This window comes from Lissotriton vulgaris, chromosome 5 (genome assembly GCF_964263255.1).
Source record: "Lissotriton vulgaris chromosome 5, aLisVul1.2, whole genome shotgun sequence".
In the NCBI taxonomy this organism is placed as follows: Eukaryota; Metazoa; Chordata; class Amphibia; order Caudata; family Salamandridae; genus Lissotriton; species Lissotriton vulgaris.
In genome coordinates, this window is record NC_141693.1 from 1,208,830,270 (window position 1) to 1,208,974,448 (window position 144,179).

The 144,179-nt window shown below is 45.4% G+C and overlaps 1 protein-coding gene across 2 annotated transcripts; it reads right to left on the reverse strand.

Moving 5' to 3' along the window:
- Positions 1 to 773: 773 nt before the first annotated feature.
- On the reverse strand, positions 774 to 119,632 carry LOC147712290 (zinc finger protein castor homolog 1-like). 2 transcript variants are annotated; one of them, XM_086923024.1, is made up of 3 exons: positions 119,340 to 119,632; positions 107,076 to 107,570; positions 774 to 5,322 (listed from the first exon to the last, which is right to left on the reverse strand). In XM_086923024.1, exons 2-3 carry the CDS (start codon positions 107,557 to 107,559, stop codon positions 4,550 to 4,552), a joined length of 1,257 nt encoding a protein of 418 aa, XP_086779150.1. In that variant the 5' UTR covers positions 107,560 to 107,570; positions 119,340 to 119,632; the 3' UTR covers positions 774 to 4,549. The 2 variants fall into 2 exon arrangements, with proteins under 2 accessions (XP_086779150.1, XP_086779151.1); XM_086923025.1 differs by lacking the exon at positions 119,340 to 119,632 and adding an exon at positions 119,177 to 119,238.
- Positions 119,633 to 144,179: the final 24,547 nt, after the last annotated feature.

Below are 144,179 nucleotides of genomic sequence, written 5' to 3' on the forward strand. Positions count from 1 at the left end.
AAATGGAGATGGACTTAAGCCATTTTGTTTTCCGGATTAAATTATAAACCAAAAGTAATTTAGAGAAAAAAAACGGACGTCTGATCATGGCATTCTTCATGAGACAAATCCCTGTTTGTGCTACTTTCTAAAATCTACTCCAATAATTCAGTAGAGTAGTAGGAACAGGATATTCTTGATCCAAGTAATAATGGCCCACATACAGAAAAAAAGAGGATATATTCTGCTGTATATTCTGTTTTGAAAGCAGACATGACTATCTGCTTACAAAATTAATGGAATTGCTTTTCATTGTATGGTAATGTTGCCTGTTAAACATGACAAACTGGAATTAAAAAAATTGTCATGCAAAGCAGCTCATGAGGTAAATAGTCCTTTATAAAAATGAAATAACTAATTATGGATAAAGTAAGCATGGTGTGAAATATAATCCTATATTCTATCTATCTCAGGATCACAAAGTATTTAATACTGTTTATAATGTACAGTTAGGAGGCAAATGTGTTTGGATTGCTCCTTGAAAACACCAACAAAGGTCAGGCTTTACTCTACATGCTATGAAAAAGACACTAATAACACTTTAGGCAGCATCAGAAATGTTAACTTATGGTTATACTTTCAAAGCGGAGAACTGTACCCAAATACGAGGCAATTAGCAGCTGTTCTATATGGTGACTTGATGAAATAGGTACACTCAAGAAACATTACAAAAAGGTCTAGCAACAATGAAACCCAAACGTAATCGATATCCCATTCACCTTATTAAGAGTGCATTTTGACTGAATTAACTTGAAATAAAGTGGACAGGATATTTGTTACATTTGTAATGGAGTGCCAAACCGCTAAATTCTAAATCAGGCACTTAGTTTTCATCTTGCCATGGGGGATGTAGACTGAAAAATAAATAAAGGATATCATACTGGCCTGTGTCCCATGTGAGGTCGTGGCCAATGTTTATTTATACTTTATTTAACAAATCAAAAGCAATCAACTGCTGGTGCTTAAACTCCACTCACTGTGTTCGGATGGAAAACCTTGCTTTGCTGAAGCTACAGAAGAACTTCTAGAAGGGCTGGCCTGATAAGAGAGCAGATGCACATACTCTGAAGTCTCCGGATACCACACTCTCGTGGCATTTTGAATTTGTCTTTCTGCTGAAAAGCATTCGGAGGATGACGATCTAAAATAGAAAGAAGGCCTCTGTTTTTCTTTAGCACAATGAGCAGCAAGAGTAACAACCTGTCTCTATTTCTAGGTCCGAACACTCTCAACAGGAGAGCTCGCACCTCTTAGATGGATAGTTGCTCCTCTGAGAGCTGCTCTGATGTTGGAGGAAGCCACTGCAGTTTGGAAATGAACAGAAGGAACAATCTTAAAGACCCATCTATCTGCTGTGATGGATTGCCACCCAGGGTAGTCATGCTCCACTAAGAGTGAAGTAAAAGCGGCTTGACAGAAGATACTGTAGCGGAGGGAGACTAGGAAGATCAATGCCCTGGTGACCTGCACATTGCCTATCTGATCCCTGTCCCTGTCGACCGGGGTGACCAAGGTGGGTTGGATGGCCATGGCATTGCCTATATATCAACCCTTTGGAGTAGCCTCTAAAAGGCAGTAACTGATGGGAAAAATGTCAGGCATGGATCGAGAGTCCCAAAGAATGTGCCATGGCTCAACTTTTCATGAAGCGGTTCCAGAAGGTCTGCTTTTTCATCAAATCAGCAGGATCCATTAAAAGGAAAACCCATAAGGGATGCCAGCATAATTCATAGAAAACCTGTGGATCGCATCCACGCATGGTGACAGTTCCACACTAGTGCCGACAGTGGTATCCAAGCTAACACAAATTATGTATGTGGCCGCCAACTGATCATCTTGAATTCTTTGAGCCAGGGAGGCCATACATTTTTTAAATACTGCTGGCAAGATCTTCCTGGCCAGGTTCCAGAGGGTGTGCATATGTTGACCTTTTAGTCAAACCACGTTGATCAATCTAAAAAAAACTAAGCAGGCCAAACAGAACATTTGTTTTCGAATGCCTCAGTCCTTTTTGACTCCTTGTCCTGGGGATTGTGGGGAATTATTTACTGGTTCAAGCTTAGACTACTAAACGGTCACAAGCAGGATGTTGCGTAAAAGGAAAAAAGGAGGGTTGTCATTTAGGGTCGGTGACATTTGGCCACTTGCCTGTTTGCCCGACGGGGAGAGTAAGGTTTAGACCAAGTACCCATGAAATGTCAGTTAAGTGTTTTTTTTTAATGGGAATAAGGGCACAGTGGTAGCAAGCCCAGGTTGCCGCATGCCAAATTACCACAGCAAAAGAAGCATTCTCGTTCGTTGGCAGTCCAAGGCTGGAAATTAGCCCTGCATCAAGAGAGGTATCAAGCCCACTGGCCCAAAGTCCATGTATAAATTGTCACCATCATCATTTGGGGTTAAATCATACCGATCATCAACTCTGGGTGTTGGTCTAGTCAGAATTGGAACCATTGGGGTCGGACTTTGGAGTCGGCAACGGATTCCCCTCCAGTGGTGGACACATCAGGACCAAGGATGAAGAAAGAGACTGGCTTTGATCCAGAATGGAAGTCGGCACCGTGTCAGTGAATAACTTCAAATGAGTTCTAAGATTCAGATGGTGCCCAGGACACATCTACTAGCAGTAACATGACAGGAGGTCCCTACAGATCCTTTGTGTCCAAAGTGAGCATGAGTGACATGGGAGAGTGCCAAAAATACATTGCATTGCCTCTTAAAGGCCTGGACTAGCTGTAATGTCATTTATGGCCCAGGGAAATCAGGGCAGATAGGGATCAATTGCAGAATATTGTGGATTGGAAGAAAGATCAATTGGTACCTTGACGTCCTTTCTTTTTAGACCGAGCGAGACAGGATGGGGTCAATTCCAGATTTACCTTCTTATAGACCTCAATACTAGACTTGGAGCTGGACTTAAGCAAGGTCTATGTTCTTTGACGTATAGGCTTCCTTCAGGTCCCGGACTGCCCTAGTATGCATGAGTGAATACTCCCGAGCCGAAGCACCAAAGGCACACCATACGTGGGTCTGTTACCAACATATGTTTTCTGCAGTCTGGGCATGCTTTGAACTCTTATGTTGTAGGTGGGAACGTTGTACCTTTTCAAACTGGACTTAGATTTTAAAATTGTGACATACTGCTGAAAGTGGGAGCAGATCTCCGGATATGCTTTCAAAGGCATGGAAAGAAAAGGACCGACAGCAGCGTGCAGGGTTTGTGCTTATATGTGGCTCCGCTCCACAGCCACATAGCATGGTTTGGAAGTCCTTCTATGAAGAGTTTCCAGATGGAGCCAAACAGCTGGGAAATATTCTAAATTAAAGAATCTGCGGTAACAAGAATCCTTTATAAACATAAGACAACCACAGTCAAAAAGGAAAACTTTCTCTGAAAGTAAGGGAGACAGGAAAATACAAACAACAATGTAACTGTGTCAAAAGCAGCCATAGGTGCTTTTTCAAAATTCAGAACCAATACTGGAGTTTCCTTTTACGCAAATGTGCACTAAATATACAATGTAAAGTGGTGGAACATATTTATCAAAATGTGGAGCACATTTAGGTGGTTTCTTTGTACTCTAGTTTCTCACTTAGTTTCATCTATTGGATCACTGTTCTAGCAATGTCCAGTTTTACTTGAATGTAGAAGAGGAGCCTCTACACTTTTTGATGCTATTGTTGGAGGCGACTGAAACATGTTCCTATAAATGATGTCCAAGGCCTCAGCTATAAGAGCAATGAGAATGCCGTTCCAGAAGTACCCAAGGAAAAACCTGTGATTTAACTAGCCCAAATTTTATATTATCATTTCAATGCTTTTTAAAGAAGACATTGCTGAATAACACTCTTCCAGCTTTACGTGTTGCAATAAGTAGATATTACCTTATTTGCAGCTAAAAATAATATTAATTGCTTTATTTTTAATAGAGCACGAACCAGTGATATCCAGAATCCAGTGCATAGTTGACTTCCTCCTATGTTCATCGATACCTTCCATATTCACCTATTGCATCTCCACGAACCAACAAACTTTTATTTTCCATCTTTGAAGTAGTTTCTTTTCTCCTCTACTGCAGCACCTGGATTACCACAGTCCATTATGTACTATTTTGTGTGGGTATATTATTGTTTATTTTAAATGATATCACATATCAATTTTGGTACATTGATACAGAATGCACACAATGTTCATGTCTTGCACAAATAGATTGAAAAGTTCAGATATACGTCGGAATATTGATTTGAAAAGCTTTCCTTTTGGATCATTGAGCGATAAGAGAGATGGCGGTTTTAAAAGTATAGCCAAATCAAAAATGTAGGGTCACCCTCAAGCTTGCCTGTTGACTGAAACCCTAATAGTAATATTAATGGCCAAATCCAAATACGCACATTATAACCATACAAAGGTTACAGTTGGGAGCATCAAGATGCAGCTCGATCCTATCTTGCTTAGCTTAACAATAACAATTCCATAAATGGCAACTCTGGTCAATCAATATGTACAGTAGTACTAGCGACTAGGTTCTTTAAAATGATTGACTGGTATCTGCACTGTTTGTCCAGCTGTGACCACAAAAGTGCATGGAGTGCTGATGAGAGTGACTGGGGTCAGGCTTGGGTTCGTTTCTGCTGCTTTATCTCGGCTAGTTTGCTGAATGTCAGTGAGATCACATTTGGAATGTTGAACAACATCCCCCATTTTTAAAGTGTTTCCCCCACTCATTTCCTGTAGATCCTCTCCGGTCTTAAAAAGGTGAAGATATTTGATATTCTCCAGATCATACTTGGAGGGCTTCTTGTAAGTGTTAGAGTTCTGTGGACTCAGTGCCTCACCCGTCTTAAGATTTTGTATAAGTAGGTCATACTTTGAACCCCTTGACACCAAGCCTTGCACACGGTTACTGCTCCTAGACGGTAGGGGCAAGATGGTAGCTTTAGAGTCCATGCTTAGCATCCAGTTCCGGCTGTTAAAATTATTGCCACTGTTCTTGTCATGGTCACTCTTAAATTCCATCTCCTCACTCTTCGCTTCTTGAGGGAGCCAACCCAATGGTTCCCCAGCCTTCAGTTTCTGAATGGTTTTCTCATACTTGGAGATTCTAACCCGTTTGCTCACACTGTCATCTCTGCGGAAGGAAGACATGCCACATTCTGAGGTAGGTATAAAGAGACTGTCAAAGCTGATCTTCCTGCTAGTGTCCTCCTTCACTCCCTGGTCGCTGTTGCCAAAGATACTCAGGAAATCAGGAATGGTAGGGCTGCTGTAGCCACACACTGTGAAATCTGCAGAGAAAAAATTGGTAAAGATTTAGAGATAAGCCATTCATTGCTTGCTACCCATTATCCATGAGCACCTAACACATTTGCTAAGTTTTACACCTCCTAGGTCCAGGGTCGGATTGGGAAGGCAGGCAGTCGGGCCTTGTGAAATGGGCCAGTGCCTCTAGGCCACCTGTAGGCCGGTTTTTTAGGGCCTTTGTAAACCAGCTCAATACACTTACTTTCTCCCCAGTTCCCGCTAGACCACTTTAATGTGGCACCAGTAGTTGTTACTTTATTTGTTGATTAATAAAAATCATTACAATCAGGAATAAAAACACAATAGGTTAAGAACATTATTTTTTGCCAATAGAATACATATACAACTTTATACTGAAAAGTTAGCAGCAATAATAGGGAGCAGCAATGAATAAGGTGCATTTGTGCTAATGGCTGGAAGACAATTCCAAAACCTATTAAAAATTAAATAATTTTCTTCTTGGCAGGCCTACAAAGTACAGGTAAAAAAATGTAAAACCAATTATCATAAATCTCAAATTTGTTTATCCTATCACTGTAACAATTTAAAACCTTATGAAACTTCAATTCGAAGTTGTGTACAGAACTTTAATGTGGCACCAGTGTCATAAACACTCCCCTGCCATGTTGTAAATGTGTTGCTTTGGCCTTTGGAGCATCTTCACCTTGATGTCCTGCCTCCTGTGGCCTGCCCTGCCAGAAAGTGTCATCACCTGCCGGGCCATCACTTTCAGGCCACGGTGGGTGTGGTAAGGGTGGGTGTATGCAGGGGTCTTGCTGGGGGCCAGGTGATTTTGTGCCAGTGGGCCATTTTCACCTGAGAAGCAGCAGCTATGTGCTTTGCCTTATCTTGCCCCTCGCAGGTCATCGCCATGAGGCTTTAGTGGGCTGGAGAGGAGGTTTCCCTAGGAGCCAGGTGTTGTCACCTCAGCCACAGTATCTTTTAGACCTTGTTGAGGGAGCAAGTCCTGGCATAAGTTTAGCTGTGAGACCATCTTTCTCAAAGGAAGAAAATAAATTGGATGTAGCTTATGGCCAGAGCTGCTGACGTTGGAACTTGGTTTAAGTCCCGGCGTCAGCTCAACATTCTGTGATTCTGGGCAAATCTATTAATCTCCCCTAAAATAAAATAATCTCACCTAAAATTAAAATAAATTGGATCTTCTGTATTGTAACTGGTGCTCATGTGCATTGATCGAGTCCCTGTGGTAGGAGTTCACACTATATAAAACAACAAAAAATAATGAAGAAAAAGCAACCGGCTAGATCCAAATGAGACAAACTAGTTGGTGATCCATGGAAGGTGGGTCCAGGAATGTGGGAGAGGTTTGGGGAGTGCGTGGGCCTAATTGTGATCCCAATCAGACCCTGTGGGGCCTAAGCAAAAGACATTTTACTTGAACTGAGAATAGCTTGTAAAACAAGTTCTCTGTGTGGAGAGCTATGATCAGCATTGTGGTGTGATTTAATTGTCAAATGATGTTATGTCACACAGTACTTGAAGTCTGATCAAGTGATTGATTGAGACACAGAAAGGGGGCAGTACCTGCTGGGCAGCATTTTAGGTGCTATTTCCCTGTTCTCTAGTCAATATAACCCTCTGCTTATAAAGCCAAATGAATCTGCTGGTACCTCTAGAGCGTGCCTTTCTACTTGAATCCAAAGAGACTTTACCTATGTGACAAAAGTGCTAACAGGGAAGTGGGGTTTGTTTTGAGGAGATAACCATTTTTGGTTTATATTGGAGAAGGAGTACATCACTTTAAGGTCAGCAGGCAAATATCTTGAATAAAGCGAGAGCGAGCTGATCGGGGTGAGTGTGGCACATTACATTTTGGCCATTCAAAAGATCAAAAGGACACAATGCCAAACTTGTGGCTTGGATAAAAAAAGAAGTTCTTAATGGTGGTCGTATGTAAATGAAAGACCACCTAGATGGCAATTTTGCATAACTGATGACATGTTAAATGACATCATTGGTGACATCTCAAGTGAAATTAATGCCATTATTAATGATGTTGCAGAATATTTTAACTGTATATATCTGGGGAATACTTAGATTTATTTCTGAATGCAAGCTCTATTAATTTAGGTGTTCTAACAATAACTTCCCTTTAACATAAGATTGTTTTAGTGTGTTGAGTTTTTTTTCAAAGGATTGAAATGCGAGGCTGGACAAGAAGTTTAATATTATTTATTTTGAAATGAAATGTTTAAAGTAAATAATTAATATTCAGTGCATCTTCTGTTTTATGCTATCACTTTGCGTATAAACACCATGCAATAAAAATAGATCCTATTGATTCCCGATGACTTATTCACCATCATCCAGCAGGTGTGTTCTTCACTACAAAGAAAAACGTACATCAAGGTCTTATAACCAAAGCAAATCATAACTGCACACTAAATGTTGGTCGTTTTAGTGAATTTGGATTTTTTGATTCTGTATAACATCCAACTGTTCCTTGCACCCAACCTCATGCTCAGCAAGTGTGCTCAACTCGCCACAGGCACCCAACCCCAGCTGCACACGACCTTCAGTTACATGGAGCAGGGGTAGTTAGCAGCACCTGGCTCTTCTCCCAGCCCTCTGCAGGCAGCCAACTCCTAATGCACATGGCCAAAGGTCTATAAGCAGCAGTGGTTGGTCAAGTACAGCTACTTGAAGTAGGTGGTAAAATGCGAGTGTTTTGCAAGGGTTTTGCGACCGCAATTGTAGTTACAAAACATTCATACATACCGATGCTATTCGATATTAGGAAGGGACGCATTAAACACGCCCTTTCCTAACCACTAAAACAAGCATTGACATAGCCAATAGGTCTCGCCTTTGGGACTTTAGAAGTGTTTACCACAGTTGATGTTGCGCCAAGGATATTATGCTGCATAACTAAATACTTATAAGGTCCCAAAAGCGAGACCTTTTGGGTATGCCAATGCTTGTTTTTGTTTCTATGCCGTTTTGTGTTTTGAGCACGGTAAATGGTGAGGATTATGGGGTATGTTGTGTGTATTGCTAAAGAAAACTAGAGAATTTCAATGATTTTGCGCCAGACAACTCAATTTTCAATTTCTTTTTAACTTAAGTTTCAACCCCCCACAACGCAAGGCCTTCAGCTGTGCACAGCAGGGTTGGTAGCAGAACATCCCATCACACCATAGTCGGGTAACACTTTCAGACAGTCTTCTACTGTGCACAGCGGGGAACTGCTGTGTGGCATGGCTTTCAGACAGGTCTTCGTCCAATCCATTGCAAGCAGCTAACACTGGCTACTCACAGCCATTGGCCAAGCACAGCAGTGGTTGGCCCCTGTGGGCAGCAAGTCCCTGCTGCTTAACTTCAAACACCCACTAGGCAACACCTTTAGCGGTGGGCAATCCACACTGGTTGCCAACACAAGACGCATGTCCTTCGGCTCTGTGCAGCAAGCTTTTTCCCTATTTTTTTTATGGGAAAGTTATTTTCTTTGTTTTTGTGAACATTTGCAATTTTCAGCACACAATAGTGACATTATTGCTGTAAGATCGCAATTTTCATTGAAATCCTTCACATCTTTTGTGGTTTTACAAAGTTTTGTTTATTGTTCTAAACATTCATAAGCCTGTGGACTCATCTTGGTAGCGCGTCGTGGGACTGGTTAGCCTGCTGGCTGCTAGCAATTTCTTTAAATGTGATATTCTGCCACCTGTGTTTGGATGTGAATAAAACCAATATGGTCACTTTGCAACCACTCGGTCTTGCTTTATTTAGTTATGTATTTATTTTCATACTTAAAACTTTTTATTTCTCTCCATCACAAGGCTGCACTTTGGAATAGAAAAATGTCAGAAAAGGGGCATTTCCCGCAAGAGTGTTTTTCTTTTTTGGATCCATTTCACAGGGAAGCAACTAAATGAAAGAAGCAAAGATGTTGTGAACCGTTTCTTCAAGTCACGGTGTCAGTAAGTGAGGAGCAAGACAGAAAGAGAGGGAGAGTATAATAGGAAGAGGGAGGGTATAATAGGAAGAGAGATGTGGTGTGGGCAGCTGCCAGCACAGAAAAGAAGAGTACATTGTCCGTGTCTTCTCTGGGCAGTAAGGAAGAGACAGACTCCTTTTCCTTTGCTGCCCATCCCCGATCGTCCGCAAAAGCAACCACGCTCACACATATTGCCCCCTGCCCCAATCAGAAGTATTCTCGAGCCTCATTGCGTTACAGCCTTAAGAAAAGAGGAAGGAAAGGCATCGCGAGCATTGGAGAGGCGGAGCGATGCGCCCACGCGCACAAGCGCGTAACCGCAAGCTCTAGGCCGCCACAGGCAAAAGCGCGTGGTAGCATTTTCTGGAGCCACACACTAAATGTCTCGCAGAGCAGCGCATGCGCTGGCTCAGCGAGACCCAACAGCAATAATGTTGCTCAGGAAATGTGGCTATTGGACTCTTCATCATTGTTTTCATCCTACAATGAGGGTTCTAGTGTGGGCTGATCCATCAAATTAATTTCAGCTCAAGCAGGAATTTGATTCACTGATTGAGTCAGATGTGTACTTAATTCCAAATATGGAGGATACATTTTTGTAGTGCACAAGACCTATACTCCAAAAGTGAGTCTGCAAGTGTAGTTCACCCTTTTAGTGCATTGTCTTAATCATTTCTGAAACCGCCTGGATCTCTGGGAGGGAATATTTTGTCATAACCTAAGAAAAGGCTGCTTTTATTACTCCAGTAAAAAGAGTTGTGGGACTTACTTGAAAATCTGTGTGAAATGTATAGGTCAAGAGAGGATACCTAGTATTTTAAATTATCTTTGGATAGAGTTTTAGTCTACAGGAAGATAGTTAATTGACGCACTGTATTAATGAAGAGGCCCGACTGCTCACTCGCCTCAGATAACAAGCACTGGCATAGCCAATAGGTCTCGTCTTTGGGACCCTGTAAGTGTTTAGCCATGCAGCAGTTGCTGCACGAAGGATATTGTGCTGGATAGCTAAACACTTATAAGGTCCCAAAGGGAAGACCTATTGGCTATGCCAATGCTTGTTTGACATGCACCAGAGCGGATACGTAGCACCTATGAAACTGGGCACCCTCTCATCCAAACTTTGATATCTTTAAGATGTGTTTGAATAGCTACAAATATCGCCCTTCCGCCATTTCTAAGAGGTTTGTAAACAACATGTGACCATTTCCCAAGTTATGGCATTCAATCTTCTGGTCTCAGAAAAATGTAAGGCAGAGTCAGCCCTGCCTAGGATTCGATCTCATGGCCTCCAGAATGGAATACATATATGTGCAAGTATATTCTTTTGCGAGCTATAAGTAGACAGTGTTACAAGTTTCGAAAACAGGTTAGGTCGGATTACATAAACTGCCTGGGGCCGCTCATTTGCATGAGTTGCCAGTAACGCCATATTACAAGTGTGTATTGTTTTGATCCATTTCTTCTTTCCAAAAGTAGTGCTGTTGGGCAACAGAAAGTATCATTTTACTGATTTTGTCGAACATAACAAAATAAAACCATGATAGATTCCGATTTACAAGAGCGCTGGCGACTACAAAAAAACACAACAAAAAGGCATACCTTACAATGCCATAAGCGGGACTTAAGTGAACCGGGTCTCAGACCCGGTAGTAATTAAAAAAACAAACCTTAAAACAGGTTTCTATGGGGCCCTATAGCATTTTTATTAACTCTACTGGTGAAAACACTGATCGACACTAGAACAATGAACGTTAAAAGCGTTAAGGTGATCCATGTAAGTGATTTAGTTCCTGCCTATATTTCACATGTTTTTCTTAATCTTGCATTCCCTTATCTCCAGGGTGTGATTTTTTTGTATTTTTCCTTTGGAGCATATTACTCTTGCATAATGCATACTTTAAACGTAGTCGCCTATAGGTTCTTATAATGGGCCACGACGGAGAACTCCGAAGTGGAGAATGAAGGCAGCGCGAGTGTCTCGCAGTGCCAATAAGTGGGTCAAAAATGTATTCGGAAGACATGGTCACTCAAATACGTGGCTTTTCGTGTATGTAGATGCAATAATAGAAAGCTCCGAAAGGCACTAAATTACGGTTGGGTTGCACACTATGGAAATCACAGAAATATAGATTGTGTTTTTAAGCCATGCCATTACATACATAGGCCACACACCATTTAGAGACACCTCCTCCCCCATATCACAAACTTTTTTCATCCCACTTAAAGCCCTGATCATATGTAATACGATTAAAAAAGTGCCTCTGTGCGAAGTTAACCTCATGACTTCTTGATAGTGGAAAGTTTTCACAAAGTGAGCGTAATAACTGAGAGGGCTCGGCATCAGTGGCGGCTGGTGACATTTGAAAGTGGTGGGGCAGAAACTCGCCAGCATCAGCATCCTGCACCGAGGCGATTGCAGCCTGTTATCAATCCGCATGAGATAGCCTCCCCACCTTTCCTCCCCAATCCCCTCCACCGAGATAGAGGACAGATACGGCAAAGCCTTCTGAGACACCAACAGGCCACATAAATACTCTATGATGCTAATAAATGAAGAGCCCCCTATATTAGAGCAATCGCGAGATGTTTATCATGGCAGACTTCTCACAAGAAACTAACGTAATAGCAATACATTCTCAGCCTTAAGTCCACAACTGAAAAAATCGGACATTTATTTCGCTTGTGCCAGTAACAAGAACCCATGTCACCCATACAGCACTAGCCTAGAGCTGTAGACATGTCCCCATAGTGGGGGAGCAGATCACAGTTTGAAGACCGCTGGTGTATGGTATCAGAGACAGCTGAGCTCTGAAGTGCCCCTACAAAGATGCTACGTCGTTTACCAGCTTCCGATATATGATATTCCTTGGCTTTGACTCAGACTTTCAAGTTTCAAGTAAGCCCCCTGGGCTGGCCTCACACACCTGGTTCGGAGCGCCTGAGTACCCTCATGGGTGAATGCAGTTCTATAAAAACACTGATAACATAACTTTGCATAACAGACTGCCTCTGCCCTTTTTCAAGTCAAAAATCCAGATTTGTGACACTAAAGCATTTCTCATTTTCCATAACCGGCTCCAATTTAGGGGGGACTAGTGCTTTAAAGACCTTAGCTTCCAAGGGGGCTTCAGCAATTGACTTAGAACTGAATGGATCTGCAGAATCCAAAGCTGTGCATTTTCAGTAAGGGTATTGTTGCTCATGCCTGTTTCAGTGGTGCCAGAAGTTTGTTCTGCTCAAAAGAGCAATGGCTAATCTGTCATCAGAGAAGCTACCAAATCTGCATTTTCTATCGTAACATTTAATGGGCAGGGGTCACCCCAACAACGTGACCATTTGAAACTGCAGAGTTCCTCATTCTTAGTAAAAAAATGTACATTTAAATTAGATTTTAAAAGCACTACCACAGAGATGTATGTCGTGCAACTCTCCAAATAAACAGAGCAATCAGCACAAAATGATAATGGCCGGGCAATGGGCACGCTGTGCATGCGGTTGCAAGCAACCAACATTCGTTTTTTGAGAACAAGGGTTACTTTTCACCATCTGAATTTGTCCCAGAGCCAGAGAGCTAAACGGAGAAAAACGAAAAAGGGAAAAAGGAGGAGGGCAAGAACGATAAGAAAACAGTGTAAAATGAAGAAAGCACAGATGAAAAAGGACATGCAAGAGAGATAAAGAGAAAGGAAATACAGGCTGGTGAAAGTATGAATTTAAACTTAGCATGCCTGGTATTCAGAAACCCTGGCATTCGACAGCACTGGCAACTACGAATAATAATGTGATTATGCTATTTGATTTTTTCAACATTACTTGTCATAAGTATGTTCGGTGACAAGAGGTGACGTCATATATCGGATTTCACTGGACAATCGCACAATCCGAATCCAGCAGGTGTGTGAATTATCAAAGGCCACTTACATTACGTTTGGTAGTCCAACCACCCACCGTGGCCTTCAGACATGAAGCAATGTTCATTACATTCAATGCTGAACCCTCTTCACAAGCTATTGGTTGCAAAAGTCTAATCTTTGCGCCAAGGGTGGCTTGTCCTTAACTGGCAGTACAACACAACGCCCTCAATGGACGCACCGCCACTGCGTGTACTTCAGGTATAGGGTTAGAAGCATACAGCTCCAACCAGCAGGCACAAAGCACAATACCAGAGCACACAGCTCTACTGTAGAGTCAGAAGACAGGCAGTGCCCAGCTCAACCTTTGTATAAAGACACGGGGCCAGCCCTGCATACGTGTAGCCACTTGTACACACTGACAACATATAAGCAGGATTATGCCACATTCAGAGAACTTCAAAACACCTGAGCCAGGAAGCATACCACACTCATACATTCATTCTCCATCCATACATCATCGTAGAAGCCCAGGCACCCTACCTACTGCGCCGACAAGCCAAGGTGCAGCAATCGAAAGCTGATAACTGGTGCACCGTGCAGCACTCGAAAGCTGATAACTTTAGAAGTCTGGTCCTCAGTACATCACAACACTAGCCACAGGGACCACAACAGACACACACACACACTCGGACGTCAGCTCATGGAGCAGCAGGCCAGTATGAAACAAGAGAGTAATGCGGCGGCTCCCTCGAGGAATACTCTGCCTCAACCAGATGCCGAGGGCCCGGCTGCCTTCTCCCTCCGCTTCAGAGTTACCCTGCTCAGAGCCTTATCCTGAACTGCTCAGGGATTTAGAGGCAACGTAGCAGCAGCTGCAGAGAGCCCAATGTGGGTCAACTTCACCAGAACAGAAGTACCCACTGAAACTACCTTCTCCGCGCCCTTTGTAGAATGTGAACTTTCCTTTGAATGGGCTTGGAAAGTTTTACATTGCATTATAAGCATGTTACTACAGCCATGGACTGAACCCGTTTTTATCCATGCCTCCCGATTCACCACATTGCGAACATTCCCAAATATGCATGATTATTTAATTACAAATACACACCTATCCTGTTACTACTGTTCTTTGTAAAAGAAAAAGCAAGGAAGCCAACAAACAAAAGAAAGCAGCGTGACCTCACCATGGCAAACCTGCTATTCCACGGACCAATACACTAACATGCATATATTTTAATTCCTTGCATGCTGACTCTAAAGAAAAGACACCGAAAGTACACAAGTCCCATATGTTCCAAGTTTGGAGTTAAATGAGTGATTTATTCTAATATCAAAAATGTGGGCTTTTATCTGTGCCTCCCCCTCCTTTAAAGAAAAAGCAAGGAAGCCAACAAACAAAAGAAAGCAGCGTGACCTCACCATGGCAAACTTGCTATTCCACGGACCACGGCCCAAGGCAACGTTACGTTACCCAAACACTCCACTGCCCTAGTGTCGGATTATTATAGCCCACGTCACACAAGCACTCTCGGCCGTGGGCCGGACGACAAAAAATGCGCTTTATGTTATGGGTTTGTGTAATACGTTCCAGCTCCGTACCTTAAATGCTCGCACGGAAGGAGGTTGTGCAGCTGAATATAGCCACTCAAGAGTCGAGCGGGCTGGTACACCTGGTTGTGCTTTCCTTTTACCTCTGTCGTAAACGCAGCCACAACTTCAGAATTAGTGCCTCAGTCTCAAATGTATGCCGACTGGTAGTTTGGGAAATCTATGGTTCAACCCTTCTTTAAATATCGTAATCAAATCCATGCTGTTTCCCCGAGCATGGTCTGGACCAGGTTGTTTATTTAATTTTTTTCATGGGGTGGCCTTAATTCATATATTGGAGTAATAAATAGCAGCCTAGCCACTGTGTCTCGTGCCCTAGTGTAGAGAAGGAAATAGGGCCCCAGGGCGCTGTTTGAGTTGTGAAATCAATCAATACTCAGGGTTCGGTGGGCTTATCCAGGCCTCTGTAACCCGGCGCCACTGCACCTGCTGCACAAATGGACTAATTTATTTGTGCTTTACATTCGAACAAAACAATGGTATGCAATTGTTTGTCTCTGACATTTCTGCACAAGCATTATGGATTTACATCGCTTGCCACGTTATTTTACCCTTTGCTGTATAATTTTCAAGTTTCAGCCAAAATATTAGTTATTTTCTGGCACGAACGGATCTACCTTAGTTTAAAGAAAACCTCAATGTTAAGCTGTGGCAGACGCAGACCACTTGCAAAATTTTACCCTTCCGTTGCAGTTTGCAGCACTCACGTGTTTAAATGTTATTAACGTGGGCCAACTCTTACCCAGATAGTATTCGTGTGTGTTCATTTTATTTAAAAAAGCAAGCAATAGTTACTATCACAGAATATTGCGCATAATTTGCCTTTGCTTATTGCATAATTTAGACAACCGTGAGCATAATTTGGAGTTCGCTTGCTGCGTTGTTCCAGTGCCCTGCTTACATATCATGACACGGACATAGAAAATACTTTGTAATTTAACATTCTAGGTGTCCATTTTGGGGATTTGCAGAGCCCAACAGAGAGAAAAGCCTCAAAGTGCCTTCAAATAGACATGTTACGAACAGTAAGGTGGAGGTGACGGGCCAAGGGGAGGGCTGGCTTTTCAAATTACCAGGTGTTCAACATTTGATTTTGCTGCTGGGTAGAAGGTGTGGTGTGTCTATATACTTTCATATATATGAGAAATGGGCCTGCACTGCAGTGCGACAGGTCGGACAGGTCAGGGTGTAAACTCAAAACTGCAATAACAACAGACAGTAATAACGTTACGTTACTTACATTATTAGTTTTATTACCATCCGATATACGACGACGAGTCAGGGGGAGTCAGTCACACGCTTGGTCGACTACTGGACTCTCAGTACTGGTCTGGTCTGGAAATCAGTTCTAGAACCTTCGACTTCACGCGCGGTCACGTCACTGTCTGCAGCTTTCAGAAATGGCCAATCACCTCAACTTGGCTTGATATAGCCATATGTGATTGGCCAACTGAACAGAGCAGCAAACACCCACGTGCGGCACCATGATCCTGCTGTCTCAGCCAATCCTGGCGCAGGCTTAACAGCGCCACTGCGCCAGGATTGGGCTACGAGCAGGAGAAAATCTGCCCTGGTTGGAACCGGGGCCCCGGGTCCCTGCCATTGTCTCTCAGTGCTACAGGGGGGGGGGGGGGCGAGGTCTAATAGGTACTACGCATGCGCAGGCCAGTCTCAATTATGAGTACTCCTGGCTGTTGCATGCGTAGTCACCCCGACCCCGCTGCAGCTGCTTACGCTCTCTGGCTGCCTGGCCTGCCTGTGCGCTGTCAGTCACAGTGACTCACTCTCTGCCGCAGCCCCGCCCCCCACGGCCCACTTCCATAGCAATGCCCGATTCTGTCAGGCTCGTCCCGGCCCTGTAGCGCTGAGTCAGTGCGCTCGGATTTGGTTTGACTTTGAAATTTATTTTACTTTTATTATGCATGTGTTGGCACCAGCGGCGGTCGTCCATGGCTAGTGGGGCAACGCCCCAACGCCCCCAATGGACGCACCGCCACTGCTCGGCATTAGACAACAGATAGGAGTAATATGGAAAGGCTTACTTCTCTTGATGGCTGCGCGGGTGGAGGACAGGGCTCCCTGGCTGGAAACAAACGAGAGAAAACAACAGTCTAGCCAGACGTGAAACACCCGCTCCAGATCACAGCACCGTCTCCTCAGAAAGCACACACAAGAATTCAGTCATGCAACCATGGAGCTCACTGCCCTGTTCAAATTACAGAAGCAGGGAAGGGCAATTGTGCTGCGGTCCGGTGAGCCAAAAAAAATCGTCTGTTGCTAACTCTACAAGGTTGCGGAGCACTGCTGTACACAGCGAAGTAGGTGTCCGCCCACTGCAGGCCCCTACATAATGAGAACCAGGACAACGGTTTAACACTGGAACAGGCAGATCAGGCTAGTGTTGTTTCCGAGATGTCACACCCCTTTCCTCTTACACTGTAAGTTAAAGTTCACTTTCAGTCTAGGTTCTTCCGGTTACGGCAAGTGCGGGCGCCGCATCTCTTGTGATATTATACCACGCAGCTGGCCTGCACTCATCTGAAGCCTTGTGCGTTTCACAGTTACACATCTCCCACAAATGGCTGATTAGTGTCTCAAGTTACATGCAGAGTTGTAGGCTGTAGCACAAGCAAACAGGCTGTTTGTTTTGAGGTTCAGGTTAAGTGACGCCAACACACAACAGAGGCGTTCGGTCGCTCTGACGTGATCTACAAACCCTCCCTTAAACAGACCATGCGGGAAAAGGCGACGGTTCACCACAGCACCTCATTCAGCAGCAAGACGTCTTGCAAACCAACCCAGAACCATGGAAGAGCCATTCTGTTCTAGTCACACACGGAGTGTTAGGCTCAAGAACAAACCTTGAAGCTTGAAGTCCGATGCGAGCCGCAAAAGTAAAAGTGAGTGAAAGTGATCGCGTGCGAGGCTTGAGTGGAAAAGTAACTTAATGACCCATGACGGAGAAGACAGATGGCGGGTGCAGGCTCGCGTAAACGCAAGCACTAGGCCAGCCAGTAGCACTTTGAAAACTCAACTACTAAATATCTCTCCGAGCAGCGCATGCGCTGGCTCAGCGAGACCTAAAAAGGAAGAGAATAGTGCTTTCGAGAATTTATACATAATGCTGAAAAATCAGCAGGTTAGAATGGATCAAGACATTACAACAATGATTAGATACTGTGGGACTGAACTTTCCTAATGTCATATATAAATTAGGGACTTTGACAGAATTTCTATGATTTTAGGATTGTGTGGCCAAAATACATTTCTATGATTGCTCTTTTCTTTCACAAATATATAGTGCTAGACATTATCCTTATTACGGATGCCTTGCATTATTCCTCATGTAGGTGGATTAGTGGTTGCCATTACTTTCTATCACTTTGCAACCCTCTATCTTTTGTAAACCCCCACCCCCTCCCAAATCTCCATTTCTACTTCTCTCTATCCTTTCTACTCCACAGGCCTGCAAGTCTAGTGTTTTGAATAATCTACTCAACCTAACTGAGAAAAGAGGATGTACCGAATGGCTAGGGCGGTCGAGCTCAACTCTGGGGTGCCGGGTTCGAGTCTCGGCAATGACGCTCAACATCCTGCAATTCTGGGCAAATCACGTAATCTCTCGGTGCCGAACAAAAACGAATGTGTCCTTGTGTAAGCAACTTGTGCTCATTTAAAGTTCTCTGATACCCTATACCTTTGGGTCAAGTTCGCGCTATATAAAACTCCCCAAAAAAACTGTAGTGTGCTTGACCTATAAAATGTCCTAAATTGTATGATCCCAGGCAAATATTTTATTTCATCAATTTGCCTTTTTCTTTATGATTGAATATAAGAGCAAAAACTCCTATATTTATTTTAATAGACTAAACGTTTGCACCATGTATAATAAAAATCTAGCCCACATAAAAGGTACTCATGATCTCTCACTTGCTCTTGGTTGATCACGGTCACCAGGGCGGGGGCAGGAATGTTTCTAAGTTCATGTAGAGAAACGCTCACTTTTAAAAGATATATTTCTAAGGCATGATGTGATACTGCACGGTCATTTACAGACCGCACATTTCCATGGACTACAAACTATCACTCTGGCATGCAGTTCTACTGATAAAGCTATATAGCGTACACACTATAATGGGGAATTTGGATTTCAGCAAAAATGTATCATTTGCACATTGTATTGTATTGTATGTTGGATGTATATAGCGCTTATCACCCAGGGGTCTCTAAGCGCTTGCCTTAAGAACCCATCCTGGCTTTTCCCTGTGAGATAGCTTCTACAGGGTATCCCCAAGGTGAAAGCCAGGCATCCCGCCGCGGGGGGCCGTTGTGGAGATTAAGCAAGCTTAATGCCCAGAGTTGCAGAGTGTGAACCCATGATTAGGTCAGGCACCGAAGCGAGAATTATCGAGTCCGTGGACATTTGAGCTCAAGACCCTGCCGCGTCGGAAATTGAACCCTGGTCCCAGGTCTGACCTTTGCTTTAGGGTCTGTCTGCTCTAACCAGTGAGCCACACATCACCAAGTAAAATGCTCCGATTTGTTTGTTTGTAGTAAAATTTGTGTTTCCATCACACAACATTTTTCAAAAAGTGCTTTCCAAACTACTGAAATATATATTTTGAAATATTTGTACAGTTCATATGCAAAGTATATGAATGTTTTTTTAGAAACAAACGGACATCTTACACCCTTTCATTGCACGCAGCATTACTATCATACAGTTCACTTAACTTTTCTTTCTTTGACTGCAAAGTTAGAAGATTTTGTAAACACGATCTACAGGATAAAATAAAGAACAAAACTGTTAGACGACTTTAGCTGACATCTGCAGTGGCGGTTTCTACATGCAGCGAAGGGGCGTTGACCCACTGTCTGCACGGCAGCCATTACATTATTTGCATGTAATGCATCATACCAGCTATCTAAAGAAAACACTCCCTCATGACAACAATTATTTATACATAAGAATTAATCACAGAAACCCAATGTGAGCGCCAAAGCTAGTCTATAAACTCACCAAGAAAATACTGAAAAAATTACAGTTTTTATTTTCATTTCATTTTTATAAAATACTTTTTCATAATTTATACAAATCCATAAATATTGTAGTAGATGGTATGTTATATTTCAACATGATTAAATCACAAATCAACATAAGTAAGAAACACAATACATATAATCAAATCATAAAGACCCAGGGAGAGACAACCGAAGGCATCACAACACCTCAATCAGACTCAACTCACATATCCACACACACATTCACATTCATAATATACCTGGGGAACACAATTACAGAATGACACAGTAACTGAGATAAACAAAGACAAAACTGCACAATGGCAGGATGTTATAAAGGCCGTGGTCGACACGTTCCGGTGGCTGTATGTTGATAGAATGCCACCTTCATCAGGACCTGCCAGATATACTGCCCCAAATCAAGAGGGACATCAAACCACTCCAACCGGGAAAGATAAGATCATACACTCCAGTCATGAGTATAGGTGCCTTCCTAATAGGTACCGATATACATCATTGAAGGAAAACTACCAGATTTACACAGCCGTCCTATGCTCAATATGAGCACCAATATCAGCATCTGCAGTGGTTAAACCACCTAGATCATATGCAGTAGAACAATAAGTCAAAAAAATCAAAGGCTTCAATTCCAGAACCTCCCACATTTACTTTCTTTGCTTCTATAAGATGTACACAACACAGGAACAATCGGATAAAAGGGTACTGTCACAACGTCCCCAGTTGGGCTTCCAAACCTTGTAATGGTGAGAAGAGGGAGGAAACAGTCTCTCCACGTGAAACCGCCAGATGTCTATTTGAAGTACACTGGCATATGAATGTTCAACAAAAGGGGTCAAAACCGATCACCCTCTTATCCAGCTGTTAGGGAATCCTGTTAAAGTTAATTAGTACTTGCTTAAAGTAACATTTGTGGGGGACCTTCTCCTCCTTGCTGGAGCAGGACTCTGGCGTCTCCTGGCCTGCTCCTTATGCTCAACAGCCTTCGTGAAGAAACGCATCATACCAGCTTACATACAAATTTTATAGATAAAAACATGGAGCGGTCTCTCCCAGCAGACAGTAGAAGGGGTGGCTTTACTGCCGACCCGCAGCTAGGGCGGTTTGACTGAACTGCGCAAGGCAGGTTGGCCGGTATTTTGCTTATGGCCAATCAGACATGTGCAGTTTATGGTTTCCCGCTAGACAGAACTGTCAGCGAGCTGGACAAGCAACACTGCCCCACCGGTATCCGATGGAGTGCTGTGGTCACCAGTTCCAGCCAATGCTAGCACTGCTCTCATGCGGTTTACTAATATAAACAGCATGAGAGCAGTGCTAGATTTACTTCGAAGAACATTGAATTGCTCTACATATCAACAATTGTATTAGAAAAGAGTGATTACATCCTCCGAAATGCCAGGTAAATAATTCTCAAATGCTTCTTCATTAAAGATGGAAGTCATCAGACTTGAAAATGCAGATCAAACCCATTAACTTTGCTGCAGAACAATGCGGTTTTGACTGCAGCATGCCCATACAAATTTTCTGTGAAGCTTGTGTGCCCATCATCGTGTATAACGAACTAACGTCTACGCCTCCCACATGTTCCAGGAGAGCACACTGGAGAATAAACTGTGAACATTCCAAACTGTAGAGTTCACCCAGTGTTGGCGGGTGCACCCGCCAAAGAACGCTAAAAGCATCTCTAACAACGGTTTCTTTAATGTAAAAAACACTCCATACTATCATACAATAATTGTATCCAGCTACATCACTGCATGAGAAGACACCAAGTCATTCTCAACATTCTGCTATTACTATACCTATCATTAAGTATAATGCGGTTGCCCTGTGTCCCTCAGAAAAAGGGTATATAATATAATATAAACTACAAGTGGTCCTGTCAGGTGTCACAATTGCAGCAGAAATTGTAAAAGATGCTTTTTATTAAGCATGGGTAACTAACCAGCCATTAGGGGATAGCTCTGATGGTGTCCCGGGAACATCATGCGATACCTTCGAAGGAAATGCTAATTTTGTTATGAATGAGGGGTCCTGACACAACTTTGATGATTTTGAGGTCACTGGTTAACTTAGAAGGTGGTCAGGTCTCCAAACTATCTATACAAAGTTTGTATTTGTTTATTGTGTCCTCTCTTATATGTTACAAGCCTATCTGAATGTTTTAGATCTCAAATTGTAGAGGACATTTTTTCAAGCATGTTAGCCCACGTCCATTCAGAAGTACTAAGACTACACTGTGTGTGCATGAGGGAGACTTTGTCAAAGGTGCTAAAGGGCCAAGATGATGGAGCACATTTTACAAGTCTCTATATGTGATTTTATGTTTTTGTATTTTTAGATTCCTACATGGTATATCTGAAATATTATATAAATAAATGGATACTAAGAAAATATTATTTTAAGACACATTATTGTAGTATGTATCAGTATTTGTGCCTTCAAGGGATGTCATTTGAAGCCCTATGATGATCCACTATAAGGATCAAAGCACCGAGAAAAAAATATGTACATGGGGTTTGAATTATGTACAGTTCTTAATAGAAACTATTTCAACTATGCAATTGCAATAATATATTTCTTTTGAAACTAGGTATCTAGGTGGACTTGTCTTCATATGGGAACAGGTCTTGCATTAGTCAAGACCTTTTGTTTTATCAAAGCAAAGTCTTAAAAACAAAGAGGCACTTTCTATCAGACCTTTTCATCCATTGGTGTCGTGTAAGGTTGTTCACAATTTGCTTCTGCCCACCAAAGTATAAAGCACAGGTTACCGGGTCAGCCCACTTCAGCCACTGGCTACCTTCATTGTTAGTAGCAGTATTTTGCCTGTGCACCATCTACTCATTCCCATATAAGTAGTGCACTTCGGTGGAAGGGCACGTGAGACAAAGTTTCCTTTTCTCAATATATCTTCGGCTGCCAAAGCTGCACACCCAACACATTCTCTCCCAAATGTCTCTCTACATTTTTTGTTTGAGACAAATATTTCAATATTTTTTCACAAATGAGCTGTAAACGTCAGTGAAAAAGACAGCACATGCTTCCATGATGGGAACAGGAGCAAATAAACACATTCTATAAAGAAAGTCAAACTGGGTGGATTCATGCTCCAGAATATTGAGATTTGATGTGCCTCTATAAATATTATCGCTCAACAATCAGTAAAACAACAGCAATGAGTTACATACCTGCAACTATTCTTTCAAAAGGTAATTTGTAATGGACACTAAATGCACATGATTTTTAAATCTAGAACATTCTCCACTATTATTAGGCCACTTGTAATGCCTAGATGTATCAGAGCAATCATGCAGATTCTGCTAGGAGTATGGTTCAAAACTTACTACTGCTGTCTGTGCCCCACCACAGCCCTGTGAAGGCTAAATGCTTGTATCAGTTTGTTCTAGTGTTTATACTAAGTAATAGTTCTCAATTGTTGCTTCTTGCACTGTTTCTGTTTCAGGCAGTCGGGACTTAGACACAGTCTTTACCACATGTTTATTCCTCTATGTACCTAGTATTGCATTGCCCAATAATTCATTTGGGACTTTATTGTGACCTATTCACATTCTGTGCTTTTAGTTCTTCGTCCGTCAATGTGACATTGTCTCAGAAACGTGTTTAAATGGGAGAACAGACTCATATGTTTCAGTGTACGCTATTGAACATAGATCGCCAATATATATATATATATATACTTTTTAAACCAGTGATGCCTGCCCCACCACCCTATATATTTCATAAAAATCTTTTTGTTCATGGCAAATCACAAGGACAATTTCAAAAGGGTGTTTGTTCAAATGTATCATATGAATAATGATATGCCCATTCAGGGCTTGATTGCATTTCATTTCTAAAAATGTGGATTGTTCCTTAATGTGCCATGAAACTGTGAACCTCTCGTGAGGGCTCATCAAGGAATCGCAATGAGCCTTGCGATTCAAAGGCACTACATGCACAGGCGCCACAAAATGTAAATATGCAGCATAAGATGCCGCGAACTCTTAAAAATTTAATTTTGAGATAGAATTGCAATGTGATACACACTAAACCCACATTTTGAACTACATGATGGTATCTAATGTATTGCGAATTATAATTGTTATTTTCGTATTAGCCATTATAAGATGGCCGCCGCAGGAGTAATGATTGAATTACAATGTGCCTTCTTTTATGTTTATGTATATTCTGTTGGAAACACGTGACATATGGTCACCATGGTTTTTTAAAATAATGGTAAAAACAAACGTCAGTTTACACTGACGAAGGCGGCAACGCCGAAACGCGTTTGTAAGCTGACTTTATATGCAGAAAGGTTCTGTAATAAAATACCTGGCGAACCCACGCTATACTGGCTTTGAGTGCTCTTATTTGGTTGAAAATCCCGAGGACTGGGGGATTTTTGCGTTGATCTATATATATATATATATATATATATATATATAAGGTTTTAGCAAAAACAATAATAAAATTACAGGAGTGTCCTTATCCTGCCGCCTGCACCAGCTTACTGTTGCTCCCCCGCCGAGGACATTTGCTCAATTGCGCAAACTCGAAACAAGACACATTATCCTGCTCGATACGAAAATACCTAACGGTCTTAATGCCAGTGAAGATTGTCATACTTATTTATGAAATGTGAACTTGTCAGCAATTATGTAAATTTACATGGAGAGTACTTTTCTTATAAAATGTAATGAATGTCATCCACAACCATTTATTGAGCACGTTTGATATTTGAAATAGCTTCTATTTTACTTCACTGGGAGCACTATGATTCAGTTAAATTTTGAAAACTATTTTACCATTGCATAACATATATATGAATTCTCTTGCACATGCATAGTTTTGCACAATATATATTGTTAGCCCACTTGGGCGGTATTCATTTCTTGTCAATCGTAGTAGGCTGACAGGAATGTTGATTAGCTTCCTTGTAAATATGTATATAAACAATGAAATAAGCTCGTGATGCTGATAGTTGCACATAGCCTGTTGTGTTTTATACTGTTTTACTATGAATTTTAAGGAGGTTACATGTTTGCCTTTATGCAATGACTTGGAATATTTATATTTTAAAACATTTTAGATATTTATATGTTTTATTATTATTCTAAATTGCAAAGGTTATTTACTGTGCAAACTCTCCGTGCAGTTGGATTTGGGTGCAATTCCAATGATGAAATTGTGGTATTGTATAAATCCCCAAGTGCGTCATTTATACATAATTGGTGGCATGTATAAAGTATTTTCTTTATGTCTATGCTTGCAATGGTAATCTGCACTTTAAAATGGGTAGTCCGCCCCCATGGCGTTGTCATGTGATCAAGGCCTCGTCAGGCCGAAACGCGTCATGGCGAAGTGGTGTTGGGTTGAATAAAATATACGCACCATCATCTGGGTTTGCCTTGTCTTCTTTCAGGGCACAAATTGCTGCTTAGACGATAACGTACTATATATATATATATATATATATATTACCTACTGGCGGTCGCCAGTAGGTAGTTATAGTTAGGATTTTTTTCAATGTTAAATCTCAAAATTCTATTTGGAATAACTTTGGCACCGGTTGACGAATCTGCCTGAAAATTTCAGGAAAATGGCCTCGTCGAGCTCCGGTCCTTCCCTGAAAGTTTGGGGGGGATACAATAAGCGGGGGCCGAGATAAAAGGGGGGTCCCAAAACGCGTTTTCCCCATGTTAATTTCCATAGGGCGGTCGATTTCACTTTTAGCCCGAACGGCTGAATGGATTTACACCAAACTTGGCAAAATTGTAGGGACTGGTAGCCCGATGTGCCTTTGCTATGTCTCAAGATATGTGCTCCAGTGGATTTTGAGTAATTTAGGTCCAAAAAAATATATATATCTATAGCAGCGCACAGGTGCGCGCACCGGAGTGCGCTCCAGGCGCGACACGCGAGGTGCGCATGGAAAGCTGATTGGCTCTCGGGTGTCTGTAAACATTCCAAACAGTCCAGAGCGGTCGCCATCTTGTGTCTCGGTAAAATCGAGACATAAGAGGTGGCTAAAACAAAGTGGGAACTGACCATAAGGCGTCAGGGATAGACCCATTTGACCCCCTAGGTTTGATGTGGGGGCTATAAAAGGGCCCCGCGGGGCATTTAAAATATTTTTTTTTTTTTCGTTTTGCGCGGGGGAAGCGCTCGGTGCGCGCACCAGGTAGCGCACCGGGGAGCGTAAAATGAGGGAAAAAGATGACAGAGTTTAAAAAAAATGAAGTTTTCATTTAGAAATTGGAGGTAGTTCTTAAAAGAACTTTTTTTTTTCTTCTTTTTGTTGTTTTATATTTTTTTTGTGTTTTTGGAACTTTTTAAACTTTTTTTGGCTTTTCAAAACAGTTTTATATTTTTTTTGTATTTTTTAGGGGGAGAAACAAAAAAAGGGAATTGAAACTGGCTCAACTGGAGCAAAAAAACAAAAAACCCAAAAAATTACTTCTTTTTGGGGCACTTGTGATTATCACCTGCAAGGACGATGAGCTTTACGCTTTTTTCACCATAGGCGATAAGCTTGCCACATGCAGAACAAGTGATTTTAAAATCAGCAAATCTCGGCTGAATGCAAGGCATCACCTCAGATGTTTCTGGTTGCGAGGAAGAGGGTTGTTTTCTTTGGGAGGGGGTCCTTGATGACTGGGGGAGGTTACTGGCCAGTTCCCGGAACTCTGCGCGAGAGTAGTTGTTTGGATGCTTTCTTGTCATGTGCCGAATCATGGTATAGTTACCAAAAGAATATTTCTTATTTGGGTTGCCCCGTGAAAGTTCATCATTGCAGATGAGGCAAGTGACTTTGGGAGCATTCACCTTTTTTTGCCCCTCTGGGATTGAAAAAAACTGCCAAATGAAGTGTGGTTTGGGTTTATAAGGTGTGTTTTCTTCAGGCAGCCATCTTCTTCTCCCCTCCTCATCTTCCTCTTCCTCCTCCTCCTGTTCTTGACCACCAATATAATTTGGAGCTGGTCCTCTTGGTGGTGGTGGTGGTGGTGGTGGCTGAGATGCTCCTGCTGCTGCTGCTACTGAAGCCATTTTAAAGTACAAAAAGGTACAGAGAGTTCCAAACAGATCTTCCTCAGTCAAAGGACAAAGTCAGAATAAGGAAAAAAGGTGGGGGCTTTCATCATTTGGAAAACAAAACTGTCATGAACCAATGAGAAGTGTTATTTTCAGGTCACAAGACCAGGGGCTTCATCATTATGAAACTAAAACTGTTATGAACCAATGAAAAGTGTTATTTTCTGCTCACATGACCCGACGCGCTTACGCTACGCGCACGGGGGCGCGCAGCGTAAGCGCGTCGGAAGTTTACGTTTTGCGATCGTATTCGTTCGAGTACTTCCGGGTGCGCTTACGCCGTGCGTATCACGCGGTGCGGCTACGCGATACGTCACGATCATGTTGTCGTTTGCGATATTGGCGCTCACGAGACGCTCCCCGGAGCGCGCCCGGGGGCGCTTTTCAGAAATACGCTTTTCGGGGCGCACTCCGGGGCGCGCTCTGGGAGCGCTCCCCCCAAAAATTAAAAAAAAAAAATGGGATAATTTTAGAGACAGGTAGCCCTATTCTGAAGTGGTTTGTAAAAAAATTAACTTTATAAAAATATGTATTGTGCTACATTGGGCTTAATATATGTTAGAGCCAAAATGTAGCCCAAATGTAGCCCAAAGTAGCCCAATGAAGCCCAAAGATGGCCACCAGAGATCAAAAATTGTAAATGTAGCCCAAAATTCAACTAGATGTAGCACAACTGTAGCCCAATGACAGAATGTACCAGAGTGTTAAAAAGAACAACTAGAGTGCTAACAGTCTTATTTATAAAGTGAAACTTATAGTAAGGAATTAGCATTTAAAAAACCTATGAAATTCACTGAAAAAAACCATAGGTTTCACACCAGTTATAGTTAGGAATTAGCATTTAAAAAAACCTATTAAATTCACTGAAAAAACCATAGGTTTCACACCAGTTATAGTTAGCTGGAAATTTTACTGATATAAAACCATTGAAATTCCCACGTTATAGTTAGTCGGACTCACTATAACTTGCGCGTGCAATGCACTGCTGATGACATCACATATTACATCACTCATGACATGGTCAGTGACATCACTCATGACATCACTGATGACACCATCCTTGTGACACAGTGACAGACCTCCTTTCAGTGTAATGTAACCCATGAAATACATATTCAAAAATAGAAACTAATATTTTCAAAAAAGTGGATATACCCATACCAGTTACAACAACCAATTCAGTAATACCACCATCTAATACACATCCACTCATGTGTATGTATATGGGTTATTAGATATTTTTATTAGTATCAGTATGAGTGTCTATATGGTTTGGTGGGGGTATTACTTAGCACATAGATGCATGAGTGACTGACTCTTTGTTTGTATGTGTTTTGAAGACAACATATGTACAGGACTGTATGGGTGGATGAGTGTCTATATGTGTTTGTTAGTGAGTGAATGACTGTCTCACTAGTGTCTTTATCAGTAACTACATATGTTTTAATCTAGTATATATGAATATTGATGTATATAAGTGAGTATATGTGAGAGTAAGAGATTGTAAGAGTTCCTGTTTAAATAAGTATGTGTTTCTATAAGTGATTGTTTAAGAGAATAAATATGTGTAATTTTAAATAGAAGTAAGGTGGAAGTGTGTGTATAACTCTATATTCAAATAAATGGATGTCCAATAGTTTATTTGCACGTGTGAATATGTGTGTGAGTAACTTTTGGATGAATGTCGGTGTGTAACAGGATGTATAGGTGTATCACTTCATATGATGAGTGAGTATATGTATGAGTGACTATATAGAACTGTTGGTGAATGAGTGGATGTGTATATAGATAGTGGAATTACTGAATTGCTTGTTGTAACTGATATAGGTATCTCCATTTTTTAAAAAATTTCAGTTTCTATTTTTGAATATGTGTCTCAAGGGTTACATTATAGTGAAAGGAGGTCTGTCACTATGTCACAAGGATGGTGTCATGAGTGATGTCACTGACCATGTCATGAGTGATGTAATATGTGATGTCATCAGCAGTGCATTGCACGCGCAAGTTATAGTGAGTCCGACTAACTATAACGTGGGAATTTCAATGGTTTTATATCAGTAAAATTTCCAGCTAACTATAACTGGTGTGAAACCTATGGTTTTTTCAGTGAATTTAATAGGTTTTTTAAATGCTAATTCCTAACTATAACTGGTGTGAAACCTATGGTTTTTTTCAGTGAATATATATATATATATATATATATATATATATATTCTCGCTCCAAGGTTGTCCACCATTGAGTAGCACGCGAGCAGCAGCTTTATTTATGTGTAGGTGAGGACGGGGATCCGCTTGTAGACGCCGCTCCGTAATGGATCTGCCCGACACGTTTCGAAGATCCATCTGCTTCTCTTCAGGGGCTTTAACGGAAGCGGTGTGCGCACCCGCTACACTTCTCCAAATACGTATAACTCACCCGCCGATGGGAGGCTCTAATGAGACTTCTGGGAAGTGTAGTGCGGAAAGCACACAATCAAGTCCTGGATGGACTCCACAAGTGGGGCCGTCCTCGATCCCATGTACGGCTGCTACTTCACTGCCGTGACCCCCACGTTAACGGGGTGGTGCATACTCTGCGGCTGGACTGCCGCATATAGATTCTCGCTCCAAGGTTGTCCACCATTGAGTAGCACGCGAGCAGCAGCTTTATTTATGTGTAGGTGAGGACGGGGATCCGCTTGTAGACGCCGCTCCGTAATGGATCTGCCCGACACGTTTCGAAGGTCCATCTGCTTCTCTTCAGGGGCTTTAACGGAAGCGGTGTGCGCACCCGCTACACTTCTCCAAATACGTATAACTCACCCGCCGATGGGAGGCTCTAATGAGACTTCTGGGAAGTGTAGTGCGGAAAGCACACAATCAAGTCCTGGATGGACTCCACAAGTGGGGCCGTCCTCGATCCCATGTTCGGCTGCTACTTCACTGCTGTGACCCCCACGTTAACGGGGTGGTGCATACTCTGCGGCTGGACTGCCGCATATAGATTCTCGCTCCAAGGTTGTCCACCATTGAGTAGCACGCGAGCAGTCTCATTGGAGCCTCCCATCGGCGGGTGAGTTATACGTATTTGGAGAAGTGTAGCGGGTGCGCACACCGCTTCCGTTAAAGCCCCTGAAGAGAAGCAGATGGAGCTTTGAAACGCGTCGGGCAGATCCATTACGGAGCGGCGTCTACAAGCGGATCCCCGTCCTCACCTACACATAAATAAAGCTGCTGCTCGCGTGCTACTCAATGGTGGACAACCTTGGAGCGAGAATATATATATATATATATATATATATATATATATATATATATATATATATATATATATATATATATATATACACACAAACACAGTTCAGATCCTTTAGAACCGCTCTTCAATTAAGGACACTCCAGTCATTCTTTGTAGTCCCATTGCCATATTTATTCATAGAGTTTTCACATATGCCAAGTCAACAAACGCGTTTCGGCGTTGCCGCCTTCGTCAGTGTTGACTCACTGAGACATTTTTTGTATTTAAATTAAGTTCCGCCATGGCACCATGTCACATGATTAAAAACAACATAAAAGAAGGCATGTCAATTTCATTCATTTTTATGTGGTGGCCATCTTGCAATGTCTAAGTACATCCTCATTTAGGTATATATGAAGCATCAATCACATTACAATTTACACATGTGCAGTTATTTAACTCAATATCCGACATACTCATAAATTGATATTTCAACCTCAGTCAAGCCCTGAATGGGCTTATAGCTTATTCTTACTAACGTTATAGATGTACTAATATTTGGCCTATGTATTCATGCCTTTTCTGTCACGTATAATTAGATGATAATGCCCTGCATGGGCTATTTCATGTTCCATACATTACGTGACCTCTCAAGACTGGGGAATGAGTTTTTTCTGCAGGTCAATTTCTGAGAATTTTCATAAGGGAAGTAGGGAAGGGATGGGGGAAGGTAAGGTTCGGGACATATGATGACTGATATTTCCCTACTGCAATGTTGAAATTCTATGGGAAGATCTCATTCACCCAATGTGCACCCACATCTCCTCTTCATTATTCAGCCCTACAGGATTCTTTGTCAGGAGCATTATGATGTATTTGGACTCAAGGGTTCTCAGTTTCTTTACCCAATCGCCTCCTCTTTCTGTTTTTATTAGCTGATCCAGAATGAAAAAGCAGATTACTGTTGCTTTTATGCATTTTCTCATAATGCCGAGCCACCGGATAACTTTGGTCTTTCGTGTTTATGGCTCTCATGTGTTCCAGAATCCTGAGTTTTGTTTGCTTTGTGGTGCTGCCCACATACTTTTTACCACATGGACACATCAAACAATCTACAGTAAAGTCGGAATTGCAATTCAGCAATTTCGAAATTGTCATCTTTTGGAATTTCCCTGGTACCTCATATTCTTTTACTTTCTGTGAATTTTTACATGCCTTGCATTTCATGCAAGGATAAAATCCCACGGCAGGAGCCTTTTTCCTCTTCTTCGATTCGTGGTGGCTATTCACTAGGTGGTCTCTCAGAGAATTGCTTTTCCGATAAGTAACTAATGGATACTCTGATAGCAAACTGCCCACTACACCATCTGATTTCAATATGTTCCAATTTTTCTTCAAGATCTGAAACATCTGATGTGATTTATCATTGAAATTGGTAATCACTCTTACTTTTGTGTCTTTGTTTGTGATTTTCTCAATGAGCAGGTCATTTCTAGATCTGGCATCACTCCTATGCTCAGCTTCATTCAGAACACCTTTGCAATAGCCCCTTCTTCGAACCTCTTTCTGGACTCTGCCCTGGCTCTGATACGAAAAAAAGTGAAGATTTGCGAAAATCAACGAAACAACGCCTCATTGAGTACGAAAATGTAATTAAAACAAGACAACAAGCCAAATTTATTATTGACGAAAAGATTATGCAAATGGACGCATACTAACATTTGCGAAAAAAAATGATGCCCAGCGTAAAAACCAGCAATCTATGAAAACTAAGCAATCTACGGTCTCCCAGCACAGAATCCGTAGTATCGGAAGACGAATCAACAAACCAAAATAGACAAGCCAGTGCGGCAGCAGCAGGCGGAGATAAAAACGGTGCTGAAGAAGAACAGCCATCCACATCCTCTAATTTTTTTCAGGAATACGAGCTGTTAAGAGGTCTGAGACAAAGACCTGCCGCACGAACCCACCCCCCAGAAGCCACTAGAGGAAAACAAGGAGGGGCAAGAAAAGCCGAAACGGGTCGTTCCACCCAAATAATGACCTGCAGCAAACGCGGGGGAAGGTGGAATTAACTGGAATGGGAATGACCAACGACAGTACAGAGAAAACCATAATCAAACTGTCGGATAGAATACTTTCAGAAAAAGAGCAAAGTATATTACAGCTGGGACTGGCATTTTGCCCTACACCGGCATTCAACTACACGCAAACGAGGATTGACATTTACAAATTCGTGAGAAAGGTGAAACTAATGAAAATCCATGAACTTCACCCTAAAGATAATACTCTTGCAGTAAGAGAAGATGAGACAAGTTTGAGTACCTTAACAGGAAGAGACCTGGAAGCTATAACTACAGCACAAAGACTATTGGAGGAGACAGATTCCCAGATGGATCTTACATTATCACCAACACAAATCTTGGAAGAAGGTGGAATTGCCCAGTAGGGTTGTAAGAGTAAGATGACTATCAAATCTAAATGCATCCCGAAAAGCAGTCATGATGCAATAGATACCTTCCAAGAGGTAGTGATTGGGGAAATGAAAAATCTACAGAAAAAGAAATTCAATGACGCAAAAAGAAATTTCAACAAAGAGGAATGGGACATCATCAAAAGCCTAAGAGAGGACGAGGACATAGTAATTAAGCCAAGTGACAAAGGGGGGAATGTGGTAATCTTAAAGAAACAACAATATGAAGACAAGGCACTCTCGCAATTAAAAAAACTCGATCACTACACCCCCATCAAAAAAGAAAAATATCTGGAGAGTATAATGAAGTTCCATACCCTAATCCGTGAATGGAAAGATAAGGGTATAACGGATATAAAGGATTGGGCAAATCTGAGATGCGAACATCCACAAATAGCGACATTCTATCACTTGCCCAAAGTTCCTAAGAGTAAAATCTGGCCTCCAGGGCGTCCTATCTTATCAGCCAAGGACAGTCTCTTGGAAAAAACCTCTACCTATATTGACAATTTTATTGCACCATTGGTGAAAGACCTAAGTTCTTATCTAAGGGACACAAAAGACTTTTTACGGATAATACAAGGAGTAGCATGGGAAGAGGATTTAATGTTGATAACATTGGACATTACGAGCCTATATACCTCCATAAGACATGAAGATGGTCTGAGGGCCATGAAATTCTTTCTGGACAGACGGGCCTTGAAGTACAGAACACACAATCAAATGCTAATTGACCTTACTGATTTTTGTCTGAAAAATAACATTTTCCTGTTTTCAGGTCAACTACCAGTAGGTAGTTATAGTTAGTATTTTTTTCAATGCAAAATCTCAAAATTCTATTTGGAATAACTTTGGCTCCGGTTGACGAATCTGCCTGAAAATTTCCTCAAATTTGCCTCGTCGAGCTCCGGTCCTTCCCTGAAAGTTTGGGGGGAATTCGTCAAGTGGGGTCAGAGATAAAAGGGGGTCCCAAAACGCGTTTTCCCCATGTTAATTTCCATAGGGCGGTCAAACTCACTTTTAGCCCTAACGGCTGAATAGATTTACACCAAACTTGGCAAAATTGTAGGGACTGGTAGCCCGATGTGCCTTTGCTACGTCTCAAGATATGTGCTCCAGTGGATTTTGAGTAATTTAGGTTAAAAAAAATATATATCTATAAGCGCGCCCCGGTACGCGCACCGGGCGTGCATTGCGACTTGCGCACGAAAAGCTGATTGGTTCACGGGTGTCCGTAAACATTCGAAACAGTCCGGAGCGGCCGCCATCTTGTGTCTCGGTAGGATCGAGACACAAGAGGTGGAATAAAAAAAAAGGGGGAAATGACTATAAGGGGGCAGGGTAGACCCCCCTGACCCCCTAGGTTTGATGTCGGGGCTATATTAGGGTCCCGCGGGGCAAAAAAAAATCCGATTTGCGCGGGGGGAGCGCCCGGTACGCGCACCGGGGAGCGAAGCATGGGGAAAATCCAGGGCCTTATTTATGAAGGCCTTGCGACAGTTGAGCGCCGCCGGTGCGTCACTTTTTGTGACGCACCAGCGGTGTAAAAAATGCGCCTCCTTGCGCCATATTTAAAAAGTGACGCATCTAGGTAGATACGTCACTTTTTAAACCCTGCGCCACATTATACCTGCGTCAGGTATAATGTATGCAGAGGCGTTCCCCCGCAAAAAGCCTCGTAATAGTGACGCAGTGAAATTCATGAGATTTCACTGCGTCACTTTTAGGACGCTGTTGTGTCAAAATCTTGCGCCTGCCTCACAGCAGGCGTAAGACTGACGCAAACCCTTTCACATGGGGCTTGCCCCATGTGAAAGGACGCATTACTGGAGTTGCGTCACTTTTGTGACACTCCAGCAATGCGTCACTTTTGAAATACTGACGTATCTGTAACTCCTTGCGACATGATGCGTCATACATTAAATATGACGCATCAGGAATGTCGTAAGGAGTGCGCAGTGAAAAGTGACGCATCGCTGTTTTCACGCAGCCATGCGTCACTTTTCATAAATGAGGCCCCCAGTTTATTCACTGTGTCACCTCTACGACCCTTTCTTGCGTAAAAACGTCCCTTTTGCATACATTACACCTGACGTAGGGATAATGTGTACGCAGGGGCTGACAAAGTGACGCAACTACCTAGATGCGTCACTTTGTAAATATGACTGAATAAGGTGCATTTTGTACAGCACTGGTGCGTCACAAAAAGTGACGCTCCGGTGGCGTTAAAGTGACGCATGGCCTCATAAATGAGGCCTTCAGTCTTCTACTCATGCGTCATATTAAATTTATGACGTATTATGTTGGAAGTTCTTACAGATACGTCGGTGTAAGCGCAAAAGTGATGCATTGCTGGAGTGTGTCTCAAAAATGAAGCAACTCCAGCAATGCATCCTTTCACATGGGGCCAAGCCCCATGTGAAAGGGCCTGCACGCCTGCTGTGAAACAGGCGTAATATTTGGAAGCAACAGCGTCATAAAAGTGACGCAGTGATATCTCAGATTTCACTGCGTCACCTCTACGACCCTTTCTTGTGTCAATACGTCCCTTTTGCATACATTACACCCGACTTAGGAATAATGTGGCGCAGGGGCTTACAAAGTGACGCATCTAGGTAGATGCGTCACTTTGTACGCATCTAGGTAGATGCGTACAAAGTGACGCATCTACCTAGATGCGTCACTTTGTAAATATGACTGAATAAGGTGCATTTTTTACAGCACTGGTGTGTCACAAAAAGTGACGTTCCGGTGGCGTAAAAGTGACGCATGGCCTCATAAATGAGGCCTTCAGTCTTCAACTCCAGCAATGCATCTTTTCTTACCCTTCCACACCCTGTTCCTTTTCAACATTTTCTTTGAATATCCACACTCCCCATATTCACTCTTCTTCTCCTTACTTTCCTTCCCAACACTCACCTTCTTTCAGTCCCCCTACTTCACTTCCTTTCTCCTCTCATACCTTTCTGTTCCTTCTTACTCATTTTCCTTTCCATTATCAATGCACTCCACTTCACTTACTCTTTTTCATTTTTTTAAGAATATAGCTCTTTGATGAGAATTGGAGGTAGTTCTGAAAAGAACTTTTTTTCCTTCTTTTTTTTAAGAACAGAAACAAAAACAGGGAATGGAAACTGCTCAACAGGAGCAAAAAACAAACAAAAAAAATTAGGTATGGGAACGGCAGTGATGGTTCTCCAATGCTCGTACCATGAGCAGGACACTTTGCTCCCCATAGGTAAGGAGTTGATCGCAGTATCTGCATTTCAGGACACCTTTGTTGAATGCAGGTTGTATATTAGGAACGAGGTCCTGCGATCGCCCCCTTCCAGAAGTAGTTGCTCCTCCGGTGGATGTAGAGGCCCCATCACTGGGAACCTCTTGTGCCAGAGCCCTGACACTTTCCCGGGCAAAATTCTGGGGGTGCCTCTTCTCCACATGGCGTATCATTGTGAAGTTCCCAAAAGAAAATCTTTTTTTTGGGGTCACCCCGTGACAGGACTTTTTTTTGCAGATCCTGCATTCCACTTTTGGAGCATTCACCTTCTTCTGGTCAGCTGGTATTGAAAAAAAAATTCCAAATGAAATGCTCCTTCACCTTTGGCTGAGGAGGCTCTTCATCGATGAATTCATGCTCATCATCACTGCTGGATGGTCTGGCAGCCATGATTAACCCAGAAAGTTGTAAGAGCAAAAAGGCAGGTCTTTCAGTCACAAAAGTGAAAGAAGAAGTGAAGGAAATGGGTGGGGATTTCATTCTTTGGAAAAAAAAAACTGTTAGCAACCAATGAAAAGTGTTATTTTAAGGTCACATGACTTGACGCGCTGACGCTGCGCGCACCGGAGCGCTTCCGGGTGCGCATACGCGGCGCGAACGTAGGCGCTTCCGGGGCGCACACGTGGTGCGAACCTAGGCGCATACGCGGCCGAACGAAGGCGCTTCAGGGGGCGCTTACGCGGCGCCAACATAGGCACTTCCTGGGCGCACACGTTGCGCGAACGTAGGCGCATACGCGGCGCGAACGTAGGCGCTACCGGGGCGCATACGCGGCGCAAACGTAGACGCTTCCGAGGCGAGCCAAAGTGACGTTTTGATAGTTTCACGGAAATGCAAAATCATTTTCATTTCCTTATTTTAAAAAAACTGCTTTTATATGTATGGTACTAAATGTCTTGCGTTATTATTTACTTTTCATTCATATTTTTTCACGAACGAAAGTAGCGCTCTGGGTGCGCTTTCCGGAGAGCTTACCGGAGCGCGCACCCAGAGCGCCCCAGGAAAAAATTATTAAAAAAAATAAAAAATAAATAAATTATATATCTATCTATCTATCTATCTATCTATCTATATATATATATTCACTGAAAAAAACCATAGGTTTCACACCAGTTATAGTTAGGAATTAGCATTTAAAAAACCTATTAAATTCACTGAAAAAACCATAGGTTTCACACCAGTTATAGTTAGCTGGAAATTTTACTGATATAAAACCATTGAAATTCCCACGTTATAGTTAGTCGGACTCACTATAACTTGCGCGTGCAATGCACTGCTGATGACATCACATATTACATCACTCATGACATGGTCAGTGACATCACTCATGACACCATCCTTGTGACATAGTGACAGACCTCCTTTCACTATAATGTAACCCTTGAGACTCATATTCAAAAATAGAAACTGAAATTTTTAAAAAAATGGAGATACCTATATCAGTTACAACAAGCAATTCAGTAATTCCACTATCTATATACACATCCACTCATTCACCAACAGTTCTATATAGTCACTCATACATATACTCACTCATCATATGAAGTGATACACCTATACATCCTGTTACACACTGACATTCATCCAAAAGTTACTCACACACATATTCACACGTGCAAATAAACTATTGGACATCCATTTATTTGAATATAGAGTTATACACACACTTCCACCTTACTTCTATTTAAAATTACACATATTTATTCTCTTAAACAATCACTTATAGAAACACATACTTATTTAAACAGGAACTCTTACAATCTCTTACTCTCACATATACTCACTTATATACATCAATATTCATATATACTAGATTAAAACATATGTAGTTACTGATAAAGACACTAGTGAGACAGTCATTCACTCACTAACAAACACATATAGACACTCATCCACCCATACAGTCCTGTACATATGTTGTCTTCAAAACACATACAAACAAAGAGTCAGTCACTCATGCATCTATGTGCTAAGTAATACCCCCACCAAACCATATAGACACTCATACTGATACTAATAAAAATATCTAATAACCCATATACATACACATGAGTGGATGTGTATTAGATGGTGGTATTACTGAATTGGTTGTTGTAACTGGTATGGGTATATCCACTTTTTTGAAAATATTAGTTTCTATTTTTGAATATGTGTTTCATGGGTTACATTACACTGAAAGGAGGTCTGTCACTGTGTCACAAGGATGGTGTCATCAGTGATGTCATGAGTGATGTCACTGACCATGTCATGAGTGATGTAATATGTGATGTCATCAGCAGTGCATTGCACGCGCAAGTTATAGTGAGTCCGACTAACTATAACGTGGGAATTTCAATGGTTTTATATCAGTAAAATTTCCAGCTAACTATAACTGGTGTGAAACCTATGGTTTTTTCAGTGAATTTAATAGGTTTTTTAAATGCTAATTCCTAACTATAACTGGTGTGAAACCTATGGTTTTTTTCAGTGAATTTCATAGGTTTTTTAAATGCTAATTCCTTACTATAAGTTTCACTTTATAAATAAGACTGTTAGCACTCTAGTTGTTCTTTTTAACACTCTGGTACATTCTGTCATTGGGCTACAGTTGTGCTACATCTAGTTGAATTTTGGGCTACATTTACAATTTTTGATCTCTGGTGGCCATCTTTGGGCTTCATTGGGCTACTTTGGGCTACATTTGGGCTACATTTTGGCTCTAACATATATTAAGCCCAATGTAGCACAATACATATTTTTATAAAGTTAATTTTTTTACAAACCACTTCAGAATAGGGCTACCTGTCTCTACAATTATCCCATTTTTTTTTTTTTAATTTTTGGGGGGAGCGCTCCCAGAGCGCGCCCCGGAGTGCGCCCCGAAAAGCGTATTTCTGAAAAGCGCCCCCGGGCGCGCTCCGGGGAGCGTCTCGTGAGCGCCAATATCGCAAACGAAAACATGATCGTGACGTATCGCGTAGCCGCGACCGCGTGATACGCACGGCGTAAGCGCACCCGGAAGTACTCGAACGAATACGATCGCAAAACGTAAACTTCCGACGCGCTTACGCTGCGCGCCCCCGTGCGCGTAGCGTAAGCGCGTCGGGTCATGTGAGCAGAAAATAACACTTTTCATTGGTTCATAACAGTTTTAGTTTCATAATGATGAAGCCCCTGGTCTTGTGACCTGAAAATAACACTTCTCATTGGTTCAGGACAGTTTTGTTTTCCAAATGATGAAAGCCCCCACCTTTTTTCCTTATTCTGACTTTGTCCTTTGACTGAGGAAGATCTGTTTGGAACTCTCTGTACCTTTTTGTACTTTAAAATGGCTTCAGTAGCAGCAGCAGCAGGTGCATCTCAGCCACCACCACCACCACCACCACCAAGAGGACCAGCTCCAAATTATATTGGTGGTCAAGAACAGGAGGAGGAGGAAGAGGAAGAGGAGGAGGGGAGAAGAAGATGGCTGCCTGAAGAAAACACACCTTATAAACCCAAACCACACTTCATTTGGCAGTTTTTTTCAATCCCAGAGGGGCAAAAAAAGGTGAATGCGCCCAAAGTCACTTGCCTCATCTGCAATGATGAACTTTCACGGGGCAACCCAAATAAGAAATATTCTTTTGGTAACTATACCATGATTCGGCACATGACAAGAAAGCATCCAAACAACTACTCTCGCGCAGAGTTCCGGGAACTGGCCAGTAACCTCCCCCAGTCATCAAGGACCCCCTCCCAAAGAAAACAACCCTCTTCCTCGCAACCAGAAACATCTGAGGTGATGCCTTGCATTCAGCCAAGATTTGCTGATTTTAAAATTACTTGTAAGGCTTGTGGCAAGCTTATCTCCTATGGGGAACAAAGTGTTAAGCTCATCGTCCTTGCAGGTGATAATCACAAGTGCCCCAAAAAGAAATAATTTTTTGGGTTTTTTGTTTTTTTGCTCCAGTTGAGCCAGTTTCAATTCCCTTTTTTTGTTTCTCCCCCTAAAAAATACAAAAAAAATATAAAACTGTTTTGAAAAGCCAAAAAAAGTTTAAAAAGTTCCAAAAACACAAAAAAAATATAAAACAACAAAAAGAAGAAAAAAAAAAGTTCTTTTAAGAACTACCTCCAATTTCTAAATGAAAACTTCATTTTTTTAAAACTCTGTCATCTTTTTCCCTCATTTTACGCTCCCCGGTGCGCTACCTGGTGCGCGCACCGAGCGCTTCCCCCGCGCAAAACGAAAAAAAAAAAAATATTTTAAATGCCCCGCGGGGCCCTTTTATAGCCCCCACATCAAACCTAGGGGGTCAAAGGGGTCTATCCCTGACGCCTTATGGTCAGTTCCCACTTTGTTTTAGCCACCTCTTATGTCTCGATTTTACCGAGACACAAGATGGCGACCGCTCTGGACTGTTTGGAATGTTTACAGACACCCGAGAGCCAATCAGCTTTCCATGCGCACCTCGCGTGTCGTGCCTGGAGCGCACTCCGGTGCGCGCACCTGTGCGCTGCTATAGATATATATATTTTTTTGGACCTAAATTACTCAAAATCCACTGGAGCACATATCTTGAGACATAGCAAAGGCACATCGGGCTACCAGTCCCTACAATTTTGCCAAGTTTGGTGTAAATCCATTCAGCCGTTCGGGCTAAAAGTGAAATCGACCGCCCTATGGAAATTAACATGGGGAAAACGCGTTTTGGGACCCCCCTTTTATCTCGGCCCCCGCTTATTGTATCCCCGCCAAACTTTCAGGGAAGGACCGGAGCTCGACGAGGCCATTTTCCTGAAATTTTCAGGCAGATTCGTCAACCGGTGCCAAAGTTATTCCAAATAGAATTTTGAGATTTAACATTGAAAAAAATCCTAACTATAACTACCTACTGGCGACCGCCAGTAGGTAATATATATATATATATATATATATATATATATATATATATATATATAATAATTCATACTTATACAAAACAGCAAATTTATAAAAAATAATCGTAGGTTAGAAACTCGATATAGAAAGGAATTAGCATTTAAAAAACCTATGAAATTCACTGAAAAAACCATAGGTTTCACACCAGTTATAGTTAGGAATTAGCATTTAAAAAACCTATTAAATTCACTGAAAAAAACCATAGGTTTCACACCAGTTATAGTTAGCTGGAAATTTTACTGACATAAAACCATTGAAATTCCACGTTATAGTTAGTTGGACGCACTATAACTTGCGCGCCTGCAATGCACTGCTGATGACGTCACATATTACGTCACTCATGACATGGTCAGTGACATCACTCATGACATCACTGATGACACCATCCTTGTGACAGAGTGACAGACCTCCTTTCAGTGTAATGTAAGCCTTGAAACACATATTCAAAAATAGAAATTAACATTTTCAAAAAAATGGAGATACCCATACCAGTTACAACAAACAATTCAGTAATTCCACCATCTATATACACATCCACTCATTCACCAACAGTTCTATATAGTCACTCATACATATACTCACTCATTATATGTAGTGATACACCTATACATCCTGTTACACACCGACAGTCATCCAAAATTACTCACACACATACTCACACATGCAAATAAACTATTGAACATCCATTTATTTGCATATAGAACTATACACACACTACCACTTTACTTCTATTCTAATTTACACATACTTACTCTCTTGAACAATCCCTTATAGAAATACATACTTATTTAAACAGGAACTCTTACAATCTCTCGCTCTGACATATACTCACTTATATACATCAATATTCACATATACTAGATTAAAACATATGTAGTTACTGATAAAGACACTAGTGAGACAGTCTTTCACTCACTAACACACACATATACACACTCCTCCACCCATACAGTCCTGCACATATGCGGTCTTCAAAACACATACAAACAGTGAGTCAGTCACCAACCCATGCAGCCACTTATACACAAAGTGAAACACTGATACATATATTTCAATATTTAAAAGTGTGGTGAATGAAATGATGAATGGTCAAGTAGTTTCTTGAAGCTCTTTATTTCAAGTAAGATGAACAGGAGGAAAACCCCACCAGGAGCAGGATGGTCACTGCTCAGCCCTCTCTCATCAACTGTCATTCCACATCCACACCAGGCACACTAACATTCCATTCACTCCGTCATCCAGCATTCAACATTCCACACAGTCATCACATACATACTGGCTGAGCAGCAAACAAGGAGATAACATAAGGCACAACATATCCCCTTTGCTTCCTCTCGTATTGCTATGTATTATATTATTGTGTTTAATTTTTGTTTCATTTCATTCACTACATTTTGGCGACGATTGAAGAACTCACAGCGTGCTACATCCTATTTACAAGGTACCTTCAAGCAATACTACCCTAAAGAGAAGAATTCAATTAAGGTAAAGGACTTTTAAATTATTAAAATTTTCTTCATGCTACCTGGCACTCCGAAACCCCACCAGTGACCCCGAAATCGGTCGCCCTAAACTCTCATATGTGCCAGATCTAGCTCAAGTACTCTTCCTTGCTACCAAGCAGAGGGGAAAACGTGTGCTGCAAAGGGAAAAGAAAAACAATTGATTTCCATCAAAATTCGGTTGTGTGGAAGTACAGTGATTTGATACTGTGATTTACAGACTCTGACAACCTTTCTTGCTACAAAAGAGAGAAGAAAAACGAGTTGTTTTCATTTATAAAATTCACTTGTGTGGAAGTCTGAGAGCAAGGAATTGATATAAAAATGTCCTATAAGTACAATACAGTTTGCTGAAAAAACGAGTGGTTTCCATTGAGAAACGGGTGATTTCCATTATAATCCTATCGTGTGGAAGTCTGTACTTCTGAACTAATTTCAGTAACAAGTTATGAGGCATCTTACGTTTTTTCAACTGCCAACTGCCTTTCACACGGAGAGCTCCTTCCTCGGTGAAGCCATCCTGCTTATGATGACGTTTGAGAATCTTTGCAGGAGTGCGTGTCACGTCATGACGATCTTTGCCAGCCATCTTCATATTCGTTTCCGTGGTAACCGGAAACAATGCTACGCCACCCATCTTGCGGAGCGCATTCCTCGGACGCTCTGCCCGCGCTGGTATTTCATAGGTCACAGCGCGTTTCTCCTTGTGCATGCCAGCTCGTCTTCACATACGAGGCCAAGTTTGACTCCCCATTTCAATTGCAATTTTGCTGAGACAGGGCGAGGTAAATGGAGAGAACGAACGCTGACGCCAAGTTTGACTCCCCATTTCACTACTACTTTGCTGTGACAGCGCGAGGTAAATGAAGAAGAACAGATACATTTGGGACTTGGTGAGAGAAGTGCTAGCGTTGCTATAGGAAGTCTCCAAATATTGTCATTCTGTCCATTTCTTTTAACGTGGAGCCTTGACGTGTCGCAGCAGATGATGCACTGACGAGACAATATTCATTCTTCATGCTTTCTATTTAGTTTTGGATTACTTTAGTCATGGTCTTACTGCCATCTGCTGGATTAAATCGGTACTCTACTTGTCATTGCTTCATGGAGCTCATATTTATACATGGGGGCTCATTTTCTTACTACTTATAGGTTATGTTATAGGTATTTCAGCAATTTAACAACACTGTAAGGCTTTAGTAACTGATACAGTTATATCACTAAGACTGCTATGTTTATTATTCATACACCAATTCTTTTTGAGCTGCTTTTCTGTTAATAAGGTTGCAGTGATGTTATACAGCTATGTTTAAATAATTTATACTGCTATTTATGTTGGTGTTTTTTTTAAAGTAATTCTTACAGCAATCTAGTAGGTCTGCTGTTCTGCGTTCATTATTATTTTACAAATTTTTATGCAAGGTGTTTTTACAGCTATCCTTATAAGTCAGAAATTCAAATAGTCCGTATTACGTTTTATGCTTCATACAGTAATTCAAGTCTGTGTTACTTTCAATGCTTTTACAGTAATTCTAGTGTGTGTTACTTTCAATGCTTTTTACACTAATTCATTCATATAAGTCTGTTATATGTTTATGCTTCATGCAACAATTCAAGTATGCCTATGTTTCCTTCAATGCTTTGTACGGTGATTCAAGCCGGTATTACTTTCAATGCTTGGTACAGCAATTCGAGTGAATCTGTATTACTTCCAATGCTTGATACAGCAGTTAGTCTGTATTACCTTTATGATTTAATTAATTGTTGTTATTTACATGGTACGAATTTAGTGGTGCAAATTTACCTTCTTGATTGACGCTTCTTGTGACTGCTGGTACTGTAAGTTTAAGGTTATTTTTTCGTAGGGTTGTTCAGAGCTGGTCTCTATACTTATTCAGTGTGGGTGTGCGCGCGCCCTTTCTACTGTTTTTACCCTACATAATCTTTGTACCTTTCTTCTACTGTGCCTTCTTTGCAGTTATTCTATACATACATTGGTACTATTGCATTTTACAATTTTATTGTTCCCAAGGGAAGGGGATGTGTTTAGCTATATTTGCTTAGTCTATTCTCTCAATTTCTCTTTTGCACTCTTCCTTTGCTGTTCTTTTCTTGCTGCTTATCCTTACTCAGTCTCCCTTTCTCTTATCTTTGATATTCTGGTCTTATTTTGTAAATACATATATATTGCAAGTTTTATCTTTTGGTTCCTTGTATATTGCTATGTATTGTATTATTGTGTTTTATTTCCGTTGAAGAAAAGGGGATATGTTGTGCCTTGTGTTATCTCCTTGCTTGCTGCTCAGCCAGTATGTATGTATGTGATGTCTGTGTGGAATGTTGAATGTTGGATGACAGAGTGAATAGAATGTTAGTGTGCCTGGTGTGGATGTGGAATGACAGTTGATGAGAGAGGGCTGAGCAGTGACCATCCTGCTCCTGGTGGGGTTTTCCTCCTGTTCATCTTACTTCAAATAAAGAGCTTCAAGAAACTACCTGACTATTCATCATTTCATTCACTACATAAAGTTACTCGCTAATATATGTATTCACTTAGATACACTTAATAAGGCAGTTAACAAATCATTTTTTTAGAAAAAAAACATCCATTTAGACACTTACTTAAACATTTATTCTTCCATCGACCTTTTTCATATACGTATATAAAACATATTTATTATTCAGAAAGACACACATTCACTGGATGGTGTCCTCAGTGATATCATGAGTGATGTCACTGACCAGGTCATGAGTGATGCAATATGTGACGCCATCAGCAGTGCATTGCAGGCGCGCAAGTTATAGTGAGTCCAACTAACTATAACGTGGAATTTCAATGGTTTTATGTCAGTAAAATTTCCAGCTAACTATAACTGGTGTGAAATTCAGTGAATTGAATAGGTTTTTTTAAATGCTAATTCCTAACTATAACTGGTGTGAAACCTATGGTTTTTTCAGTGAATATATATATATATATATATATATATATATATATATATATATATATATATACACATTCACACACACACACACACACCAGCTGCAGACTCCCACAACACTGCCGACGCGATAGAGAAACCACGCAAATCCAGCGTTTCTTTTGGGCACATGTATTTATCAAGGTCGAGTTACCAAATCTGCGCGTTTCGGGCATCTGTCCTTGCTCACAGATATATATATGTATGTATGTATGTATGTATGTATATATATATGTCATACATTGGCTCAAAGGAGCCCAAGAAAGGTTTTCATAATAGGCTGAGAAGCATTTGGGGAGGGATTCCTCCCCAAGTAAATTCTTCAAAATAGATTTAAAAAAAATAACTTTGTACAGGTGAAATCTTCAAATATATGAGCTGACAGCATGTAAGTATTACAGGCTGTTCGAAACACAAGCTCATTAAATTGTCTGTGCCTAAAAGAAAACTATATTATGCTTTCATGCCTGGGAGACTATTGGAAGGTGGGTTATTAGTAGAGGCAAGTATGCGCCTACCACTAGCAATAAGGTCATCAACACAATATAAGATCTCAAATTATTCCCTTGCTCAACCCTTGGTGTGAGAAAGTGCCATCTTTCTTGCATTGGTACGCCCCCACTTTTTTCTGACTGCTGATGTGCTTTGACTGAGTGTGCCCTGGGCTCCTGCCAACCAGGTACCCAGGGCCTGTGTTCCTACCCTAAAGACTGTGTTGAAACAAAACCCAATTGGCATCTCTTGCCACCTATCAGCCCCTAGTAAATGGTACCCTAGGTACCCAGGGCATGGTGACCAGACAAGACCCCTATTGGCTGCAGCACGTATTGTGCCACCCTTAGGGTCCCTGTACCTGGGTACCCACACACTGCCCACGGCAGGGTGAGTGCCTAGGTACAGAACTAAACAAAGAGTCGACATGGCACACATCCCTGTATGCCATGCCCAAAAAACCAACTGCCCTGGCATACATCAGTCACCAGTCTAGCTGGGTGCCCTATGCCAGTGGTATGGGCCCACGTGCATGAGCCCTGTGCCCCTACAGTATCCAGGGCCATTCCTGGGCACTGTAAGTGCAGTGATGCCATTAAGAGTATATGGTGCTGGGAGGTTGTCATTACGAACTCCACAGTACCATTATGGCTACACTGAAGACTGACAAGTTTGGTACGAAACTTCTAAGCACATTAAACCCGCACTGATGGCAGTGTGAGATTTAATGTAAAATGCACCAGAGGGCATCTTAGAGATGCCCCCTGAAAACCTAACCTAACCTCCACGTCTGGCTGAGTGGCTGCCACACAGCATTCATGTTGCTGCACCCCTGGGTAGGAGAGCCCCCGCTCTCTTGGGCCTGCAACAATGCACATATTGGGCGAGGTGCTAGGTCTCCTCCCCCAGGATGGGCAGGGGGAGCTTCGAAGGCATGCTGCCTCTGTGAGCTTCTCCAGACCATTTGCTGTACCCAGCAACTAGCCCCCACCAGTCCTTCCCCCCACTCTGGTTGGAAAAACTACATCAGGAAGGGGGGGTGCCAGCCTGTGCCAACCCCACCCCTCAGGTGGGGGAGACTACGTGAAACACGACCCCGGACTCCGGCCAATTTGAAGATGGGAGCCCTGCCCAATCACAGCTAGGCTCCTGCCCCCCTCCCACAGAAGGAGCAGGCTAGGGGGTGTACTCACCCCAGGGTAGTGACCCATTGGTCCCTGTACTTGCTCTACCTGTAACACCCCTAAATTCAGTATTTAGGGGCTTCCTGAACCTTCCTTCCTCAGATCCCGATATGAAAAGAAGAAAGAAGATCAAGAAGAATTAGACCCGCCGTGCAGCTGCTAACAGGACGACAACAACTGACTTTACCCTAGCCCTACTGGCCTGTCGATCCTGGAACCTGCTCCTGCTTAATTCCGGCGACTCCTGCGGACAGCAACCTTGGGACACCCGGAGGACCTGCCTGCTTTGACCCTCTTGAAGACTGTTACTCCCATCAGCAGAGGCTCTGCTGCAACAACCCACCTGGTGCCAACCAGGAAGCTCCAGACCAGCCCACTCTGCACCCGCATAGCATGGGCCGGGCCTAACCGAACCAAGACCACGAGGACGTCCCCCCGGCGACTGGGACCCAAAGTCCAGTGCCCATAGACTCTCCTCGACGAACTAGCCGACGTCTGCAGACTCAGTACCAGGGCCCCCCAACCGCGACCAGCCGAGGGTAAGCTTTTCCGACACCCAAAGACACCCCTGCACCCGGCGCCCTACAGCCCCCTGTGCCTCCCTTTTGGGTACCTACCTGTGCTCCAAGATCCCAACTTACCTCTCGAAGTGCTGGTCGCTACTGGAGAGTCTCTGTCCCCGAGCCTGCAGCCTTTGTTCCTTTTTGACCTTTCCTATTGGATAACATTGAGCGCCCGACGGCTCAAAAGCACCCTGCACCCAGCCGCCCAAGTGCTGCTGGCTGTGACCCGTGTCCTATCCTACTTCCCCCCTTGCCCTGAGCAAGTGACTCGGAGCCCAGCTCCCACAGCCACGTGGCCTGCTAGCCAGCAGCCACCAACCGAAGGTCCTCCTTCCCTCCTTGGATATCATTGGGCCTACCTACCTCTGCACCCGGCCGCCCCTGTGCCGCTGGGAGTGAACTAACTGTACTTACCTGACCCTGAGGGACCCCGAAGTCTATGCCCAGAACCTTAACTTCACCAACCAAGTACTCCCCTGGAAACCGGTAATTTACTTACCTGCCATGGGATAACATTGACTCATTTTGACTAGTAGTAAGAAGAAAGGCCAGCAAGGGGTTTTATTCAAAACCTATTGGTCAGCGTTATTAGGACCCGTTATAGAAATCAAGGTTCCTAGAATTGTTCTGAATCAATCGCTGTGATAAATCAATAACTTCAATCAAACAAGTTAAATTAGAATAATAAATACAGTGTTACCACACTAACACAGTAAATAAATACAAAGAACCAGGATATATATTTGTCTGAAGATTATTATTTGTTTTCAAGACAAAGAAAGTTTATAAAAACGAAGCAAACATTTTCATAAAATAGGGTACATAAACAGATATCGGTTAGATAGTCAAGGTATGGGTTGTCTCATCCTTTGGTATATCTAAACAAAAAAGAATCCAAACTGCTAATACAAAATCACTCAATGATTTCAACTCAAAATCTGAAGAAAATCAAAGATGGTACAATGGTCACGTGCAGAATTGGACAGAGAAGTCGACGTTTCGGTCTTTTCAGGAATTTATCATAAGACCATCATCAGGACAATAGAAATTCTACATACAGTAGATGACCCTTTTTATTTAAGTAGAGATAGATCCTCTTTTTACTCAAAAGAAACACAGCAATTCCAGTAAATTGTGATGTTGGACGATAAAAGTAGTTTAATCCTTTTATACCAAAGTTACTCGTGTCTTTAGCTGAGCTGATTCCAAGTATTCAGCACAATATCCACAAAGGAGTTGATCAGTAACACGACCACCATCAAGTTTTAGTAGCAGCGAAAGAGAAAGCATCCGTCAGGAGTGCGCCGGACCATCAACAAATTCGGTTCAAGGCTTGCAACATTTTGACTAGAACATTTTCTAAGCGAGAAGTTTTGAAATCTGAAAATATTCACATGAAATCAGCCAAAGTCCGAATTCCGAAGTACTCACCTGTGATCAGGAGAGAAGCCAGTACTGTACCTTTCAGCCCAGTACTGTACCACAAAAGTAATCCCTAGCGGGGTTACTAGTAATATGTATTTTCTCCATAGGAACCCATTGTCTGCTTTTCTATGACATTTCTTCCAAGTGCCTACTTTTGAAAACTTGAAATATTCTTTAAAAATCACACGAAATATTGAAACGCAATTACCTACCTGTTTTGAGTTAAGACCCCAGTGCTGGCCCTAGTAGATCAGTGCTGGGTCACAAAAGTAACGCAATCGTACTTTACCTGCAACCTGAATTTTCTCCCATTGAATAACATTGTCAGATTTCCATTGAAAAGTTTCTAAGTGTGAACTTTTATAACCGCTTTATATTCATGAAAATCCACTGCAGTAACAAACGTTTTTGCTAATCTGGTTTCAGCTTAGACCCCAGGACTGAATCTAAGATCTAGTCCTGGGACTACTAAAGTAATCTATATAGTATAGTAATCAACTGTACTTACATGTGGAAAACCCATTGAGCTCAATGCTATAGTGTGTTTTAAGATTGCGTTGCTTACTGTCAATACTGTATTAATTGTGTACACAAACGTTATTGCTCCTTTGCAAAGTAATTACATGAGAGAACTAATAACAAGAAAAGTATATTTTTATAACTGTTGGTTCTCAAAATAAAACACCTATATCTGTGGATATAAAAACAATTGGCCTAGAGTTCAGTCCTTGAGTGTGTGAAACCTTTTGCCGAGTGTGTACAACAAATGCTTTACACTGTCCTCTGGTACTGCCTTACTGCTCGACCAAGCTACCACTTTGGAAAGTAAGGTCAGTTCTGACTTAAACCTCTGTTATACCTCTGGGGTTGGTGGACTCCATACACACTGTACTTCATTCTAGTCCAGTATATATAGAGCCACTTTCTCACATTGGTGGATCAGCGGTGGGATACAAACTTGCATTTGTTGGACTACTTGGTTACCATCTGATCACATGACAGAACTCATAAATTGCCTTTAGAATTCTGAAATTGGTCTTTTCCAAAAATACTAAAAGTCTTGTTGGAGCCTTGCTTAAGTCCCATTAGAATTTTTGAAAAATAAAAGTCACTACAAGCTAGGGTAGAGGGTTAGAACTGTCAGGTTAGAATGTCTCAAAGGAACCCAGCTGTTAGTGAAGATAATGTAAACCTGTTGGAGGAACTTGACCTCACACCTTACTTGCATTTGGACTTCAAGGAATTGAGGGCCCTATGCAAAGTTAAAAAAATAGCTGTAGGTCTGCATCCAACCAAACAAGGGCTCCAGGAGCTCCTGGCTGAATATGCAAAAGACCACCCCTCTGAGCAGGGTGACACCCAGCCAGAGGAAGAAGGAGTGGATGAGGAGGATGAGAATGACCCCCCCCCCCCCCCATCATTCCTAGGGAAGAAGGGGTCACTGTACCCTTGACTCCAAGAGTTAGCCTTTGGGAGCCTGAGGACCACACAGGTGGACTGGGCCCCAGAGGGTACATTGGGGAGAACCCCAATGGAGAGGACAACTTCTTAGCAAAGTTGGCCAAGAGATTAGACGTAGATACCAGACTCCTGGCTCTAGAAAAAGAAAGAAAGGAGATGGGCTTAGCCCCCATCTCTGGTGGCAGCAATACCAATAGCAAGGATAGAGAGCAATATTATGATCCTAAAATCCCCAAAGGGATTGTCCCTAAATTTTAGGAAGGTGATGACATCAACAAGTGGTTCACAGCCTTTGAGAGGGCTTGTGATATCAGAAAACTGAAGAATCTTCTCGGGGGGGGGGGCACGTTTCTGGGAACTGTTCTCTGGTAACTGCAGAGATAGGCTTATAACCCTCTCTGGGCCCGATGCAGGGTTCTATGACCTCATGAAGAAGACTTTGATTGAGGGATTTTGACTCACTACTGAGGAGTATAGAATTAGGTTCAGGGGGGCTCACAAAACCGATAGATTTTGTAGACTACTCAGTAAAGACACTGGATCGTTGGTTAACTGGACACAATGTGCATGATGTTACTGGACTTTGTAATTTGTTTATAAAGGAACACATTTTGAGTAATTGCACAAATGAAAAGTTGCATCAGAATTTGGTAGACCTAGGTCTAATTTCTCCCCAAGAATTGGGAAAGAAGGCAGACCACTGGGTCAAGACTAGGGCGACAAGGACAGCCACTGGGGATGACCAAAAGAAAGTGGTCACAAAAGCTCCCCAAGGGAAAGGTGGTAAGAATCCCCAAGATAAAAAGTCTGAGTATTCCAAAGGGCCTCAAAAACCTGTGCAGGTGGGTGGGTCTCAAACTACTCCCTATGTGCCTCAGCCCTATAGCGGAAGAAACTTTGATCCTAACAAGGCCTATTGTAACAACTGTAAGAAGTTGGGACATTCAACTGTAGACCAGAACTGCCCCTACAACAAAGCCCCTAAGGCACCCATTCCAGCTACTCTAGGGCCAGTAAATCTACAGATGGGATCAGAGGAGTGCCCAGAGCAAATATGGGAACACACTCAAGCTATTCTAGTCTCCTTGGGGGACATGGAGTTTGCCGGTGTAGCTGGGTGGCCACCCAACTGTAAAAAGTATTTACAATACCCCTCCATTAATGGAACTAAAGTAGAAGCCCTGAGGGATACAGGTGCCAGCATCACTATGGTGAAGGAAATACTGGTTTCCCCAGAGCAATACCTGATTGGGAAAACTTACCCAGTCACCAATGCTGACAGCATTACCACCCAACGCCCTATGGCTATGGTGACATTGAATTGGGGGAAGTTACTGGCCTGAAACTAGTAGTTCTCTCTCCACAACTACCAGGACCGTCTGCTTGGAAATGATCTGGAAACCTCAGCCTGGGCTGAGGTTGAGCAAGTGAATGAAAATGAATGAATGAATGAATGAATGAATGAATGAATGAATGAAAATTGCATTTGTATAGTGCTAGACAACCCGGAGGCCTCGCAGCGCTTGTGACTGATTGCTTCGTACGAGCTCAAGGTAGTTAGCAGGTATTGACGTACAGGTGCGTTTTCAGGGCTTTCCTGAAGGACATGTGGTTACTGTTGCCTCGAAGAGTTAGAGGGAGGGAGTTCCAGAGTTTAGTCGCAGTGTGGGAGAAAGAGCGTCCTCCCCAGCTGGCTTTCCTGACTCTGATGGAAGTGGCCAGCTGGAGGGTGCAGGAACGGAGGGAGCGGGACGGGACATAGGGAGTAGCCAGGGGATGTAGGATTGCAGGGCCTGAGCGATGGAAGGCTTTGTGTAAAATACACATGGCCTTGAATTGAACTCTTGCCACTACGGGGAGCCAATGAAGCTCCTTTAGGGCATTTCTCGCTGACTGCCAGCGAGGAAGGTTATAGAGTAGGCGGGCCGCACTGTTTTGGGTGACTTGGAGCTTCTGGGTGACGAAAGACGGGGCTCCCATATAGAGAGCATTCCCGTAGTCCAGGCGAGAGAGTATAAGGGCTTGGACCAAGACCCTTCTTGCCTGAAATGGGAGCAGCAACAAGTAACCCATGCAGCTATGCTGGGTATCCCTAGACTGGTGTGTGTGCAAACCAGAGCACAGAGCAAAAAGCAGGGTGAACAAGTAGGTTTGGAGCCTGAAAATATGGCCCAACCAACCAAGAGAAAAAGCAAGAAGACTGGGGAACCAGCTTCTACATAGCAAATCTCTCAGGACCCCTCTCCCCAGGGAGAGGACTTGGAAACCCTAGAGGGAACTGAGCCCATGGAGCTTGAGCCTTACCAGGTTGGACTCCTGGGCCCAGGGGAACCCACTAGGGAAGAGCTGTGCCAGGGCCAGCGAGAATGCCCTACTCTTGAGAGCCTGAGCAGCAATCTGTTTCAGAAGCCAAGGGAGATATCAGTGGTACTCACAGAGCTTATTGGGAAGAGGGATTACTGAATGCTGAGGCAAGAGACCCCAAACCTGGAGCTACCAGGAGGGTGGTAGTGCCACAGAAGTACAGGGAGTGCCTCCTAACTTTAGCACAGGACATCCCCCTAGCTGGATATCTGGGGCAGACCAAGACTTGGGAAAGGCTAGTTAGCCATTTCTATTGGCCCCAGATGAACCAAAAAGTGAAGGAGTTTGTGAGCTCCTGTGTTACCTGTCAGGCCAGTGGCAAGACAGGTGGCAAACCAAAGGCCCCCCTGATACCACTACCAGTGGTGGGGGTACCCTTTGAAAGGGTAGGTGTGGACATTGTAGGTCCACTGGAACCTTCCACAGCTTCAGGGAACAAATTAATTCTAGTAGTAGTGGATCATGCTACTAGGTACCCTGAGGCAATTCCCCTAGGGGGACTACAGCTCTTGCAGTTGCTAAGGCCCTACTGGGTGTCTTCACCAGGGTAGGGTTTCCTAAGGAGGTAGTTTCAGACAGGGGTTCAAACTTCATGCCTGCTTACCTGAAACATATGTGGAAGGAGTGTGGGGTCTAATACAAGTTCACTACCCCCTACCACCCACAAACCAAAGGTCTTGTTGAGAGGTTCAACAAGACATTGAAGGGGAGGAGCTTCGCTGCCAACCAAGATGGCCGCGTGAGCTCGGAGCTCCGAAGACCTCCCGGTCTCCCGAATTAATCCTGCAGCCTATCCTGTCCCACGGTGGTGGGAATCGGTCGCCGAGCCGGGCCTGATGCGGCCCCCGTTCTCGGGTTGAAAATCGGACACTCCTAGCCACAGTTGTGTCGACGGTCCCGGAGGCTCCTCCCGCATCGCTTGTGCCAGGGTGGATCGTAGCGGTGTCCATACGGAGTTCCTCCTTGCCAGTGCTTCTCCTGCCCGAGTGGTCCACCTGGGCTCCGATCGCCTTGCTGGCTGATCCTGATTTTGTATCCCGGATTTCGAGCTGTGTGCACTGGTACTACCTCGCTGGACTTTCTTGCCCCGGTGTCCCCCCCCCCCCCCCCCCCCTTTGTCCTGTGGTCGACAACATGGCGGGCAAGGGCGGCTCGGATGCGGGCAAGACTCAACGGATCAATCGGAAGCCGTCCCAATCCCAGTCTACGATTCCCGAGCGCTTCTCCCAATCTAAGGGATCGCCTGGACAGGTGGTCCGATCGAAAGACCCGAGAAGGGATGAGTCGCCGGATGACTCCGAATTAACGCTCAGGGACGTTATGGGAGCGATATCGGGGATGAGGGCAGAGATGCACACGCTTCGCGAAGAGCTATCCAGCAAGGTCGACTCCCTGAAAATCGACCTGAATCTCATCAGGACGGACCTTGGGAAAACCAACGACCGGGTGAAATCCTTGGACCTTAAAACATCCAGCCTGACCACTGACGTCTCAGACATCCAGACTGAAGTGCGCACTTTGAGGCAGGCTAATGGAGTACTGGCGCGCCGGCTGGATGAGTTCGAAGGCCGCGCGCGTCGCCAGAATGTCCGTATCACCGGAGTGCCGGAAAAAGCTGAGGAGGACTCTACTGAACTGTTTGTGGAGGACCTGGTGGTCAAGAACTTGCAACCGGGGGGCCTGAGTAAATTCTTCTCGGTAGAGAGGGCCCACAGGGTTCCTGGTGGACCGCCCAAGTCGGGAGCAACCCCACGTCCTATTATTGCGAGGCTGTTTAATTATAGGGACAGGGATGCCATTCTACAGGCGTCGAGGACCGCAGGCCCTCTCCATTTCCAGAACTCGGAAGTAAACTTTTTCCCAGACTTCACCCAGGCCGTCCAGAAACAGCGGCAGAGTTTTGCCGGGGTGAAGAGAAGACTTAGGGAGATGGGCCTGCGGTACTCAATGCTGTATCCTGCTAAGCTTCGCATTGAACGCGACCACCGGACTTTCTTCTTCGACTTTCCTGACGACGCGGGACACTGGCTTGACACCCTACCCCAGGAACGACCTGAATCTACCGACCGGACGGAGGATGCCACCGGAGGAGCGGCTGAACAGGAGTGATTTCGTGGCTAGTAATCGTCCGAGGAGCGGGGAGCCGTGAGGTGCCTCGACTTTAGACATTGTTCTTTCCATTGACTCATTCTGCTACTGATATGGGGGGTGACGGGAGGGGATGGGATGCCTCCTTTCTCCTTCTTGGGCTTTTTGTAGGTTAGTTTTAGGGGCGACAGGCACACTGCTAGTTGGGGTGGATTTTAGTCTGATGCAGGGGTGCAGGGTGGGGGGTAGTTGGGAGGTGTGGTGCTTTATTCTTTCTTTGTTTGATTCTTTCTCTTGGCTGAGGTGTATGCGTCCTGTTATACCGATGAACTGGGCACTGACGTGGGGGGTGGGGGGGGGGGACGCGGAGAGTCCTTGATGATGGGGGGTAGACTGCTGCATTTACTGAGCTGGAATGTTAACGGGTTGGGGGATCGTATTAAGAGGGGTGTAGTTTTGCAAATGATTAAACGGTGCTCTCCAGATGTTGTGTTTCTACAAGAGACTCACTTAGTGGGTCATGCATGCCGGGCCTTGAATAGACGGGGATACAAAATGGTGGCTCACGCAGGCTTCTCCTCGGGCTCTAGGGGGGTGGGCATAATGGTGCGTGCGTCTCTTCTGTTGGAGGTGGAGTCTGTGCTGGCCGATGATAGAGGTAGATATGTGGCTTTGGTGGGCAGATGGGAGGGCCGCACGCTAGTTTTAGTTTCAGTTTACGTACCCCCGGGGTTACAGGAAACCACATTCAGGGACTTGGGGGGCGCCATTTTAGGTCTCCCCGAGGGACTGTTGTTGGTGGGCGGTGATTTCAATTCAGTTGTCTCAGGGGAACTGGACCGTTTTCCTCCCAGGGATCTTCGCCCTTCCCAGTCTTGGATGTCTGATTTTGTATGTTCCATGGGGATGGTTGACTGCTGGCGTTTGGTCCACCCTACACAGCGACAGTATTCTTTTCTCTCGGGAGCTCACGGTAGCTTCTCCAGGCTGGACTACGTCCTGGCCCCGGCGGCCCAGGCGCAGTCCGTTTCCACCGCGCGCCTACTGGCCCGGGGTGTCTCGGACCACTCCCCAGTTTGGATCTCATTTGACTTTCAGGTCCCGGCGTCCTCGCGGGTGGCCCCAATCAACCCGTGGTATTTTCGTGATCCGAAGACTCGAGCTCTCCTGGCCAAAGCTATGGACCGGTACTTTGCTGAGAATGCTGGCTCCGTGGCCTCGGCCGTTACGTTGTGGGAGGCCTTTAAAACTGTTCTCCGTGGCGAGGCCTTCTCCCTGATTGCGGAGGCGCGCCGCCGCCGCGATGTAGATGTGGTACGGCTGGAGTCTGAACTTGCAGACTTAAACGCACAGCTGGAGCTGGGCCCGTCGCCCGACTTGGTCCATGCCCTCTCGCTTAAGCAATCCGAACTCCGAGCCACGGCTACTGATGCAGCTAAGGCCTTGAGCAGGGAACAGCAGGGAAGGATCTACGATTCCGGTGATAAGGCTGGGAAGCTCCTGGCCTGGTTGGACAAGAGGGAGTTGGCGTCCCGGGTGGTCCCGGAGTTGGTGGGTGAGGACGGCCTGACTTTGACGGACCCGGCGGCCATAGCCGAGTCCTTCGCTGGATACTTCGCGGGGGTCTACACCTCTGCTACCTTTCTCCCGGAGTCCGCTTCGGCCTCCTATTTGGAGGATATTGACCTCCCCTGTCTATCGGATCTTGACCGGGAAGACATGGACCGAGACCTGTCTGATGATGAGGTTGCCCTGGCGATTCGCTCGTTACGGTCCGGTAAGGCGCCGGGACCGAATGGTATCCCGGTGGAGCTGTATAAACTAAGGGCTGACGCGCTGGCCACACCGCTGCGCAAAATGTTCCTCGAGGCCCGTGAGCGGGGTGAACTCCCCCCGGACCAGAGACTAGCCACCGTAGTGGTGATCCACAAAGAAGGGAAGCCCCGGAATTTGCCCCGGTCCTACCGACCTATCTCATTGTTAAATGCGGAACCCAAAATCCTAGCGAAACTGCTAGCCAACCGGCTGGTGGGAGTGATCTCGGACTTGGTTCATCCGGACCAGTCTGGGTTCATCCCACACCGGAACACGGCGCTTAACCTGAGGAGACTCCACTCAGTATTGGCACGTGCTCACTTGCTCCGTGACCCGGCGGTTCTGGCTTCCCTTGACGCTACCATGGCTTTCGACTCCCTTGAGTGGAGTTACCTGTGGGCTGTCTTAGCTAAGCTGGGTTTCGGACCTTCCTATATTGGATGGGTTCGGCTGCTATATTCTGCTCCGCTGGCTAACGTCGCAGTTAACGGTAGACTCTCGGCTTCTTTCACGCTGCACAGAGGTACCAGACAGGGCTGCCCGCTTTCGCCGCTCCTGTTTGCGCTAGCGCTGGAGCCCCTGGCGGCAAGGATTAGGACACACCCCGATGTTTCGGGCATCAAGTGGTCGCCTGGCTTCGAGGATCGAGTGTCGCTTTACGCGGACGACATCCTTCTTTACCTTACCTCTCCCTGTCGCTCGCTCATCGTGGTTTTCGACCTACTGGGAGTCTTCGGGTCGTACTCGGGGTTAGTGATCAATTGGTCCAAATCCTCCCTATACACGGTGCGTGGAGATACCCCGCGCCTCCCCCGTGGGTGCTCGATTCAGGTAGCCCAACAGGGCTTCCGGTACTTGGGCATCTACGTGTCGCTAGACCCGCGTGCCCGCTACACGCACAATCTTTTGCCACCGTTGGAGCGCCTGAAGAGGGATGTCGAGATCTGGAAAAAGCTGCCTATCTCCCTGATGGGTAGGGCGGCGCTGTTTAAGATGATGGCGCTACCCCGCTTCCTCTACGCCCTGCAGAACTCGCAGGATCCGATTCCTGCCAAATATTTTGGTGCGATCGAGTCCCTGCAGAGGACGCTGCTGTGGGATGGCCGGCCGAGGATATCGTTGCCTAAATTGACTATTCCCTGCTATGACGGTGGGATAGCGCTACCGGACATGCGAAGATATTACTGGGCATCCCAGCTTGCGGCGCTCAACCATGGCTTTTATGGCCCAGCGGTTAGTCCGGGCTATGCTATGGATCGCTGGCTGGTTGGGGACGGCAACTACTACAGGGCTCTCTACTCTAGGTCGTTGGACCGTCGATTGACGGGCCCAACCAGAACGATGGTACGTGTATGGCGCACGGTGACGGACACCCTTGGCTGGAAGGATAAGATCACTTTGGCTACTCCCCTGTATGATTCCGACGTGCTGGGGAAATTGTGGAAGACCAAAGGGTTTGACCGGTGGGACACCATAGGCATTTCCAAAGTGGGTGACATGATTGTGCGGGGTGGCATTAAATCGTTTGCCTCGATGCAACTCGAATACCAGCTGGCGCCGACGGAATTTTTCCGGCACGCCCAGCTTAGCCACGCCCTCTCCCCTCACGTCACTGACGGTGACGCCATCCCTGAATCTTCCCCCCTGGAGGATCGGGTACTGGACGGCCATATGCCGGACAGTGCCATTTCCTTGACCTACAAGAAGCTGATCAACGTGAGGGTGGACTTGCTTGAACGGTTGCGAATGCACTGGGTGAATGACGGTATAGAACTGGATGATGAGGAGTGGCAGTCGGCGGCGTCTTCTCCCAGGGAGGTGGCCATATCGGCGAGACTACGTCTGGTCCAGCTGAAAATCCTTCATAGGGTATATGTTACCGGCCCCAGGCTCATTCATATGGGGCTTTCCATGGATGGCCTGTGTCGGCGGGGATGCGGTCTGCTGGCTACCTTCCTCCACGTTCTCTGGGAGTGTCCTGGTGTGGCCCGGTATTGGAAGCGTGTGCATGATGTGATGGAGGAGGTGACGGGTGTGGCCCTGCCAGCCGAGGCTCGCCGTTGCCTCCTCAATGTGTGGTGTCCGAATGACTACAGTGTAGCCCAGACTCGGTGGGTAACCTTAGGTAATATGGTGGCCAAGAGGGACATTGCCCAGAAATGGGGCGCTCCCGCACCCCCGTCCCTTACCCTTTGGATGAATAACATGGACTGGTGCATGGTGCGGGAGAAAACGGTGTATGTGGCCAGGGGCAAGCCCAGAGCGTGGAGATCTGTGTGGGGCGCCTGGAACTCTTACCGGGGCGATTTATGCGAACCCCCGCCTGACCCGGAGGTGGACGTCCCACCCTCCCCATAGAATGCTACCCTTCCCGTGCTTCCAGGCAGGTCGTCCTGAAGTGAGAGCCCCCCATCGTAATCTCGTGCTGCACATATATACCTGAGTTGAGTTGGATGTGCGGCCCCCGACCCCCTCCCACGGTGCCCCTTTACTATGCTTGCTCTGTCCTCAGCCACTTCTCTTCTTACTTTTTCTTCTTTCTAACTCCTTTGTGCTTCGGCACTTCCTTTTCGTGGCCTCTTGAGGCCCTTCCCTTTCTCCAGGTTCCTATATTGTTCCTCATTATAAGATTAAACCTGATTGCTTCTGCGTGTTGTTGTGTACACGACTTTCTGTGCTATCTTAATGCTGCCTGGCCTCCGGGATGTACGGCTGAATAGCGGTGTACTTTTTCTACAAATAAAGGTTTTTCAAAAAAAAAAAAAAAAAAAAAAAACAAGACATTGAAAAGGATGATTATGGGACTCGCTGAAAAACTCAAAAGGAGATGGGATGTCCTGTTGCATTGCTGCTTTTCGCTTATAGGGAAGTGCCTCAGAATGGAGTGGGGTTTTCACCCTTTGGAGCTTCTGTTTGGCCACCCTGTAAGGGGACCACTTTGTCTTGTGAAAGAGGGTTCGGAGAGGCCTCTCCAAGAGCCGAAACAAGACATTGTGGACTATGTGCTTGGCCTAAGGTCCAGAATGGCTGGGTACATGATAAGGCATCCAAAAATCTTGAGGCCTGCCAGGAGCTGCAGAAGCACTGGTATGACCAAAAAGCTGCCATGGTTGAAATTTAACCTGGGCAACAGGTGTGGGTTTTGGAGCCAGTGGCACCAAGGGCTCTCCAAGACAGATGGAGTGGCTCTATCCTGGAGAAAAGAGGGAGGTCACTTACTTAGTGGACCTGGGCACCAGCAGGACACCCAAAAGAGTTATCCATGTGAACCACCTCAAACTCTACAATGATAGGGCTGACCTCACCATGCTAATGGTGACTGATGAGGAACAAGAAGCAGAGAGTGAGCCTCTCCCTGATCTCCTCTCTTCCAGCCCAAAAGATGGGTCAGTGGATGGAGTAGTCTTTTCAGACACCCTCACCCCCAACAGCAGGCTGACTGCAAGCAAGTCTTGCAACAGTTTGCTAGCCTCTTTTCCTTGACCCCTGCTCTGAACAGCTGGTGTACCCATGATGTGGACACTGGTGACAGTAACCTTGTCAAAAACAAAATCTATCGCCAATCAGGCCAAGTCAAGGAAAGCATCAAAGCTGAAGTCAGCAAGATGCTGGAGCTAGGGGTGATTGAACCTTCTGAGAGCCCCTGGGCTAGCCCGGTGGTTCTGGTCCCCAAACCTCATCAACAGGTTGGAAAGAGAGAGATGAGGTTCTGTGTGGACTATAGAGGGCTCAACTCTGTCACCAAGACAGATGCTCACCCCATTCCAAGAGCAGATGAGTTGATAAAGCTGCATTCTCTACCCCTGATGGGCACTATCAGTTTACTGTGATGCCTTTTGGGTTAAATAATGCCCCTGCCCCCTTCCAGAAGTTGGTGAACCAAGTCCTGACTGGGTTGGAATCCTTCAGTGCAGCCCATCTTGATGATATTGCTGTCTTTAGCTCCACCTGGCAGGATCACCTGATCCACCTTGGGAAGGTTCTACAAGCCCTGCAATCTGCAGGACTGACTTCAAAGCATCCAAATGCCAGATAGGGCAGGGCACTGTGGTGTACTTGTCCACCTTGTTGGTGGAGGCCAGGTCCAACCCTTACAGCCCAAGATCCAGAGCATCCTGGACTTGGCAGCTCCAACCACCCAGACTCGAGTCAGGGCATTCCTTGGCTTGACTGGATATTACAGAAAGTTTGTGAAGGGATATGGGACCATTGTGACCCCCTCACACAACTCACCTCCAACAAAATGCCCAAGAAAGTGAACTGGACTGTTAGCTTCCAAAATGCTTTTGACACCCTAGAGGAAGAAATGTGCTCAGCACCCATTCTAAAAGCACCAGACTACTCCAAGCAGTTCATAGTGCAGACTGATGCCTCAGAGCTGGGGATAGGAGCGGTCCTCTCCCAGATCAATGAAGAAGGCCAAGATCAACCTGTTGCTTTTATAAGCAGGAGGCTACTCCCTAGAGAGCAGCGTTGGAGTGCCATTGAGGAGGACTTTGCTGTGGTTTGGTCCCTGAAGAAGTTGAGGCCCTTCCTGTTTGGATCCCACTTCCTGGTTCAAACTGACCACATACCTCTCAGATGGCTAATGCAGATGAAGGGGGAAATCTAAAACTACTGAGATGGTCCATCTCCTTACAGGGAATGGACTTTGAAGTGGAACACCGACCAGGGACTGCCCATGTCAACGCAGATGGACTTTCCAGGCTCTTCCACTTAGACAATGAAGACTCCCTAGGGCAAGGTTAGTCTCATTACCTTTTGTTTGGGGGGGGGGGGGGGGGGGGGTTGTGTGAGAAAGTGCAATCTTTCTTGCATTGGTATGCCCCCACTTTTTTCTGACTGCTGATGTGCTTTGACTGAGTGTGCCCTGGGCTCCTGCCAAACAGGTACCCAGGGCCTGTGTTCCTTCCCTAAAATCTGTGTTGAAACAAAACCCAATTGGCATCTCTGGCCACTTATCAGCCCCTAGTAAATGGTACCCTAGGTACCCAGGGCATGGTGACCAGAGAAGACCCCTAAGGGCTGCAGCACTTATTGTGCCACCCTTAGGGGCCCTGTACCTGGGTACTCGCACACTTCGTTGGCAGGGTGAGTGCCATGGTACAGAACTAAACAAAGAGTCGACATGGCACACATCCCTGAATGACAAGCCCACAAACCCACTGCCCTGGCATACATCAGTCACCCCTCTAGCTGGGTGCCCTATGCCAGTTGTGTGGGCCCAGGTGCATGAGCCCTGTGCCCCAACAGTACCCAGAGCCATTTCTGGGCACTGTAAGTGCAGTGATGCCATTAAGAGTATATGGTGCTGGGAGGTTGTCATTACGAACTCCACAGTACCATAATGGCTACACTGCACTGAAGAGTGACAAGTTTGGTACCAAACTTCTCAGCACATTAAACTCGCACTGATGCAAGTGTGAGATTTAATGTAAAATGTACCAGAGGGCATCTTAGAGATGCCCCCTGAAAACCTAACCTATAATCCACGTCTGGCTGAGTGGCTGCAAAGGCTGCCACACAGCAGACATGTTGCTGGACCCCTGGGTAGGAGAGCCCCCCTCCCCTGCAACAATGCAGGTGCTAGGTTTCCTCCCCCAGGATGGGCAGGGGGAAGCTTTAAAGGCATGCTGCCTCTGTGAGCTTCTCCAGACCAATTGCTGTACCCAGTAAGCAGCCCCCACCAGTCCTGCCCCCACTCTAGTGGGAAGACTGGCGGGTAAAACTAAGTCAGGAAGGGGGTGTGTAACCTGTGCCAACCCCACCCCTCAGGTGGGGGAGACGAGGTGAAGCACGAACCCGGGATCTGGCCATCTTGAAGATGGAGAGCCCTGCCCAATCATAGCTAGGCTCCTGCCCCCCTCCCACAGGAGAGGAGCAGGCTAGGGGGTGTACTCACCCCAGGACAGGGACCCATTGTTCCCTGTCCTTGCCCTACCTGTAACGCCCCTAAATTAAGTATTTAGGGGTTCCCTGAACCTTCCTTCCTCAGGTCCCGAAACGAAAAGAAGAAAGAAGATCAAGAAAAAGACCCGCCGTGCAGCTGCTATCAACAGGACGACAACAACTGACTTGGCCTCAGCCATACCAGCCTGTCGATCCTAGAACCTGCTCCTGCTTAATCCCGGCGACTCCTGTGGACAGCAACCTTGGGACACCCAGAGGACCTGCCTGCCTTGACCCTCTTGAAGACTGAGACTCCCATCAGCAAAGGCTCTGCTGCAACAACCCACCTGGTGCAAACCAGGAAGCTCCGGACTAGCCCACTCTGCACCCACCAAGAACGGGCCGGGCCCAACCGAACCAAGACCACAAGGACGTCCCCCGGGCGACTGGAACCCGAAGTTCAGGACCCAAAGACCCTAATTAAAAAACCATCCGACGCCTGCAGACTCAAAACCAGGTCCCCCCCCCCCCAACCGCGACCAGCCGAGGGTAAGCTTTTCAAACACCCAAAGACACCCCTGCACCCGGCGCCCTACAGCCCCCCTGTGCCTCCCTTTGGGGTACCAACCTGTGCTCCAAGATCCCAACTTACCTCTCGAAGTGCTGTTCGCCCCTGGAGAGTCTCTGTCCCAGAGCCTGCAGCCTTTGTTCCTTTTTGACCTTTCCCATTGGATAACATTGAGCGCCCGACTGCTCAAAAGCACCCTGCACCCAGCCGCTCGAGTGCCGCTGGCTGTGACCCTTGTATACTATCCTACTTCCCCCATTGCCCTGAGCAAGTGACCAGGAGCTCAGCTCCCACAGCCGCGTGGCCTGCTAGCCAGCAGCCACCAACCAAAGGCCCCTCTTCCCTCATTGGGCCTACCTACCTCTGCACCCGGCCGCCCCTGTGCAGCAGGGAGTGAACTAACTGTACTTACCTGACCCTGGGGGACCCCGGAGTCTATGCCTAGACCTTAACTTCACCAACCAAGTACTCACCTGGAAACCGGTAATTTACTTACTTGCCATTGGATAAGATGGACTCATTTTGACTCGAAAATTTTCAAAGCGGGAAGTTTTGAAATCTGAAAATATTCACATAAAATCAGCCAAAATTCCGAATTCCTAAGTACTCACCTGTGATCAGGGGGAGAAGCCAGTACTGTACCTTTCAGCCCAGTACTGAACCGCAAAAGTAATCCCTAGCGGGGTTACTAGTAATCTGTATTTTCTCCATAGGAACCCATTGTCTGGTTTTCTATAACATTTCTTCTGTCTACTTTTGAAAACTTGAAATATTCTTTAAAAATCACACGAAATATTGAAACGCAATTACCTACCTGTTTTGAGTTAAGACCCCAGTGCTGGCCCTGGGAGACCAGTGCTGGGTTACAAAAGTAACGCGATCGTACTTTACCTGCAACCTGAATTTTCTCCCATTGAATAACATTGTCAAATTTCCATTGAAAAGTTTTAGTGTGAACTTTTAAAACAGCTTTATATTCATGAAAATCCACTACAGTAACTAAAACGTTTTTGCTAATCTGGTTTCAGCTTAGACCCCAGGACTGAATCTAAGATCTAGTCCTGGGACTACTAAAGTAATCTATATAATAATCAACTGTACTTACACGTGGAAACCCCATTGAGCTCAATGTTATAGTGTGTTTTAAGATTGTGTTGCTTACTGTCAATACTGTATTAATTGTGTGCACACACTTTATGGCTCCTTTGCAAAGTAATTACATGAGAGAACTCCTAACAAGAAAAGTATATTTTTATAACTGTTGGTTCTCAAAATAAAACACCTATATCTGTGAATATATAAAAACAATTGGCCTGGAGTGCAGTCCTTGAGTGTGTGAAACCTTTTGCTGACTGAGTGTGTACAATAAATTCTTTACACTGTCCTCTGGTACTGCCTTACTGCTCAACCAAGCTACCACTTTGGAGAGCAAGGTCAGTTCTGACTTTAACCTCTGTTATACCCCTGGGGTTGGTGGACTCTATACACACTGTACTTCATTCTAGTCCAGTATATATAGAGCCACTTTCCCACACTTTGTAGCTGGGAACGACCAGGCAGGCTTAGCTCAGGAGACAGGTGAGTAAAGCATTTAAAAACACCAATACAATAAATAAGTAAGACACAACACACAATAAAAATCCACAACCTGGATGATATGCTGCTATACATAACAGACCCGGGACCACTATCGCACTCCAATTTCAAATACTAGAGAACTATGGGACCCACTCAGGATATAAGATCAATTGGGACAAGTCCATGCTTTGCACCCCGCAGGGCTCAATTGTTGCATTGATGCTGCGGCTGCGGGGCCTCTGAGCTGCTGTAGACCGATTCAAATTTCTGGGAATTTTCATGACTATTCAGAGAGAACTATGAGCAGGCTGGAACTTGGGGCGAATGGTGGTGAACTTTCACACCAATGTTGATAGATGGGGTGAGCTGCCCTTATTAAGATGATCACACTAACAAAACTATTGTACGGGCTCCAACACACATACTTTACTATTACTCAGTCGCTGTTCACCAAAGTTAACAAGGAATTGAGAACCCTGTTATGGGAAGGAGGCAGCTCTAAGAAATCACTCTGGACATTGCAAAGATCTCAATATAATAAGGGGTTGGTTCTTCCCGAAATGAAAGTTACTACTGGGCAGCTCATTTAATTAGCATCAACAAATGGATATATGCCCCTCACAACAACCAGACATTCAGACTTAAACTTGCATATTTAGAACAGCGTTCCTACCTACACTACCTTTACAGAGGGAAATGCTCCCATAGACTTGCACCGGTGACACAAGTGGTTTTGTCAGTTTGTGGAAGGCAACAAAGGCACTGGGCTGGACACACAAAATCACAAGGGAAACACCCCTATGACAGGGTACATGGCTGAAGGAGGTAGCAAAGCTGCAGGAATTTAGTGCGTGGGGCACTATTGTCTTTTCCAAAGTTGGGGACATCTTGAAGAGGGGAGACATTATGCATTTCACCACAATTCAACAAGACTATCATCTCCACCGACCCAATTCCTAAATCACGCTCAACTTCATCATGCCTGGAGAGCGGAGGGCCTGGGGGCGACCGAGATACCATCTTAATGGTAGAACTAGGCAATTGGGAGATATCCCAGACATACATAACGATAAACAACAATATGCCGGATTTGCTGAATTGCTTCAGGGAGAGCGGTCAGCGGGATCCGGGTGAGATTGAGGACATGGATTAGGAGGTGGAACTGATAAATAATGTTGACCTTCCCCGCTCCAAACTCCTGTGCTTTGGGCCTGGTGGTAGCCAAGAGGGACATAGAGAGGCACTGGGGTGCAACAGAAGCTCACTGCACGAATGGAGGCGAAGAATGGCTCTCTACATGGTGGCTGAAAAGGGAAAATACCGGAGTAGAGGGTGTCCCCTTGGCAATTCTATAAGATGGGATGGATAATTTTGGAGGCATGCTCAGGAAAGATGGTTGATACACCAGGAACACAGGTTCAACTGGAATGAGGAGTATATTGGGTACATCTTTTTGAACCTTGATTTTTTTATGCCTCTGTGCCTGGATGAAAATGCTACACATACTTTAAATGTTTCTTAAGGCCTGCATCATGTTTTTGCTTTCAATAGCGTCAGTTGCGCGAGAATGGTTGTCATTGGTTATCTGCATGAAGCAAAACAAATAAATAAAAATACATTCATAAAAAAAAGAAAAAGTCCACAACCACTTTATACAAATAGGAAGTATTTTTATGATTAAAACAACACCAAAGTGACAAAAAAACAATATAGGGAACTGGAGATATGATTTTTTAAAGAATACACACTTTCTAATGCTTAAAAACATTAAGCGCCAACTTGGGACATCTGGTCGCGCTTGAACGGGACAAAGTCAAAGTTTGGGGCCGACCGTCCCGGTCAAAATTTTACCTCCGCACTTAGAAACATTTCTGGAGTATTTTCTCTCAACGTCAAGCAGGCCTCTTAAGCAGGCCATATTTGCAGCGATTTCATTGGCTTGGTCCATGGGAGGCCCGGTCAACTCCTGGAAGTCTTGAGCTCAGAGCTTTCAGCTGGACGAACCTGAAATAGAGTCTGGGTTGCGGTCCAAGGTAGTCAGCTTGACTCTCGATGTAAAGTTCGTCACCTTATGGAGCTTTTTCTAAAACACACGGTCGACCATGTCACTCTAGTCGACCGTGTCACAGCCCTGGGGATAAACGGTTTGGCCAGGGATCTTATTTCATCTTTTCTCGCAAACCGTACCCAGACGGTGAAGCTGGGAGATTTTTATTCACCTATCTCTGCTCTCCCCTGTGGAGTCCCACAAGGCTCCTCGCTAAGTCCAATGCTATTTAATATCTACGTAGCGGACTTGGCGAGGGTAATAAAGGCCTATGGGGTTCGGCTTACATCTTACGCAGATGATACCCAGCTGGTCCTGGCTATCCACAAGGACGGCCTTCCTGTGGCAGCTAATTTCCAGAGAGCTATGCTTGAGGTCAGTACTTGGATGACCTCAAACTGTCTTAGGCTCAACTCGGACAAAACCGAGATTATGACCTTTGGAAAACTCTCCCCTGAATGGTCTCCCAGTTGGTGGCCGGAAAAGCTTGGCCACCCACCTGTTCCAGTGGACAAAGCCAGAAATCTGGGAGTGATATTTGATAGCAAGTTGGCTTTTGACCTTCACACCAACAAGGTCATTTCATCATCTTTCTTTGTTCTGAAAAAAATAAGGAAACTACTGCCTTATCTTCCTCCCTCAGCTGGGAAGACTTTGGTTTCCACCTTAGTCTTCTCAAAAATAGATTATGGGAACGCTCTCTTTCTTCATACTCAGAAGCGTGTCATAACTAAGCTGCAATCCATTCAGAATGCGGCTGCCAGGATTCTCTTAAACATTCCTCGCCGCAAATCCACTACTCATGGCATTCGTCAGCTCCACTGGCTGAGAGTTGAGAGCCGTATAAAATTTAAGGCCCTCTGTATTGCATATAAGGCAGTACATGGCATAGGACCCAGGTTCCTGACTGAAGCCTTTCAGCTTTATGTCCCTAGAAGGCAATTAAGATCGGCTAACATCAGTCTCCTCCCTGTGCCACGTACAAGAACGGTCACTTGGGGAGACAGGCGTTTTCTTGTAGCCGTACCAAAACTTTGGAATCTTTTGCCACTTGCCATCAAAACTACCCGAATCTGATGAGCTTCCGCAGGCTCTTAAAGACATGGTTGTTTAACCAGTAAGAGGTTAACTGAATCTAGTAGCTCCACAGCGCCGAGACACCTCAGGGTATTTGTTGCGCTATAAAAGTCGCGTAAAATAAAATAAAAATAAATAAAATAAATAAAAGTGGTTCCAAACGTCTGGAACTTGTTCCTGAAGTTCATCTTGAAGGTTCAAAGTGACAACATGAAACCAAGGTTCCAGAGTCTGTGTTGTTCCTCTGAAGCGGGTACTACACCTGGCCAACTCCTTAAAAGTCCACTGGACACACTGCAGGCTAGGAATTTCTTGGGGGAGATAGTGCAGGGAAATTCTGTTAACCTTTTGCTTTCAGGGAATCCACTCCATAATACATTCTGAAGCAAGGTAATGTCCTCAGGGCTGTTTTCCAAAGTGTGCAACAGACACAGTCCTTCAGAGTGCAAGCAAGTCCTTCTTCTTGTAGTTCCAGGAAGCAGATCTGAGTTGCTATACAGCTCTCACAAATGTATTCAATGTTCTGGTGCGAGAAGCAGGGGGGCACCCCTGACTAATGGGCTACAGAGTGGCACCCAAAAGCATGACAGCTTCCTCCAAAGCGTGGCATATTCTTGTCCCGAAAAGCATTGCACTTTAAAATTAAGATGGAGAATTCCTCTCCCCGGGAGTAAGAGCTGGGCTAAGCCAACCCACTAGTGTGGCTCATTTGCCTTAAAACTCCATTTACAGACCTTCTGCAAATGACACCGTTGGGGCCGCTATCTGGCTGGGGGCTACAGGAAGAGGGGTGGTAGGCCTGGCTGACATTCCTTAATGTCTTGCTTCCTTTAAAGCCGCTTTTGATTTACCCAGCCCAGTCCTGGCCTGTTCTCTGCAGTTGCAGAGCTCCCCCCAGAAGATAACCTCTGCCTCTATGCAGGCCACTTATCACCTTATCAAAGCAGTTCAGCTAAACCTGTTAAGGGCTGGCCATTCAGGAGAGGCTGCCAAAAGGCAGAGTTTTGGCTCACAAGAAAGTGAGTTCTATAACTGCCTTTCTTTATTAGTTATGATAAATACAATTGTGGTAAGTTTTTTGGATTTATCATTACCAATCTGTCAAGTCCTTGAAATATATTTGAGCTTACTGTGGGAGAGATACAGAGCACCAGTCAGAGCGGCTGACTCCGCATCATGTGACTCTGGGCAACAGCTCATTTAATCTTGCCGAAGGCCCCCAGTGCCTTGAAACCTACAAAGATGATATGTTCAAGCTTTACAAATAAGGATTATTATTATTATTATTACTCCAGTCAACAGTTACACTGTATTATAGTATTCCCACGTTAGCCCAAGGAGCTAAAGTGCTACAATGGCGAAAAACGAAATTGGTAGTTTTTCCCTCACCAGGGCATATACAAGATCTTTTAAAATGTCCCTGCTTATTTCTCCATGGCACTCTAGCCTGGGGGACACCTAGGTCAGACCTTAAGAGGTGATGTATGTAAAAAATAAGGTCGTTTAATACTTGGGAAGTACCTTTAAAGCCAGAGTAGAATTTGCATGTAATTTCAATTTAAAAGCAGCTTGCAAAACAGGGCTGACATTTAAAATGACAGCAGGTAACACAGCAGTGCACATGTAAGTGCCTCAAATCTACCGGGCCTTTAAACCTACATCCCCTACCATATACTAGGGACTTACAGGTAGGTTGCCAATGCCAATTGTAATTACACCTATGTACCATTTACCTATTCGATCAGAGCACTGACCCTGGGCCTGTCTAGCAGAGCCCAGGGCGCAGCCAGAGTCCGTTACCACCAGTATCAGTTAAAAAAGGGGGGTGATCAGGGCAAAAAAGAGGACTTTCTCACAAGGACCTTCAGTCCATCACGCTTCTCGAAGGAGCCTGGAATCCTCCAGTCAGCCTTAATATGTTGCTGCGTCCAGTAGGAGTAGTTGCTGCGTCCAGTAGGGCTAGTGCAATAATCATTTAAAGTTTTAAAATAGGTCTTCTTTTATGGATGCATTTCTAAATCACTGGTCTCTATATAACAGTCTAATCACAGGCGCTTATCCACCCATATGTGTGTTCCTTTACTTAGTCCCCTTCACTCATACACTCATCATGCATAAATACACAGACAAATGTATCCATTCACTGTGTAGTCTTTTAACAGATTTAGCACCTCATTCACTCAACCATCTCATGTGTACATGGGCCATACCCTTCCCATGTCAAAACACCTGTCTCATTAGTGTTTGGAAAAATACTTACTTATTCAGATTGATTCCTACATTCATCCATGCAGTTTATCACTTTGCCATTTTTAATGATACTTTGCTTGTTACTTACGTGTATCTGAATAGTGCATATTACCATCTGTATTCTTCTGTGGAACATTTTAAAACTTGCAGAATTCCCCAAAAATTACCAAGTGGAATTATGCTCGGCACAAATATGAGAGCACTGGTGTTCCTGCATCCAGAATTACCAAGCAAAATTCTGCATGTCCCTCCAGCAGATAAATCCAGTTTGCACAGCTATACCCATTCACTGAAGGTTTAAGTTGCAATAGGAGTAAATATGTGCTAATATACAGTTTGGCATTGGTAATTATGGCCAGCTGGACCCACTGCATATATTTACTTATAACTTGTAAGCAGGTCCCTAGTTGTACTCAAAGTATCAACTGTGAGTATATGACCAGCTAAAATATCCAAGGAGGTGCTTGAACCTGTAATCCAAAGGTCAAGGGCAAGCCCTAACTTGATGAAATGCGTTACTTACCTGTAACAGCAGTTATCCAGTATTGGTGTCTTTCATAGATTCACATACCTGAATCATTCCCAGTCGTCAAGACGGGAGCCTCCGGTACATAAAAAAGTAATGTCCTATAGACATACATAGAGAAAATAGGCCTAAGGGTCTCCCCTTAGTAGCCTTTCCTTGTCCTTATGTAAAAAGGACCAAACTCTCAGAGTCAGCCAATCAGCTCCGACCTCCCTCTAGAACCTTCCTGGGAGGAGCCTCAGTCCCTCAGATTTTCGTACGCACCCAGCTAGGTAGATGTAATAGTGGTATAGATGGATGTGAGTCCTTCCAGGGGAGGCGGGAGGGTTGCATGTGAATCTATGAAAGACACCAATACAGGATAACTGCTGTTACAGGTAAGTAACGCATTTCTTATCCAGTATTAGGGGTGTCTTTCATAGATTCACATGCCTGAATCAGAGTAGTTAGCAATAAGATATGCACATGTGTGATGCCAAGTCGCTCTGCAGACAGTATACCTATTCTCATATAACATGGGAATAATAGCAGAAGCAGAATATCACAAGAATAAATAATGTGCATACCTGAATGGCGGGATGTAGGAAGGCTCACCTCACTGAAAGAGATGGCGAAGCACCGCCTGGCCCACTGCTGCATCCTTCTGGAGTTCGAGATCCAGGCAGTAGTGTTTGGAGAAAGTGTGCGGTGACTTCCAGGTCGCCGCCCTGCATATGTCCAAGATCGGCACTCCAGCGAACAGAGCTGCTGATGTTGACATTGCCCTGGTGGAATGTGCAGTAACATGATCGTTCAACGGCCGTCCCGCCTTGTCATGGCAGAATGCAATCGCTGAGGAGATCCACCTCGAGATGCTTTGTTTCGTGAGAGGCAGACCCATTCTCGGTCTGCTGTATGCCACAAACAGTTGTGAAGATTTTCTGAAAGTCTTAGTTTTATCTAGGTAGAACTTCAGACATCTCTTAAGATCCAAAGAATGTAGCGCCCTTTCTGCTGCAGTGGAAGGGTTCGCAAAGAAAGATCGAAGGACTATTGGTTCATTGAGATGAAAGTCTGATGGTACTTTTGGTATGAACTTAGGGTTTGGTCTCAGCACCACCCTATCCTGTCTGAACTACATAAATGGTTCCTGAATGGACAGAGCTTGCAGTTCGCTCACTCTCCTTGCAGATGTTAAGGCGAGCAAGAGCGCTGTTTTCCATGAAATGTACTTAATGGATGCTCGATGAATGGGCTCAAAAGGGTGCCTCATGAGTTGGTTGAGGACTAGATTGAGTTGCCAAGTTGGAGGAACCTTCCGAGGCCTCGGGAAGGATCTGTAAAGTCCCTTTAAGAATTGTTTGACTAGTCTACTGGACCATAGAGAGGGTCCTGTGGAAGCTCTGGTGAACCGTGAGACAGCTGCCAGGTGAACCTTTATGGATGCATGTGCCAGTCCTGATTGTGCCAAATGTAGGAGGTATGGCAATATCTGTTCAGGTGTGACTTGCAGTGGATGCAGGTCCTGTGTTGAACACCAAATGCAGAATCTTTTCCATTTGAGAGAGTAGGTTTTTTTGGTACTGTCTGCTCTCGCCCTTGCTAGTACCTCTCTGCATTCCTGTGGGATATTCAGGCTATAGATTTCTCTGTGCTCAGGAGCCAGGCTGATAACTTGAGCGATTGTAGGTTCGGGTGTTGGACATCGTCAGGAGGTTCGGATGTTGTCGTAGCCGAATCGGTGTCCTGATGGAGAGACGAAGCAGATCCGAGAACCAGTGTTGTCTCGGCCAGAACGGGGCAATCAGGATCAGGGTACAGGGCTCCGCCTTAATCTTCCTGAGGAGTCTCGGGATCATCGGAAACGGAGGAAAAGCGTACGCAAACGCGCTGAACCAACCGATGGAAAAAGCATTTCCCAGTGACCCTTGCTGGGGATGCCAGCTTGCGTAGTTTGGGCATTTGGCGTTCCCCTTGGTGGCAAACAGGTCGATTCTTGGGGCTCCCCATTGAGAGAAGATGTGGGTCAGTGCGTCGTCGCTCAGTTCCCACTCGTGAGAGAGGGATTTTTGCCTGCTCAGGGCATCCGCGATGGTATTGTCCCTGCCTGGTACATAGTCCGCTTTGAGCGTGATTCCGTGTTGGACTAGCCAGTTCCAGATCTTTTGCGATTCGCGTGATTGTGTGAGCGAACGCGTTCCTCCCTGTTTGTTGAGATAGTGCATCGTCGTGGTGTTGTCCGTTTTGACGAGCACCGGGGAGTTCTGGATGCGCGGTAGAAAGGCCTGCAGTGCCAGATACACGGCTCTCAGTTCCAAAAGGTTTATATGGAGCTGTTTTTCCTGAGTGTCCCACTTGCCGCTGATCCGAAGGTCCTGGAGGACAGCGCCCCATCCTTCTAGTGAGGCGTCCGTGGTGATCACCAGAGGTGTCGCCGGAAGGAGAAATGGCAGCCCTACGGTCAGATTTCTGCGATGTCTCCACCAATCTAGACTCTTGGATATTTTTGGAGTTATTCGTACCCTGTCCTCGAAAGAGCCCATACTTTGAGTCCATTGGCTCGCGAGAGCTTCCTGTAACGGGCGCATCCTGAGTCTGCAGTGAGGGATGAGCAGAATACAGGAGGACATCACGCCCAGGAGTGATGTGTAGGTCCTGACTTTGATGCTTTTCTTTGCTGCCACAGCCGTGGCCAGAGATAATATTTAGTCTGTCCTCTCCTTGGAGGGGAAGGCCACTGCGCGTTCCGTGTCCAAGGTCGCCCCGAGGAAGGTAATCTTTGTCGAAGGGACAATGCAGGATTTCTTGAGATTGAGAGTCAATCCTAGCCTCTGAAAAAGATTGGTGCAGGTGCTGGAGGATTCGGCTGCACCTTTTGCAGAGGGTGCTTTCACCAGCCAGTCGTCTAGGTAGGGGAAGACTTGGTGGCCCATTTGACGCAGGTAGGCCGCCACTGGTGCCAGGCACTTCGTGAAAATCCGCGGCGCGGATTTGAGGCCGAACGGCAGGGCCTTGAATTGATAATGTTGACCTGCAACCTCGAGCCTTAGGAATTTTCTGCGACACTTGAGGATGGGGATGTGGTAGTAGGCATCCTGGAGATCCAAGGAGGTCATGAAATCTCCTTTTTCTAGAATGCCCAGTATTTCTTGAATCGTCACCATCCTGAACGATTGGGTCCGTAGGAAAGCGTTGAGTGCTCAGAGATCCAGAATGGGCCGCCACTTGTTCTCCTTTTGGTGTACAAGAAAGAAGTGGGAGTAGAAGCCCTTCCCTTTCTGGGACGTTGGAACTCGTTCTAGCGCTCCCTTTTTTAGCATTACAGAAAGTTCCTGGAGTAGCATGCGCAGGTGTTTGTGTGTCCGTCTGCGTGGAGGTGTTTTTGGGGGAACGGTGGTGAATTCCAGGGAGTGGCCGAATCTTATAATTTGGAGAACCCACCGGTCCGTGGTGATGCGTTGCCAATTGGTGAGGAAATGGGTCAGTTTTCCTCCGATTTGTAAAGAGGGAGAGGGTGGCTGGACTGGCTGGAGTAATGGGTCACTGGCGGCCGCCAGTGCCCCTCTTTTGATTCTTGCCTCTGAAGTTAGATCTTCCGTAAGAAGATTGACGGCCTTGTTGTTTGTGTTGGTATTGATTTTTGGTATTGTAGGAATACGAGGACCTGTTCTGATAGGAACCTCGATAAGAGGACTGACCTCTGGATCTGTTGCCTCGAAAGGACTGGTTCCGCGTTTGCAGAGTACCCAGTGCTCTGGCCGTATCGGTGTCCTTCTTGATGGTTTGCAGCGCCTCATCGATCTTTTCACCAAAAAGGTGCTGGCCGTCGAAAGGCATGTCCAGTACCTTTGATTGCACCTCCTGCCGGAACGATGTCGCTTTAAGCCATCCTTGGCGGCGCAGGACTGCTGCCCCTGCAAGTTGACGAAAGCCGGTCATGGCAGCGTCAAACGCACAGTCAATAATTTCAGCTGCTGAGGTTTGACCCTCCACAAGCAGAGCTTTGACTTCACCTTGGACAGTGTCGGGTAGTTCTGCCAAATATGGGGCTATGTCCTCCCAGAGTTGGCGATTGTAACGCCCTAACAGGGCAATAGAGTTGGCCACCTTGATGGTCATGGCCGATGTTGTCGTGAATCGTTTTCCGATTGTGTCCAACTTCCTGCCCTCTCTGTCTGGAGGAGCCGACAGAGGGGAGGAAGGGTTGCGGGAGTTCTTTTGGGCCGCCTGTGTGACCACTGAGTCAGGTTTAGGGTGTCCATTAAGGCAAGCAGCCGCCGTAAGCGGGGCTTTGTATTTTTTGTCCAGGCGTGGAACCACCGCAGGTACTGAAGCAGGTGTCAGCATGAGTTTCTTGCCTTGCTCCCATAGGAATTCTATTATCGGAATAGATTTCGTGGATTTCTGCGTCTGCTCCTTGAAATCGTGCAGGAAGCATTCAGTTTCCGTCGATTCCATAACCATGTGGAACCTTTTAGCTGCCCGTTCCACAATTTTGTGGAAGCCGCCAATGTCTACAGGCGGCGAATCTGCTTGGCGTGGTTGAGGTGAGGCTGGGGAAGATGCGACATATTCATCCTCCTCATCATGGGCAGAGTGTATTTCCTGCACCTCACCTTCTTCCAATTCCTCCTCGTCTTCATCTTCGTCAGACGATACGGTCACCTGAGGTTGGGTTCTCTCACGGTGGGTTTGAGGAGGAGGTCGCGACGGTTTTGGGAGTGACGCTGACGCTGGGTTATTTACTGCAGGCGTCCGATTCCCACCTTCCGATGTTGGAGGTTCTGGGAAGCGCTGCTTGTAATCCTGTACAAGGTGTTTTAGGTCATTGACAAGGGAGGCCGGTAGGCATATCATTGGGGTGACTTCCGTGCGGACTCTAGTGTGGACGGAGTGTTCTTGGTAAGTGAAATCCTCCTGCTCTTCATCAGTGCTTTGGCATTTGACATGAAGGTCAGATATGGATGTTGCAGGATCCTTGTGGTCTTCCTCTTCAGATTCCTCACTTTGAAAGATTTCTGGAGGTGGCTGCATTTCCACTTTGCTCGGAGACATGGTTTCCGGTGTAATTTGTTGTTTGGCAATCTTGCCAGACACAGAACTGGATGTGGAAGTTCCTGTCGTAGTCGATGGTGTCGTCGACGGTGGTTGCGTGAGGGACGACACCTCTACTAGCTTGGATTTTTTCTGTTCCGTAAGGACCGTCACCGTCGACGAGTCCTCCGTCGACGGTGCCTTCGTCGGCGGTAAGGCCCTCGTCGACTGTATCTCCGTAGACGGCACCTTGGTCGTCGACGATGATCTCGACGTCGGCATTGTCGTCGACGGTGTATTAGTCGACGGCGAGCCCGTCGTCCACGTCTTCATCGTCGATGCCCTCGTCGACGCCTTCGACGACTGGATTGACGGTGGGCTTGCCATAGACGCCGTCGTCGACGATGGGCTCTTCAATGACGCCGTCGTCGACGGTGTAGTCTTCGTTGTCGACGAGGTCTTCGTTGTCGACGACGATTTCAGCAGTATAACAGAGGAAATAGGTCTACCTGCTGACGACGACGATGGTGTTGTCGTCGTCGACGGTGAAGGCGACGACGCTGTGGTCGTCGACACAGTGGTTGTCACTGAGGTAGTCCTCTGGGCCTGTCTGGCTGATGACTGAGCAGGCTTCTTAAAGGTCTGGGAATCTTTGACAGACACTGAAGATGTCGTAGATCTTGCCTCTGAAGACTTCTTGTGTGCCTTTCTAGGAGGAGTGTCTTAGGGGCCCGGGGAAGCCACCCATGGCCTCTTTTGAGAGACTTGTGAGGTCTTAGAGACGCTGCCTTCTGAAGATCCCAGGTTGTCTCTATCCTTAAGCCTGTCAAGCCAGATGAGATGACGACCTTCCCTGTCCCTCACGGTCTTTTTAGGGAAAGACCTACAAATCTTGCAGCCTGCAGGGACGTGGTCAGGATAAAGGCAGTATAAGCATAGGGCATGCTTATCTTCCACATGGAGCCTTTTCTTCCCACATGAAGAGCAGGCCCTGAAAAGGGCTTTCTTCTGGGATTCAGACATTGTTGAAAGCAGTGGAAAGAAAACACTTACTGCAGAGAAAGTGGATTGAAATAATCCCTGATGAGATTGTAGAGTGAAGAGTTCACTTCCAAAGGAATTCGATGAGTTTGAAGGAGTCCTGAGAAGAGCTCAGGCTGGAGACTCCCGAGCACAACGTGCGGTAGAAAATCTGAGGGACTGAGGCTCCTCCCAGGAAGGTTCTAGAGGGAGGTTGGAGCTGATTGGCTGACTGAGAGTTTGGTCCTTTTTACATGAGGACAAGGAAAGGCTACTAAGGGGAGACCCTTAGGCCTATTTTCTGTATGTATGTCTATAGGACATTACTTTTTTATGTACCGGAGGCTCCCGTCTCGACGACGGGGAATGATTCAGGCATGTGAATCTATGAAAGACACCCCTAATACTGGATAATAGTGATTTTACAGGTTGGTTTGTGTTTTCATACATATTATACTATATGGCACCAAACATGAACAGGATGATAGAATCGCACCTGATCATTTTCCTCAATGGCTGTCCTGCAATATTAACTAACAAAATATTAACATGCACTCTGTTAACTGCCAACCACATATCACCCCTATCGAACAAGGAATTGCCACAGACCTGCTTTAACGGCAGAATAATATAAGAAGGCATTTCAGTATAAAACGTAGGGAAGGTGCTGGCACTGTAAACCCCTTGACCGAAAGCCCATATCAATACCAATAGCAAAGAAAAGCCACACAAGTGTTAACCCCCTCGCGACAGGGAACAAGACATTCACATTGTCTGCTTTACCGTGCTAGTTCAGAGTATGCACATTTCTTGTCCTCTGGAGAAAGAGGTATTGTAAGGGAAGTCTCCTGTGCCTGCTCTGGAGGCTTCTGCGTCAGCCCCTTGCCCCATGGCAATAAGTGACTTTAGCACACATGGTGCACTGAAATCATAGGCCCACAGGACGACGCAGCAAGAAAGTAAGCTATGGCCCTGCCTCTCCTTCAATGGCCCTTGGCCACCATTTTCCAAAGTTGCCTCTCTCTGCTGTATTCCTAAACGCCCCGACCAAATGATGTATTTGTAGGGGGCAACCTCATATGAGGGCATATTAAGATTTAATAGAAGCAAAACCTGCTGCACACTTGTATAAATGTTCAAGCAAAACAGATGTCTCAATGGACATAAAGTTCATTTATCATGGGCGAAGGACTGGACCACCAGTGTTTCGGTTCTTCTTTTATTGATCATAGAAAGCCAGCCAACACGTGTTTCGTCGCAAGAAAACACACTGTTTCCGCGACTCCTCAGGGCTGGGGAGGATACAAAATAACGGATGGAGTACATGGTAGATTTGACAAAATGAAATTAAATGGTGACTGTATATGGTGAAGAGTGAAAGGTGGGTGACTGGTGAGCATGGTAAACAGAAACACATAAGTGGATGCACAAAACACCAACCGTGGGACTTGTGATAGTCGTCATGATAAGTGCAGGGAGGGAAGTGGGTTGAGGTGAATATATATGTGTGGTATCATGAACAAATATTAAATTTACAAATTGATAATAAACATTAACGTGACGCATAGGGTAGAGGGTAGGAGATCCTGGAGCAAAGTGAAGGAATTGATGTAAAAGGGAATAAATGAACTGGAAATGAACCAGGGCCTAGGGGCTCAAAGGGTAGTGCACATCCTGTCTGTAGGTAATAGATGTATAACCACAGGTCTGTAATGCCACAAGGGAGGAAAAAGGGGAAACAGAGACAAAAGGAAATATAAGGAAATGTTCTGCCGGTAATGTAAGTTATGCGGCCCTTCTGTCAAATCAATTAGAGAATCTCTAGTCACTTCTTATTGTATTTGGTTGAATGTATCCTAGCCAAAGGTAAAGTATTTACGGTTTGCATCATTTGCTGATGGCCAGGATAAACCTAAACATGTTAGTTATTTACTGGCTAAAATGAAAAGGAGATCCCTGACTTGTCTCAGTCCGTTTACCTTGGTGTGAGGGATTTGTGTCTTACGAAGGGAATTTCATGTTTTTACCCTTGATGTGAACTGCCAACACAGATTAATTGTCGGCGTTCTGGGTCGTGCAGTGCATTAACTTGATCTTTCTGTATATTTTTTTTAATAAGAGGGACTTGTGTATACCCCCACAATGCTAGAAAATAGAGAATGCTATGGGTCTAATGTAATGCGCGATCATGTTCTGACAAAAACCATGCGTTATACATGCCTAGAATAGACTGCTGTGTCGGTTTCACTCAGTGCACCTCGACTAGATAGTGCAAATATACCACGAGAAAGATATTGCAAAGACAGAGTCCTACACGTAGTGTGGGGAATCTGTCAGCAACGGCTCGAAAGAGACTTCGCAAAGATAATATCTTACCCGTAGTGCGGGGAGTCAGTCAGCGCTGGTATCGCTCGGATTCGCGTTCTGGTTCCGGAACCAGAACGCGAATGGTATATTGTGGTATATTTGCACTATCTAGTGGAGGTGCACTGAGTGAAACAGACACAGCAGTCTATTCTAGGCATGTATAACGCATGGTTTTTGTCAGAACATGATCGCGCATTACATTAGACCCATAGCATTCTCTATTTTCTAGCGTTGTGGGGGTATACACAAGTCCCTCTTTTTAAGAAAAATTTACAGAAAGATCAAGTTAATGCACTGCACGACCCAGAACGCCGACAATTAATCCATGTTGGCAGTTCACATCAAGGGTAAAAACATGAAATTCCCTTCGTAAGACACAAACCCCTCACACCAAGGTAAAGGACTGAGACAAGTCATGGATCTCCTTTTCATTTTAGCCAGTAAATAACTAACATGTTTAGGTTTATCCTGGCCATCAGCAAATGATGCAAACCGTAAATACTTTACCTTTGGCTAGGATACATTCAACCAAATACAATAAGAAGTGACTAGAGATTCTCTAATTGATTTGACAGAAGGGCCGCATAACTTACATTTCGGCCCTTCCCCCCCCCCCCCCACACACAACGATGATCACCTCGGGGACCCTTATTTTGCTGTGAAAATCTCTACACTTCCCGCGGTCTAAACACGCGGACATAGACACTCTCCCGTGTTTCTCACCCTAAGGATTTCAATACTCAACGTTTCTACTTATTAAGGTGAGTCACACATCAACCCTTCTTTGGCCCTACGAGGTTCTAGAATGAAGAACGTCCACCCCAAACCCCACGTTCTTAAAACCTTTGATGATCGACTTGTCTTCACAGAATCTCCGCATACCAGTTGGAGAAAATTACCTATGAAACTACAAGTCTTATTCAGACTGACACTGAAAACCCGGTCTCGAGCGGAGCCAGGTCGGAATTATCACCGGCACCGCGGTGAGATTCATCCCCTTTCTTCTATTTTTATGTTGTAATTAATGTGCCCCCATCGGGACACATTTTTATACTATGTGTGACCTCCCCAATCATTACCGGCAGAACATTTCCTTATATTCCCTTTTGTCTCTGTTTCCCCTTTTTCCTCCCTTGTGGCATTACAGACCTGTGGTTATACATCTATTACCTACAGGTAGGATGCGCACTACCCTTTGAACCCCTAGGCCCTGGTTCATTTCCAGTTCATTTATTCCCTTTTACATCAATTCCTTCACTTTGCTCCAGGATCTCCTACCCTATGCGTCACGTTAATATGTTTATTATCAATTTGTAAATTTAATATTTGTTCAGGATACCACACATATATATTCACCTCGACCCACTTCCCTCCCTGCACTTATCATGACGACTATCACAAGTACCAGGGTTGGTGTTTTGTGCATCCACTTATGTGTTTCTGTTTACCATGCTCACCAGTCACCCACCTTTCACTCTTCACCATATACAGTCACCATTTAATTTCATTTTGTCAAATCTACCATGTACTCCATCCGTGATTTTGCATTCTCCCCAGCCCTGAGGAGTCGCGGAAACAGTGTGTTTTCTTGCGACGAAACACGTGTCGGCTGGCTTTCTATGATCAATAAAAGAAGAACCGAAACACTGGTGGTCCAGTCCTTCGCCCATGATAAATGAACTTTATGTCCATTGAGACATCTGTTTTGCTTGAACATTTATACAAGTGTGCAGCAGGTTTTGTTTCTATTTTATGTAGTGTGTCAACAAAGCACACTTTGAGGAGTTTCAGGGAATTGCCCCTTACCTGCATGCACCTTTTTGCTTTACAGCATTTCTCCTGTGCGTTAACCTGAGCAGTGCGCCCAGTATTTCCCTCACACCTAAAACCCTGTCCTTGGTTACCATATATTAAGATTTAACATTTCCCCTTAAGAGTGGACAGACAGTTTGGGCCATTCAGCCATCCTTAATCATCTCCACCGGCACCACTCCCCCCCCCCCCCACCCCCCCCCCCCCCTCAGCGCAAGAAGACTGCTGGGGCCATTTTGAGGTTGTGCCATGCCAGTTTTCATAAATGGCTGGGATTAGTAGGTTTCCTTGTGCTGGAGCCTCAGCTGGCCCAATTACCACAGCTACCAACAATGTCAAAATAGGTCAATTTACAACGCAAAAACGTGATGTCACCTGGTTTAATTTTGAAGCCTCTTCTGTCATGGGAGATGGGATCACCCACAGAAGTTATTATTTTCCCTCGTATCTAGTGAGGCAGAATGGGGATAGCCTTCCCACCCCAATCTGGTCCCTGTGGTGGCAAAAAGACTGTTAGGGCGACGATTTTCGGGTGGGCGTACAGATGGATGCCAGGGAGGCCACCCACGCCTTTTTATGTAGAGGCTAGGCAGCGCGCATTTGCGGTCTTCAAGACATGCTGTATTCAATACAGGACTTTGGACCAGACTACTGCTTAGCACAAGTTGACTACAGTGTTGCTCTTCTTTCTGGTCTCCTAATTTGTTTGTGCCCCAGATACATCACATCCGTTTCTAGCGGAGGAGCACCGACCAAGTACAGAATAATTCCACTTGGTTAGTGGCCGTTCGCTGAGATGCAGGTACTATTTCTTCCACCCCCCACCCATTCCCTCTACTCTTTTTGGCAAGGCATGTATTTTTTGCTTTCATTATATTTTCCGATCCATTTTTCATGATTTTCAGATGCAGCTCGCTGGCTTTAACAGTGCTTGTTATAAGTTCTTTATTCATGGTTTGAGCAGCTATGGGAGTGCCTTGATCTGGTTTTCGTTTGTCAACGCGCTTTCGGATTTCAGCGCATTCACCCGATGTGCGCAGATTTTAAATGTATTATTTTATTTTGTGTGTGTTTGACATTCATCCAAATGAGGTAAGTGTGGTTTTATTTTTCTTCTATATTTAGAAAGTATGTATGTATTTCTAACGAGAAACAGCGTTTACAACGCTGTCTCCACAACGTGTTACAGTTACAACCACTATTTATAGCTCAAAGGCTGCCTCCCATGCTGAACAACAGGGAAGCAGCCGTTTTGCCCACAGGGGCTCTCTTATGGGGTCTTTATAATGCTGGTTGCCTCTTGCCCAGAGCGACTGAGAGACAACTGCTTGCAGACATGTCTCAGTGCGCCTTTACAACTATGACAGAAGTGGTCCCTCGATTCGGCTGTGCGTCCCTGTTGCTGCTTTCTTACTGGAAAAACATCCCTCCCGATTCCTCCTTTTCTCCCACCCACAAAAGGGCCTGAAATGCTCCTGCAAAGCACCTCTGTTCTATGGCTGAAATAACAAGCTCACTAGACATGCTATTATCATTTAACTGTGAACAAAAAATCTTCTTGTGTGTTGTCTTCACAAGTGTGGGGGGCCCTGCCTAAAACCAGTTGCTCTGACTCCACCCACTTAGGAGGCGGCCATGGGGGTTGGGAGGTGTCTGAAGGTCTGCTCTCGGGACTTCACAGAATTTGATGCGCACTCCCTGTCTGGCCATTATGTAGCACCCAATTATTGAAAGAGCACCGCCCTTGGAGAACAAGTAACAGGGCATCACGAGAGGAGAGAACCCTTTTCTTTGTCCCCACCTCTTTATATGAGATCTGTGAACACACTGGTTAGGGCCTGGCTCTAGAGGGCTTGGTCTCGGATGCAATGCCATCTGTGTCAAAAAACACATGTTGTTCATTCCTCTCATCTCGGTCACTGGTCGGTGTACTCGTAACCTCCAGGTCCCTGGATGTTATGAGGAGACAGTCCATTCTCAGTCTCAGTCTTGCCTCCTCTTAGGTCGAGGACCAAAAGGCTGGGCTTGCGCACTCTGGGGTTGGAGAATTAATGCTTCTTAGTAGGGCTGTAGAACCCGCCTCCCTGCCCTGTCTCTCCTCCATTGGCTGGCTTCGTAAACGGAGGCCAGCCATTGGAGGAAAGAGCTGTCACTCCGATTTGGCCCCGTCTCTTTCAGATTCGGGGGCGCAAGTTTTGCTGTTCTTTAGCTCGTGACGTCGTCCGTCACTCAGGACAGCAAAACACGCCCCCGAATCCGAAATTTTTCGGCGCTTTGGGCCGCCATTTTTTTTATCGTCTGCCAGTGAGGATCGTCATTTCTCGTTTGTTCTAGTGCTTTCTGTTCATCGCGGCTGCCCACGCGGCACTTGTGCCAATTCTCGTGCCACACCGCCTTGCAGCGCAAGAAGAGAGGGCGAGAGGAGCCGCGCCCGTGCCTGATGGTGGGCGGGGCCAGCTGGGACAAAGAAGAGCCTCGTGGGCTCCATTTCCGCTTCCCCGAGGCGGCAGGAAGCTGTTCTCCAGCTCGCGGGCAGCGCTGCGCAGCTCCGGTCTCAGGAGCGGACCAGGCCAGAGATCAGCACCAGCGGGGGCTCTCCTGTGTAAAAAGAGCCCCCGCTCCCCGCCTGCAGCTTACCTGGCGCGTGATGGACAGGGCTGCGCAGGAGACCTCCGTCAGCTCCCACACCGGGAAGAGTGGTGCATCCAAACTCTGCAACTCACCCTGAGGAGCGCCGCCCGTCTGCACTCTGCCCCACCCCCGCTCTTCCTCCGGTGACCAAGCTCATGAGGGGCTCTGTGCACCCCCCGTCTGCGCGCCCCCTCATCAGACACGAGCGGTGCCCATCAGCCCCTGCACCCATCCTCCCCGGCTGATGTTCGAGGAAACTAACTGCTAACGGGGCCCCCTCTTCTTTCAAGCGTTTTCACCCCTGTCATCTCGACTTAAGACCCCTTCTCGTTCCACTCTCCTTCTATCCTGAGAGGCTTCGGTCCGTCTCACTCCCCACCCTCTAATGTCTCTCTTTCCCCCTGCTGGTGTCTCCGGCCCTGGAGCTGCCCCCGGCCCTGAGGTAAGAGTTTGTTGGGGGGTACGGGGGTGGCATCGGTCAGTGATGTTGACCGGGGGAGCGTAGGCTGCAGGGAGTGACGTGTGTGGAGGGATGTGTGTGTGCGTGTGTGGAGGGATGTGTGTGTGCGTGTGTGTGGAGGGATGTGTGTGTGCGTGTGTGTGGAGGGATGTGTGTGTGCGTGTGTGTGGAGGGATGTGTGTGTGCGTAGGGATATATTTCCAATAGGTAACTCCTCTTCAAGAAACCCAGAAGGACACAGCGGGGTTTAAAGGGAAAATCTCTTTATTGCTGATTAAATGCGGCATAATGCATTTCGACGTAAGTCTTCATCAGATGCCTTCGCAGTTGGAAACGAGGCAGCACCTTAATTTGAACCTTCATGGCTCCTCCCAAAGCATTGGAGTACAGCTGGCCCCAATTAACAACACAGAGTTTCTGTTGCGTAGTCCGATGTCAGAGACCACCAATCCCAGAAGACATCAGATTGAAAACTATCTTCTGTGGAGCTCTTTAGCATGTTCGCGCTGTCAGTGCCATTTTCGAGGTAAGATGTCTTGCCAAATTAGTGTCCTTTTTCAAAAAGTCGGTCTCCCTTGTGTCCCCTGACGCTCAGCCTCAAAGTGCTTTCACCAGCAGGGTCGCGGAACGGCAGATCAGTGCTTGTGCTCCCCCTTCAAATCCGGGTTGCTCCTTTGCAATAACCTTTTGCTGGGATGTTCTGAGAGACGGTCCGAGATTATATATATATATATATATATATATATTACAAACTCAACCTCGACAATTAATCTGTAGAGGAGACGACAGCAACGTGGTGAAAAACTTCTCTTTTATTTCAGTCGCTTATCAACGCGTTTCGCCTGACCCAGCAGGCTTGGTCACGATCAAAGTTTACGTAAAACATACAAACATTTAAAGTGCATAGATGTCACGTGAATCATCACGTGACATGAGAAAAAATAGAACTGAAAAACAGATTAGCACGGGCTTCTGTGGTGCGCATTTCCGTCAGAGAAAATACTTTCATTACGGGGTAAATTTTCAAACACGAATACATGATCACATTTACATAAACCCTGAAATAGTTAACATTTTAAATATATATTAAAGCCAAAAAACGCAAAACACTCGCGCCCATTCATATGGCCCAATATTATATATAAATGAAGTAATGCCACAATTTATATGCAAGATTATATATATATATATATATATATCTATATCTATATCGATCTATATCTATATCTATATATAGTTAGTCCCCGGCGAGATGGCATGTGTTTGTTGCTGCATCCGAGGTTGTCTCTTCAGTGAGGGCCCACTCTTGCTCTCGGGGTCGAACATTGCCGGTTATTGCTGGGGGCTGCTCCCCTGTCTTTGAGTGCTGTATCTCAGTCAAGCAGTACAAAAGGGGGTGGTGATGGACGGAGCATCTGAATCAATCAAACACTCACACCCAGTCAAAACATCTGGGTTTAATCCATCACCGTTCTTTAGCCCACTCTGCCACCCCAGTTCAGACATGGCTATATGCAAATCAGTCTGACCCTGTGCCTCATGGAAACAGGCTTCCGAGGACCGGTTTCTGGCATTCCAGCCGTCTTCAGCCCAGCTTGCTTGAATCCAGTGGCAAAGTGAGTGTTTGATTGATTCAGATGCTCCGTCCATCACCACCCCCTTTTGTACCGGAAGCTTGTTTCCGGTCCAGGGAAGACATGGCTTAGCAGTTCGGGCTGGACTGTTCCCATGAGGCACAGGGTCAGACTAATTTGCATATAGCCATGTCTGAACTGGGGAGGCTGAGTGGGCTAAAGAACGGTGATGGATTAAACCCAGATCTTTTGACTGGGTGCGAGTGTTTGATTGATTCAGATGCTCCGTCCATCACCACCCCCTTTTGTACTGTATCTCAGTCAAGGACACCCCTGACGGCTGAGGGGCCGTTGGTGCCACATTTCTTTCCAAACTGATCTCCCTTTCTGCTGCGTAGAAAGGTACCCTTCTGTTTCCACGCTGTATTACAACTAATTAATTTAACTAAATCAGGGATGGCAAAGCATTGTCTGTTGGGTGTGCTTGTAAGGTAATGAGAGTAACTTATTGCGAAGCGTATTGTTTGTAATGTCTGCTGCTGGTATCAAGTGTCCTTTGTGTAGAGTGGAAGAAAGCCCCACTGTGGAATAAAAGCGGTTATGTTTTTGCACCTGTAATGGGAAGCCTTTTGTGTTGGTATTGCTGTGTCATTCAAAGGTCTGTTCAAGCTCACCTGCTACATACAGGCAGGGCAGAGCGAAGGCATTACAGATGAAAGCTGATCTCGCCACCTCTTCATCAGGAGACACATCAGCGGGAAGTGGTGAGGCCTCGGTCCTGCTTCATCAGTAACAGTATGGAAAGAGTCATGTAAATGCTGACCTCGGGGCTGGATGGTCCCACAGGAAGCGTCCTGGTGGCAGCTGTTTCTGAAAGGCCAACTGAGCCAGTCACCTATAACTGTACATAACGATAGAGTAGAACAATCTATTTCTAAAATGTCCATGTATTGTAGCTGAAGATAGTGAGCATCTGTGATGTGCATGTGCATTTTTAAAAACAAAGGTCCATTGTGGTCATATATGCAACCTTGCACATACGGGATAGGTCTCCACGTAGGGCTATTACTGACTTAATGATTATGTAAGTTGCAGTACTGCAGAAGATTTGTCTTGATGTAATTAATTCATAATATATACCAACAATTAAATGAACTATCTCACGGAGCCCATGCACATTCAGTGTGACCTTGGCATGGATGAATTTCAGCCTGTGGAACCCGGTTACGGTAGCCTTCGCCATGACAGAAGCACCTCTAATCTTTGAAGGTACTTTGAATGTACACCTGGTACATACATGTACATTTGCACATGTGGAACTGCTACTGCTTTTTAATTAAGAATTCACAAAATACCTCCAGAACTATGCATAGGAAATTGTACCTGTCTCAGCTTTTCTTCGAATATTGGGAGAATAAAAAAAAGTGTATAAACCTACTCCAGATGCAGGCATTTAGGTACATTGTAGAGTTCAGAAACTCTTTGTGTATTGAGCCCAATCGCACCAGACCACCATGTCTCAGGTCAATGAGAAAATACCAAAAATAGTGACCAGATTTCAAAAGCACTATACAACTCCATTAAAAATGGTACCATAAAATAGACGATCTGACATGGAACAACCTGAGACCTGCTCTTTAAACTGCCAATCACAAGTTTCAATCCCAATATAACGCAGTTGGTTATGATGGCTGCTACAGAAGATTGTGTGTCAACAGAAGGTGTTGGGTTCTAATAATAGTAAGATAGCTTTGTGGGTTAATGCACCTACTGCCGAGGTCTATGCTGGTCACAGTTATGACTAGTGACAATTTGGTTTCATCCTTCTGAAGTTAAAATGGGTACTATTGGTTTGGGTGATGTTAGCAGTTCTAATAATCCTGACAAACAAGTTCAATTTCCTAATATAGATTCTAATCTATGGTCCTACAACAACAGGTCAGATCAGAGTAATTCAACGGATTTCTTTTTTTGAGTTTGCTAAAGAGTTTTTGCCTTTTTTTTTTTAATTGATGAGTCTTGCAAGAGCTCTTCTGGAGAGACATGAAACTGCTTCTGTTGCTTAGCGACAGACAGAACTGCTATAATCGTGACTCATGTACTAGGGCATTTAAGCGTTTTCTAACTGCCTTGACTTTATGTCCTCTCTCTCTGAACACCCGAATTATTAATGATGTACGACGAACTATATACCTTGACATTTTTGATAATATAAACAGGCATATTAGTTGTCTTAGACAAAACCTCGTGTCTGGTATTGCAGTCGTGGTGTAATTAGGGCCTTCGCAGAAATATATTTTTGACAGTAGAACGTGGTGCAATCCTTTTTTTGTACTTTGGGGTCACCCGTTCAAAATGCCCGCTTATTGTCTTCATTTCTCAAATGCTGAGGTGGCAAAAGCAAGAAACCTAATTTGAACATTCGGACTATCCCAAAACAATTTATAGCACACTAAACTTAACCTGAAAATTGCAAGATGCGATATTTATTATGACATCGTTCACTAAATTCCAAGAAATGGAAGAAGGGATGTACAGAGGCTTCAATTGAAAGGTTTAACAAAAAATGCTTTAGTGAGTATTGGAGTATTTCATAAAGAGAAAAAAAAAGCTTTTTAAATGAGAAGATATGTAACTCATTATTGAATAACCTTCAGAGGATTTTAAAAGCTCAGAACGCACCAACTCATCCATATGGGCCCTGGATATCCCCAGAGGAAAATAACCTTTTTATTTTATAATAAAATGGAAGAAAATTGTGGTGTCTTTGGAATGCCATTTTTTGCTTGCTCTTTGAAGCTCTCTGGTATTTTTGATCCGGTGTCGCCCCTCTCTGCTTTTGACAGCATGTTAAAAGTCGAGTCGAGTGGTTGATTTGGTGAACTGTGATCCGGATTTCAGCACTTCAAATCCCAGTCCGGACCTCTGTTTCCCCTTAAAGCCCCATTAACTAGCTTGGGCCTTGCCTGTTCGCTGTGGTGCCCTGGTCCTTCCTCACCTCCTGTTTGGGGTTTTGGGAATGTGTTTGGAGGAGATCACTTTACAAAAGGCGCTGCAGCCTCTGAGGGATCCCTCTAACTCCCAAGTGACAGCAGGCTCTCTCGATAGAGATAGGCCAAAGCGGGCCCTCCAACTCCCAGGGGTGCTCCCCTCCCGCTGTCCGTGTCTTTTTCCTGCCCCATCCCGCTGATGAGGTCGCCGCTCTCGTTTTTCTTGTGCCTGGAGAGTTTGGTGGTGTATCAGGAAACTGCTGCCTTTTATGCCAGGTCCATGATGGGCAGTGGAACGAGCGCTAATGAGCCTGGGATAGATTGTTCTTGTTTCTCCTGACAGCTTATGTATGCTGATCAGCGGCATGAGAGGTAAGTGCCGGTCTTGGGGTGGGAGGTATTTGTAGCATGTTTGTTTGTTTGTTGCTTATTGTTAGCATGCATTCCACATCACTCTTAAACACACTACCTCACAACTTTACTCTCTCTATCTCACTACCTCACTCTATCTATTTCTATTTCACTATCTCACTCTCACTACCTCACTATATCACAACTCACTCCCTCAAAAATTCACTACATCACTCTCTCACTAACTCACTCTCAATCTCAATCTCACAACTTCACTCTCTCTAACTCACTACCTCACTCTCTCTCTATCTCACTAAGTCACGTTCACTCTATTTCACTATCTCACTACCTCACAAACTCACTCACTGTTTCTATCTCACTACCTCAGAACATCCCTCTCCCTCACTACCTCACTCTTTCACTACCTCACTCTCTATCTACCTCTCTCTCTCACTACATAACTCTCTCTACCTCACTATTCCACTCTATCTCACTACCTCACAACTTCTCTATCTCAAAACATCACTACCTCACTCTCTCACTACCTCACTCTGTAGCTCACAACTTCACTCTCTCTCTCTCTCTCTCTCTCTCTAACTCACTACCTCAATCACTCTCTCACTACCTCACTCTTTCTATCTCACTAACTCACTTCCACTCTTTCACTACCTCTCTCTCTATCTCACTACATCACAACATCACTCTATGCTTATATCTCACAACATCCCTCTCCCTCACTACCTCACTCTTTCACTACCTCACTCTCTCTCACTACCTCACTCTCTCTCTGCTAATGCAATAGGTATCACATATGCAAAAAAAAGCTAATGACAATAGAAATGACCATGCCATTTATTTAGGGATACAAAAAAGATAAAAAAATAATGACCAATACCAATAGCTCTACCTATAATATTGCCGAGACCATTGCATTGTAAATGCTTCTTTCCATAGAGTGCTTTCTTTTCCTCATCCACTCTAGTTTTTTTCTGCTAGTATCTGCTTTCCATTCTCCCACGCTCTCCGCTTTCCTCTCTCAAATGCTCCATTTGCTTTCATTTTTCCGTGCTCTCAGTTTTCGGTTCTGCTCAGCTTTATACTTTGTTTTAAATTTCTGCAAGCACTCAACTTTCTTTTCTTCTAGGTTCTATTTCGTTTAATTCCCCGTCTTCTTTACTGCCATTCTTTGCCTTCCATTTTGCCACATAAGCTGCCTTCTTTTTTCACATACCCTCCTTGCTTTCTGTGATAAAGTTTGTTTACTTTCTCCCAATCTACCTTTACATTTTTTACTATGCACTTTGCCTCATGTTTCCCATGCACTCTGCTTTTCATTCTTCCATGCACTCTGCTTTTTTATCCCCAATGCAATCTGCCTTTCTTTCTCCCTTGCTGTCGGCCTACGTTTTTTCTATGCACTCAGGCCTTCCTTTCTCCCTTGCTGTCTTTTTTCCCCTTGCTCTCTGCCTGCTTTTTTCCTCAATCTAAGCCTTCCTTTTCCCCCATTCATTCTGCTTTCTCCCCCCCCCCCCATGCACTGCACATTCCTTTTCCCATGTCTGCCTTCCTTTCTTCCATGCTCTCTTCCTTCCGGTCTAACATGCACACGTTCCTCCCCCCCTTCTCAATCTCAGCCTTACTTTATCCCACATCTGATTTCCTTTCTCCCATGCACTCTGCCTTTCATTCTCCTATGCTCTGCGCCTTATTTTTCCCTTATTCCCATGCCCACATGCTGTACTCAACCTTCCTTTCCTCCTTGCTCCCTGCACAAGAAGCAACAAACTTTGAACGGTCGAGCTTGCTGTATATAAAATTGAAAAAGAAAAAGGAAAGGGGGGCTCCAGTCTTTCACACTGCGAGTAACCTTTCTTTACCTTTGCACATACACTTCATAAATGCCTCGTGCCGATTGGAACATGGTATTATGTTATTGCATTTACCTCAGAACACCCCCCACGCCGCTCGGCTCGCCAGCTGAAGCACGGCCCTCGGCGCCCCTCGCTGCTGCTCGTTCCTCTCTCCCTGCTGTGGCCCTATTTTCGAAATTTTTGTAACTGCACTGTACTTGTAGTCGCAGTGTACTGTTCGTTAGTTGTACTGTTGCCCTCATTCTGTGAGTGTAAATAACTTTTTTCCGTCCAACTGTTGTGCCCCTGGTGTGCCCCCCCGCCTCCCGCCGCTGCTCCCGTGCGGCCCCGCCCCTTTTCTTTCTGTGAACCCCATTGGCCCCCCCGCTCCCGCCTGCTCCTCCCTCCCACTTCACCTCATATGGAGCCCACGCATACGCGCAGCTGGCACGCCGATTGTGCGCCAAAGGCAAGCCCATCTGCGCCTGGCCCGTGCCCGGCGCCAGGACCCCTGGCCTCAGAGGATGCCAGCCCACACAACGGACGTACGACGCCGCCACCCTCAACACACTCAAACCCGACCGGAACCCCGCCTGCCACCGAGCCACCTCGAAACACACCCACGGACCCTTCAGCTGCCAAACCTGCAAGTTCACCTTACTCCGGACCTGCGCCGCACCCGAAAGGCCAGGCACCAGCAACAACCACCTCAAGTGCATCCTGCTCAACACCCGCTCCGTCCACAGACACGCCATCGAACTCTGGAACCTGCTCGACACAACATCACCAGATGTCGCCTTCCTCACGGATACCTGGCATAGCCATCCCGGACGGATACCAGATCACCTGGAGGGACTGCATCAACCAGACCGGAGGAGGCATCGCCATCGTCCACAGGAACACTATCCGCATCACGACCAACTCAGACGACACCTTCACCGCCGCCGAGCACCTCCACTTCCAGATACACACCGACCCCAAGACCACTCTCAGAGGCACTCTCATCTACAGACCCCCGGGACCACGCACACAATTCAGCGAAGACATCGCAGACTTAATCAGCCCGCACTTCCTCCTCCTAGGGGACCTCAACTTCCACCTGGAGAAAAACAATGACACCAACACCACCACCCTGCTGGACAACCTCGCCAACCTCGGACTCAAGCAACTGGTGAACACCCCCACCCACTACGCCGGCCACACGCTCGACCCAGACTTCTCCTCCAGCAAGCACATCTCCTTCAGCCACTCCACCGGACTCCATTGGACGGATCACAGCTGCGTCCACTTCAGCTTCAAAAGAACTACGACCCACCACCACCACCACCACCACCAACAGGTTCCTCGCAGTAGCAAGACCACCGCCGACCAGCTCGTCACCTCCCTCAGACAGAACGCTCCTGCCAACACAATGGACCCCAATGAAGCAGCCCGCACCTTCACACAGTGGCTCACCAACTGCGCCATCGACCTCGCACCACTGAAGAACCCTCCCAGCAGACCCGGCAGCAAGAAAGCCTCCTGGTTCACCGACGAACTCAAAACATCCAAGAAAAACTGCTGCACCCTTGAAAAAGCCTGGCGCCACGACCAGACCACAGAAAACATGACTGCCCTCAAAAACGCCACCCGCAAACACCACCAGCTGATCCGCACCACCAAAAGGACAACATTCAAAGAACGACCGGACAACAACACCCACAATAGCAAGGAACTCTTCAGCATTGTCAAAGAGTTCTCCAACCCCAACGCCGGAAAGAACGACATCACACCCTCGCAAGACCTCTGCGACTCACTCGCCACCTTCTTCCACCGCAAGATCGCCGACATACACAACAGCTTCGGCGCACAGACCACGCACTCAACCACCGAACCAACGCGCCCCACCACCACCCTCTGCAACTGGACCCCGGTCAGCACTGAAGACACCGCCTGCACGATGAACACCATCCACTCTGGATCACCAACCGACCCCTGCCCCCACCACGTTTTCAACAAGTCCGACTCCATCATCGTACCCCAACTCCGGGACATCATCAACATCTCCTTCAGCACCGCCACCTTCCCGGAGAGCTGGAAGCACGCCGAGCTCAGCGCCCTCCTAAAGTAACCGACAGCAGACCCCACCGACCTCAAGAACTTCCGCCCCATCTCGCTCCTCCCTTTTCCTGCCAAAGGCATCGAGAAGACCGTCAACAAACAGCTCGCCATCTTCCTCGAGACAAACGGATCCCTCAACCCTTCGCAGTACGGCTTCCGAGCTGACCACAGCATCGAGACCGCCCTCATTGCAGCCACCGACGACATTAGATCCCTGCTCGACAACAGGGAAACAGCGGCCCTCCTCCTACTGGACCTCTCTGCAGCATTCAACACCGTCTGCCACCGCACCCTAGTACAGCGCCTCAGCAACATCGGAATCCAAGGGAAGGCACTGGAGTGGATAATGTCGTTCCTCGCCGGAAGAACCCAGAGAGTCCGCCTCCCCCAGTTCAGTTCCGAGGCCACCGAAGTCATCTGTGGTGTACCACAAGGATCCTCAGTCAGCCCCACCCTCTTCAACGTCTACATGAGCCCCCTCGCAGCCATCGCACGCCAACACAACCTTAACATCATCTTCTACGCCGACGACACCCAGCTGATCCTCTCCCTCACCAACGACCCCGCCACCGCCACAGCCAGCCTACACGAAGGGATGAAAGACGTCGCCGAGTGGATGAAGAACAGCCGCCAGAAACGGAACTCAGACAAGACGGATGTCCTCATCCTAGGATCATTGCCCTCCGCCTGGGACGACTAGTGGCGGCCCCCTGCTTTGGGCACCACCCCCAAGCCAACGGACCACGCACGTAACCTGGGCTTCATCCTGGACTCCTCCCTCTCGATGACCAGACAAGCCAACGCCGTATCGTCATCGTGCTTCAACACCCTGCACATGCTCCGTAATATCTTCCGATGGATCCCCCCCGAAAACAGGAAGACAGTCACCCAGGCACTCGTCACCAGTCGACTGGACTACGGGAACGCCCTCTACGCGGGAACCACTGCCAAACTACAGAAAAGACTCCAGCGCATACAGAACGCCTCCGCACGACTCATCCTGGACGTCCCTCGCCACAGCCACATCTCTACCCACCTGAGAGACCTGCACTGGCTCCCCATCAACAAGAGGATCACGTTCAGACTCCTCACCCACGCACACAAGGCTCTCCACGACATGGGCCCGAAATACCTCAACAGCTGCCTCACCTTCTACACACTCACCCGCCAGCTACGATCGGCCAGCCTCGCCGCCGTACCACGCATTCGCAGAGCCACCGCTGGGGGAAGATCCTTCTCCTACCTGGCGGCCAAGACATGGAACTCCCTCCCCATCCACCTACGACCGACCACCTCTCCTTCAGGAAACAACTCAAGACCTGGTTTTTCGAGCAGTAACGATCCCCTCCCCAGCGCCTTGAGACCCTACTGGGTGAGTAGCGCGGTTTACAAATTGTTGATTAATTGATTGAGTGATTGAAATATACTACCTTTACATTGGGGCATTTGAAAAATGAGTTTCTTGAGTGTATTGCTTGAGAGTTGCAAAGGGTGTTTATGTAATGGAAATGGTGCTAATGTAAAGTCTCGAATACCCTTCCGGTCGAGTTTGTGCTATATTTTGAAAAGTGCATTAAAATAAAAACAATCCTTAGTGTAAGTAGAGACACATTAAAACCCATTTTTTGCTGATTTGTACAAAGTGAAACAAGAAAAAAATGGACGCCTTGCGACGTCCTTTGTTTAAATTGTGCTATCGGGCAAATTATTTATTTCACTAAAACTTTTTTTTATTTATTATTGCGTATGAACGCACTTCCCGATAAGGGAGTTCAGACTACCAGGTAAACAAAAATAACAGTTTAAATAAGTACTTCTCAATGCAGTGCTAGAATATGCTTATTAGTGGTAAAGCGTCCACGTTAAAGAATAGTAGATGTTGTAGCACCTAGGATAACGTGCTGCATGGCTAAAAGCTTATAAGGTCTCAAAGCCAAGACCTATAGTATGTGCCAATGTTTGTTTAAAAATAGCAGCTCAGGTGTAATGGGCTGGAAGATGGATCCATGATAGGCTGTAGAGGTGAGGGACTGCAACTACCCTACATTGAACGCATTTCTTAAAGTCCTTATGCGACTGAAGTGAAGACAGAAGGAAACAAGCATTTACAATGCAACGGTCTCGCTTTGTAAAAGTTAGAGCTTTTGTCATTGTTAATGACAAATTTTTCTGTATATGTTGTTGTAGAAATGTGACTGGTTTTACGCCCTCCTCACAGTCCCTCGTCCAGAAATACATGCCTGCTGCTCATGAAACTAGCAATAAATGACAGCTCCTTACCCATTTCCTCTGCTCGAATGCAGAGTGGGCAGGGGTGAATGCTTGCAGCAGGGGTGGGGGGGATAGAGGTGGGGGGGGGGGGGGTTACGGTAAAAAATGCAAACAGCATGGCATGTCTGGATATGCACACACGTTAACCCCATGACACAGTACAAGCATTTGCAAAGGCGTTCTCTCAACGTGGAAAGGGGCGACGGTAGGGAAGTGGGGAAAAAGTCTCCACCTTTTAAAACTTGTGATGGGGCTTGGAATGGCCATGTTGCACATGCAATTCATCAGTGCATGAATAGCGTCTGGCATCAGCATGGAAGTAAAGTGCTGAAAAGAGGCACTTAAAGGGGGTGAGAAGCACAAAAGAAAGTTTCTGTACACACGATTGAATAATGAGCAGGCAGACTCAAATAATGCAATTCTGCTTCAATGCGCTGCCCAATGCTCGCCGTAAAATCAATGAGCCAGCTCCCGGTCCACCACCGGTTTGGGGGCATTCATCGCGTCCAGAAGGAAGGCCTGAAGGGGTTCATGCACACCTACCCAGCAGTAGGTTGGTGGCTGGGCAAGATGCAGCAGTGCTTAAATCAATGAGAGAGAGAGGACTAGATAGGCTAGACCGTATCCCCTGGATTATGTATATATATCAATAAGGACTAGCTAGTTAAAGAGGATTTAGGAGACTCAGGTAGGTACGTCAATAAATAAGGAAAAGCATGGTTTTCCTTACAAAGCCCTCACCCACCGACCTAGTCAGTGGCATGCTTCATCATCGGGCCCACCACAGTGGCACCGAATGTGCCCCGGGTGTTGCTCAACGCCAGGTGACTGCGGAGCTGGTATGTTGCAGTGTGCAGTGTTGGAGTGTGCAGTGAAAGGGTGAGAAAGGTGAAATTTAAAAGCTATACAGTAGGTCCCAGCACCTGAGGGTTATTTATCTTTAATGTACTGGGCCTCTGTTAGCGGATAAAAAGGCAAGAAGACGTAGATTGGAGTACTATTTATGACCTCCAACGTCTAGTGTGGTCTACATGTTTCAGCCAGTGCCTTGTAGATTTTAAGCTGGCTTTCCTCAGGACCATTTGGATATGTGAAAAAGTGCAGGTTAAATAATAATAAACTTAAATTTTAAGTGATTTGGTTGGTATTTTGGCTATGTGGTATTATCGGTAACGGGCGCCGCAGAAGGACAAATAGGTCCAAGGAGGAACCAGACCGAAAGACTCAGTCTCTTTCTCTGCCAGGCGACCCTTGAAGCTTTTTACAAGATAAAACAGATCAAGCTTGAGGGAATCCCCCTCTAACAGTTATAGCGTCCTAGTGTGCGCTACACATAGCCAAAATACCACACAATCACTTAAAATTTAAGTTTATTATTATTTTGGTGACCTGGCCCATAGGGAGGCAGCAGCCAGGGGATCTCAGCCGGACCCAGTGTCCTCCAGGCCGCCCCTCTCCCAAGCGGCGGCTCTGCCAGCAGTGACTCACAGCCGTTCGGTGGATCTCTTGGGGAGAGGCCTGTACCAGGACCCAGTCACTACTTCCGCCCCCAGTGGTGTTGTCCGGGCGTGTGGGGGCCGCACCTGTCTTGAGGCAACCCCCGCGGCGGTTGAAGCTGTCCCGCAGCCGGGATACCCGCCCTAGGGCGCAACAGTGAGCACCGCTCTTGTTAAGATACTCCACAGTAGGCCTCCGGGGATCAGGATCGAGGTTCGTGGTTGCGGGCGGGTCCCCATCCCCACCTCCCGGGAGCACAGCACGTCGGGCAGGTAGACCGCCTTACCCCCGTGGCGGCGCTCTACTCAGACCGCTGTTTGCACCAGCCTTCCCTCGCCAAGCAGCCGGCAGGTCAATTCGTACCTTTCAGAGCCGACGGCTCGCAGTCCTTGCCCCGGGCGCCGAGTTAGTGCTGGTCTCCCTCAGTCACCCGGTCTCCAACAGGATCAGGGAGGGTGCGAGGGAGGGTGCGAGGGAGGGTGCGAGGGAGGGTGCGAGGGAGGGTGCGAGGGGTGCGGGGCGGGAGCCAGTGTCGGGGCCCGCTCCAGAAGCGGCTCTTCTCTCGTGTGTCCCCCACCTCAGCACAATAGATCGGTGTTGGTGCTCACAATGCTCCGAGCCCTCGGGAGCCGACGGCCGCCATATTGGTAAAGTCGGGCGGGCGAGCAAGGGACCTCGAAGAAATTTCTTGGTCCGCGGCACCGGAGATCTCCGTTTCTTCGCCCCGTACCGGTGCAGGACACCTTCAGTCACAGATCAGTCTATTTTGGTGGGTGCAAGATATGTTTCTACGTCGGATCACGAGGCAGCCTCAGAGGAGCTCCACAGTTGCACTTCCTAGCCGGCCATGCTGCTGGTCACGCCCCCTCGGTCCCAGCATCAATGAGATGCAAATAAGCAAACAGCATGACGGGAAAACTCTGTTTCATTCTTTTTAAAACAAGACATAATGAATAACAGAAAAGATCACCCTTAGATCAGAAATCCAGCTGTTAAGACCTTGACCACTGGCAGATAGTGAAAAGACACTGAACAAACTATAGAGGCACAGAGAAGAAGTCCCAGTGATTATATAGTATTTGTTATGTGCAGTTATCTGTGCTGAGATTAGGAAACCTGTCTTACTTTATGACAAAAACCCTCTGTTTATATGCAGCTGGGCCAGGACTGGGGCATCGTCACATACAGCAGGTAGAGAGAGGTCTGGGATGCTGAGACTGGGGAGGGAGAAAATAAGTGAGGAGACTAAAGAGGTGGGGGAGGGGTAACAGGCAGGAGCAATAAGAGGGGGCAGGGAGATAACAGGCAGTTGTGCGGAGTGCTTTTGCAGGGGGGTAGAAGGGTGTGTTTCGGAGAGAAGTAGCAGCTGAGGGAGAGAGGCTGGGGGGAACATGGGGCTGTGTGGCTTAAGAGGCAGGGGGGATTTGAAGAAAGAAAGAGAGACAAAAACAAGGGGCCACAAGGGGGAGAGAGGCTGCAGGAAACCTAAGGCTGTGGAACGGTAGGTAGGGGGGATTTGGGAAGACAACAAGGGGCCATGTAACAGCCTGGGGCAGGGGGAAGAGGCTGGAGGAATTGGAAGAGAGAACGGGAGAGAATGGCAAGGGGCCATGAGGTGATAGAGTAGGTCACAAGACGGAGGTCGAGTTGATGTGGCAGTTGGCTGGATGAGAAAAAGAGAAACACATGAAAGGAGAGCCTGCAATTGAAACACCAAACATTGAAGAAGTGGAAGCGAGGGTGGGGGTTACTATGTTAGTGTAACAACGAAAAGAGAGAGGTGCTTAGTTTTGGACACAGTTTTGTTCTTAATTTGGTTGTTCACTGGCCTTCAGGGGTGTTTCCACCGGATACCCAAGGAGCCTCTGTAAAAGACCTGGGGATCAAATTTGATAATAGAATGTATTTCCATAACCAAATCATCTCGTGGTAGGCTTGTGCTTTGGCATCTTACATATGGCAAAATTCTGACTGTGGTTCTTTTCAGTTCCGACTAGGATTACAGTGGTATTAGCTTTGGTTATGGCCAGGTTGGACTATGCCAATGCACTATATACTGGCCTGCCAAAGTAAGATATGAGAAGACTTCAGACTGTTCAAAATGTGGTGGCTAGGCTGGAGTTGATCTTCCCAGGCAAGAGCACATTACTGTGCATATGCTTAATTTGCACTGACTCCATTGGAAAAATGGATTCTTTTCAAGTCCTCTCAATGCACAGAGTGCTCCATCATCCTGAACCCGCTTATTTATCTGCCAGGATTGCCTACTATTATCCGGTAAGAATTTTGAGTTCCTTCAATAACCATTTGGGCAGGATTCCAAGAGTTAAGTCTGGTTTATGCTGGTGGACATTCTTTTTCTTTTTTGGGCCCAGTGTGTTGGAAAAATCTCCCTCTGGATTTGTAACCGATAAATCATGAACCATTATTTTAGAAAAAGCTCAAGACACGGCTCTTCACGCAGTAGCGGTCATCTCCCTTTCTTCCTTTGACTATACTGCTTAGCACTGAGACATTCTGGAGTAGCTGTGCACTTTAGAAATCTCTTTACATGAACATTAATATTAAGATTAACATTTCATAATTCTGCAGGTCATGCCAATGTGGGTGAAGAGCTATCATAATGTGAACTACTGTGGAAAAAGTGGGACCTCTCTGAAGTCGCATTAGATATCTTCTGACTGCCGATTGCAGTAATCTATAGAAAAATCCCTCACATTTTAATTTACAAAGCAAAACTTCCAGAGAGTAGAACTGCGAGTAGTTATGTCCTGTTTTTTGCACCTTGTTTTGGTATTCCTTGGAGATAGATTAAAAAAACCTGAAAAAACTGTTCTTGGGGCAACCTACACCGCAGCTGTGTACTCTGAAGTCAAGTCTAAACAGAGCTCTGAGAACGGTGACCAGAGCGGAGGGCAGATCGGCTTTTTCTTAGTAAAAATACAACATTTGGCAACTAAACAATAGTGATTATATCACACATGCCTAATTATGAGCCTTAGCATTACTCTCGCTAGTTACATCATCATCATCATACCTCTCCCCTGCAAGATGTAAACAATTCCAAAAATACATCTGCTGGATGCATAGGGATACTTATTTTGTGGAAAGTGTGAGGCATCCATGCTCTTTAAAGGAATGAGAAAGACTTTGAAGTTAAGTATATATTACCTGTCAATATCATTACTGGCGGTGAGGTACAGAATCTTGCTAAAGAACCATGCTTTCTAGCCGCAAGAATAGCATCTGCACCGTAGTAGAAAAGCACTTTTCATTTAGCTTCATACCTGTCAGAGAGCACCTAGGAGCCTCTCTGTGAAAACTCAAGCCTTGTACCTAAAAAAGGTCAGAATGTACACATTTCCAGAATCTCTATTCTTGTCCCAGAGTTCCTACCTGCAAGGCAGTACCTAAACGACTATAGATCACTCCACCACTCACCCTTTTTTCTTCAGCTATATTATACCTGCTTGGGTATCAATCAAAGATTCTAGATGTTTTCCTGCAATAGCAAAACTAGAACATTCTCAAGCCTCACCTTCTAACCCTGCTCCACTATCCTTTCTCAAGTACTGGCAGCTCTCTAATCTTGTGTAATTCAGTTGTCTCTTCTGCAATGGTCCTTTATGTTATGTTATCTACTGTTCTCCCTACTAATCTTTGTGTTCTATAATCCATTTATGCTCAGCTTCCTCTTCCCTCCAAACTCCACCGCTCTAAATCAGTTTGTTATAACTTGGTATGCCCTTTCCCTCACCCTGCTCCGCCTTCCCCTTTAGTTGGTCTCACCTACCTTTAGAATGTTGAGTGAAGCTCGCCTTGGAATGTTGGTGACCTCACTCTAGTGGTTGGCACTGAAGAATCCGGTTCACATTAAACTCCTCTTCACCTCATTACCGTGTGGAGTAATTTCTTTAACAATTTGGTGACGCATACCATGCTGGGGACGGTTGGATTCTTTCCCCTGTGATATCTGCCAACTACGAAAGTCAAGTTATTCCGAAGAAAGGCGAAGCTGTGCACTCCAAACATCTTTGTCACGGTTTTGCAACCTTGCCGACATTTCTTGTGATTACATCTGATGTTCGCGGCATCATTGGTAAGCGATAGAAGCTGAGGTGACACAACCGCAGTATCATCTAACGAGCGTTCCGTCTCCTATCGGAAAACCGTGTCAGTGGATGTGAAGGAGTTTCCTGGACAACGGGACGCTCTTTTCAGTTCCGCCTGGTGGTCGCCGTGGGAAGTCTACGTCGGAGAACCTGCTCCGCCCTCTTTGTTTTCTGTCACATCAGTTCCTCAACGACAGACGACGAACAACGACGGACCTTTAGGCTACCTTCAGCTCGGACTTAGTGTGGGGAAATGATATCTGCGTAGAAGTGCCTGCTCTGCCAAATTCCTTTTCATTTTTGTCAGTTCCTCCTTGACGAATCGCCTTTGGGGTGAAACGAGACAAGGTAGGTGCGGGTGCCTTCTTTTCCAGTCTTGTCTCGCCTGACCAGCGGTGCCAGCTCTGGATCCCCCTGGGTGTTTCCGTCCATAATAGTAACCTTGCAAGACGGACTGTTTGAGGGGCGTAAGAGAGGTAGGAGACTTCGTGTGACTGAAAGCCCCTTCAATTAACTTTTAAGAGCTGAGGGGCCATTCTGTCGGCGAGGGATGTTTGCATGACTGTAATTCGTCCTTTTCTTCTGTCAAGGGAACTGTGAACTGTTTCAGAAACAAGCGCTCAACACTTCATGGCGTGTTTCCATGTTGCCGTCAAGGGAGACAGTGACTGACCTTACCTTCTATAAGTTCGTCATCTTTTTAGTCGGTCAGCTTCAGCAAGGAGCTTTCACTTCACGGCTATTAGCCTTCTAGCAGAGTGTAGTGCACATGTTCTCTTTCTGTCTCAAATGTACATTTGAAGTGATCTTCTACTGAGTAGTGGGTGGTAATCTACTGCTATTAGTGCAGTCTCCATTATATCTCCTGGGTTGGTTAGCGCAAATTTTGGTAAAACATTTATAATAGCGCAAATTGTATTCAATTGGTACCACCATTTAAGAATACATAGCTTAAAATGATTTATCCCCAGGAGCCATCAAGCGTTCTCTTCGCCGATTGGCACAGCACTGGAATTCAAACCTCATTACCAAGGCCATTGGAAAAATTAATATTGCTTGGTGGGTTGTTCTGCAATCAAAAGTTTTAAGGAACTGTGACAGTTTTATTCTTCCACTTCCCTTGTTGTGTTCCTTTCACCTCCTTCCGGTTTCCCACTCTCTTTTTCTACTCTCTTTATCCCTTTCTATTTTTTAACATGACTGCTTTAAATAGGTTTCAGCCACCGCCATTTTTGGATGAAGCTGGTTATCCAATTATTCCCTGGAAAAAATGGTTTCATTTGTTTGAATCATAATTGATTGCTATTGGTGGTAACAGATTTTCATCTTTAAGGAAGCAACACATTTTACTGCATAATTTGGGTAAATATGGAAGGGATGTGTTTGAAGATTTACCTGAAGTTGCTGCTGATGGTGCTAACATCAATGTGGGGGAGATGAAGTAGTTCAACCTGATGTTTATGAGGCTACTGTTAAAAAATTGGCAGAACAGTTTGGGGACAGAATTAATATAGTCCTTGAGCGTCATAAATTTTTCTTACGGGCTCAAGGGAAAAATGAGAAAGTGAAGAATTACATTGCTGTGTTGAGGGGTTTGGCAGCCACGTGTGATTTTGGTCTACTCACAGAGTCCTTAATCAGGGACCAATTAGTTAGGTGCACATGCGAAAAGAAAATTCAGGAGAGACTTTCAGCAGAAGCCCCTGAATTACAAAGAGCTATTGATATTGCCATTAGCATAGAGCACACAAGCTACTGTATGAATGAAATGAAGGAAGCTAATGAGGTAAAACAAGTTAATGACAATTGTGTGCACAAAGTAGTTCAGAGAGACATTAAATTTAAGTCTAACCAACCTGAGGTGATTAAACACAGTGCACAGTCTAACAAGCCAAAATGCTATAGATGTGGTAACCCAAATCATTTGGCTAATGATGTAAAGTGTCCAGCAAGGGGTGTCACTTGCAGTAATTGCAAAAAAAGGGGCCACTTTTCGAGGGTATGCCACGAAAAGAAAAGTACTACTCACATGGTGGTCCAGGAGTTTGAACAACCATTGCAAGGGGACATTATTTTTCAAGTGTTGAACATTGGAGAACAGAATGTAAATTCTTATCCTGAATGTGAAATATTCCTGGACAGTGTTGCATATGAAGTCTTTGCGGATTCATGTTCACCTTACACACTTATAAATGAGACTTCATTTAAAGAAAATTCAAGCCACAAAGAGTATAGTCTTTTACCTCCTGATATTAAACCGGGTGGATACAATTATGATCCCATTCCCTTGGTTGGTATGTTGTTAATGCAGATTAACTTTAAAGATAGGTCAACATTGGGAAAAGTGTATATCACGAAAAATTTATGAAATTTGTTAGGGTGGAAACACCAAAAAGACCTGGGTATCAAATTAGACCCAAATGCTCCTGAACAGGTGTTGCCGATTGATAGGCCTACTGTTGGAAAGGAGGTTTGTGAAAAATTTCCAGCGGTATTTACAGATAAGTTAGGGCAGCTTAAAGGGTTCCTCCACAAGATCAAACTTAAGTCCAATTCAAAGCCAGTAGTACACAAAGCAAGGTCTATCCCTTTGCTGCTAAGAGAACCCCTACAAGAAGAATTGAACAGACTGGAAGAAAACAGGATAATAGAGCGAATTGAAAGCTCTGAGTGGTTGGCCCCCATTGTGGTAGCGGCAAAAGATTGGGGGGGGGGGGGTAGGGGAAGGGCATCCGCCTCTGTGTTGACCTCAGGGATTTGAATGCCAACATCTGGGTGGACAGACACCCTCTCCCCAACATTAACAAAATGTTGATGGGCATTCAAGGAGCTAAGAATTTCACAGTTCTAGATCTGTCCTCGGCCTACCACCAGGTTGTTCTTCACCCAGAATCAAAGCACCTCACGTCCTTTATAACCCCTTTTGGTGCGTATCAGTTCTCAAGATTACCATTTGGGCTCGCTTCTGCGGCTGCTGTTTTCCAGCGTATTATACAAAACATCCTGCATGGCCTTGGAAAAGTAGTCTGCTTCCAGGACGATATCTTACTCTATGGAGCATCTGAAAGTGAGCACAATAAAATCTTGGAGGATGTTCCGTCTAAACTCAGCAAAGCTGGAGTCACGACCCAGAAAGAAAAATGTAAGATTGGGGTGGAGTCGGTGGTGTATCTGGGGCACACAATTTCTAGCAAAGGTATCAAACCCAAGGCCAGTTTGGTGGACGCAGTTAAACTTGCTCCTGCTCCTGTAAATAAAGACGAATTGAAGTCCTTTTTGGGCCTGGTTGAGTTAATGTCGAAATTTGTAAAGAACTTTGCCGACCAAGTTCAACCACTCAGAGAACTACTCAAACCGGGAACCAAATTTGAATGGAGCACTGAACACCAACAAGCATTTCAACACATCAAAGAAGCCATTTCGGATGCTCCAATCTTGCACACTTTTGATCCTAATGCAAAGACCACACTCTCAACTGATGCAAGTAATAAAGGCTTGGGTGCTTCATTGACTCAGATGGTAAGTGGCGAAGAAAGAGTGATAGCCCTCGCTTCCAGAACCTTGAAGACTGAGGAAGTTAATTATTCCACAATCGAAAAAGAAGCACTTGCGTGTTACTGGGCTATTCACCATTTCAAGTACTTCTTGTGGGGAATTATATTCTGCTTAAGGATGGATCACAAACCTTTGATTCCGCTATTTGCTACCAAGCTGTTAGAAAATACCACTCCACGCATCTCCAAGTGGGTTTTAGGATTGCAAGGGTTCAACTATTCCATAGTGCATGTCCCTGGCTCAAAAAATTCTTTGGCGGACTGCCTTTCGCGTATGCCGTTGTTGGAAAATGAACCAGAACAAATCCAAGTGGAGGAAACCATCCTTGCTTTCGATGTTCCGGCCATAAAAAAGGATGAGTGGGAGAAATCACTTCAGGAAGATGATATGATGCGTAAATTGAAAGAAACGATTTCCAAGGGTTGGCCAGAGAAAAAAGAGGAAGTGCCAGTGGATCTCCAGGAGTTTGAGCGTGAAGGACGAATTATCCACAGTGGATGAACTAGTCTGGAGAGGTAACAAGACTCCGTCTGGAATGAGAGATCGCATCATACGAATTGGGCACGAAGGTCACCCGGGACGAAGTCTGACGAAAAGCAAAATTCGTCAAAGCTATTGGTTTCCAAAAATGGACACTAATTAAAGAGCTTGTAAAAAAATTGCACTGAATGTGGAACTAGCGACAAGTCAAAGAATGTCCGCAAGGCTCCCCTGATTCCTGTCACCATGCCTACCAAACCTTGGGATAAACTAGGGATGGACATTATTGGCCCTTTGAATCTATTAAATCAATCTCAAAAATGTATGTTCGCACTAATTGATTATCATTCCCATTGGATAACAACCAAGTTCGTCCCTTCCATCTCTACTGCTTTTCTCATCGAGTTTCTTAAAGAGACTTTTTCAAAAGAGGGCATTCCCAGTGAGTTGATAACGGACAATGGGGTGCAATTCACTTCAGATGAGATGAGGGAGTTCCTGAACTGTTTATCTATTATTCACATCAAATCTCCATTGTACTCTCCGAAATCCAATAGGTTAGTGGAAAGGGCAAATAGAATGCTGAAGGATACTATTCAACTGGCCTTGTCAACCAAAGAATCTGTGGTAGACAGTTTAAGGAACATGTGGTCATATCACATCACTCCTAATTCAGTGTCAGGAGTCTCCCCGTTTACCTCTCTTAAAAGGTAGGAACCCAGGTTCAAAGCTCACTCCCAATTAGTTAAATGGAGGGTCCCCTGTGTGGGTGGACAGGAACACTGTTTCAGAGAAAGTGAAAGAAAATCAAGTCAAGTATAAAAACAATTATGATGCAAAATGGGGCACAACTGACAGAGAGAGGATGGTCGGGTATTGGGTGGTAGTCAAGAAACCCATTCTTGTGAAGTCCAAATCTTCCGCTTTTCCTAGACCCCCTTTAGAATTAGGAAGGTACATAACTCTGTTTTGTTAGAAGATGGCAATCTATGGAGCATGGATAGATTTGCTCGTTGCACTAATGTTCATGTCTCCAAATCTCCTAGCAACAATGACTCTGGAGAAGTGGTGGGTGATCCAAGCAGGGAAAGAGTTGCACGTCAACATAGGTGTCCGGCATGGCAAGCTGACTACAGTATGAATTTATCAGTTGCTTTGCACCTCTGTCTTCTCCCACATGCATCTGGTGCCTGCTGGTTCCTGTATGTAATTTTATCTGGTATGTATCCCATTGCATTTATTGGAACCACCACTACATTGGTATTTCATTTGGTATTCTTATTAGGCTGTTTTTCTCTTTACCGCCTCCTTGCACATACCCAATGTGTTGTTGTTACATAGGGAGGTGTGTTATAACTTGGTATGCCCTTTCCCTTACCCTGCTCCCCCCTTCTTCTTTAGTTGGTCTCACCTACCTTTAGAATGTTGGAGTGAAGCTCGCCTTGGAATGTTGGTGAGCTTACTCTAGTGGTTGGCACTGAAGAATCCGGTTCGCATTAAACTCCTCTTCACCTCATTACCGTGTGAAGTCATTTCTTTAACACAGTTACTAGAGCGAATTATGAGAGCAGCACAATTCCTCCTCTCGGTTTCATGTCTACTAAAGATTCAGCTGTTCAAACTACACCTAACTCATAAAACCTTTCTTTTGCAGTTCTAACCAGAGTCACCCTATGTCAGAACTGTAGAATATGGAAATTGTTTAACCATACCCACTCCATCCCCATTTTATCCACCTCAGCCCACCTTCCATATCACCACCCTAACGCTCCCAGATCCTTCCCATTCTCCCACCAACCCTCTCCCGCCCCTGTTTTACCCTCCTATAAACAGCCCCTAAATTCTTCCCTTCTCCTTACTCTTGACCAAGTACCCTGTTGTAAATAACTTTGCTCATGTACAGAAACGTCATCAGTTCTATGTGAGACCTTGTGTCGCTGTTATTTTTAAGATGTAAAATGTATCTATAGCTTGGTGACTATGTGCAATAGAAATCCAGGAGATAAATGAATACTTTTTTGAAATTTTCACTGCGCTATCTCCCTTCCTCAAGCACCATCACTCTCCCCTGTGTCTAACCCATTACACCCTCTAAATTCTATTAATATTTGAGGTGCACCATCCTTCTCTCCTAGATATCCAAAAACTCATCCAGGATCTCTTCTATTCTTTTCCAAAGAACTTCTACTATTATAAAAATGCCACCACACCCCTATATTTTAATACTCTACCTATGTTCTCTCCCTACTACCAAACTCTCTCCATCAATTGACCTTCAACTGTCACAATTGCCATTAAATTTTCACAACAGACCTTTGTGTAGACGACATCTTATAGGTCCACATACAGGAGCGGAATCCACCCCAATATATTTAATGTGTCATGTTAGCAGCGGTACAACAAACACAAGCCTCACCTGAAGCCAAGGCACTGCTTTGCTTTGTCACATCCTCTCCAAGCACTGCCAAACTGTGATCTTTGGCAGTAGCTGCCTTTGAAGCCAGTTTCACCAAGAGTTCACTAGCTTGTGATTTCAGAGGAGCTGCTGATTTGCCGCCATTGTCCTCACTGTCACTGCAGTCTTCCGGCTTTATTATGTAGACATCTTCAGGGGGGTTCTCACAAACGTCTGTCTTTTGTTCTCCCACAGGTTCATCCACACACTCTCCATTGACCCATTTCTCAATGGCTTCTCTGCGCCGCTTTTTGTCTTCTCTTCTCTGGGAAATGTTCATGATTTTGGAGGGTGCTTTACTCAAGAACTTTTGCTTCTCATAGGTGTCTGGTATCTCATGCTCTGCATTCTCCATCACTTCGGTCTCACGATCTGAATCTACCTGATGGCGGAGCTTGGCACAGATGGCGTTTACTTTCAGTCCACTCTTGCGTTTGGCAGACATTATAGATGTCACTGAGAGAGTGGAAGAGAGAGACAGTGGAGAGTTAGACAATTTCAGCAAGAGCTAAGCATAATTATCACGACATAGGTGATTTGACACAGCCTGTGTACCAACGCACTAAATTACCCAGAAAAACGTATCTAAGCAGGCTTTGATGTGCCGAACTTTCCTGCGATTAGTTATAGGCACTTAGGTATTTTTTTGTTCACCACGAAGGCACAAATCAGTCTGTCACAGCAAGGAATAACCAGCCAGATTCATCATAGTCCCGTTTTGCGAGTCCTTAATAGCGATTATTAAGGAATCGCTGTTAAGGACTTGCAAAACGGGATTCATGCAGGAATCGCTAAATAAATTGCGATTCCTACACATTCCCGATTTGCGATTAGCAAATTGCTAATCGCAAATAAGGAATAACTCCCCATTCATTCCCATGGGCCAAAGGTCCCAAGGTCTCCCCAGTGCTGCCGTCGGCCAATGGCCGACGCGGCCCAGCGCGCGCACGGAAACGCCCGCACAGCGACGGAATTACTGCCGCGGTTAACGGGTTAAGGGACAGGGAAGGGCACAGCCTGAAGTCAGGTTATTATTTGTGTGCCTATGTTAATGCTGTTCAAAAATTGTATTTATGGTTCATTAATTGATAGCCTTTATTATTAGGGTGATCGCTCTAAGTAAATGTAAGTTCTGACTGCACTACTGACAGTGGTTACAGTATGAAAATGTGTACTCAAGGTTTCAAAGTTTAGCAATGAGGCTATGCATAATGGTTCACAACACAGCGAGGTGGGGGCCAAGGAGCAATTAAAAGTCCAGTGTCCAAGCTCCTCATATCTACATTCGTTATCAAAAAGAGGACACTGTTCCTATAGCGAGGTACAGTAAGTCACCCTCGCATAGGGGTGCAAATAGTCAACCGTGCACAAAAGATAAAAAGGAAAAGGAGAAAAAAGAGCTTCCTAGGTAGATAAGACACAATAATGAAGAGGAAAAACCACTTGTCGTCCTCTGTTGCCCTCACACCCCCCGAGGAGTGTCATGCTTCATCATCGGGCGGTTGCTCCTCGTAGGGCCGGCGCTGCAATCCCCTACGGGTCCCCCGAAGGGTCTCTTTATCAGAGATCTTTTAAGAACTGCCGGATGGTGTATGTGGGGTATGGGTCTAATGAGGGTTAAAAGAGGTGTACGTGCAAAGTGGTGAAAAAATTGAAGGGTAAATATGCAGCGAATGTCAGAATTGTACACCCTAAGCAGATAAACTGCTAGATAAAATCTTGTCCCAGAGGCACACTATGCGCAGGAGTCATGGGACCATAGGTCAACATGTTTCGTTCCTGCGTCGCCATAGGGGTCGTTGGCGCTTCTTCAGGACCAGGATAAAAATGTTTAAAGTGCACGTGACAAAAAGTTATTAAACCCTCTAAAAACATACAGGACGAGGCAGTATAGCATTTTTGCAATTTATGATAAAACTAATATTTATACTTTTGAAGTATATTGAATGAGGTCCTAGTCGAGTTCTTTAGTGGTGTTGCACTGCTGTTTTATAAATATTTCTGACATTTATGCCCCTGGGTAGTAGGTATTTTATTCATTAGGTCTGGTGTTAGGGGGCTTTAACCAGGCCTCCTTGTGGTAACCTACTGGGGAAATGTCAAAACGCAAATTACCTAAAAACAAGGATAGCCACGGTCCTACCATTTACGATTATTTGGTCAAGGCAGTGAGTGCAATTAACGTTGAAATTACTAGGGCAGAACGCCGACTTTCCCTCGGGATAGGCCATGAGAATGGGAATGAGAATATCTTGGCACTGGAGGCAGATGTGATCCCGGTAAATCCACAACAACCCACCCCCATCTCCCTGGACAACCAAGAGTTCTCAATTCATTCCCAGGATGTATCCTTGTTAGATGGACATTCTCAGTCACCAAATCTTAGTGGGCTCCCAACTCCGAAAATAAGAAGAAACTGTAAGAAAGACCAGAATAAACCAGGGAATATAGGTAAACTTAGAAAAGGGCCCTTGACTCGTAATCAAAATAAGGCCCCTAAGAAAACCTGCGCCCCCAATTTACTTCGAGATGAATTAGTTAATTCAGTTTCAGTTTATAACTTTATTCGAGTGTTTAAAAAAACATCATAAAAGTATACAGTTAAAACATTACATATACATGATTCACAAAATGATAAACAGGGATAGCCTTGTCACATGGTGTGGGGGTTGCTGCACATAAATTTACGGGAAAACCATACTAAGTCTAGCTCTAATAGATTTCAGAATAAAAGTAGCAGTAAAAAAACATATATCAGGGCTTGAAAGTGAGAAAAGAAGCCTCATGGCGTTACCTGTGGTATACATAGAATATTTAAGGAACATAGGTTTGAGGTAACAAATACGCTGCGCTTTATACAAAGGACAGAGTAGTAAAAAGTGCGATGTGCTTTGTTTGGTAAAACCGTCACATGGACAAGGAGTAACTGGGTGAGATTTCATTGTTGGGAAGGCAACCAGGTTATGTACTATACCTAATCTCAATCTTGAGAGAACAAACTGGTGAGACTGTCTGTGAATAACGTTAAGGTACATAGGAATACCACGACTATCATCTTTCAGTGAAAAGTGAAAAGTATGTGTGGAATATTCTCTGGTAGCATAACTTCGCACATCCGATTTCACCCTAAGGTAGTCATTTTTTAGTTCCTGTTTGTTTAGAGAATTCAAACAGGTGGGGTCGTTACATATGTCCATGTCAAACAGGTCCTTAACAGTTGAAACTACATATTTTAACCATGGGATACTTAAAACTTTATCCAAGAGCAAGCAGTCCTTGATGATGTCTTTGGTAAAGGCAGTTTCCGTCTTGGTAAAAATGGATTTCCATACCAGCAATGGCCTTAGTTCGGTAAGATCGGACAGGTAATCCATATCTAGCTCCGAATGAGTTAAAACAGTAGATGCCGAGGAGGGAAGACAAAGCAGCCGTTTGATGAACTTGTTTTCTTCAATTTGCAGGGCCCTTGCATTGCAGTGTCCCCACACCCCCGAACCATACAATGCTATCGAGGTACATCTGTGTTTGTATATAGTCAGCATGTCAACAATACGGCGGCTTCCTACTTTAGAGGCAAAGCGGAAGACGCCTGCGGATGCTTTCCCCATTCTGGCTTTGACATTATTCTCCTCTGGAGCCCACGATCCTCTGTCATTAAAAGTAACACCCAAATAACAAAAATTAGTAACAGTTTCAATATGGTTTTCCTTAAAACAGAAGGGTTTAAAAAGTTTCAGCTTTTTCCCCACACACCATGACAAACGTTTTGGAGTTATTGATTTTAAGTTTCCTTCTCTGTATAAAATCATAGAACCCGTCCATGAGTTTTTGGAGGCCTATAGGGGTCCTGGAAAGTAGGACCGTATCGTCGGCATAGAGTAATACCGGTATGGGGGTGCCTCCTACTTGGGGGGCATCAGCATGGATTTGCTTTAATTCTTGCTCAACCGAATTAATGAAGAGCGAGAAAAGCAACGGGGCCAATACACATCCCTGTCGGATGCCAGATCTTACTCTAATCTTTCGTGTGCACTCCCCCTCTGGACCATAGCGGATTTGGGCAGATAAATTGGAGTAAAGTGTGGCTAAAAAATGAATAATATCAGGGGGGGCTCCCATACCCAGTAAAGTTGTCCATAACAGGGCATGGTCGACCAGATCAAATGCGCTTGAAAGATCTGCGAAACACAAAAATAGTGATCCCGGCTTGGCCTTGGTATACTTCCCTATTAATAGGTTCAAGTTGATACATTGTTCAATCGTACCAAGGCCCTTTCTAAAGCCATATTGGGATGGGGCAAGAATATGGTTATCTAAGGCCCAATCTTCCAAACGTGCTAACAGGACCCTACTCAAGATTTTTAGTGAGGAATCCAGAAGGGAGATAGGGCGGTAGTTCTTAGCCTCTCCTCTATCCCCCTTCTTATAGATTGGAATAATAATGGATTCACCCCAGGTAGAGGGAGTCCTGTTATCCATAGCAGCGTTAAATTCTCTGATTTTTCCCCACACCACTTGATGCGAGTCCCATTTGGTCTACATGGGATAATGTCGTCAACAACCCTACCGGAAAATACATCCCTATGGAGCTCACAGTATATGGTCATAATAAGAGCATTGTGGTCACTCAGACCGAGGTCTAAGATCTGTGGGACCGAACAATGGGGAGCTACCCGGTTGGAAATGATCAGGAAATCAATGATAGAGGTAGTATTTCTCCCCGTGAAGGTGGGCGCCAGGTTACCCTCATTATCAGGGGCATGTTGGTGGATGGATACATCAAATTTTAACATCAGGTTGTTAAGGGAAGTGCCGTATGGAGAGTGTAAAAAGCGTAGTAGATTCTCCCCATTTTCCCCATCGTATCCACATGTAGTTGAATATGAGAGGGAGCAAGTTCGGATGTTAAAATCTCCCCCCCAAACAATATCATAGGATACAGTCGATTTGCAGAGAATGGAATCCAAAACAGATTCGAGTTCGTCTACTACAGTGGTACTGGAAGGGTCAAAGATGTTATTGTAGTGATTAATCAGCAATAAATTTCTGTCCCTGCCTACTGATATTTCCAAAATTTGCGAATGGGACCCCACTATGTGGCTTTTCCTTACATGTATAGGGAGGTGTACAGATAATAAAATCAGTAATCCCCCTTTGGCCCTCCCCATTACAGATTCTACCGCATTATAGTTGTATGAAACAAAACCATCATAGAAAATATCTTCCACTGACCACGTTTCTTGCAGACATAAGATGTCAAAGTCCACAATGTGTTCCCTCCAACCCAGGGCTGAAACTTTTTGCCGCCACCCAGCAATGTTCCAGCTCGCCAATGAATATCCCTTTAGCCTTGGGTCCTGTACTATGTTAGTGTGGGTAGTTGGGATAGAAGGTGTAGTATGGGTCATATCTGGAGGGATCAGATCCGGTTCAATGGGGGTAGCTGGGGTAGGAGGGATGGGAATGGTTTCCGAGCATTGTGTGGTAGGGATCATAACGGATGAAATCTGGACCGGTTTGGTGGGGATAACTGGGATAGGATTTGGTAAATGGACCGTAGGTAAGGCATCAGAATTAGCTAGGACATAGGTCGGCTCCAAGGAGGAAGAGACAGGGTGTAGTCAGTCAACTCCCTCTAGGCCATCTAGGCAATCAAAGCGGTTATGATCCATGAAGGGGTGGAATTGGGGTGCGTATTGGGGTAGTCTAGGTGGTCTGGCATCATATGCTCGTTGCCTGCCCCTCCGTTCCACAACGGTCCAGTCCCCTCTTCTCGGCTGGTAGCGAGTGTTAGTTGGTGGAAAGAAATAGGAAACAGGGAAAGTCTGGATGGTTGAATCAAAGGATCTATTGAAACCTGCACATATATGAGATACTGTACGGGGATCTCTGAAACTAACGGTTAGGCAGTCCCCATTGATGTTTTTAGGGGTCTTGCCTATCCAAGGAACCCTCCTGACCATAATAATTTCGTTGTGTAAGTGGCCCGGGAGTGGTCTGTTCCAGTTGAGCCATTTTATTACTTTACTTTTCAGGGAGCTAAAGGTTTCGGATTCCCCGGTTTCTAGTGGTGGTACTCCGGCTAAGATGACAGTAAACCGATTAGCCTCCGGTGGTAGATCAGGCCGTCTAGGTCTAGGGGTATTGTGTACCTCATTCGGTGCTCCCTGGTTTCCCTCAACCGTATGGGCTGGTGGATTAGATTGGCTTGGTTGTTGACTCGCCACATTATCGGCTGTTGGATTGTTGGACTGAGGGGGGATATGGGTTGGTATGCAGGTATTTAGTGGGGGGATATTTAGTTGATTCGAATGCGGGTTGGGAGGAGCGGGGATCAAAGGGGTTATAATAGTCGGAGGGATATGTTGGCTCTGGAGGTTACCAAGGGTGGCTAAAATGGAGGCAGATGTTTTCTCTACATTGGATATTCTGGAGCATAGCCTATCCAGTTTAGCCTCTAATGGGGATATGATTGATTTAAGTAAGGCCACGGCCCATTCCATGGATATTTCTCTATTTGGGAGGTGGACGTCGGGGGGGTTAGTGGTGGTCTGGGGTGGCACCTCCCGTACCTTAGCAGATTTTACAGCCCTTCTCGTTTTAGTTTCTTTCTTGTTATACACTCTTTTCCGTTTCCTAACTGCACCCTCTCTTTCCCCTTGGCTCTTAATCTCTGTAGTGCTCACATCAAGGTGGGATGAGAGGGAGACATTATTGCTTACGGGGACACAATTAATGTCAGCCACAATGTCAGTTGTGGTAACCAGGGTAGCCAATGTGCCAGGATCTTCTCTAGGCGGGGATATTGTCTCCGTAATAGCAGACTGATCGCTATTTCTATTGGGCGTTTTAGCGTTAGCAAGGGGTCCTATGGATGAGCGTTTAAGGGAGATAAGTTCAGTTGACAAACGCTTTTCCTGTATGACTATCTCCTTGTCTATAATATTATTAGCCCTTATAAGGAATTTCTCCATACCTCCGGCGGTTGACAGGCTACCAGTTAAGGAGGATTTGATCCTATTGTCTCTGCCAGCCATAGTCCTTACAAAAGGGGACTCACACAGGTTAGAGGGGTGGCCCGGTCCGGTCACTCCGGGTCACGAACGGCCACAAACGGCCACAAACGGTCCCGCCCTTGTCCCGGGCTTCTCCCGGCGCCCTCCCGCGCAGCGGGGATGACGCTTCCCTTTTGTTGCTGGCTGATTGGTCTCTAGGGGCGGAGCCGGCAGGGAGAGCAGCCCAGGTGGACACGGGCGCGCGGGGACTCCTGGAGCTTGGAGTCCACCGCTACACACTCGCAGCCCTGCCGGTCTTAGGTGGACAAACAAACCCCTTCCAAATGCCAGAAGTCCGCTCCTAGCCGCGAAGCGGGATCCGCGAAGCGGGTCCGGCGAGTCGTGGCGGCAGAAGCAGGCAAGCGACAACGGGCTCCCTCAGCTCCCTCCTCAGTTCTCCAAACGCAGGTCCGTTGATAACAGGCAAGGAATCCACTGTTGTCAGGGCGGGACGCCGCTATATCCTTCTAGGTGGGGGCGGAGCCGGCAGGGAGAGCAGCCCAGGTGGACACGGGCGCGCGGGGACTCCTGGAGCTTGGAGTCCACCGCTACACACTCGCAGCCCTGCTGGTCTTAGGTGGACAAACAAACCCCTTCCAAATGCCAGAAGTCCGCTCCTAGCCGCGAAGCGGGACCCGCGAAGCGGGTCCGGCGAGTCGTGGCAGCAGAAGCAGGCAAGCGACAACGGGCTCCCTCAGCTCCCTCCTCAGTTCTCCAAACGCAGGTCCGTTGATAACAGGCAGGAATTAGTTAATTCTATTATATCAATAATAACCCAAAAAATTGAATCTATGCTTAAACTTTTGGGCGATAAGTTAGACACATTAAGTGCAGAGGTTACGAAGTTGGGTACCATCATAAAAGAGGCTAATGGACTAGCCAGGAATAATGGAACGGACTCCCAGGGGAGGGTAACCAAATTCAAACGCAAATGTTGGAGCCAGCCACTAAACCAACTAGCGTTATGGCTAAATTAAACCTCCTAAATAGGGATGGTGGTGTGGTAGGGCTCAGAAGTTATACATCTTTAGCCCCTAGGGTTAGTGATAATCACAGACAGGAACACAGAGTAGCTCTTTACAACCTGTTAGAGGGGATTTGGTCGTAAATAAGAACCCATCTTGCTTTCCAAACATGGCTAGAGAGATCACGGTCTGTGAAACAAGCAAGGAGGGGAATCATTACCAGTAATTACATCTTCTGTGCCATAATTCAATAAGGCACTCTCTGATGTTTCTGCCAATGAACATTTCAATTGCCCCGATAATATCAGACCTTCCCGCTCCACTCCACTATGAGATCAGGTAAATAGGATTCTCAGTTGCACCTCTGCACAGTGCAACACAATTAAAGCGTGCTCTATATTTCTGTGGCCTCTTCACCAGAGCCACTGTTACTGGTCGTAATTTCCTCCACCTGTACAAGAATATTGCTGCAGAATCCTCGGGAAGTGCTGGGAAGAGCAAGCACACCGACTCCATTTCCCCACTTTGCCTGCATCCCCTGGTAGCTTCACCATGGTCTAGGGCTAGAAAATGTTATCACATTTTCAGGGAATGTTCTACTTCCAGACCAACATAGGACCCCAACCAGAAACGTAATGATATTTCACTCTGCGCAGCAGGGGCAGCACCATGAAAGTTTCCTCCATTGGTCCTTATGTGCTATCTACTCAAGCATCTTCAGCGAAGCCCAGTTGTCTGCTACACTAGTCAGGCTTTCACGCCACCGGCAGCCATTCTGGTATCAACCTTACACGTTAACTCCATGGCGTACATACATACATATACACACACACACACACACATAAAAACAAAATTGAAAACATTAATAAAAATAAAGGATTTTGAAAGGGTGAAAATTAAGTTGGTAGCTTGAAATACTAGTGAAAGCACACATGCATCTATTATGGACGATTTGTCGCCTCAACTGAATAACTGATATGTCCTGACAAAAAGAGAGCATGGATTAGGAGCAAAAAGAGAAAACAACATACTAAAAAGTCTATCATATGGTATTACCTTTTAAAACTAAAACATTTTGAAAAAAACATTTCGTTTTTTTTTGGTTTATAAATGATGTAAAATATTTCATCATTTGAGAATTTTTTTGGGTGTATACTTTTTTTTGTATTTTGTTTGCGGTCTAATTTGTAGAACTGGCCCGGCGTGCAATTGTGATCAGTGGGGTCCTCGTAAAGCAAAAGGTGAAGAACCGCTGGTTCTATTTATATATCTAGTTACCAGCAGAAGGACAGAGTGAGTAAGGACCATAAATTGTTCTTTTTCTGTTTCAGATTTGTTAATCTCACCCAGGTTTCTAGCAAAAGTAGATCTAGGTTTTCTATCTGAATTGGTTACCATTTCAGAGTAACATCTTCTCCATTAGTATATATAGTAATATAGTGAACATGGTTAACATATAATACCAGGATCCTTTCTACCGACTAATGGGAGTCTATTTCCAGCATAGCAAATAGATATGAGGAAGGGTCAGTCAGGAAATGCAGTATGCTATAAAATACGATAGCTAAGAACAGATTAGCACACTACAACACTAAAACCAGCCAGTGGTGAAAGGATGTGTCCAGCACTAAAAGCCAGAATGTAACCCTTTCCATTAAAGGCAAATTACAAGCTGAACAGTAATGCCTGCTGTAAAATTATAACTGGAGCAGTTTTACCACTCAAATACCAGCTGGGGGTAAAACCCTAGTACAGTTCTACCTGCCAAAAGAAGGTGGAATATCTACCTGGTAATGGGAGGAAAAGTGCACAGACAGGGGGCATAATTTCCCATCTCGCATGCTACTCCCCATTTGGCAATTTAATCTTATTATCTCACAGTAATGGAGGGGTGATAATGTCTGATGTCCATAATTTGGGGCGTGGATTTCCCAACTCATAGTTACCATTCAATCTGGGTTCAGTCATTATACTCATTAAAAGAACTGACTTACAGTCATGGTTTGCTGGAAAGAGTTCCTGCCCACTAATGCAAGTTAAAAAGTGCATTTCTCCATCATATGTTTATAGAATATCTTTACTGTATTTTATTGTTCTGATATATGATGTTATTACCTTGAAAGTCAATAAAAAAATAGAAAATAAAAAACAGCTTCTATATGTAAAATGGCACTCTTTACCAGTGCATCTGTCAACAATTGTTGTCATGTTTAACAGAACTCGCTGACCAACAGAGCCAATGCAGTCTCTGTAGAGTTGGTGCTATGCGGCTTATCCTATGGATTACAATAAAATAGAAAATTTCAAATCAATATATGGCAGGCCGGTGAAGATGTAATTGTTTTTTAAATGCATTTTAATGGTTCTGTTTTACACCACAAACCAGTTAAAGAAGACAATCATGCACAACAAGCATTAATTTTAGTGAATACATATTAAAGGTACACCGATTCATTTGTACGAAGATCAATGATTTCAACCAGACATAGAGGCAAAAAAAACCCAACATCTGTGGATGGACCTGAAGCAGCACTTATAAGTTCAACCTCATACCCCTTTGTCCGGCTGGACCAGCCGGTCCATTGTCCCATTCATTGAATCAACACAGTCTCCTGTGGTTTCTAGCCCATAGCAAGCCCTTCACCACCTCCAGATCGTGTGGAATTTATGGGGGTAGGTCACTTTTTTGGCTGACATGTAAAGGTCCATCCCTCATCTCCAGGGAGGGGACTTCTGGCGCATACCAGTATCTCGCTATGACCCTTTTTGCCATCACTAATCCCAGAGCACTAAACAGGAGCTTGAAACAGGGGAGATGCATGCAATTTGGAATTCCCAAAAAGATATATTTTGGGTCAAGTGAGAGTGAAGTATGTGTGAAAGTTCCTTAGCGATACCATTCCAGTACGCCTGTATTTGAGGACATTCCCACAGTATAGGAATATAGGTTCCCACTGCTTCAGCGCACCTTAGACAGGTGGATGTAGGTGCCCTACCCATGTTATGTAGTTGGCAGCATTCATAGTAGGCCCTATGTAGAATTTTAAATTGGATGAGGTGTAGGCATGCCTTAATAGCAACCTCACGAGGGAGTATCAATATGGCTTCCTAGTCAATGTCTTCAAATTTACCCAGTTCTCATACTCACCACCCCGTAGTCGGTGCAGCGAGTTTGGCATATTATTGTAAATCGTTCTGTATGTCTGGGATATGACACCCCTGCCCATTTCTTTTCATTAAGATACGTTCTTCAAGGGGTGCATACTACAGGTTCTCCGTCCTTCTCAGCCACTCTGCCTGCCATGCATGATGGAATTGTGCGTATTTTAAGAAGTGGGTTGGATGTAGCTAATAGTCAGATTGAGCTATAGAGAAGGGCATAAACTCTCCTGCCTCAAGGATATCGCCTACTTCAGAAGTTACTATTGTGTCCCATGCACCAAAACCTTGCAATTTGGCCACGTCCCTCAACCAGCAGCCTTCAATATCTTTTGGGAAATGTTCATGTTACAGGAAATTATTCTTATAGTCATTGTTCATGGTGGGTCCCACGGCACATTTGCAGCATTGTAAATGTCGAGTACAGATACCATTTTTATAAGTCTCAAAAAGATGAAAGGCTGAGTTGAATTCAAATCCGTGTCTGCGGGTGATAGGTCCCTGTGGAGGGCATACATGCTTACCTCTATACCGAAGCATTTTTTTGCAGGGTTTGCAAATGTACGTAATGCGTTTAGCATACACGTTAACAACCCTTGCTCAGCCAGTCCAGCCCATGTAGGCTGCAGGGGAACTAAAGCCCGCTCAGCTTAGTAGACGTTGAGTGTCTGCGATTACCATATTTACATGAATTTTAGTTTAACTGTAAAGTAACACCACTTAACTTCTACCTTACAATGTTAAATAAGTATTTAATGCCAGTTGTTGCAGGACTTGCACAACTTCCTATTTATTCTCACTCTATACAAAAAAGTTAAAAGATCCGTGCCCTGAAAAACACATAGATGAAGGCAGCCCAATGGTCATGGAGTTAGGTGCTTACCTGACGGCGGTCGATGTTTCCCTTCGCAAAGTGTCACACTTTGATTGTACAGGACTTGCACCAATTCCTATTTATTCTCACTCTATACAAAAAAGTTAAAAGATCCGTGCCCTGAAAACACATGGATGAAGGCAGCCCAATGGTCATAGCGTTAGGTGCTTACCTGACGGCGGTCGATGTTTGCCTTCGCAAAGTGTCACACTTTGATTGTACTTTCAGTGTGATGTCCTCCCAAAATTCTAAAGAAGTATCTTCCTCGCCGTGACAGGAAGAACAATGAGGCTTTAAGGGGATGGAAACAACACGTACCTTATAATACACATGCCCTGTTCACGAGACACTAATCGCCCGGACATGCGGGAACAGAACCCCTACAAAGCACACGAGCAAAACGAAGCAAATACTACTCCCCATCATGAGCCGTTGGTGTATTTTTACTGAGTATGCTCACGAAGCAAAGCCTTTCCAAACTGAAAAAAAAAGGTAAATGGCAAATGATATAAAAGAAGGACTGCAGTTCCACAATTGACAGTCAGAGAAGACGGACTACGGCACGGCTTTGAAACACAGAACAGCTTAGTGCATTGGTCAAGTCTGAGGTCGATGACCCCTGGGGGTCAACGAGACCTGCTCAGGGCGTCTGCAGACTGAATTGAATAAAGTATATAGCATTTGGTAACATTTAAAAACGGTTTCTATGTTTGACTGTGGATTAAGAAAAACATCAAACAGGTAGACAAATTATTTTTAGTTTGATATTCTTGTCACTCTCGAAGGTCATTAAAAGTGTGTGTTTCTGCCTGTCTGAGCATCTGCAACTATGTGGGTTTGATTCCACAAGCCAGAGCACAATTTAAAATTTGCTAACATTCGTGCCAAGAATTTTCAATTCTATTAAGGACAGGAGGCGAAGATCACAAATTTGCTAGCATTCGCGACAAGAATTTGCAATTCTATTAAGGACACGGAGGCGAGGATTATGCTTCTCAATCTTTACTAGAAGCTCACAGCAGCCAATGAAAATGCTTGCTTTTCATTCAAATATAACGTTAAACTACATATCCCATCATGTCTTACACATAGACACGCCCCCTTAGTCCATAAGAGGCCTCTTTCTTGCGGCGAACAGCTCCAACCAAAACTTGGAAAACTTCATAACACTTCCAACGGGAAGAAGAAACAAACTTCAGGCGAAACATCCTGGCATTCTTTGAGGCTCAGTCACTCTTTTTATCAGAACCTGAAAGAAAGGATAAGAGACCGTAACCACCGTAACCATTTGGGTGGGCAAGCATTTATAATTACATATACAATGCCGGGTGGGATAATCCTCGCCTCCGTGTCCTTAATAGAATTGCAAATTCTTGTCGCGAATGCTAGCAAATTTGTGATTCTATGTCAGGACCGGAGGCTTCTGATTATGCTAGTTTAACGCTTATTGAAAACAACAGAGGTAATATCCCCCACCGGCTTATAATAAAACGTTTTGAAGGTCGATTCTGACGGCCAATCTGCACAATGCATGATATCATGAATGCTGGAACCCAACATGAACGATTTCGATGCCATAGCACCCCTGACAGAATGCGCACCAAACATGGTGATGTCAATGCCTGCTTCTTTCATAACATAACGAAGCCATCTGGCAATGGTGGCCGCAGCCACTGCTTTGAACGGCTTTTGTAGGGCTATCAAAAGCTGCGAACAGCCCTGAGGCCTAACAGCCGCAGTACATTCCTCATAAGTCTTTAGACATTGTACGACACATAACTTTTCATTCTCCTGAAATGCATTATAAGAAACATGTGTAGACAATGTTTTAGTGCGTCTAACAATCTGAAAAGAAACCCCTTCCGGAGTAAATACTCTACCTGTTATGTCCAGCGCACGTACATCCGATGACCTCCTGCAAGCCGATAGGCAAAGTAACATGGCCAGCTTGGCTGACAACTGCTTTCTGGAAAGAAGCGGGTTCGCTGGCCATTTGTCAAATAGGTCCAAAACCTGAGTAACGTCCCACAAACCAGAATACTTAGGTTTAGGGGGATTTTCTACTCTAAAACCCTTCAACAATTTGCACACGACAGGGTGCATACCAATTGGCCTACCATCCAGCTGGACATGGCCCGCTGAGATGGCAGATCTGAAATTGTTGACTGACCGATAGGCCAGACCCTGTGACGCCTTATCCGTCAGGAAGTTTAGCACATGGGGTAAGCCGGCCCCCACGGGATCCAAATGTCATTCCACGCACCAATCCACCCAGCCTTTCCAGGCCGAGGAGTATCGCTTCCTCGTGGAAGGAGCCCAGGCCTGCTTGATGAAATCTGCAGCCCTGCTCGAAATCCCTGGCACTTGCCACTGTTGCCTGAAAGCCTCCAGGCCATCAGCCGAAGTCTGCCCTCCATTATCAAAGGATGCCTCTCCTGATGAGGGCCCAGCAACAACGTCGTCGACTCCGGGAGGAGTCTGGGTAGGTCGCAGCTCCACTGCATCAGTTTGGGGAACCAAGATTGGGACGTCCACCAAGGTGTCACCATGACCACTTCCGCTTTCTGCCTGATCACCTGCGACATCGCTCTGGGGATCAGCAAGAAGGGGGGAAACGCATACAGCACCCCCTGCGACCAGTCTTGGAGAAAAGCGTCTGTCGCCTGAGCCAATGGATCCGGTCTCCAACTGAAGAATCGAGGGATTTGGAAGGTTAGCCTCGACGCAAATAAATCCGTCTCGAACGGACCCCAAATCTCCTCCAACCACTCGAACATCCTCGGGAGCAACTTCCAGTCGCTGAAGTCCCTGAGGTACCTCGAGTTCCAGTCCGCTACCTGATTGGACTGACCCGGAAGATATTCCCCAATGATTGATATCTGGTTGCGAAGGCAGTAATGCCAAAAATCCTTGGCTATCTGCACAAGCATGGACGACCTCGTGCCTCCCAACTTGTTGATGTATCTCACTGCCGAAATATTGTCCAGACGCAGGAGGATACAGCAGGATGTCTGCCTCGGGGACAACGTTCTCACCGCGAACGATCCCGCAAGCAGCTCCAGACAGTTGATATGAAGAGAAAGCTCTTCCGGGGACCATCTCCCTCCTGTGGAGATGTCTCCACAACGCGCGCCCCAGCCCCAGCGGCTGGCGTCGGACTGTATCGTGACTTCCGGGAGGGAACCGAAGATCGCTCGGCCGTTCCAAGTGTTGACGTGTCCCAACCACCATTGCAATTCTGTCCTCACCTCCTGCGTGAGGGGAATGCTGTCCGAATACGAGAGACCCTTCTGAAGATGTCTGATCTTCAACTGTTGCAGGGCCCTGTAATGTAGCGGGCCCGGGAAAATCGCCTGGACTGAAGACGCTAGAATTCCTACCATTCTTGCCAGAGCTCTTAGGGAGACAGTCTGGCTGCTTAGCAGTTTCCTGATTTCTTTCTTTAGATCCCGTAGCTTGTCTTTCGGAAGGCACAACTGGGCTATCACCGAATTCACCGTGAAACCTATAAAATCTATAACTTGCAAGGGAATCATGACCGACTTCTTGGTGTTTATAACAAAACCCAGATCCTGCAAAATAGTCGTGGTCAGCTGGAGGTGCCGCAAAAGAGTCTGCTGGCACTGGTCCACTATCAGTATATCGTCGAGATATATGATGAGGCGAATACCCCGCTCTCGGAGGTACGCCACTACCGGCTTCATCACTTTGGTGAAGCACCAAGGAGCCGAGGAGAGCCCGAAAGGCAGAACCAAATATTCGTACCATTGGTCTCTCCACCTGAACTGCAGAAACCTGCGATGCGGGGGAAAAATTGGAATAGAGAGATACGCGTCTTTCAGGTCCAGCCGGACCATCCAATCCCCCACCTGCAGAAGATCCGTTAAGAGATGGATGCCCTCCATCTTGAAATGGTTGTATGTCAGAAACTGATTGAAGTCCCTGAGATTTAAAACTAGTCTGTTTCCTCCCCCTTTTTTCTGAATAACAAATATATTGCTGCAGAAACCGCGAGGGCTGTGAATACTTGGTGCTATCGCGTGTTTCTGCAGCAAGGCCGCAATCTCTTTGTCTATAAAACTGGCCTCTAGTAGGGAAAAATGGAGAATTGGGGGTATGCTTGACTGAACAGGACGTGAGTAAAACTCCAAGTGAAAACCCTGAACCGTCTGTAAGACCCAGGCGTCCTGTGTAAGGTCTTTCCACCGCCCCAGGCAGTGTTGAGTCTGACCCCCCAAAGGAAGAAGGGAAATATCTGAAAGTCTCACTTGAGCTCTGTTGGTGCTTGAAGTTCCCCCTGCCATTTCCGGATTGGTATCTGTTCTTGCTGAACCTCCTACGGGAGGGGTAGAAGGTCCCTCCATGGGTGGAGTCAAAGTCATTTCTGCCCCTTCCGAAGTCGCCTCTGTGGGAGCCGGGAGGACCTCCTCGGCCTGACGAGCGACCCCGCCTCGTCCGGCCCTGTGAAAAACACCCTGATTGGGTGCGCGTTTGATGCCTGATTGGGCCTTGTCCAACGCCGTAAAGGTACCTACATACTTGGAGACGTCCTTGACGAACTTGTCACCAAACAGAAGGCCTTCTGCAAGGGGTCCCAGCTCTGCGTCAGCGAGCTCTGTTAGATTCGAATCCATCTTCATGAGCAAAGATTTCCTCCTCTCTGCCGAGACGGCACAATTAGCGTTGCCCAAAAAACAGATGGCCCTCTGGGTCCATCCAGCCAGCACGTCAGGATCTATAATGACAGAGGTCTCCTTGGCCACAAAGGCCATCTCTAAGATTTTTGCCAAGGGGCCGATGGCATCCAGCATCTTGTCCTGACACCCCTTCCATGCCCTGTCCAATCCCCTCTTCGGATCCTTTGTGAATTTCTTTAAAAAGGTGAGAATGTTGGGGTCTATCTCAGGCGTTTCCGCCACCTGATTCGGGATCTCGGGTCTAGGGCACTCTGACCGCAAACGATTCCTTACTTCCCTAGGGAAGCTCTTACGTAAATTCTCATGGATATAAGCCGTCACCGCCGTAGGCGGCACCCAGTCCTGTGATCTGGGGTGTACTATTTCCGATGGGTCAAAGGTGAAGGGTGTATGAGCCGGCGCTAGGCTCTTGGGTTGCGCCGCCTTTGCCTTCTTCGGAGGGTTGTGATCCTCTGAGGTGTCTGTGTCCGTATCCGTGTTGGTACCAGTGTCTGTGTCCGTGTCAGTATCATGGACCCTACGCTTAGCTGTGGCTTTGCCCCCTGCGTATTAACAGTCCGCCATGTCCGGCAAGGTAACTAAGGCCTGCGTGTGAGGCCAAGTGGCAGTGTCCCCTGAAGGTTGACCCGAGGCGGACGCCTCGCTTTTCTTTTTCTGAGGTTTAATGAAGCCATGTCTCTTGGTGAAACCTTCTAGTTGTCGTCTTATGGGACGAAGGGCTGAAGCAAGTGCCTGTTGCACCGTCTGTGGGACAGTAGTCTCCATCGCCCTGTTAACTGAGGACTGGACCCATGCGTCCAAGGCACTAACCAGGTTGTCCTCCAAGGCAGCCGTCTGCCTAGTCTCAAAATCCTCCTCCTCATTGTACCCTTCATTATACTGTTCTTCAGACATCCTGATGTACTGGGAACTATTCACCCTATAGGTTATTGACACTCAGAACCAGGCACCAGGAGGGTCAGGGGGGGGCGGGGGGGTCAGCCCACACAGCACACTCAACCTTTCACTACCTTCAACCCCCTCAGCAAAGCTGTAGTCAAATTGGTCAGGGACCCAGGCCACCGCAATTCCTTGAGCGTGTGCACACTCCAAAACGGCCTTTCTTGTATTTTACAACCTCACCAGGCGATATCCGAGGCAGAGGGACCCTTCCTAACTCTCCGATGTGAAAATCGTAAGTGAAACTAAATTCGCGGGTCGCGCCGCGACGTGCAGCCCAAACGCGACTGAATTCTACCAAAATCCAGCCCAATTCAGCGCTTTTTGGGCGCCCGTCGCGGCCGAGAGCCACCCGGCCTGTACTAGCGTCAGCGGCGATCAGGGAAGCCGGCTGCGCATGCGCTAGACGCGCGTTCGTGAAGGGGAAACACCGGGACCGATATCTTGGCTCAATATTGAAATAAAGGCGCCCGTCTGCCTCCGGTCAGCGACCGACGCTACCCTTGCGCCTCTGATGCGCGCTCTTGCCACAAATGAGGAAAATTTGACGTACAGAACGGCGGGCGCTGAGGCGTCCCGCCGGAGCACCGCTACTCCCCCTGAACAGGTAACAACCTTAAGGCATATAATAAGTAGAAAACAGTGCTCAATGACGGAAAAGCCATACAGTAAACATGCACAAATTAGCGACATAAACATCAGAGGGAGTAAACGAAGGTGCACTTAGCTCTGTGAGCAGCAAAGAAAGAGGAAGATGGCGGCAGGCTGAGGCCTCTTATGGACTAAGGGGGCGTGTCTATGTGTAAGACATTATGGGATATGTAGTTTAACGTTATATTTGAATGAAAAGCAAGCATTTTCATTGGCTGCTGTGAGCTTCTAGTAAAGATTGAGAAGCATAATCAGAAGCCTCCGGTCCTGACATAGAATTATGATTTCTCCATTTCTTTACTGAAAAAACACAGCAGCCAATCAGCACACAGTACAAAAAATAAGAACTACAATACCCATGATACCTGGGCAACCATAGAGTACACAACAGTGTAAATAGGGTCATAGAGGTCACAACTTCCTCTTTCTTTGTCCATAACAGTTAATGAATGAAAAGTCAATATAGTAGAAGAAACTCAAAGGATCCAAGAAGAACATCACGCAGAAAGGTCATCCACAGGCCGAGGTGAAAGGCAATCCCCGAAGTCCATTGGGACGAACCAAACCAGTAGCAGGAGACGACAGATCCAAACTTCATTTAAGGTCTGAGCCTGAAAAGAGTAAAACACAGTCATAATATCCATACCCATAATGGAATAAAACATATAACCATGATAGGGCGAAACACATTACATAGAACATTCAGAGAAACATGTATATCATAGCTGTATAGAACAATGCAATTATCAATCAGAAAACAAGGGTGGGATAATCCTCGCCTCCTGTCCTTAATAGAATTGAAAATTTTTGGCACGAATATTAGCAAATTTTTAATTCTATGGCAGGACGGAGGCTCCGATTATGCTTGTTCAAAGCTTAGCCACCACCACTGATGCAACAACAACAATTGGTTTAAAATAATAGGTTTTGAACACAGATTCAGAAGACCAATCAGCGGCCTTCATGATGTCATGAAGACTGGCACCCATGGTAAAGGCTTTGGAAGCCATAGCTCCCCGTGTGGAATGAGCACCAAAGAGGGAAACATCAATGCCCGCTTCCTGCATGAGCCAACGTAACCAACGTGCCAGCGTAGCTGGAGTAACAGGCTTGAAAGGTTTCTGCAAAGCAATTAGTAATTGACCCTGTAAATCATGTCGAAAAGGTGCAGTGCTTACCTCGTAATCCTTGATACATTGGACCACACACAATTGAGGCTTGTGAGGAAAAGATGGATAAGTAACGGAGGACGTGTTACATTTAGTCCGTCTGGAGATAACAAAGAAGGCGCCCTCAGGGAAAAAAGTTCGACCGGGGAGGTCTAAAGCCCAAACATCAGAAACCCGTTTGCAGGAGACCAAACATAAAAGCATAGTCAGCTTAGCCGAAAGTTGTTTACGGTTCAATAAAGAATTTGAAGGCCAGGAAGACAAAAAAAGCAAAACAACTGACACATCCCACAAGGCAACATATTTGGGGCAAGGAGGTTTTACCATCCGGATGCCTCTCAGTAATTTAGATACCAAGGGATGTGCCCCCGCAGGTTTGCCATCAATGCATACATGACCCTAAGAAATTGCAGAACGAAAATTGTTAACCATTTTATAAGCCAGCCCAGAAGATGCCACAGAGGCCAGAAAATTGATAATCAAAGCGAGATCCGCTGAAATGGGATATACCGACTGTTGTGTGCACCAATCACACCAGCGTTTCCAACTTGACGCATAACGCTTGTGTGTGTTGGGGGCCCAAGCTTCACTGATAAATCGGGTAGCGTCTCCAGATAACCCCGGGACTTTCCAGCGTCCCCCAAAATCCTCCATGCCACCAGATGGAGCTCACCTGACAGCACTGACGGGTGAAGTTCGTGAAGAGGATCCAGCAACAGGTTCCATTTGTGAGGAAGAAGGAGCGGCGTCGAGCAGCTCATCTCCAGAAGAACTGGAAACCACGCCTGAGCCCTCCAAAAAGGAGTGATCAGAATGAGTTCCGAAAGGAACTGTCTCGCACGGGCCAGAACCCGGGGAATCATCACAAACTGAGAAAAAGCATAGCACAGGAGAGGAGGCCAAGCCTGGAGAAACGCGTCCATGGCTAGCGCCTCCGGATCCGGACGCCAACTGTAGAATTGGGGAAACTGGGTGTTGAGACTCGAGGCAAACAGGTCGAGATGACAAGTTCCCCAAATCCGGGACAACATCCGAAATACCCGAGGATGAAGCCTCCAATCGCTGTAATCTCTCAGATGATGAGAATTCCAGTCCGCAATCCGATTGTCGGCACCCGGCAGGTATTCTATAATAACTGTGATCCGTTGTTGCTGACTAAGATGCCAGAAGTCTTTCGCAATCTCCGACAGAAGTCTGGACTTGGTGCCCCCCAGTTTGTTGACATAACGAACTGCGGAAATATTGTCCATTCGGAGAAGAATGCAACAATTCTTCCTCTGAGGAGATAGACACCGAATCGCGAAAGAGCTCGCCAGAAGCTCCAAGCAATTGATGTGAAGGGACAACTCCTCCGGGGACCATCGACCCCCCGTGGCTACCGAACCGCACCGGGCTCCCCAACCCCAAAGGCTGGCATCGGATTCGATCACGACATCCGTAGTCCTTCCGAACAGCGCACGGCCGTTCCACGATTCCATGTGGTCCAACCACCACAACATCTCTGCTCGGGCATCCTCGTAAGGGGAACATGATCCGAATACCGAAGACCCTTCTGCAGGTGTCTGATCTTCAGACACGGAAGCACTCGATAATACAAGGGGCCCGGAAAGATCGCTTGGATAGAAGAGGACAGAAGACCTACTATTCGAGCCACCGATCGCAAAGAGACAGTCTGTTGAGCCAGGAGTAACCGCAAGTCCCTCTTGATGGACCTGATCTTCTGACAGGGAAGGTGGAGTTGACAGGAGACCGAATCTATCAGAAAGCCCAGGAAATCCATCGATTGAGATGGAACAAAGTCAGACTTCAGAGGATTCACCAGGAAACCCAGAGATTGTAATAGATCGATGGAACACTGTAAATGAGACCGAAGAAGAATAGGGCACTGCGCCAAGAGGAGGACATCGTCCAGGTAGACAATCAAGCGAACCCCGCGCGATCTCAAAGTCTCCATCACTGGACGTAGAAGCTTCGTGAAGCACCACGGAGCTGAAGAGAGGCTGAATGGAAGGACCGTGTACTCGTACCAGGTCCCGAGCCACTGAAACTGTAGGTAACGACGATGAGGGGCATAAATCGGGACCAAAAGATATGCATCCTTCAGATCCAGGCGAACCATCCAGTCGCCCTCCTGAAGCAGGTCCCACCGAAGATGGATGCCCTCCATCTTGAAATGACGGTACACTACTCCGCCGTTGAACTCCTTTAAGTTGAGGACCAAACGAGACCCTTCCCCTTTTTTCTCGACGAGAAAAACATTGCTGATGAATCCTTGAGGATGAGGAATCGTGGAGACGATGGCTCCCTTGGCCAGAAGAGAAGCGATCTCTACTGAGATGACTCTTTGATCGTGTTGGGAAAAAAAGAAGAGGCTGAGGCCGATGATGTTGGTGAGGGTGAGCGTAAAACTCTATTTTGTACCCCTGCACTGTCTCCAACACCCAGGCATCGTTCAAGATCAATGGCCAATTGTGGAGAAAATACTGCAATCTGCCCCCAAAACCACATCGGAAGCGGGAATCAAGCTCACCTGAGGTGGATGAATCCAGACGTCCTCTTTGGTTACCGTTGTAAACTCCTTTTCCATACTGTCTCTGCCCTTTTTGGAAGGATAGAAATTGGATTTACCAGAGGAGTAACCTTGACCACCCCTTTGGGACTTGTTTCCTCATTGAGAGTTTGGATCTGATTCACGGCCGGACGAACGTCCCCTTCGTCCGGCCCTGCCAAAAACTGGGCAAAATGCCAGGCACAGATTAGATTGGGCCTTATCCAAACCACTGAATGTGGCTATAAACTTCGTAAGCTCTTTAGAGAAAGGGGAGCCAAACAGTAAATCCTGGGCTTGGGGCCCCGACTCGGAACAAGCCAAGTCTGTGAGCTTAGGATCCAGCTTCACCAAGATAGAGCGATGACGCTCCAAAGACAGGCACAGTTGGCATTGCCCAAGATACAAACAGCTCGCTGGGAACACCCCACCAATTCGTCTGGATCAATGAACGCTCCAGTCTCCTTGGCCCGATAGCCCAAGTCTAGAATTTTAGTTTGAGGACCAAGTAAATCCAATAATTTGTCCTGGCAGGACCGCCAGGAGCGATCTTATCCCTTCTTCGGATCCTTGGAATATTTTTTCATATAAGTGACCATAGTAGGGTCCACTTCTGGGGTGTCGGCAAGGTTGTCAGCAAGGTCCGGGCGAGGACACTCCGAGCGCAAACGCGCCCGCACATCTTTCTCAAAAGGATGGCGTATGTGGGACTGGACATACTCCGCCACCTCTGGGGAGGGCAACCAGGATGAGGAATTCGGATGAATAATGTCTGACGGGTCAAAAGTAAGCAACTGAGGCATAGATGGGGCATCAACAAAATGTTCTTTGAGTGCCTTCTTAGAAGGAGGAGGCTTAGCAGGTTCCGAGGATGAAGTAGAAGAGGAAGAGTCATCATCAGAGTCGGAAGGAGGAGTAGAACGGCCAGACGCAGCACGTTTCTTGGCCGAAGGCGCAGAAGACCGAGTCTTCACCAATTTAGCAAAGTCAGAATGATGGGGATTCTTGGGAGACTTTTTACTGCGACCAGAAGAAGGAGGCAACCATCCCTGTTGCGCAGTGTACTCAGAGAGATGCCTCTTCAAAGGAGCAATGGCCTGAAACAGTGCCAGACCCATGAAATCTTCCACAGAGCCAGAAGGCTCCTCTTCATCATAGTAGAACCCTTCCTCTTCATAAAAATCTCCCATGGCGACAATATTTCGCCAATTAATGCCCACAGGAAGGAGAAGTAATGTCTACAGCCAAGGCCAATTCAGGGGGAGTGGAACACCAAGTGCAAGCCAATTATGCAGGAAAAACCAGTCAAATTGAAAATAATTAGTTGAGGGAGGGCTTGCACGGCAACAAAAAATAATTTCCACCCTAGGCAGAGCCTATGCAAATTTTACAACCCTCCAATTATACTATTGGAGGGCGTGAACGAAGACAATCAACAGGCTAGAGGGCACGCTTATTCCAAAGCAGTCGAAATCACCCTTCTGAGGCAAGCGCCAGTAGAAGAATGCGAACCTGACAGAGCTCATGTTGACAAAGCTGTCGCGCATGTGCGAACCGCAGCCTGCCGAAATGGGAGACACGCGAGACACGCGCGTGTCCCCCGTGCTCCTATCTCCCGCTCCACTGGTTTGAAAAACAGACGCTGACAACGCGCGTCTGCACCGGGAGGTGCCACACGCTCCCAAAGCCACACCGGCACAAGAGCCGGGAACACCGCTCAGGCGCTCAGAAGGAGAAGCGTGTAACGATAGCAACAGAACGCCTAAAGCGGCAGAAGGCAAATGCAGTATGCGCACAAATCGGCAGAAATACCAATACAATTAGCGCACAAAGCGGCAGGAAAGTCAATACAAATAGCCAAAACACTAATGTGAAAGAATGAAAACATGCACTTAACTGGCTGCGAAGCAGCAAAGAAAGAGGAAGTTGTGACCTCTATGACCCTATTTATACTGTTGTGTTTTCTATGGTTGCCCAGGTATCATGGGTATTGTAGTTCTTATTTTCTTTACTGTGTGCTGATTGGCTGCGGTGTTTTTTCAGTAATGAAATGGAGAAAGCATAATCGGAGCCTCCGTCCTGCCATAGAATTTTAACAGAAGCACTTTGAATGCAAAGGTCTCGCATTTGCTAGAGTTTAAACTACTGGCATTGTAAATGACAATGCCTTTTATTTATGTGTTTTTAAAAGGAACACAAATATAAAAGGCTTTGTTTTTTTTAATGCCAAGAGCTCAAACTCTTGCAAATGCGAGACCACTTTAATGGTGGCCAAGCCCTTTTTTTAAGACGCTGCTCGCATATTCAGGCTACAGTGTGCAGCCTCTAAACAAAGGGGCGCGGGCAAGATTCAAGTGAAAAAAAAATGCAATTTCAAAAGGTTCTGTAGCACGGCCGCTAAAGTGAAAGCGGACCGCGCCGTATATTAAATAATTGAATAAGCATGTCCGCTATAGTTAAAGCAGACCGCTGTTGTAATTTGAATAAATACATTACTATTAAAATAATAGCGGGCGGGTTCTGTGATGTCGTGGGTGAAATAGGGGAAGAACATTAAAGAAAATAGTGCTCACGGGGGTGTGGCTTGGCAGCCAAAGATGGTGGTCATGTGAGCTTGTTTCTCCACGCCGGCCAACAAAATATCCTGCTTACCGGAGGACGCCGGGTCCCGGATGCCTGGTGGAGGTCACCACGGGAGCAAGGAGGCCCTCCGGATCGGGTCTGTGATCGGAGGCTGTCCGGGGGAAGGCGGGCGATCGAGCCTGGCAGGAAGCGCTCCAGACTGCGCAGGCCAAAATGGCGGTGTAGCTCTGTGTCCAGTGCAGCGGCCTGACCTGAGTAGAAGAAGTGGGAGTCGAGGAGCCCAGGTGAGAGCGGCTGGGGAAAGCTGAAGTGGACCCCCCTACGGGCTGCGAGGAGGTGTGTACCTGCGACAATGGGAGCCTGAGCGGAACCCCGGAGTCCCGACTGTGGCCGAGACCGCAAGGAAGTGCAGTGAGGGACGCCGGAACTGTTGCATAGATCGGGGAACGGCGGAGAGAAGGTGCAGAGCCACACCGCAGGGCTCAGTTCAGGGCCCAGAGGAGCACTGAAGATGATGGTGGGTGGTGAGGTCGGGCACGGGTGCCTCTGAGGGGCCAAGTGGAGTAAAGAGAACCCACCTGGGAGTGGGGGAGTCTGAGAGGCTGCATCCACAGGATCCGGTGCCTGGAGCGGAGCAGCATGAGCAGCTGAAACTGAGCGGGGCAGTGGATTGTGTTTCCGCTGAGATTGAAGTTGCTTGTGCCCTGCCATCCCCCGCTTGCCACTTGAGGGCAGGAGTGGCGGTTTTGGGCGGACAGTGCCACGGGACCCGGGAGTAAAACCCCCTGAGCTAAGGAGTCCGGCCCCTGATCTGAGGGGGTGCACCGAGTTGGGCTGGATCGCCCCACTACTGGGCGGGGCCAGGATACAGGGCCCGCCGCGACTGTCACCCCACCAGACTTATTGGCAACGTTCACAAAGACCTGGCACCCGGCGGGGGACCATGGTAAGTGGAGGGGGCCACCGTGCTGAAGTGGCTCACTGAGGTGAACTGGGGCTGAAGCTACCTAGATGGGCCTGGATCCTCATATGGAAGGTATGTGGGAACCGCATAGCAGCGATTAACTGGAGCTAAATACACTGGGCCCTGCTCAGGCTAGACCAGAGAGCCACATCAATGTGTGGACTTGGTGCTGTGGGAATATTGGCCAAATTGGACTTGTAGCAAATAGATCAGAGCAGCACTGCGTGCAGGGCAGCCGACAGGGGGAATGGGAACCTCCATCCAGCAGCTATGACGTCCAAATAATCAGAACTGTGTGCAGGTACACCAAAAGGTAGAAACACCAAGGAGGTCCCTAAGGTTGTGTCCCCATGAGGAAGAGTGGTGCGTCCCGCTTGGGCTGGTACAGTGGGACTTTTCAGATCTCTGAGTATCTGGCAGCAACCACCAAGACCCACACTATGAGGTGATGGACCTGTATGATTGATCCCCCCCCCCCTTACCCCCCCCCCGTTGAATACACTTGATGAGCAATAAGGAAGGGAACGACCCTAACAGTATGGGTAAGCCCAGGGCAAGACAAAAAAGGCCCCACCCAGGAGCAAGAGGAGTCCTCACAGGAGAGGATGCAGGTAAAGCAGTGTAGAGAGTGGTTTCTGATATGTTTGTGGAGTATACCTTTAATAGAATTAAAAGAGGTCTGTGTTCTTAGATCTAGAATGTTGTATTAGCATTATTCACTTTGTGGTTGCTGTTTCACTGGACCTGTCGTGGGTTACTTGACTGGAAATAAAGTCTCCAATTTGAAAATACTAACTTCGTGGATATTACTTCTTATATTTGGAGAATCTCATGCTACATTTTCTGGCGACGATCTCATTCAAAACCCACCGACCTATTGGATTTTTAAATTCTGTTTTTGAACCTTCACTGGCATCTTTCAAGCACTTCATTGCCTTATCGTCTACTGTGAAATTTGCAGAGGAATTGCAAGCCTTTTATGGACTCCGTCACCCTTCCATATTTTGATTTGATATTTATTCCTGAAGGCAAAACTCAACTTCAAAGAAAAAAGGTACTGTGTGCGTTTATTTATATTCAAAGACAGAGCGCTACATTTTACATTCCGACGCACGCATATTTGACAACTTTATGTGTGCTAGAGTGTAATAATTGGATATTGCATACTCGACTATTGTATTTAGAGTTAACTCTATTCACCATTGCGAGTTGATTTCTTTTGAAGCTGCATCCATTCTTGCACTTGTGAAGCCTTTCTCAACATTTTTGTAGCAAGCTCTGGAGATGCTGCTCACGTCATCGTAAACAACAAAGACGCTACTCTCGTCATTCGTCATCACGCCAGAAGTATTCATCACGTCCTCTGCCATCATGCACTGGCGGCCTTCTTAGTTTCATGTTTCCATGACGATTATTGAAGAGCTTTATCGAAAGGTTTTCAAATCAATTTAAATACATCATTTCATCCGTGCTATTCCTCCGTGATTAGCACACGCTTCTATTTGGACATTGCGATATATGGATTTACAGTTACATTTACTCACGATGACTTTTTAATCTAAAATAACTGTGACTTTGGTGAAATTGTCCAGTCATTTCACATGTTATTTACAATTCATGTTATTTTTTTGTCAAGTGTATAATACTTTACTGCTTTGAAGATTTACAATATGGTTTCATCTTCATCTAATAACGTAATGCAGCCCCCCCCCCCCCTTTCTTACAAAATCCAGGTAAGCCTCTTGTGCCTTGGCACAAATGGTTTAGGATTTTTGATAATTATTTAGAGGCAATAGATGCTTCCAAATATTCTGCTTCTAGGTAAAAAGCACTTTTATTTAATCATTTAGGTAGTGCTGGTCTAGATGTGTTTGACAATTTACCTGTTGTTCTAGCGCCATCTGGTGACGAAATGTGGAAATGTCTTCTCTGAGGCTTTAGCTAGGCTTGGCAAAAATTACGTTGATGAACCATCTGTTATGGTTGAGAGCAGTGGCGGCTGGTGACATTTGAAAGTGGTGAGGCGTAAAATGTTAATCATACATACATAATGAATTTTGTAGTGGCACTGACATATTTTTGGTAAGGTGAACTCACTTTGAGCGTTTATACTCAATTTATAGAAAATATGAACGCAAAATTGTCCAGAAATATCTGCCACGCTGTGTGTATGCATCTTTTTTATCCTTTTCAGAGGCCATGTTTCATATAATACAAGCAGTTACTAGAGTGGCAACCTTGCATGAACCATATCGATCAATAAAATGCTAGTGTAGCAGCAAGCAAGATTGGGGGGCCCGCCTAGCTAGCCTAGTAGCAACATTTGAAAAAAAAACGATAACTCTAATCACCAGTCTCTTCTCTTTGTGTGTGACTTTACATCTTGTACATTTGCAATTTTTTCTGTTTGTATCTTTTAACGCATGTAATAATCCTTAGTTCTTATTGCAACTGGTTCTTATGTAAAGCACTCAGTCTCTACCTGCTGGCAAACCTGCCCGATGTAATGCGATGGCACTGCTGGTAATATTGCACCGTAATCTTTTCAGAAGTGGTCACTGTTACAAAACTATTACAAGCAGTTCAGGATGATTTAAATTGAACACAAGTACCTCGTATTACAGGAAAGTGGGAGTCCCCAGGTACACCAGACTTATAAGCAGTATAATGAAAAATTCCACCATAGCAGAAGGCCAGCAGATACACAGTTTAGTTAAGAAGGTGCACAAAAACCTTGAAAACTACAAACAGGCAAAGCAAACGGCTGCCATTGTAACTTCTAATACACTAGTTTATTTACATTTAGAAACAGTTTTAATGCGGGTTTTTGCAGCTTATTTCTTAAATCTGTTCTATTTTCTGACTACAAAAGATCAGTTGTGTCTTTCTTCCTTCAAATGCAGGAAAACCTGCAACGTATAGCAAAGTTGAACTGCATCGATCTGTCCGCTTATCTGAAAGCAAGGTCACAAGTTATCTATGTTCCCAAGGAGACGGCTTCTAATTTGCATTTTCTAGCCCAATCTGCCACGTTTCCCTGATCTATACATGACCAGCTACTGCACTCACAAGTTTTCTGACGTTCTGGCACCTCGAACTGCATTAAAAATACAATGAATATAAATATAAAAAACTTACCTTGGCTTAATGGCTTCGTTCCCGTGCTGACTCCCGACTCGAGTCCAGAGACTGCTCCCGCCGTCCTGGATTTTGAATGTGGGCTCTCGTCATTGAAGGCTGCAGGCAGCCTCCCTCCCCTCCATGGCAGCCGGCGCTGATTGGTTCGGCCGGCTGCCCTAAATACGTCTTTTCTCATAGTCTGCATCCTGCAGAACGGAGAGTGAGAGGAGGCTTGGGGGAGCGGCTTGCCCACTGTTGCTAATACTGTCTGTTTGGACAGCCTCTCAGGCTGTCCAAACAGTCCGTATTCACAACAGTGGGCAAGCCACTCCCCCAAGCCACTCCCCCCCGCCCTGAGGCTCGAGAAACTAGGAAGTTCGGCTGACTGCTTTCTCGCCGTGCGAGAAGGGCAGGCAGAAACAAATGGTAGTTATTAATAAATAACTACCGTTTGTTTCTGCCATCTTCTCGCACGGCGAGAAAACAGGGGGGGCGGCGCCCAAACGCCCCCATGGGAGAACCGCCGCTGGTTGAGAGGCATGTATTTTTTAAGCGTAAACAAACTCAAGATGAATCAAGTGAAGCTTACTTAGCTGTTTTATGCGTTTTGGCAGCTAAATGTCAATTTGCTTCATACTTGGACACAGCTTTACGTGATCAATTTAAGTTGTCCAGCACAGGGTAAGAGGTGCAATATTTGTAAGAAGATTGGCCATTTCAATACGTTGTGTAGGTCGGCTAAATACAAAAAGAAAGTCAATGCCATTGATGTTGATGAAGATGAATTATGTCAGACCATGAGCAAAACATTGTCTACGATTGAAATTAACACTTTAAATGACGATAATAAAAGATGTAAAGGTCCATTATGCAATGTATCCATAGGATCCATTAACTTACAAGTTATGGCTAATTCAGGGTCTCCAATCACAATACTTGATGTTAACACTTTCAACAAGTTCTGGCCTGAAGTTTTGCTTAAACCCACAGATGTCAATCCCAAAGCTTTTGGGGTATTTGATATTATCATGCGGGGATATTTTTCAGACTCCATCAATTTTAAAGGGAGAGTTATTTACACCAAAGTATACGTGGCTGTCAACGGTCGTGATATAGTAGGTTGACAAGATCAAGCAAAATTAGGAATTACCTTGAAACCTGGACATCCAGAACCTGTTATCTTAGGTGATTTACCTATTTTGTCCGTTTCATATGATACAGTTGAAACTTGTGATCATACCCTGTTAACAAATTTATTTTCTAAATACACTTGTGTGTTTTCTGACAAAGTAGGTTTGGTTAAAGGCTTCCTACACAACATTAAAGTTAAAAAAAAAGCTATCCCAGTAGTTCAAAAATACAGGCCCATACCTTTATCTGCTAGGGAAGATTTAAAGAAATTGCTTGATGATTTATGTGCGCAGGACATCATAACACCTGTTGTCAGGATCTGTCTAACACAAAGCAAGCTTTCAGGAAATAAGAGAGAGGCTGGACGAAGGCGTTTAATTAGGAAACATGCCTTGAAAGTTACCAGACTCTTTTTAAGGTGTTATTTGCTGATCCTGCAGAAAAGCAACATGGCGGCCACTAGCGCCATCAAAGCAATTAAGTCAGCATCCCAGTCTTTCAGACTCTCGGTTGAGTCAGGTGTTCAACGCACGAGCAATAAGTAACTGCGCACTTCAACCATCACTTTTTCAGAGTTGGAAGCTTTTTCTTGTGCTCCGTGTGAGACTACCTTAGAGTTACTAGACCACACAATTTGTCACGTTTTGTAGTAAAACACTCAACCCGCATTCATAGTTTTGTTTCCTAGTATTTAGTCTTCAGTTTTTTGACAGAGAAACTTCAACGCATGCGAACGAGGGAAACCTGCCGAACTGCCGAAAATAAAGGAATTCTTCAACGCAGCAGTTCTTCAAGTGATATGCCCAGAAGAAGAAGAAATTTGTCAATTCAGTTTCAGGGGTCGCGGTGGTAAGAGGTGTCTGTTGACAACGCCTTGGATATACCGCCAGTATTATTGATGGTTGAAGTACTTCATGAGTGGAATTTCCCAGTGTTTCCTGATATCGACTAATGCCACATAATTAGTCTTGTTAACAATTTATAGATTGAATTCGACTGCAGTTACTACAGAAGTTCACCTGGTATTTACTTACTGAAGCTAAAAAGAATATAGTTCTGGTTCAAAATACAACTAGCTATAGGCTGTCAATTTACTATGTTACAGATACATTAACAGGGAACTACTCAACAATATAGAGAGAAGCAATAGCCTATGTACACCTGGTAAATAAACTCTTGTTTAGAAAATAGAAATTCAATCACTGTATGTATTGTGTAGGTTTTTATGAAACTCTCATTACTGCAGGTGCAGATAAAGAAGGTACCAGCAGAGCAGAACCAACATTGTGTACAACGTCTACATATTGGGCAGTCTCTCTTGTTTATCCACTTCCCCTTTCCCCCCCGCTGGTGTGCTGTCCGGAAGGAATTAATTATTTCGGGGGGTGTTTTCGTGGTGGGGCATTGGGTCCATCTTCGACTCCTGTGGTTCGGATTTTGGCTACTGACAGATTGAAGTGCCAATTGATTTTTCCACCTGAGTCGAAATGGCTGAAGGATTGGATCTCAAGAATTTAGCAACTATATTAGATGGGCTACAAACTCAGTTGACACAACCTGCAGAAGAGAATAGAAGTTTAAGAGAGGAAGTAAGGAGATCACAGAATGAAACACAACAGATTAGATTAAGGATGGAGGAATTAATTGCAGGAACAACCTCCTTACCTAGAGTGGGGTCTGATAGGAAGTCACCCTCAGAGGTGGCTACGCAAGTTATACATTCTGTAGCACCAATTCCATTACCCACACCAGAAAGATTTGCAGGTGACCCGCACAAGACCCAATTTTCCTCACACAATGTTCATTACATTTTTTGTGTAGATCAGCGGCGTTCACAGAAGATCAAACCAAGGTCGCATTCTTGCTGTCCTACATGAGTGTTGATGCCGCTGCCTTGCCATGCCCATGATATCGAGGAATGATCCAGCGTTATTTGATTACGAACTATTTAAGAAAGAATTTTTGCGAATATTTGATAGGAGAATCGCAAATCAAGCTACTGACAATGAGCTACTAGAATTAAAGCAAGGTACTAGAGAATAGGTGGCTTATATAGTCCAGTTTAACGAATTAATTGTGGAGACCAAATGGCCAGAGAACAAGCGTGTAGCAATTTTTTACCCTGGTTTAAAGGACAAGTTAAAAGACGCCTTAGCCCAAATACCAAACAGGCTACAGGAAATTTCTGAATTAATCGATTTGGTGTTACAAATTGAACATCGTTTGTTCGATAGGAAGTCTGAAAAGAAAAAATAATTTTTAGCTTTTGTCCCTCGATTTGATTGAGTCAAAACAGAAGGTAACAAATCCGACAGTACTTCAAGTGAAGAACCACTGCATATTGGCTCTGTTCGAGGACCTCTATCAAAGGATGAAAAGGAATTGAGACGGTCATAAAATGTGTGCATGTATTGCGGAGCTTCTGGACACTTTGTTTGGGATTGTCCTAAGAAGCCAAAAAAATATTCAGGGTTTAAAAGATCGATCCCATCAGTAGAAGGGGTTGCCCTGGTGGGATTAGAGGAAAAGTCAACTCAAGAATCACAACAACTAGCAAATACCTTGCAATCAGCAGAACCTTATTTAATTGTGTCCTGTACTATAACATTTGGATCTTGAGAAGTTAGAGAAGTATCTGTAATGATTGATTCAGGCGCCACAGGCAATTTTTGCGATCTACAATATGCTAAGGAAATTGGTATATCGGCAATAAAGAAAATACATTTTGAGGTAGTAAAGGCAGTGGATGGCTCGGATCTCACTTCTGGTCCAATTACAGAATATATAAAGAACAAAATGTGAGGAGGGTCTGAGGGGAAGCAATGTTTACAGACCAGCTTGCATCCTGTCCCCCAACTTAACAATTACACAACACAGAAAGGATGCCAAGGGTCTCTAAAGATACTGTGGGGATACTAAACACTCAATAGTAGTGTATGGAGGAAGTAGTCCAGAGGAGAGAAGGAAGAGTGAAAGTACCCATCAGCCCACCCGTTGGCGGAACCTCATCATCTGAGTTTGGAATTAGAAACTGGTATCCACTAGACACCTCTTCAGATCTCTTTCGTGGAGTGCTAGTATTGGATCCTCCAGTGAGATGGACAGCCATCAGGTAGTATTAATAGGCTGAAGGGAACGGTTGCAGTGCTCAAAAGTGTGGAAAGTAAATGTGGTGATATAAAAAATACCTGTTATGATGACAAAGAACTACTTTATTGGGTGTGACCATCATACCGGCATGATTAAAAGCAGAGTGAGGATAGTATGGAAAAAATTTACTATCAGTCATAGATATTAGTTGGTCAACATGTTTCAGCCTCAACAGGCTTTCATCAGGACCTTTGATATGCACTACTGCAACAGTGATTGAAAGACACAATAGGTGATAGTGATGTAGACCTACCGGTAAACTTTTGCTCTATGGTAGTCTCATATCGTTATAACAAGAACTCTCCTAAGGAAAAAAAAAAGAGAAATACACACCAAGCAAAGCAGATGTAGACATATTAGAAAACATCAATGTGTGTATAGAACAGTGTACCACAGTTTGATAATTTTAACTCACCCATAAATCATATGGAGACGGCCTCACCTCGCCTGGCGCTCGCTCAGGTCAAAGAGGCCACGCTCTAAACAGGGGTAGAAACACATGAAAAAATTGCATGTATGAAACTCGCCATAAAGTGCGTAGTGAGATGCTTATGGTGAAGCTCAATGTAGGCAATGATTGATGGCAAGATTGCAGGGAAAAGCACATTGATGGAGTCAAAAACAAGGCGCCTCTAGTTTGTATGAATTTAAAGCGTTCAGATTTAATGAGAAAAATTTTCTCATGCAACTCTCTTCACGAGTGTATGTGTATATAGCATAAATCGTGTGAAAGAGAGGGACACATATACAAAGATCTTAAACATGTGTCTGAAGAAGCATGTCCCGCATGCTAGAAATTTGTTATGATAAATTCTTTGAAGATGGCAAAAAATGATTCCATGACTAATGTAGCATGAAAACTGGTACTCAACGGAAGTGTTGAGCCAGTAAAAATGGAGGATGGTTAGAAGAGCCTGGATAATGTATCACCAACCTGTCCATCGTTGCCTCGGTCTGTCATCTGAGCCGAGGAGAAGGTGGTGAGCATATCCGTTTGAAAGAAATAAGACGACCAAGTGCGGACCTGAGAGGAGCCGCTTTTTTTGTGCTTCACCGGAAGTGTTCGGTGATGATTGGTTCAGTAAGAGAGCTGGAAAAACAAGGGCAAACGCTTCCGCCACATCTATTAGGGGTGGAGCGGTAGCGGACCAGATTGAGAAATGTTTGACAGGTATATTTCATGTTGATTGGTCCATTTGTAAAGACCGGAAACCGAAAGCTGGTCTGTGTGTCTAGGGCCATACGTTCCTGTGAACAAACAGGTTTCGAGTTTGAACAATGAAGCCTGTGTCAATTTTTGATGTGAAAGAAAGGTGAAAGCTTTTAGCTTTTAAGATGTTCACTGCACCTAGAGTGAGGCATCATCCTGGAGATTGAGGAGGACGTTTTGAAAAAACTAACCCTCAACAAATCTGTTTTAGCCGGTCAGAGTTTGGTGAAGTGTGAGATACATGGTTATCACAAGTGTGTGTTAGTGTCCATAGATCTGTACTTAGGCATCTACCACGAAACAGGATTTTGTGTGTAGAGTGGTAGAGTGGTATCAGAGCTGGATCCATGATATTTCGTCGTTCAACCCCTCAGTGTTGCATTTAAGTTTGAAAATCCATTTCTGTTCTTTGACGAACAAAAAATGGGAGATGTCGCTGACATGTGAGGGTATGAATGGCTGTTCAAGGACTAACCATTTCATGTCTTCAACAGAGTGTTTCATCGTGAGGAAATGGTTTGTCATCCGGTTTGCTTGTTTATTACGCCTGATGATGCTTTTGTGTTCTTATATTCTTAGTTTGACCTTTCTCATCGTCATGCCTATATAGCGAAGGGCACAGGGGCAGGTGATTTGATAAATGACCTTTTCGCTATTGCAATTAGTATGTCCCCTGTGCAAGGTCACCACCCATGTGGGAATTGTTCTGTATGCCCACAGACCAAAAAAACACTATCAGTAAATATCGGTACATCATGCCCATGGGTGCTAAAACGACATACTAATTGCGTAATAAACAAGCAACCCGGATGACAAACCATTTCCTCACGATGAAACAAAGAACAGAAATGGATTTTCAAACTTAAATGCGACACTGAGGGGTTGAACGACGAAATATCATGGATCCAGCTCTGATACCACTCTACCACTCTACACACAAAATCCTGTTTCGTGGTAGATACCTAAGTACAGATCTATGAACACTAACACACACTCGTGATAACCATGTATCTCACACTTCACCAAACTCTGACCGGATAAAACAGATTTGTTGAGGGTTAGTTTTTTCAAAACGTCCACCTCAATCTCCAGGATGACGCCTCACTCTAGGTGCACTGAACATCATAGAAGCTAAAAGCTTTCACCTTTCTTTCACATCAAAAATAGACACAGGCTTCATCGTTCAAACTCGAAACCTGTTTGTCCACAGGAACGTATGGCCCTAGACACACAGACCAGCTTCCGGTTTTCGGTCTTTACAAATGGACCAATCAACATGAAATATACCTGTCAAACGTTTCTCAATCTTGGCTGCTACCGCTCCACCCCTAATAGATGTGGCGGAAGCGCTTGCCCTTGTTTTTCCGGCTCTCTTACTGAACCAATCATACCCGAACACTTCCGGTGAAGCACAAAAAAAGCGGCTCCTCTCTGGTCCGCACTTGGTCGTCTTATTTCTTTTAAACGGATATGCTCACCACCTTCCCCTCAGCTCAGATGACAGACCGAGGCAACGACGGACAGGTTGGTGATACATTATCCAGGCTCTTCTAACCATCCTCCGTTTTTACTGGCTCAACACTTCCGTTGAGTACCAGTTTTCATGCTACATTAGTCATGGAATCATTTTTTGCCATCTTCAAAGAATTTATCATAAAAAATTTCTAGCATGCGGGACATGCTTCTTCAGACACATGTTTAAGATCTTTGTATATGTGTCCCTCTCTTCCACACGATTTATGCTATATACACATACACTCATGAAGAGAGTTGCATGAGAATTTTCTCATTAAATCTGAGCGCTTTAAATTCATACAAACTAGAGGCGCCTTGTTTTTGACTCCATCAATGTGCTTTTCCCTGCAATCTTGCCATCAATCATTGCCTACATTGAGCTTCACCATAAGCATCTCACTACGCACTTTATGGCGAGTTTCATACATGCAATTTTTTCTTGTGTTTCTACCCCTGTTTAGAGCGTGGCCTCTTTGACCTGAGCGAGCGCCAGGCGAGGTGAGGCCGTCTCCATAACATTTATGGGTGAGTTAAAATTATCAAACTGTGGTACACTGTTCTATACACACATTGATGTTTTCTAATATGTCTACATCTGCTTTGCTTTGTGTGTATTTCTCTTTTCTTTTTTCCTTAGGAGAGTTCTTGTTATAACGATATGAGACTAATATAGAGTAAAAGTTTACCGGTAGGTCTACATCACTATCACCTATTGTGTCTTTCAATCACTGTTGCAGTAGTGCATATCAAAGGTCCTGATGAAAGCCTGTTGAGGCTGAAACATGTTGACCAACTAATATCTATGACTGATAGTACATTTTTTCCATACTATCCTCACTCTGCTTTTAATCATGCCGTTATGATGGTCACACCCAATAAAGCAGTTCTTTGTCATCATAACAGGTATTTTTAATATCACCACATTTACTTTCCACACTTTTGAGCACTGCAACCTTTCCCTTCAGCCTATTAATAGTACCTGCTGTCTGTCCATCTCACTGGAGGATCCAATACTAGCACTCCTCGAAAGAGATCTGAAGAGGTGTCTAGTGGATACCAGTTTCTAATTCCAAACCCAGATTATGAGGTTCCGCCAACGGGTGGGCTGATGGGTACTTTCACTCTTCCTTCTCTCCTCTGGACTACTTCCTCCATACACTACAATTGAGTGTTTAGTATCCCCACAGTATCTTTAGAGACCCTTGGCATCCTTTCTGTGTTGTGTATGTGTCCAATTACAGAAGAAATAGAAACTTTAGAACTGACTGGATTGCAAGGACATTGAGAATTTATCAGATTCAATTTGATAGATGCTCCACAATTCCAGTTAATTTT

Excerpts from the sequence above, each read along its gene's own strand:
- LOC147712290 (XM_086923024.1), bottom strand. The coding sequence starts at position 107,559 with ATGTCTGCCAAACGCAAGAGTGGACTGAAAGTAAACGCCATCTGTGCC. Across the intron at positions 5,323-107,075 it reads AAGCAGTGCCTTGGCTTCAG|ATTTCACAGTGTGTGGCTAC; the intron begins GTGAGGCTTGTG and ends TTTTCTCTGCAG.